Here is a 144179-nt window from a genome sequence, read left to right on the forward strand (position 1 = left end):
AATCCAGGGCACCATACTGCATTTAGTTATCATATCTCCACAGCCTACTGGTGTGACAGTTTCTCAGTCTTTCCTTGTTTCTCATCACCTTGGCAGAGATCTCAGCTATATTGAAATTACTTTCATTTGATGGATTGTGTTTGTCTGTGACATTTCTAGGAAAAGGAACTACAGGAACCTGAGCTTTATAAGGGTTGCAACACTTATCCCATTTGATAATTAGTTTTATATTTACTTATGCAATTGTTTAGTTGTCTGCATTCCCCACTAGCCTGCAAAATTCATGAAAGCAGGGCCTGTTTGCTTTGCACGTACTAGTCACTCCATAATACATGTTGATTGAATATGTTCATTCATACATGTAGGCACACATACATAGTTAATGATCCGTAAGTATTTTTAATGAGTGAATGAGTCTCAGTATTCCTCAGAGGACTTAGAATTGTGCTTTCATTATAGTAAGTCCTTAACAAATAATAACTGTTTGCCACACACACTGTGAAATGCTTTCCCTACCCTAGCTGAATAAATGAATATACAATTAAGTTACATAAAATGAGAACCGCAGAATTCCAAGAGACAATGCTCTGCCTTCTTGAGACGGGGAACTCTTATTTAGTGCTTAGGAATTATTCCTTTGAGTCAAGCCTAATGTGGTTGCCAGAATGTTCCCAGTGGCTGCTCTCCTAGAAATAGCACAGCGAGTAATTACAGTGTGTCTGGGTGCCAAGGAGAGGAAGGAGAATTAAGTCCAGTCCTCAGGAACAGTGTATGCAGAGACAAGCATCATAAATTAACAACGCGAGGGAATAAAATACAAATTCACAGGACCCACCTCTGCCTCTTTGAAACCAAAAGCCTAAGTTTAGAAAACTAGTCTAATGAAATTATTCTAATCAAATACAATTTATTTGAATGCAAAATTTTCATCCATCTCTTAGCATTTGAATTTTAAAATTTCATTCTTTAATTATTCATGTTACTATTGGCATTTTAGTTAAAATGCAACATGCAAATCATTTGTTGGACTTTTTTTATGGTGGAGAGAGGTGGAGGGTTGATGGCACCGTCTGGGAAGTTCCATCTTTTTTTTGTTTGTTTGTTTTTGTTTTTAAATGTCTTTTGTCTCTTTAGGGCCGAACCTGTGGCATATGGAGGTTCCCAGGTTAGGGGTTGATTTGGAGCTGTAGCTGCCGGCCTGCACCACAGTTACAGCAACATGGGATCCGAGCCACATCTGCCAACTACACCACAGCTCCTGACAATGCCGGATCCTTAACCTACTGAGCGAGGCCAGGAATCGAATCCTTATCCTCATGGATACTAGTTGGGTTCCTTAGCCACTGAGCCATGATGGGAACTCCTGGGAAGTTCCATCTTAATGGAGTTTGGGAAATGAGAAAAATCTGCGGTGGTGGTATCTATGGCTGAAAACAATAATGCATTCCAGTGGCAGCTCAACTGACATTATTAAAGGCTTTATGTGGTACTTTATATATAATTTAGAAATAATAATAAATTGGAGTTGAACTTTTGGCTTCTCTCCCAGATGAAATCTCTTGACTGTTTGTCTTTTAGAAGAATTCTATTCTAGACCTGTATATTTATGTAAATGCAATGAGTGACCATTTTTTGGTGGTTGGTTTTTTTTGTTTTGTATAGGGAAAAAAATAAAAATGTGCTTGGAGCAAAATAAAGAAAAAGTCATTAAAGTAAAAATTGAGGATTGAGACGGTAATATATTTTGCTAGTGGCAGCATAGTCCAATAAATCAGGTCTATTTGTTTATTTTCATTGTAATTGATTTTCCGTATTTTTCAGCAAGCCATAGAGAATTCAGCTTTAAATATGTCTCTTTTTATCTATGACCTTCTATGGGAAGAAATTACTTTTGTTCATATTTTAAATTATTTGCCCTCATGAAATTTTCATGGCCTTACCTCCAGATTGCTCTTCCATAAAAGGGCTCATTCGTTTATTCATCCATTGTTTGTAAACCCCTTGCATTGGATTCCCAACGATTAGCTCAGTGTCTGACATATGGTGGTAATTTATACATTTTTTTTGGATGAAAAAAATGTCGGCATGCACAAAACATCCTTTTGAATCTGTTTCCCAAGACATGGTCACTTCAGTGCTCCTTTGCTTTCCCTGCATGAGCTCCCTTTCTTTGATAGGAAAAGAACTTTTAACTTGGTTTTGCCTTTAGAAGGGAGGGATTTTTCTTCTCCTTGCCACATTTCCCCCTTCCTGCTGGTTGGAATGTAGACAAGGTATAGAGTCATTGTAGATAAATAAAGGCAAGACTCCAAGGATGGCAGAGTCTTAGATGGCAGGTGGCTGGATCCCTGCCTAACATAGTGGAGCAGAGCTGCCCTCCAGCTCCATGCTCTGCACCTGAACCGTTATGTGAGAGAGAAACAAACTCCCCTTTGTTTAAGCCATTGTTATTTGGAGATGTCACACAGCAGCCTGATCTGTCTTTTAGCAGTACAGTTCTCAAGGAACTTACCCCTGGAAGGGGTGAAAGTTCTATAATAACCGTAATGTAATTCAGGATGTGAGAAATTCCATGAAAGTGTTCAATAACTGCTCCGAGGGTTTGGAGGAGGAAGAGTTCACACCCTTTTGGAAAGCAAATTAGATACTAGGATGTCTGAATTTTCAGAGCAGCATTACTCCTGAGTCTAATGGGCATGGATGTGCTTATTCTTGGTACTCTGTCTCGCTTACCTTGTCTGTTTGGCACAGAGTTGCCACCTTCAGACTTGGGAATAAACAGATATTCCAGGGGGCCTGGGGGAGGGGTCACTGTGCGCTCAGCCTGCACCAGACCAAAGAGGCTGATTGAACTTCCTCTAAGTAAATAAGTTGTGGCCCCTGCAAATTATCAAGGCGGTCAAGAGGTTTGGGGTCAGATAGATGTGGGGTTCGGATTCTACCACTTCCCAGCTGTGAGCAAAAGATTGCAGTACTGAGATCTGGCTCTCTGGGTTCAAATCTCTCTTCCGCCACTTCGGACCTAAGTGACCAAGGCAGTTTGTTTAGCCTCTCTTTGACCTGACTTCCTGTGGGATAAAAGTACCTACCTCTTGGGAGGGGTTGAGGAGTATTGGGGAGATTGAGTGAAAACTCCAATTAAGTCTTTAACACATATTTAATGCTTACTCTGTGCTAGGCATGCAATATATTTATACATCTATTTAATGTGTATAAAAATAAGTGTGTGGTATATAGTAAAATAATAGATATTACTACTGGTTGTTTTTAATGGCATAACTTTTTGTGACTTAACGGCCTCAATTTATTCATGGGTAAATGCCCTTATTTACAAAATGAAGATCCTTTAGGGTCATAAGATTATGTCTATAGGAGTTCCTATTTTGGCTCAGCAGTAACAAACCTGACTAGTATCCATGAGGATTCGGGTTCGATCCTTGGCCTCTCTCAGTGGCCTCTCTAAGGATCTAGTGTTGCCATGAGCTATGGCTATCTGGTGTGGCTGTGGCTGTCTGTGGCCGGCAGCTATAGCTCTGATTTGATCCCTAGCCTCGGAACTTCCATATGACAGAGTTGTGGCCCTAAAAAGAAAAAGAAAAGGATTATGTCTACAAAGCACTTGCAAAATGCCTGGTAAATTGTAGGGTCAATACATTATTAGCCATCTTTTGAAGTAAGTCCCTAAAAAATTTCCCCATACATTTCCTATGTACTTCTAAGGCAAATAAATAATTACGTGCAGTTTTGCTAAATGCAGACTTGAGGAGGGAGGAATCCATGGGTATAAGTGGATGAGTAAGTGTTTGGTTAAACACTATGCTGCTTTAGTGACCTTTGTGGCTCAGCAGGTTAAGAACCTGACCAGTATCCATGAGGATGTGGGTTTGATCCCTGGCCTCACTCAGTGGGTTAAGGATCTGGCATTGCTGTGGCGGTGCTGCAGGCTGGCAGCTACAGTTCCAGTTTGACTCCTACCCTGGGAACTTCTGTATGCCACAGGTGCAGCCCCAAAAAAGAAAGTGAGGTTCAGAGAAGGTAACTTACTTGTCCATGTTCACCCAGCTAGCCTGGAACTTACTGTACACAGCCTGTGGGAATGCTATTCTGGTCGAAGTGCCACTGGCAAAGCTGAGGAGCCATGCAGGAATGGTGGACAGTGAACTTGGCTCACCTGGAGGCCCCTGGTCATCTGTGTATGTCAGCAGGCCTCCTGCCCCTCTGACAGCCTCCAACTGTCCCAGAAGGTGCCCAAGCAAAATTACCCCAGACCTTGTGGTGGCCCCTTGGGGGCTCTTCCCTGGGACCTTCTAGAGCTTGGTCATTTCCTACTCATTTAGGGACAAACACCCCCTTCCCCTCCTCAGCTAGAGAGGGAGAACTCTTTCTTACTTTGGGGTCTCCCAGCGTGGGGAGTCTCTTGGTGTCATGGGAAGCACTGAATCCTAGCGAAGACGGTTCTGAGTTGACCACTAATTTCAAGAGCTCTTTGAAAGCCTGGTTCTCTTTCTCTTACCTTTCTGGATCGTTGGGAAGGTTGGGACCCACTGTGAGGACCCTCTCAGTTCCTAACCATTCTTGCTGCCCTCCCTGTGATGTTGGTATTCTCTGGCCTTTGTGGCACAGGGACAAGGTAGAAGGCACCCAGAGTTCCAGGTGGGACAGGTGAGGCTCAGTCCTCTCCATTCTGGATTTCTCATCCATCTGGGTCTCGGCTGACAGGTTTCAACACCTTCTCTTCTGGGGGCGGAGCCCAAAGGCAGACTATTTCAGATCCTGCCTTCCTCTCAGCTCTCTGCTGCCTTCCTTTTCTAGCTCCAGGTGAGAGAATGAGTGAGGGGTGGGGACGGAATGGGATAGGGAACCACTTCTGCCCAATGGCACCGCTTTTCAATTTTTTTCTTCTTTTTTTGGTCTGTGCCTTTCGCACTTAGAAGTAAATAATTTGTGGTCTCCATTTTTTGAACTTGACCTGGTCACCGCCCCTAGGATCTGAAAATGGCCCACTTTTCATGATCCAAAGAATTGTGGGTTAAGGGAACATAGGGGCTGAAGGACATAGTTCCTAACCCACAAGGTCACCCTGCTTCATTTCTTTGCTTGGAACCTGTGTGTGTGTGTGCTTCCATCCTCCCTCTGTCTCACGTACCCTTAATGTGATGAAACAAATTGCACCAAGTTGCACAGCTTTGTATAGAAACTATTATGACTACATGTTTCTGTTACTTGGTAACCATTAGGATTTAGCACAATGTGAATCTTTCTCTGTGAAGGAGTTTTGGAGGAATTTTCCCAAGAACCCACAGGCCATCTTTCATACCAAGAATATGCATTAGAGGTTTGTAGGATTTAGGAAAAGCCCCGGCAACAGGTTTCATGAGTGAGGGCAGTGCGTTATTACCCATAAGATATTAATAATGATATTGAGAAGAGCCATATCATCTAATGCGGGCTTGTCATGCACTCTTTGCCCAGACTCTACTCTGGATAAAGCCATTTGAGGCTCCAACAGCTCCTGGTGCGGAGGCGGAGGGGGGGAGATCACACAGTAGGACTTCTTTGGGGGGATTTACTCTTCACTTGATGATCTCTAGTCATCTTCAGGAGGACATATGCTTTGAGTTGCAGGTCTGAATGCAGTAGGTGTGGATATTTGGGACAAGAAACGCAGCCCAATGGGCATTACATTCAGGAGCCAGCTGCCTCTAAATGTTTACTTCTGAGCCAGTCTTTTAAAAATATTTTAAATTTTTTGGTCTTTTTGTTTTTTTAGGGCTGCACCCGTGGCATATGGATGTTCTCAGGCTAAGAGTTGAATTGGAGCTATAGCTGCTGGTCTACACCACGGCCACAGCAACGAGGGATCCGAGCTGCACCTGCACCTGTGACCTACATTACAGCTCACGGCAACGCCGGATCCTTAACCCACTGAGCGAGGCCAGGGATTGGACCTGCATCCTCATGGATACTAGTCAGATTTGTTTCCACTGAGCCACGATGGGAACTCCCTACTTCGGAGCCAGTCTTTTTTTTTTTTATTTTTTTATTTTTTTTATTTTCCCACTGTACAGCAAGGGGGTCAGGTTACATGTATACATTACAATTACAGTTTTTCCCCCAGCCTTTCTTCTGTTGCAACATGAGTATCTAGACATTGTTCTCAATGCTATTCAGCAGGATCTCCTTGTAAATCTATTCTAAATTGTGTCTGATAAGCCCAAGCTCCTGATCCCTCCCACTCCCTCCCCCTCCCATCAGGCAACCACAAGTCTCTTTTCTAAGTCCATGATTTTCTTTTCTGAGGAGATGTTCATTTGTGCTGGATATTAGATTCCAGTTATAAGTGATATCATATGGTATTTGTCTTTGTCTTTCTGGCTCATTTCACTCAGGATGAGATTCTCTAGTTCCATCCATGTTGCTGCAAATGGCATGATGTCATCCTTTTTTATGGCTGAGTAGTATTCCATTGTGTATATATACCACTTCTTCCGAATCCAATCCTCTGTCGATGGACATTTGGGTTGTTTCCATATCCTGGCTATTGTGAATAGTGCTGCAATGAACATGCAAGTGCATGTGTCTCTTTTAAGTAGAGTTTTGTCCGGATAGATGCCCAAGAGTAGGATTGCGGGGTTATATGGAAGTTCTATGTATAGATTTCTAAGGTATCTCCAAACTGTTCTCCATAGTGGCTGTACCAGTTTACATTCCCACCAGCAGTGCAGGAGGGTTCCCTTTTCTCCACAGCCCCTCCAGCACTTGCCATTTGTGGACTTATTAATGATGGCCATTCTGACTGGTGTGAGGTGGTATCTCATGGTAGTTTTGATTTGCATTTCTCTTATAATCAGCGATGTTGAGCATTTTTTCATGTGTTTGTTGGCCATCTGTATATCTTCTTTGGAGAAATGTCTATTCAGGTCTTTTGCCCATTTTTCCATTGATTGATTGTTTTTTTTGCTGTTGAGTTGTATAAGTTGCTTATATATTCTAGAGATTAAGCCCTTGTCAGTTGCATCATTTGAAACTGTTTTCTCCCATTCTGAAAGTTGTCTTTTTGTTTTCTTTTTGGTTTCCTTTGCTGTGCAAAAGCTTTTCAGTTTGATGAGGTCCCATGGGTTTATTTTTGCTCTAGTTTCTATTGCTTTGGGAGACTGCCCTGAGAAAATATTCATGATGTTGATGTCAGAGAGTGTTTTGCCTATGTTTTCTTCTAGGAGTTTGATGGTGTCCTGTCGTATATTTAAGTCTTTCAGCCATTTGGAGTTTATTTTTGTGCCTGGTGTGAGGGTGTGTTCTAGTTTCATTGCTTTGCATGCAGCTGTCCAGGTTTCCCAGCAATGCTTGCTGAATAGACTTTCCTTTTCCCATTTTATGTTCTTGCCTCCCTTGTCAAAGATTAATTGACCATAGGTGTCAGGGTTTATTTCCGGATTCTCTATTCTGTTCCATTGGTCTGTCTGTCTGTTTTGATACCAGTACCACACTGTTTTGATGACTGTGGCTTTGTAGTATTTCTTGAAGTCTGGGAGAGTTATGCCTCCTGCTTGGTTTTTGTTTCTCAGGATTGCTTTGGCGATTCTGGGTCTTTTGTGGTTCCATATAAATGTTTGGATTGTTTGTTCTAGTTCTGTGAAAAATGTCATGGGTAATTTGATAGGGATTGCATTGAATCTGTAGATTGCTTTGGGTAGTATGGCCATTTTTACAATATTGATTTTCCCAATCCAGGAACATGGAATATCTTTCCATTTCTTTACATCTTCTTTGATTTCTTTGATTAAAGTTTTATAGTTCTCGGCATATAGGTCCTTTACCTCCTTGGTCAGGTGTGAGCCAGTCTTAATGCTGAGATTCTGTTTGAAAGTTGTCACTTACTGGCCATACCAACAGCTGTTGTCATGCGATGGGTAGCTGTAAATGAAGAAATATTGTAGGGGACCCAGATTGGAAAATTAGTGGGGTGGGGCAAGAGGAGGCAAATAGGTACTTTCTGTTTCAATGAAAATTTTTAGGGGTGAGAGACTGAGGCTGAGAGATGATTTAAGATACAAAACCTATCTTAAATTTATTGTTAATGTTTATTATTTTTCCCAGATGATGAAAGTAGAAAACTTGGAGAATACAATTATAAAGAAGACAACAATTACCCATCATTCCACCAGCCGGAGACATAGGAATAGACCTATGCATCTATTCCTACCTATGGTACATATTATATAAGACTCTCTTGGAGTTCCCATCATGGCTCAGCAGTAACAAACCCTACTAGTAACCATGAGGACGTGGGTTTGATCCCTGGCCTTGCTCAGTGGGTTAAGGATCTGGCATTGCCATGAGCTGTGGTGTAGGTTGTAGACATGGCTTGGATCCCATGTGGCTGTGGCTGTGGTGTAGGTCAGCAGCTACAGCTCAGATTTAACCCCTAGCCTAGGAACTTCCATGTGCTACAGGTGCGGCCCTAAAAGTGCAAAAAAAAAAAAAAAAGTATCTTATACTTATTATTTCATAAATATTTCATTTAGAATTTTTTTAGACAAGAAATAAATTTATTAAGATAGGACACTTGTGAAAGATGCAAGCAGGAAGGTAAGGAGGCTCTCAGAAATTTTTTATAATTATGAAAGCAATGCATGCTTGCTGTAGAAAACTCAAACAGAGCAGGCCGCGTAAGCTAACAGCCTCCCCCACCTCCTCCTGGCGAGTCAGTGTCGATACTTAGTGTGTATCCTTCCAGATGTTTTCTTCCATGCACACTCTCTGCAAGTTACTTTATTCACTTGTCTGTTCTTTCTCACGACCACTTGGCCATAGATTTCCAATGTCTTCTCCCAGTTCCCTGTGCTGGTGCCTGATTGACTCAATTAATGAGCTCACCAAGCTGAACAGACCAAGGCCACTGGCTCAATACCCAGCTAGAGCCCTCTAGTGTCATAGTCCATGAGGCTACACCCACTGGTCTGGCCCCTGAACATGGGTGGGATGGCTCCCGGGGCCCCAGAGGAGAGCGAGAGTCCACTTTCTGGGAGAAAGAACCTCTCACGGTGGTGTGTGTAGAGGGCCCTGGAAGTGAGGTTGGCTGCCCCACCTGCATCCTCCCTGTGTACCACCATCATGAGCCAGAAGTCCCACCCCGTTGCAGTGATGCTCTGTGGGCTGCCCATGGTTTGCTTAGCAGAGGCTACCTGCATTTAAGTTGGTTTAAAGACATGAAACGTATGTTAAAGTCTCAACATTTGTAGCTGCACATTTGTTTGTATGTATTCCAAACTTGAACTGCCTCTCGGAAACCCTGGGAAGATAGCTTCTGAGCTGGCTTCTAACTTGTCTGCGAAGTTATGGTGGTGTCTGGAAGCATGGCAGAGTGGGACAGTCTGATCTCTCCTCCAACATATTGTGTACAAATATTACCCACCTCCTAAGAAGGATGGTGGCAACTACTGACACTGGCTCAGCCCCTGACAGAAGAAGGGTGACTTCCTGGTGGTCACCAGCCGGACGTGGCCTCTTTCTCTCTTTTACCATCTGTCCCCACCTCCCTTTCTTCCTCCCTCTGATATGCTGGAGGCTAAGCTCCATGTTGCCAGATATGTGTTTGTTTTTTAATTTTAATTAATGCATTATTTTTTTTAGGGCCGCACCCACGGCATATGGAGGTTTTCAGGCTGGGGGGTGGGGGGCAGGGATCAGAGCTGCAGCTGCCAGCTTATGCCACAGCCACAGCAACGCCAGATCTGAGCTGCGCCTGTGACCTACACCACAGGTCACAGCAATCCCAGATCCCCAACCCACGGATCGAGGCCAGGGATCAAACCAGTGTTCTCATGGATACTATTTGGATTTGTTACTGCTGACTCGCAACCGGAACTCCTGTTTTTTTATTTTTTATTTTTTTGGCCATGGCATGCAGTGTCTTGATGTGGAATCTCAGTTCCCAACCAGAGATTGAACCCCAACCACATCAATGAAAGTGCCGAGTCCTAACCACTAAACCACCAGGGAACTCCCCAGAAATGCGTTTTTAAGCTGTAGTTGGAAATCCACATTTTTTTGTGTGCCTTCCCAATTTTGTGATTAAAAAAAAGTTATTAGGAGTTCCCATTGTGGCGCAGTGGTTAACGAATCCAACTAGGAACCATGAGGTTGCAGGTTCGGTCCCTGGCCTTGCTCAGTGGGTTAACGATCCGGCGTTGCCGTGAGCTGTGGTGTAGGTTGCAGACGCAGCTTGGATCCCACCCACGTTGCTGTGGCTCTGGCGTAGGCTGGCGGCTACAGCTCCGATTAGACCCCTAGTCTGGGAACCTCCATGTGCCGTGGGAGCGGCCCAAGAAATACCAAAAAGACAACAACAACAAAAAAAGTTATTAAAGTATAGTTGATTTATGGTGTTGTGTTAGTTTCTGTATAGCAACACACACATATATATTCTTTGTCATTATGGTTTATTACAAGGTATTGAATATAGTTCCCTGTGCTATATACAGTGGGACCTTGTTGTTTATACTTTTTTTTTTTTTTTATTTTTACTTTATTGAAGTATTTACAATGTGTTAATTTCTGCTGTACAGCAAAGTGATTCAGTAATACACATACACACGTATATATAGTCTTATATATAATATATGTAATATATATAAAAATAAAAAATATAAGAATATATATATTCTTTTCCATTATGTGCCCTCTTGATTTTTAGATGCGGGACACATCTGTGGGCTACTTTTGGTAGCCATGGCACTGTAGGGCTAAAGTCCAACTACCTAGCCAGTTACACTGTCTTTTCATAACTTCAAAACATCTATCTCCGAAATCTCAAAGGCCTTACCTTGCCAGCTCATGTGACTTACAGGCCAGTCAGCTGAGTAGTTATATCAAACACCCTCTAGCTTACTCTCTGATAGGACTAATGAGCCGACTTTAAAACACTTAAAACACAAGGTGACTGTTTTGGATATACTTTTAGCTTATACTAATGGGATTTCTGTTTAAGGAACAAATTCTGTGGTTTTGTAAAGAGAGGCTAAATGGAAATGAACTTAGTATGGAAGTATTGGTGGTCATCTTTACCTTCCTGTCATACGTTGATTTAAGAGTGTTGGAGTTCCCGTCGTGGCTCAGTGGTTAGCGAATCTGACTAGGAGCCATGAGGTTGTGGGTTCGATCCCTGGCCTTGCTCAGTGGGTTAGGGATCCGGCGTTGCGTGAGCAGTGGTGTAGGTTGTAGACACGGCTCGGATCCTGCGTTGCTGTGGCTCTGGCGTAGGCCAGTGGCTACAGCTCCGATTGGACCCCTAGCTTGGGAACCTCCATATGCTGCGGGAGCGGCCTAAGAAATGGCAAAAAAAAAAAAAAAGAAAAAAGACCAAAAGAGTGTTAATGATGCCATTTTATTCTCTCTGACCAGAGTAAAATGGTAATGTAGATATCGCAAAATTAAGAGGTTGTGCAGTTCCTTTTTACATTATTAGAGTCTAAATCTCCTTCTTTTTCCATGTGAAATGAAGATGACAATTATAGAGAAAAATATCAGCTGCCTTGCCGATCACCCACTGCCCCCTCCTACCCCGAAATATTGCTCTCCTGCATCCTTGGTACATTCTATACTTGCCTGCAAGGTCCACAGGGAATGTATGGTGGCCTCACAGCTGTCAGCACTAAGTACTGATTCATCTAGTTTCTGGCTCATCACCTTTTTCTTCTGAGGGATTAATCAGCCCTCAGGACTCTAAGAAGTAAGAATAGTCTGCTTCTGTAAGGATGATAAGAAAAATGAGTGAATGGAATTTGGCCAAAGTCGCTGCCTTCTCTCCTTTTGTCACAGGAGTGACATGCTATGATAAAATCCACTTCTTTGATGGGAATTTCTTTTTACATGAGTCTGGAGGCTCCACACGTCAGTAACTTAGTTCCCAGATCAGTGGAGACCTTGAAACGCTATTGAACAGTGGGAAGTTTGCCTTCCAAAGTCAACGCAAATATCTGATGATTAAAACAAATTCCTAATATGGGGGAAATAGAACTTAATAAGATTGAATTCCTAATGACATGCAGCATTACATTTGATATAAGGACAAACAGTGCATTAAAGGGTCACAAAAACTATTTCTTCACAGTTCTGCATGATGATTGATGGATCTTAAAAGTCACAGATGGTTGGGCTGAACTTGTGCTTGCATTTGACGCTGTAAAGACATTCTCTAAATACCAAGTTCTTCTCAGCATGCCTTCGGTAAAGACTTTATTGTTGCTGTCTTTTAATTCTATCATAATTCTAGAAGGCACAGGTTTTCTTTTCTGTTTTTTTGACCATGCTCATGGGATATGGAAGTTCTTGGGCCAGGGATCGAACCCATGCCACAGCAGTGGCCTGAGCCAATGCAGTGACAACGCTGGATTCTTAACCCACTGTGCCACGTTGAAGTCCAGAAGCCACAGGTTTTCCATTGAAGTGTGTTCTTACTGTGTTATATATTGCCACTAATATAACAAGAAATGATCTTGGGAAATATATGTTTTTGTTATGGCCATACCTGCGACATATGGAAGGTCCAGGGCGAGGGGTTGAATCAGAGCTGCAACCAACGGCCTATGCCATAGCCACAGCAACACTGGATCCAAGCCACGTCTGCAACCTATGCTGCAGCTTGCAGCAATGTCAGATCCTTATCCCACTGAACAAGGCCAGGGATTGAACCTGCATCCTTATGGATAGTAGTCAGCTTCTTAACCCACTGGTCCACAAGGGGAACTCCCTGAATGGTTTTTTAAATTTATTTTATTTTTTATTTTTTTTGCTTTTTAGGCCTGCACCTGTAAAATATGGAGGATCCCAGGCTAGGGGTTAAATCGGAGCTGTAGCCACCTGCCTACACCAGAGCCATAGCAATGCAGGATCCGTGCCATGTCTGTGACCTACACCACCGCGACACCGGATCCCCAACCCACCAAGCAAGGCCAGGGATCAACCTGCAATCTCATGGTTACTAGTCAGATTCGTTTCCACTGTGCCACAAGAACTCTGGTTTTTTAAATTTAAGCGGCTATTTATTTTAAAGTAATTGGAAAAAAAATACAAGTACACCAAAACAGTGAATTCAGGTATCATATAATCCTTTTGAAATAAAGCAGATGATTTAATTAAAAATCTTTTTTGTTTTATTTTGTTTTTTAGGGCTGCACCTTCGGCATATGGAAGTTCCCAGGCTAGGGGTCAAATCGGAGCTACAGCTGCTGGCCTACACCACAGCCACAGCAACGCGAGATCCAAGCCGTGTCTGCAACCTACACCGAAGCTCAGGGCAATGCTGGATCCCTGACCCACTGCGCCAGGCCAGGGATCAAACCCTCACCCTCATGGATACTAGTTGGATTTGTTCCCACTGTGCCACAGCAGGAACTCCCTAAATGAAAACCTTAAGTAAATGATAGTTTGGGGGATGTATGAAGATGGCAAAAGTCGTACAGATGCAGAAATGAGTGAAATATGAGAAGCCGAATGAAAGGCATCTCACTGGCCCTGTCAGGGTAATACCATCTTTTAACTTTAAATTTCAATCAGATTACGATTACATGGACCTAAAAGGTGAACACAGATAATCCCAAGGGTTTAACATCCGGAGGAACCTAAAGAGAATGTTAAAAGGCTTGTTGACCTTAGCCTCCTCTGTGACCGTTTGCTGTGTCTTAGATTCCGTCGTGGCTGGTACCTTGTTTAGTGTGATAGTCTAGGCTCTGGACTCCTAATTCTACCACTTTGATTTGGTGTGAACTCAAATTTATCCAACCACTCTGAACCTATTTTTCTCACCTGTAAAATGGGGAAAAAAAGAGTACCTCGCTTGGGAGGGTCTTCTTAAGATTAATACACCAAAACACACCAAGGCTTTAGGCTGTCAACTCAGGAGGTGCTGAATGAATACTGGCTATTATTATTTTACATTTCTGAAAAGTTGTGTAAAGATAATAGTTTATATCTAAGCTTTCATTCATCGTGTCACAAAAGAGCTCCTTTAAAAGAAATGCTTGGTGAGTCGCATTGGGAAGCAAATCATTACTGTGAAAAGCAGTGCTTTTTAAGATATCTATTTTTGGATAGAATGGGTTGAAGGTGAGGCTGTCCTTAGAAACATCTAAGTCCTATAAGGTTTGAAAGGCATTTTTTTCCACTGGTTCTCACCACGACTTGGCACAAAGAAAGTTACTTCAAAAGTAATAGACGGTGGAGTGTCCATTGTGGCTCAGCAGGTTAAGAACCCAACTAGTATCCATGAGGATGCGGGTTCCATCCCTGGCCTTGCTCAGTGAACTTCCAAACGCTGTGGGTTCAGCCCTAAAAAGAAAAAGAAAAAAAAAAAAGGAAAGGACAGTTTTCAGGAAAAGCCAGCTGTCTGAGAGAGGTACCGATCCACCCACCGTGGAGTCTGGGGTAGACCTGTGAGCAGCCCCACGTGTACAGATTCAGGGGATTTATTCAGTTGGGATGGCGGGGACCAGATCCAGTGGATTTATTCAGTTGTGATGAACTGTGAAGACCTGCAGAGAGCTGGGGTGCGTGCCCTCCGGGAGGAGGAGGAGGGGCTCGATTGGCCGGGGGAGGGCTGTGGGGGTCCCTGGCAGAGGTGTTCAGGAATTCCACGTCCCCATCACGTCTGTGCACGTCACATTTGCTGATGAAACTTAATACAGCAGCCTGAGGTGACTGGACCTATGTTTGAGAGCTGCTTGGGGCGAATGTCACAAAGCTGTTTGATGCTCTTGGGGCCCAGGGCATGCCGCCTCCAAATGTGCCTCCATGGCGTATTGCTGGTTTTGAATTAAAATGACTTAAGAAAGAGAGGATGCAAGCAAGACACCCTGGCTCTCCTCCCTGTCTCCCTGAAAGCAGGGCATAAATCTCTCTGAAAGGCGTCTGGAGGCGGAAGGACACCCTTATCGCGGGAGATAAGAGATCCAAGCTGAGAAGCCTGTATAAACACTGTTACTCCTTTAATTTACCACGCCCAGTCCAAACTCCATGTAGATTCTTCACTAATGAAGCATCCAAAGCCTAAAGTTCTTTGATCTGTCCATTCCTTACAAATTTGTTTCTTTGTCTAAAAAGAATAAAACTGCCTGCTGTGGCCACTTCTTAGGTCCCCTTCCTTTCTTTCTTTTCTTTCGTTCTTTCTTTCTCTCTCTTTGTCTCTTCCCTTCCTCCCTTCCTTCCTTCCAGGGCTGCACCTGCAGCATCTGGAGGTTCCCAGGCCAGGGGTCCAACCAGAGCTGTAGCTGCCGGCTTATGCTACAACCACAGCAACACAGGATTCAATCTGCACCTGCGACCTACCCCGTAGGCTGTGAGAACGCTGGATCCTTAACCCACTGAGTGAGGCCAGGGATTGAACCTGCATGCACATAGATGCTAGTCAGGTTTATAACCCACTGAGCCACAATGGGAACTCCCTTACGGACTTCCTTAGGTCCCTTTTGTATGAGGACTCCTTGTGCATGAATTAAAATTAATTTCTTTTTTTCCTGTTTATTTGTTTATTTATATGCCAATTTTTTTTTTCCGTCTTTTTGCCTTTTCTAGGGCTGCTCCTGCAGCATATGGAGGTTCCCAGGCTAGGGGTCTAATCGGAGCTGTAGCCCCGGCCTATGCCAGAGCCGCAGCAACGCGGATCCGAGCCGCGTCTGCAACCCCCCTCCCCCCCAGCTCAGGGCAATGCCAGGTCCCCAACCCACTGAGCAAGGGCAGGGATGGAACCCACAACCTCATGGTTCCTAGTCGGATTCGTTTCCGCTGCGCCAGGACGGGAACTCCATATCCTGGTACTTATTTTCATGAAGAAACAGAAAGGTTCTAGCATACTAAAAAACAAACCCCAACCTATGAAGGCGTTGAATTCTACTTTGCTCTTGTAAAGAAGAAAATGAAAATATCCATTTTCATTAAATCTCTGTGCTCTTACCCATTTCTCCTTTCATCTGTGCCTACAGGTTTATGGTCCCAGCAGCCTTGATTAGTTTATAATGCTCAATGTATTTGTTTATTTATGTTGAGATCCACTCTGCACCACTCTGGGCCCAACTTGTTTGATGTGTTATAAATATTAATGAGCTAATTTGCCTACCGACAACAATAAAAAGGAGGAAGTATTTGGGTCTTGTCTCTGTCCCTAAGAATTTCCCCAAATGAGTCTCAATTCACCAAATTGAGGCTGGATTAAAACAAGCCATCCTTGAGACACTTGTGAAAGGGGAAGTATCATACTCTCACTGACTGGTGTGAAATACTCAGATTGTTCTTCCAGCACCAAGTGAAAGCAATGTTTAGGAGGAGATTTACGTGTTTGTGAGGTGGAGAAGAAAGTCGAGGAAAGAGGCATTGTGGCTCTTAGGGGAGCTTTTGACAACTCAATGTGTGAGGGAATGGCTGGGGATGCTGAGATGCTGGCTCTGGGAGGGGGCCATTTTATGGACATTGTCAGACATTATAATTTCTGCTCCTTTGTATTTATTAGAGCCCATGTATAATAATCCCATGTATTTATTAGAAAATCACCCTGAAATAGCCGGTGGGACTTTTGTCCTTTCATCTAGAGAGCTATCTGGTGGGAGAAAAATGATGCACAGCAAACAAGTTTTGCACGGGAAGCTTTCGCTTGGACCAGCTGTGCAGTTAACCTTTCACCTGGTGGCTAATTGCCTGTGGATCTCAGAAGCTGAAGTTAATTAGAAATCACGAAACTAGAAATCTCAGTAAATGGAATGCTCTGAAGGTCTTTAGGAAACTTTTGTTTCCACCCCAAAGCAGATTGTGCTTACATGCATCTTTTGCTGTTACGAAAGTATGATCTAAATGTCTAACATGAGTAGGTCTTGAAGATATAATAAAAGAACAAAATATCAGGACTACGCCTCGAGTATGACACACACACGCACACACACACACACACTGCTATAAATCCTGTATGTAAATATATGAATATGTGTATGTAAAGTAGTTGCCTCATGAGTTTATTAGGAGGATTAAAAAAAGTTGATATGAGAGTTCTCGCTGTGGTACAACATGATTAGTGGTGTCTCTGCAGAGCCAGAATGCAGGCTTGATTCCAAGCTCTGCACAGTGGGTTAGAGGATCCAGCATTGACACAGCTATAGCATAGGGTGCAACTGTGGCTCCGATCTGATCCTTCAGGGCAGCCAAAAAAAAAAAAAAAAAAAGATGGGTATAAAATGTGTAGAACAATGTCCAGCACAGTGTAAATATGTCACAAATGTTAGCTATTACTATGATGTAATGCATTTAGAATGACTTATACTGAACTTGTAGCCAAACTTGGAACAGTGGGATGGGGTGGGTGGAGGAATTGGATTGTAGCCTGATCTTTAATGTTGACAGACTTTTGAAGTGAAGAAATATGTTCACAAATTATTTGTAGAATTAAAAATGAATTTGGAGTTCTCTGGTGACCTAGCTGTTAAGGATCTGCGTCATCACCTCTGTGGCACAGGTTCAGTCCCTGGCCTGGGTACTTCCACATGCCCTGGGCCCAGCCAGAAAAAGAATTTAATAGATCTTAAAATAAAAGAAGATCTATTCAGACTAAACATTTAAGAGGGATATTATAAGCAGGGCTGTCCTTGGACCTGGGCAGAGGGGATCCTGTCCTGAGACCCGTGGTTTAGAGAGTCCTGCCTGTCGAAGAACAAATGGGCGTCTCTGTCACTTAGGAAGCAGGACTCAACATGCACATGCTACGATTTAATACTAATTAAAAACCTAAACAACTGCTCTTGTGACTAGCTCCGGTCAGGCCCCCAGGAAATGCACCTCCTTGACTCTTGCCTTTGAGCAAAGGCAACTGCCCCCCAAAGCCAGGAATGATGTGCTGCTGCCTGTGTTGGAGCTGCTTTGCTGCATAAGGATGATTTGAGCAGCAGAGCACTGAGGTAAAGAAAAGACAATTTAATCATTTATCTTAATTAACTTACTGTAGATGCTTGCATAAGGAGTTATTGTTTCCCAGTAGAGCCAGCGTTCATTCTCTTGCTTCTCTTTGTGTTCCAATTCTTGGTTCCAGAGGTACTCAGAGACTAGCCCAATATTTGCAGCAGTTATATGGCAGCTGAGGAATATTTTGCAATATTAAAACTGCATATTACTCTTTTAAAAATATTTAAATTCTATTTTTAATTTAAAAAATATTTATTTATTTATTTTTGGTGTTTTTAGGGCCTCACCTGCAGGATATGGAAGTTCCCAGGCTAGGGGTTGAATCAGACCTATAGCTGTGAACCTACGCCACTGCCACGGTGTCACTAGATCTGTGTCATAGCAACACCAGATCTGAGCATCTGCGACCTACACCACAGCTCACGGCAAATGAGTGAGGCCAAGGATCGAACCCCGTCCTCATGGATATTAGTCGGGTTCATTACCACTGAGCCATGACAGGAACTCCCAATGCATGTTATTTTTAAAGGTGTATACGTAGATGTAAATAAAACATGCGTGGAGTGTGATGTCTTTTCTTTACATGGGCAACTGGATGGAAGTTGAGTGCTGGAATTATGAATAGTTTTATTTATTTTTATTTAATTTAATGTAATTTAAATTAAATTAAATTTAATTTAATGTGCTTTAATTTTATGGCTGCAGTGGTGGCATATGGAAGTTCCCCATCCAGGGATTGAATCTGAGTCACAGGCCTGCCCTGCGCTGCAACTGCGGCAACGCTGGATCCTTTAACCCACTGCTGGCAGGAATCCAACCTGTGCCTCTGCTGTAACCTGAGATGCTGAAGTTGGATTCTTAACCCACTGTGCCACATCGGGAACTCCTAATTTTACTTTTATAAAATGTATTTAATATGCTTTGATTACATTTTCAAAAACTTAAACTTGTTTTAAGTACTTTTGATTTGAAAATTTTCACTAAACTTTATTTTGCCTGCACATACCCTAAACCCCTTCACACACTCTCTCTAGAATATTTTAAAGGAAAAAACTATTTGAAAGCATAAAAATAATTTTAATTTTCAAATTTTAATGTTTTCTTGTCATCTGTTTCTCTCTATATATACACATATAGAGATATTATATATTTTTTTGTCTGCGCCTGTGGCATTTGGAAATTCCTGGGCCAGGGATTGAACTTGTGCCATAGCAGTGACCGCTGCACTGACAACTGCTGCAGTGTCAATGCCGGATCCTTAACCTGCTGCACCACAAGAGAACTCCATTTTAACTTTTTAATAAAAAGTTATTCCAATTCTGTACATTAGAATATTATTACATTACATTTTGATTATTTAATCATCTAGGTCATTGTTATCAATACCACGCAAATTGTGTGAAAATCTTGATTGTAAAAATGGGAATTCCCATTGTGGCTCAGAGGAAATGAATCTGACTAGTATCCATGAGAATGCAGGTTCGATTCCTGGCCTTGCTCAGTAGGTTAAGGATCTGTGTTGCCATGAGCTGTGGTGTAGGTTGCAGACTCAGCTTGGGGCTGCGGCTGGGGCTGTGGCTGTGGTATAGACTGGCAGCTGCAGCTCTGATTTGACCCTTAGCCTGGGAACTTCATATGCCGTGGAGTGGCCCTAAAAAGACAAACAACAACAACAACAACATCAAAAAAAACGAATGAAAGAATGACCAGTGGCCGGGGTGTATTGTGGGGTATCCCAAATTATACTGATGATTCTATTTGCAGTGAAGAGAATTTCTAGTCTGGGACTAAACCTCCAGTTAGGCCTTTCTCTAAGGGTGCTCTGTGACATCCAGGCTCAGGGGTACCTCTGTATTTAGAGGCACCTAAAATAAATCAAACCTTAGACACTTAGACTGAACTTGGAGATTTGAAATGGCAGGAAGTTAGTGCTTGCTGCCCATCGGAGAGGGCACATTAGAGGTTAAACTGCAATCTCTCTGCAGGACTAGTTCTTATCGAGAAAGCTCAGGTACTCTTCTTGTAGATATGAAACGTAAAAATACTTATTGCTCTGTTTACCAGGTGTCTAGGATCCAATTCGGCTGTCTTTGATTGACAGGGTGGCCCTCACCTGTGATGCGGCCCGGTTTCAGTGGAAAGGACAAGGTCATTGCGCATTTATTTGCCACCTGCCTGCCTTAGAAGCAGGTTGAACTTGGGAGCGGAGAGCAAAGCAAAGCGGAGGCGGGTCAGAAGGGCATCCGTGTTCACGGAATCTATTCCCCAGAGCAGGTGGTCTATGGCAAGAGACAAAGACGTGATTAACCAAGCTGGCCCCCTGTTCCTTTAGAAAACACAGAGCAAGAGGGTCGTGGCAGGGCCCACAGGGAGGGTGAATGTCACATGATATCCTCTTTGGCAAGTCATCTAAGTCTCAGTGGTCCCCTTCCCCAGTGTCAACAATGGAATGTGGGGCGTTCACAAACATTTGATTCCACTTACTGAAGCTGAGTTGCTTACACTTCTGTCACATTTCCTGAGCCCCTGCATCTCCCTTTGGCCTACAGGCTAATCGATTTTTTGTTGACTTGAATTACCCTGCACAGCATCCTTCCCCAGTCACCCTATTACACAAATTCTACCCTCGTAGAATGTAGCACAGTTAACAGGGGACTTGTTCCCTGGAGCTGACAGCTCCTGTTGTTACTTCTCTTCTGTCCTAGCTTATCTAGCCTTCCCAAGGCCGTGTCTGGGAGATAAGGACTGCTGTTCATGAAACCTATCTCCTGACTGTCATCAATCAGTTTATTCCGAAGGCATTTTTCCCCTGCCTTGTGGAATTGATTGAGACTGGCTAAGTAACATTAGGAAACATTAAAGCTCTGAAAGAATCATGGTGAAAAAAGAGATGCCCAAATACTAAATTTGTCTTAGAGTCTATTTCCAATGAATTCAGCTCTCAGATGAAAAATGATGCCTAGCCTGTAACCCTAAGTAAGAAAACTGTATAGATGTGTATGGGGGCGTGTAGGTATCGGGTGTGTTTTTAGGGGAAGGGATGTCAGGGGCTCTCCCCAACACTGATGTTAACTCAAGAATATTAGGCTGCTTGTTAGCACTGAACTTGACCTTGAAGTTCACCTAACTTCAAACCTGTAATTTTACAGGTAAAGAAACTGGGCCCAGCGTGATGAGGTGACTCTCCTAAGGTCCCACAGCCTCTACGTGGCCATGGCCAGACGAGCTTGGGTTCTATGGGTTTAGTCTTTTGAGGGGTTGCCTTACCTTGTGTAAGATGTGCATGGCATAGGCTTTGTTTTAAATTGTGACTTTTGGAGTTCCTGTCGTGGCTCAGTGGTAACGAACCTGACTAGGACCTACCTATGAGGATGTAGGTTCGATCCCTTGCCTCGCTCAGTGGTTAAAGATCTGGCTTTGCCGTGAGCTGTGATGTAGGTTGAAGTCGAGGCTCAGATCCTGCATGACTGTAGCATAGGGCCAACAGCTCTGATTCGACCCCTAGCCTGGGAACTTCCATATGCTGTGAGTGTGGCCTTAAAAAACAACAACAAAAGAGTAAACCGTGTCTTTTCAAAAAGCTGTCTTTTTCCTATTAGAATTTGACTTCCCATCCTGATTTGCCCAGGATCTCTGGGACTCGGGACTTTATGCTAAAACCAAGGGAGTCCAGAGGAACCAGGATGAGTTGGTGACCCGAGTTGGGTTTGTAGCTTTTCACCTGAAGGTTTTGTCATATGTTTCCTGGTGACCTGTGGCTTCTGGCCCAAGCAAAGGAAACAGATGACCCTGTTCTATGGCAAAGAGGAGACACACCATGACCCTCCCTGGGCTGTGGCATCCCAGTCCTGCTCCCCTAAGCCCAGTTCTGTCCGTCCTTCCAGCCACCTCCTTTCCCACCCTCCTGACCACTATGGTGATTGTCAGACACCCCGCTGATCAGCAGCACTGACGCTGGTGAGAATTACTTCACCCTGTGCCATCAAGCACTGCTGTCTATGATTTCCTGTGAACCTAAGATCTTGTAAGACCCTCGGAGGCAGGTGGGGGGTCAGGAACTCTAGAGTCGCTTTGTTAGCGAGCTGATCTGAGCAAGTCGCTGAATCTCTCTGTTTCTCAGTTTACTTTTGTAAAATGGGGAGCAATGGTACCCACCCCCGGGGGTGTCATGAGAAGTCACTGATCCCCACAGATCACATACAGGGGTACCGACACACGGCACCTTAGCTGTTAGGAGTGAGGTCTCAGTAGATTCTGCACTTGTTGGCTGATTTGGATGCATAGTCACATTCTCTTCCCTTTTACATTTGCTTCCAAGCTCTTGCGCTTGCAAAGTGAAGATGGCTGTGGAGAACATTCCTGGCTACCCAGGCTCTTAAAGGATTCTGTCTGTGTGGTTCATTAGAATTCTACCTGCAATGGGGCTTGCCTTGAAATAGAATCTTTAAGAGCAAGGCTAACGGATTGTCTGCTGGAAGATTACTCTTTGTAAGTAATGCTTTTCCATCTTTGAACTGACCATTCAATAGAAGCATGTTATCAATTAAGAATAGTTTAAAAGCATGTTAAAATGATGGCTAATTTCAATTCATTGGAATGGATCTTTATTTTCTTTGATACATAATTTGAATTTTATGGAATCCGATAGGCAACCAAAATAGCATATGTACTTCAAGGAACATAACTTTTAAATTTTTATATACCTTGGTGTAATTAATAAAACATTTCTTACAGCAGAGTTGCACGACTGCATGAATCTATGAGCTCCCTGGGTGTCAAAACAACTCAAACTACTTCAGTCCTTATCTAAAGAATAAAACTCTTCAAATTTCAGTGGCTTGTAAATCCCTGACTTTGGATGAAGGAATCTGTACTGTCTTTGGAAGAGGGAATATGCATTTTCTGTAGTGCAAAACTGTATTCCATCCTCTTCATTTTTTTTCCTTTTCCTTTTCGGGCCACACCTGTGGCATATGGCTGTTCCAGGCTAGGGGTTGAATCAGAGCTGCAGCTGCTGGCCTGCACCACAGCTCACAGCAATGCCGGATCCAAGCTGCATCTGTGACTTATGCCGCAGCTTGCAGCAACACTGGACCCTTAACCCACTGAGCGAGGCCAGGGATTGAACCCGCATCCTCATGAATACTAGCCAAGTTCTCAACCCTCTGAACCACAGTGGGAACTCTTCCATCCTCGTCCTTTACGAGAAATCCAGCCAAAGATGATGACAGAGTGTGCTAATGAAGTGGCCGCCGCGCTTGCCTGCCCAGCCCCCTTTACGCTCTTCCGGGTACTGGAGCCCCCCTTCTTTGGGGGTACAGCCCTTTCCACCCCTCCAACCATATACTGGGGGCTGCCCTTCTTAGGACCCCGCCTTCTTGACTACTGCAGTGGCTATCTGATCAACTGGGGGTCCTACATCTCTGTTTGAGTTTCCCAGAGCTGCTGTGCTAAAATATCACAAACCAGGCGGCTTGCCGTAGCAGACACTCTCCCACTGTTAGAAGTCCAGAATCAAGATGTTGGCAGGGTTGGCTCCTTCTGGAGGCCTTGGGAGAAAATCTGCTCCACGCCCCTCACCCAGCTGCTGGTAGTTGCTGGCGATCCTCGGCCTTTGCAGATGCAGCCCTCTCTCCAATCTGCCATCACACGGTCTTCTCCCTGTGTGTGTACATCTGTGTCCATGTTTTTCTAGTCGTTGGATGAGGGCCCACCCTGACCCAGGAGGACCTCATCTTAACCTGATTACATCAGCAAAGACCTTGTTTCCAAAGTCACGTTCACATGATTCCAGGAATTAGGACCCGAGCGTGTCTTCTGGGGGACACAATTGAACCCATCACACCTCCTTTCTGTAGTGACTGGTCCAGTGATAATCAGGTTACCCCAACTGGGCCACTTGGGGTCCCCCCCTTGAAGTTTCTAGTTAGAGCCTTAGGGAGACCTTCTCGCTGTTTGAATCCTCACGGGGCTGCTGGCCATCCTGACCCCAGCCTTGTGGACGAGCTTGTCTGAGAGGATGGTGCCCATTGGCAGAGAAAAGCAGAGCGAGGGGGGGACAGTCCTGGCCCCTACAGATCTTACCTCCGGGCTCCCCTTTGCTTGGTTTGCTCGCACACGCCATTCAACAGGTGCTCCCCATTTTCCTTTCTTAAACGAGTTTGGGATAATTTTTCAGTCATTCACAACCAAAGGACCCTAAATGATACCATTTAAAGATGTTCTAAGACTTGGTAAGAAAGGGGGCTCACACATGGAAGCACTGTCTCCCAGGAGAGCGAGGGCTTAGCCAAGGTCATGCCACATGCCTGCGTTTACCTGGCAGGTCGTGACGTGTGTGTGCAGGGGCAGCGCTGGCCTTCCAGCCCACGTGGAAATGCCCGGCTTGCTCTGGGTGGCCTCGGTGGCAGGCACAAGCTCCGTCCGACCTCCACTTATTTTTCTTTTCCTCTCACAGGCTTATTCCGACCCTCGATCATTTTAATAGGAATTTACCAAAGACACCTTTTCTTGAGTTCCTAAGAACACAGAAACAACGCACAATATGTCCTGTTCTTAGGATGACACAAAGAGTGCTGTAGTAACACGTGACTATCTTGTCCAGTTGCCTCCCTGCCCCGGAAGGGTGGATTTAAGAACATAGCAAACATCTTGCCATTTGGGGGCTGTGTTATTCCAGGGAATGGTTTTCACAGGGAGTCAGACAATGTTCTTCCTTGTGCACAGGCCTTGCAATCAGAGCGATGGGAAGAAAAGTACCATAAAATAACTTCTGGGCTGCAGTTCCCACTGTGGCGGTGCAGTGGGATCAGTGGTGTCTCTGGAGCCCTGGGATGTGAGTTTGAGTCCTGGCCTGATACAGTGCGTTGGGGATCTGGCGTTGCTGCAGCTGCGGCATAGGTCACAGCTGCGGCTTGGGTCTGATCCCTGGCCCAGGAACTCCATGTATGGCAGGATGGCAAAAAAAGAAAAAGAAAAAAAAGAAAGAAAAATCTGGACAAATCCAGCTGTTGGTTCATTTTTTCCTTTTCGCTGGGTTGCCTCCTTTAAGGTCCTTCAAAGCCCCAAGGAGCAGTAGCGGGGGGGGGGGTCACTGGAGAACGCCCAGGGGAGACTGATAGAGGACTCCCTCACCTATAAACAACTTAAAAATCCTAATTAGACATTTCTATCCTGTCCCCAACGTTTTCTCTCTCCTCCCGACCACTAGGGGTCGCGCATCCCCGTGCAGAGCTCAGCCTAATGGGCTCAACCAGGTGAAAAACTGTGGTTAATAGACCCTGCCCTCACCTGAAATCAGTGTAGTGACCTTATCATTTGACTGGAAGATAAACTTTAGGGCTTCGTCATAGTTGCCCACGGCAAATTCTAAGCAAAATACCTTTTCAGCCATAGAAGATGTCATGCCATTTGCTCCAAGATACAGTTTCTCCTCCCCATTTTTGCATCAGCAACATTGTCGTGGGCGTGTGAAGCTGACAGGAGCCTCTCCGTCACTGCCAGACTCCTGAGGCTGCTGCATCTGTCACCTTGGCCCCTTCTGGCTCTCCTCAGTTGTGTGCAGCTGCTACTGGTTACATCAGGTCCCTCAGGGGCCATGTCCAAGCTCTTGGCAGCTTCCCCAACCTTTCCAAGCCGTCACATGGGCCACAGGGAGTTCAGTGCTGAGGCTTGCGTGTCTGTGTGGTGGGACCATTGTAGCCCCAGGACCCAGCACGGCACCCCTCCAGGGCAGCTACCCCCAAACCTTTGTGGAACAAACATATTCTGTGGACCACTGAGTGACCTTCATATAACCTTCTACACTTTCTGGCTATGGAGGTGTGTACTAGTTTTTGAGGATAGCTATAACAAAGTAGTACAATCTGGGTGACTGAAACAACAGAAATTGACTCACAGTCCTGGAGAACATGAAACTGAGCAGGACCCTGCGGGGGTTTTCTGGGTACAAAAGTCCCTCTGTGTTCCCTGTTTCTTGTTTGTAAAGAACACTTTGGTCTCGGGAGTTCCCGCTGTGGCTCAGTGGTAACAAACCCAAGCGGTATCCATGAAAATGCAAGTTTGATTCCTGGCTTCTCTCAGAGGATTAAGGATCCGGCGCCATTGTGAGCTGTGGTGTAGGTTGCAGACATGGCTGGGATCCTGCCTTGCTATGGCTGTGGTGTAGGCCAGCAGATGCAGCTCTGATTTGACCCCCAGCCTGGGAACTTTCTATGCCATGGGTGCAGTCCTAAAAAAGCCACAAAACAAAACAAAAAAGCACTTTTGTCTCCTAGGCCTTCCCTGAGTTCCAAAGAGTAGACTCAAACAGCTAACTAATTAAGGAACTGAGGGAATGCAGAAACAAGGGAAAAGCACTCGAGTAATAAAAGTAATGATAGCTTAAATAGGTGGTGGGAATGTAAGCTAGTACAACCACTATGGAGCACAGTACGGAGGTACCTTAGAAAACTATACATAGAACTACCATATGACCCAGCAATCCCATTCTTGGGCATATATTTGGACAAAACTTTCCTTGAAAAAGACACATGCATCTGCATGTTCATTGCAGCACTATTCACAATAGCCAGGACATGGAAACAACCCAAATGTCCATCAACAGATGATTGGATTAGGAAGATGTGGGATATATACACAATGGAATACTACTGAGCCATAAAAAAGAACAAAATAATGCCATTTGCAGCAGCATGGATGGAACTTGAGACTCTCATACTGAGTGGAGTCAGAAAGAGGAAGACAGATACCATATGATATCACTTATATCCAGAATCTGATATACTACACAAATGAACCTTGCCACAGAAAAGAAAATCATGGACTTGGAGGACGGACTTGTGGTTGCCAGGGTGATCGTGGAGGGGAGAGGGAGTGGGATGGACTGGGAATCTGGGGTTAATAGATGCAGACTCTTGCCTTGGGAATGGATGTGCCGTAAGATCCTGCTGTATAGCACTGGGAACTATGTCTAATCACTTCTGATGGATCTATACATGTATGTGTAATTGGGTCAACATGCTATACAGTAGAAAATTGACAGAACACTGTAAACCAGCTATAATAAAAAAAGTAATGATAGCTTAAATAACAGTTCAGATAAATAAACGATAAAATAAAAAAATTTTTAAATGTAAAAAATAGCTCAGATAATAAAATGAAGTCCTAGCCCTGCCCCCCAAGGGTACATGACAATCTGATGAATATCTTTGACTTGTTCTGTAGAAACTAGGACCCCCACTCAGATGGAGGGTGGTGACTACCTGCTGATCATAACACATTGATCCCAGACTGACTGGAGCCAGAAGGTTGATGATTAAGTTTTCTGAAACACCACCCTGTCCTCACCACCAACCAGTCAGAAGAAAACCATGCACCCTGCAGCCCTCACCCCAAATGTTGCCTTAAAAATCCTTCCCTGACGGAGTTCCCATTGTGGCTAAGTGGTTAGCGAACCCGAATAGCATCCATGAAGACCTGGGTTTGATCCCTGCCCTTGCTCAATGGGTTAAGGATCTGGTGTTGCTGTGAGCTGTGCGGTAGGTTGCAGACGCGGCTTGGATCCCACATTGCTGTGGCTGTGGCATAGGCCGGCGGCTTCAGCTCCGATTGGACCCCTAGCCTGGGAACCTCCATATGCCTCAGGTGTGGCCCTAAAAAGACAAAAACACCGAAAAAATCCTTCCCTGAAAGCCATCAGAGTTCTGGTCTTTTGAGCATGAGCTGCCCATTGGCCTTGCTTTGTGCCTGACTTCATCTTAACTAATTACACCTGCAATGACCCTTCCTAAGTAAGGTCACATTCTGAAGTACGGGGGGTTAGGACCTGAAGATATGAATTTGGGGGTGGGGCGTAATTAACCATAACAAGGGGTTTCCAAGCAGTATAGTTACTTTCCCTTGTTCTCAGTTCTGTTGTCCTTTCTCCATTTATGTTAGAAAAGGTTGAAACACTGATTTCTTTAAAATATGGGCCCAGCTTTCCTGGAGGAGGACCAAGGAAATACTCCTCATGTTAACAGAGTTTATAGTATTTTGGATTTTGTCTGAAAAAGACAACTAGGCTAAGAATCTTAGTGATCCGATATATAGTGCTGTTCTTTCCTGACCTTGTGTATCTGTGAATAAACCATATTTTCTCTATGGAATCAGTGAATTGTTTGCATGGGAATACTTTGTTTTTAGCTGTGTGCCTTTAAGCAAAAGTGATACATGTGACTAGACATTTAGTGATGTCCTGTGATTAGAGGGACACGGCCGACCCAAGGTTTGTTAGAGGAAACTGGAAACCATGGAAGTAGCAAACCTTTTCTCTAGTGCTTGCTCCACAGGCCCTGCGCTAAGCACTGGACTCATCTACCCCATCCAAGAGGCGGCGGTTAGCATTGTCCCATTGACAGAGACGATATGCAGAGTGGCCAGCAGATGGCGCCAGAGCGGGATTGGAAACCAGGTGGCCTCATTCGGAGCTGGAAGGGGTTCTGTGACCTCGACCTTGGAAGGCAGGGGTGATTCTCGCACTGTAACCAAGCAAGGACTTGTGTGCCTGTAGTGCAGAAAGCCAAACTCTGACAGCGGCAAAGTAAGGGTTTATTGCAGGGCGCCAAGCAAAGGGGTGGGAGACAAGCCTCAGAGCTGTTCCAATTAGGGGTTTTTTAAAACGAAAATAACAAAGAGGCTGGGACTAATCAAGTCTTGAGACATTCCTTAATTGAAGTTTTGGACCAGCGTGATCTATAATTTATGATTCTCTGGCCTGGTGGTCCACGGCTCGGGGTGGGGGGGTCTGTTAGTTCATCTTGACCTGGAAAAACAGCTCAAGTTTGTAGTTAATGATAATATCTACAACAGCAATTTCAGCACATTAGCCAGGCTATTGACAAGGGCAATTTTATTACATTAGTGTCGATGTTATTGACAACAGCCGTTCTAGTCATTTGGCTGGTGGATTAGTGTTCAGTTAGCACAGGTTTGAGGTCAGAGGGATAAAAGAAGGAATAGAGAAGGTAATTACACACTCAGTTTTAGGGGGGACTTGGTTTCAACCCCTTGCTCTAAATTGTGGCCATTGCCCCCAGCCTCTGGGGTGTACACAGCCCTGGAGGGAGCACAGCCACCTCTGAAGGGGGACCTTTGAAAGGCGTGGAGCTGGAGGTGGCAACTCTTACATGGGTTGTAATGCACTTTTGCCACCTGCATTTCTGGCCAAGAAGCTGTCCTGATAAGATGCCAAATTCTGTCCTGGGCCTGCCAGCGGTGCTGAGCTGCCGTTCACCAGGCAGCTGAGGCATTGGCCCTGCCTCACGCTGTCCAGGGAACTGTTACCTCTCCAGGTACTGGGTGGAGCCTGTCCCCTGAAGTCTCCCAGCATCTCGTCTCCCCTGGCCTGTAGCTGCTGCTTCCTGGGCAGGTCTCCATTTATTAATAACAGTTCCCTCAGGGTTCGAGGCAGAAAAAAGAAAAGGGGCTAATGCCTAGTGTTGAATTTGGCAGAGGAGAGGCTGGCAGGAGCGAGATTGGAACCAGTGTCTTAGAGGCACCGAGAGGATTCGCCACCCAGCTCTGCTGGGGTCAGCGCCCTGGCGCCCCGCCTGGCAACACCAGTGATGGCACGAGGAGCGGTAAGGACAGACAGACACTTCTTTCCATCAGGAAAGGTACATGAAGGCTTGGCCTCCAGGTCAGGAGGAGAGGCACACATTTTGCTCGGGGAGGGAGAGGGAAAGGGCTGGTTGTGGAGGACATCTCCGCTCCCCCTGAAGTGACAGGGGACACGCCCCAAGGAGCCCTTGTCAGGACACACCAGGGGCTGGGCCAGTTTTCTGCTTGGAGAACGGGGCCCTGGTGAATGGTTCACAGTGCGGGGCCGGGTTGGGAGGGAGAAGAAGCAGGGGCACGGGGTGCAGGGAAGAGAAGCCAGAAACTTTTAAGTTAATTAAGTCCCATTTGTTTATGTTTGCTTTTATTGTCATTGCTCTAAGAGGTGGATCCGAGATGTTACTGTCGTTTATGTTGGAGAGTGTTTGGCCTATGTTTTCCTCTAAGAGTTTTATAGTATCTGGTCTTATATCTAGGTCTTTAATCCATGCTGAGTGTATTTTTGTGTGTGGTGTTAGGAAGTGTTCTAATTTCATTCTTTTCCATGTGGCTGTCCAGTTTTCCCAGCACCGCTTATGGAAGGGGCTGTCTTTTCTCCATTGTATATTCTTGCCTCCTTTGTCATAGATGAGTTGACTGCGGGTGTGTGTATGTGGAATCTGCAAAAAGGACACAATGAACTTCTTTGCAGAACAGATACCGACTCACAAACTGAAAAGCTTACGGTTTCCAAAGGGGATAGGTTGCGGGGTGGGAGAATGCACTGAGGGTTTGGGATGGACATGCTGTAAAATTTGGTTGTGATGATTGTTGTACACTTATAAATGTAATAAGATTTTAAGTATTAAAAAAAAAAAAAAAGCCAAAGACGGCCAGGTCACCGTCTTGCCTGAGGCTGATTGGAAGTTCTGCCTTGAAGTTGACACATTGTTACAGTTAATGGTTAGGGAGGAACCGGCCAGGGTCGCATTGGCCTGTGAGTGACTAAGCCATTTTATGGACAGATATGCACCTCTGTTTCCTTAACTGTAAAATGGGACGACACCTTCCCAGGATGGCATGGGAGCTAGGAGTGTGGGTTTTGCAGTTGCAGCGTCCCTGGGGTTCTGGTCCAGCCCTGATGCTTTCTGTGTGAACTTGAGTCTCTCGAAGTTCAGATGGTCTCTCAGCAGCGAATGAGAGAAGTGCACTGGGGTAGGGGGTTGGAGATCCCTGTGAGGCTGACATGCCGAGGCCTGGGACCTGAGTTCTCCATGCTGGAACAAGATTTTATAAACTAGGCCAGAGTGGATCTGACTCATGCTTTATGGGTTTGTGTGGATGAAACAGAAATTAGCCAGAGCAGATTCTAGAGAACAGAACTGGCTCTGCTTGGACTCATGTGAGACAAGTCAGCAGGGGCTTGTCAAAAACTGTGTCTGTAGGACTGAAGTCTGGGGGAAACCCACCGTTTGTTAACAACTGAATTTAATTTTGTGTGTACCTGCAGACAGGTGATGTGAATTTAAATTCTAACCTCTCACAAGGCTCTGTCTACCTGTGAAGTGTTAAAAAACAATTCAAATGAGTGACTTTGAAGATCTAATTGGCTCTCTTACGTGAGGAATCAGGCAGTCATCCCACCCAGGCCGGAAAGAGTTGTACAAAATGGACCCTTTTCATAGGGAGAAGGGTGGCATGAGGGTGCTATTAGCAAAAGAAGAGGAAGAGGAGTTCCCATTGTGGCTCAGCGGGTTAAGAACCCAGCATTGTTTCTGTGAGCATCTGGGTTTGATCCCTGGCCTTGCGCAGTGGGTTAAGGATCTGGTGTTGCCTCAAGCTATGGTGTAGGTTGCAGATGTAGCTTAGATCGAGCGTTGCTGTGGTTGTGGTGTAGGCCGGCAGCTGCAGCTCTGATTCAACCCCTAGCCTGGGAACTTCCATACGCTGCAGGGGTGGCCCTAAAAATTTTTTTAATAAATAAAATTAAAGTCTAGAGCTTTTTGGATCAGGGATCTCTCTAAGAGCTTTTTTTTTTTTTTCTAAGAGCTTGATGAAACTTCTGACCCTCTCTTTAGATGCTGAAGTTAAACAATACATTTTGTAAAAATCTCAGATTGTATATAAACTCAGGTGGCCCACATTCGTTTAAGAATCTAAATGCAAACCTCTCTCTTTCTCTTGTTCCTTGTTATGAATGGAGATACTTAAAGAGATGGATGCTGTGTTCATGGCTGCGGGCAGGTAGAGATGGATGGTCAATGTCTTATTATTTTGATGGATTCCTTACCCCTTCTCCCCATAAAAGTGTGCAGAAAATTCTAGAGTGAGGAGAGGAAGACAAATAGTGTGATAGCCAATCTTATAGGACTTGTTTTAGTTACTGCCTTTCTAGTTATCAGTTTGCTGTACAAATGTTTATTTTCTTGGTTTATTTCCTTCCTGCTTCTCAAAGAAGATAAGAGGAAGAGTTTGGTCAGAAAATCCAAACAGCTCTGAGCACGCGTGTTGTAGTGCAGTCTGTGGCTGCGTCTGTGGAAAACAGGCCCCAAGGTAACGGAGTTTGGCGACTCATCACGCCTTCCTGTCAAAGCTGATAAATTGGATGTATTCCCCCCTGTGATATCTAGGAATTTCTAAGTGATGCTGCAGCACAAATGTGGCTTCCAGGTTTGCATTCAGCTCCTCTCCCAGCCTTGCCTCCTTGCTTATGGGTTACTTTGTATGTGCACTCAGTAGGTCTCTTTTGCAGCCACCGTCCCGTGCACAAACTCAACCAGAAAAGAGTGCGTGTATAAGAAATGGCCGTGTGTCTGGATACTGATCCCAGATCATTCCACGTGGGAAGGATTCCACTGGAAAATATGCCCGCTGTTGCGTTCACTGACTTAGCTTTGATTCTGCTCAAGCCACTTTCATCAAGATCATTCTGGTCACGGTCAGCAGTTATTAAAGTCCTGATGGGAGCTCCTGTTGTGGCTCAGAGGGTTAAGGACCTGATATAGTGTCTGTGAGGATGCAGATTTGATTCTAGGCTGGCCTGGATCCAGCCTTGCGGCAAGCTGCAGCGTAGGTCGATCCAGTGTTGCTGTGATGTGGTGTAAGCGGCAGTTGCAGCTCTGATTTGACCCCTAACCTGGAACTTCCATATGCTGTGGGGGCTGCCCTAAAAAGACAAAAAAAAAAAAAAAAAAAAAAAGCCTGATAAATCATTTTACAAGTAAAGCAAAGGTGTTACTTTCTGGGGAGGAAAGAGATGGAAGCAGAGATTCATAACGGATGCACCTTTCTTATGTGGAACCTCTTCTTAGAGCAGGGTTTTGTGCAGATATGTGATAAGGCAAATCTTAGGAAGCCTGGAGCAGCACAAAGTGAACTTTCCAGAATTCTCAGACTCCCTGATTTGGTTAAAGCTCGGGTTTCTTTCCGTGGGGAGGTTGGGCCCTGAGTGTAGAGGCAGATTTATGCCTTCAGACGAGCTTGTGGGCCCAGTGCTCCCATGAAACTGAGGAGCCATTGGGGGACAGGTTTATCTCCCACCCCCCACTGGCTCAGCAAGAGATGGATGTAACAGAAGAAAAAAGCTTCTCAGGGGTGTTGCCATTTGCAGCCTTTTTTTTTTTTTTCTGCCTAGAGGGGGTGATGGCTAGAATTTTGTGGCTGGGAATCTTCCTGCTCAACTAAGCCCATAGTTTTTGATTAAATCCATTTCTCCTCAGAAGGTTATGACCCATCCAAAAGATTTTATGCTTCACTTTTGAGTGCTGTGGAGGACAGGAGGCCTGCTTTCATAATTTTGTTTTTATTAGAAGCATTTATCACACCATCCTCTTACTTTTGTATTAAAATTTCCATGTGGCATTTTTTTAAAGACAGAAAGTAGAAGTTTTATCTTATTGCAAAATTTCTTATTGAAGTGAAATTCACAGGACATAAAATTAACCATTTTTAAGGGAAAAATTCAGGGGCATTTGGTACAGTCACGGTGCTGTGCAGTCGCCACTTCTATCTACTTCCAAACATTTTCATCACTGCACAAGAAAACACTGCACCCATTAAGCAGTTGTTTTTCTGTTTCCGCCCATCCCTAGATCCCTGCCATCAGCGATCTGCATTCTGAATCTCTGGGTTTATCTCTTCTGCTATTTCATATGAGTGAAATCAGGTAATATGTGGCCTTTTATGTGGCTTCTTTCACTTCGAGTGTTTTCAAGGTTCATCCACATTGTGGCATGTATTAGAACTCCATTCCTTTTTCATGGCTGAGTGATATTCCACTTATGGATCTGCTACATCCGGTTTATCCATTCATCTCTTGATGACCTTTGGGCTGTTTCCACCTTTGGCTGAATGCTTTGTTTTGGCATTAGACACAAGAGCATAGGACACTAATGCGGCGACTCATATGATGTCGGGATTCTTTGATGGGGGAGTCACTCTCTGGTACATATAGCAGGGGAGTAATGATAATTCTATAGGAGACTGAAAGGGATAAATGTCCTTGGTGACTGGCTAGGCCATGCTGAAGCCTAGGATGGCCCTCCTTTATCACCCCTTGACTCACCTTGGTTCCCAAGATTAATTAGACAAGGTATAATATTCACTAATTAGCAATATTTCCAACCCTATTTTGCTTCATAGTTACCATTAAAAAAATCATCTCTAGTTCAGTAGAACATAAACATTTCTTTGCATTTGTGTCCTTGCCTGCCACAAAACATTTGCCTTTATTTCAATAGATTTTTTTTTTTCAAGTCAACATTCTTTGAGCAATTCGTGGTGAAATTCTACAAATAGGCCACATTTTCTGTGACTTATGGAGACAGAAAATCAAAGAGAGAGGAACCCTTAGGCCTCAATTTTAATTCCTCTAATGGCAGTATTTTTCAGTGTGTGGCATATTTCAAGGCCTTACCGTAGAAACCTTTTTCTTTAAAAAAAAAAAAAAAGTGTATGTATATATAGGAGCTGACCTATTTTCCACCATCAAATTTTGATATGTTCTCTTGATTCATTTAAAATACCTGGTCTCAGCACTTTTGGAACTTTTCCTTTTCCGACCCAAAGGAGACATCCACCTCGAAAAGAACCAGTCAAGCACATTGCAGGCTCAGCCCCAGACGTAGGTTTCGTTTTGTTTAACCAATCTATATCAGATAATCCTAAGGAAATCTTCTCTTTACTGGACACTTTGTTAGAGCATCGAGGTAAGTTTTAGGGATGTGTCCTTAGGAAGCCCAGATGGGGTTGCACAGAATAGCATCTCTGTCTACACCTCCAAGGAGTCTTCATCTTCCTACGTCTTGGTGATTTATAGTTTGAATTCTCATCTCAGCGAATGCAGACCTCATGAACCCCAAGGTGGTTTGCTTTGCTGCTGGTAATCTCGTTTGCAAAGTTATTGCTTTCAAGAGATTCCTAATGTGGGCTTAGATACATGGTCTTATGTCAAATTGCAGTGGAGAAGTGAGGAATAATGCTCTTCCAATCACTTCTTGCCTCAGGTTCCCGTTTCCAGTTGTATGACAGGTAACAAGAGAATAATGAAAGAAGCAAATATTCTTAGAGCAATGAAAAAGGTGTATGGGAACATAATGAAATGTAGTCACTTGTTTTCAGTCAATTTTCTCACCACCCTTTGGTGTCCTCATCACACCCATTCTCAGTCCATCTTTTTCTTAGATGCCCATTGATAGGGAACGTGGGTCATTTTGAATCTAATGTCTTTGGTTCTGGGCTCTGCCACTTACCATCTGTGTCATATTGAGCAAGTTACTTAACGTCTATAAATATCCATCTCCTCATCTATAAAGTGGCAATAACTTCTTTTAAAAAATTTGTTTTTTATTAGAGTATGGTTGATTTACAATGTTGTGCCAATTTCTGCTATACAGTATAGTGACCCAGTCATATATATACATTCTTTTTCTCATATTATCTTCTGTCATTGTCTATCCCAAGAGACTGGATTTTATAGTTCCCTGGGCTATACAGCAGGGAACTATAAAATGGACAAACTCATTACATTTAGAATGTTTGTCCATTCTAAATGTAATAGTTTGCATCTATCAACCCCAAACTCCTGGTCCATCCCACTTCCTCCCACCTCCCGCTTGGCAACCGCAAGTCTGTTCTCTGTGTCCATGAGTCTGCTCTGTAGATAGGTTCATTTGTGCCATATTTTAGATCCCGCATATAAGTGATATCACATGGTATTTATTTGTCTTTCTCTTTCTGACTTACTTAGCATGAGAATCTCTAGTTGCATCCATGTTGCAGCAAATGGCATTATTTTGTTCTTTTTTTATGGCTGAGTAGTATTCCATCATGTATATGTACCACATCTTCTTAATCCAGTCATCTGTCGATGGACATTTAGGGTGTTTCCATGTCTTGGCTATTGTGAGTAGTGCTGCTACAAACATAAGGGTGCATGTATCTTCTTGAATGAAAATTTTGTCCAGATATATGCCCTGGAGTGGGATTGCTAGATCATATGATAGCTCTATGTTTAGTTTTGTGAGGAACCTCCCTATTGTTTCTGTAGTGGTTGTATCAATTTACTCTCCCACCAACAATGAAGGAGAGTTCCCTTTTCTCCCCACCCAGCATTTGTTGTTTTGTAGACTTGTTAATGACGGCTGTTCTGACTTTGACTTATGTGAGGTGGTGTCTCATTGTAGTTTAGATTCGTATTTCTCAAATAATTAGTGATGCTGAGCGTTTTTTTCATATGCCTACTGGCCACCCGTATGTCTATAAAGTGGCAATAACTTCTAGGTGTTATGGTGAGGAATGAGTGAGCTCATACATGTAAAATGCTTAGCCCAGTCCCGGCTACTTAAGAAAGGGTGCAGTAAAAGGTACTTGTTATTGTTATTTAAATAGATGCCAAGCATATCACTCAACTTCAGTCCTTTGAGAAAAATATCCACCTAAAACATATGAGAGGTTTATAATTTAGTGTTCCTGTCGCCAGATAACACCAAGACCACAATAACGAGTGTAACCTTATATTCCTGAGCAACGTAACATTGATAAATGGAGTCATCCCAAGTTTCAGTGGAAAATCTACTTCCCTGGAGGAGAGGGTGCCAGAGACTCTAAGCAGGATGAATGTGTATGAAATTGACTGAATTGACTGCTGAGAAATAGGATTCCACGAGCAAGAACCACTGCTCAGGAATTAAAAAAAAAACATGGTTGACAATAATTAGTATCTGTTACAGGTTACCAGTAAGGACTTACCTTTTTGACAATTCATGTATGTGTCCAACAGACATTTGTTGAATTTCCAAGACCAGCCATGCAAAGGACCGATGCTAGGGAGCTGCGTCCTTGTCCTCAAGGGGCTCATCGTCTGACTTTGTGGGAACGTTTTGGGAGCAGAGAGGTGTGGCACCTGACCCCTGAAGCCTGCCCAGGGCAAGTACTGTCAGGAAAGGGGAAATTTCCCCTCTACCCTTCTTGAGTTCTTGTGGCTGGACTAATGATACATTTGACACAAGATAGTTTGACAAGAGAAAAAGAAACTCATTTTAATTCTTGCACATGGAGGTCTTCTAGAAAGAGGACCTAAGAAGGGGCCAAAACAGGCAGCAGCTTTTAGAAACACTAAGTTTATGAGGAATTGACAGGACAAAGAAACCTAGGCCTTGGGTCCTCCGTGAAGAATTTAAACAGAATTGGGGCTTGAGGGAGTAAATGAAAAGAATAAATGGAGCAAGGTTTGTTTGCACAGGCTTCTCGGCCCGAATTCCCTATCTCTGCTGCTAAGTCCTTCCACCTCCAGATGCAAGGAGACATGTATTTCCTGTCTTCAGGGAGACAGAAAGGAGGGTCAGAGTGTCTCTCTTGCTTTGGTTATTTCTTAAGTCACTTTATTATCTATCATTTATTTATTTAGGATCCTTGGCTCTTGTTCTTTCTCAGTCCTCTAACAGTCATCTTTGGCTCAGTAGATGTCTTATAACTAATACTCTTTGGCTGCCGGTAACGAAAATCATTTGAGGAGTTCCCATCGTGGCTCAGCAGTTAACGAATCTGACTAGCATCCATAAGGACACAGGTTTGATCCCTGGCCTCGCTCAGTGGGTTTAGGATCCGGTGTTGCCATGAGCTGTAGTGTAGGTCGCAGATGTGACTCGGATCCTGTGTTGCTGTGGCTGTGGTGTAGACTGGCAGCTGTAGCTCCCATTTGACCTCTATCCTAGGAACCTCCATAAGAGGTAGGTGTGGCCATGAAAAGTAAAAAAAAAAAAAAAAATCATTTGACCTAGTTTTAGCAGACAGGATTCTTTGAAAGGGCATTGGGGGCTATGGCCGAACCCAAGAGCAGACACCTTGATTGGATCTCAGCAGAGACGAGAACCAAGAACTGAGTATCTAGAAAGTTACTGTCAACAGCCCCTGACACCCACACCCACCCTAGGAAGGCTGAGTGGCCTCTGTTGGTCTTCCTCCCAAGTTCCTGGGGGAGAGGCTTTTGATCTGTGGTCATTCTGTACAAACATGACTGTTCCCACTGCACAGCTATGGATAGAGAGGAGGAGGCAACCCTTCAAAAATGGTACTAGGCAGAAACCAATTAGACAGTGAATTCAACCATATGAAATTACATTTGGCTATATTTTTAAATAGAGGCTGGATTTTTTTTTTTTTTTTTTTGCTGACATTTGAGGAGAAGAACTTATTGTCCTTTCTGGGTCTTGTAAAAGTCATTCAAGTTGTTATATTCATTCTCTTTACTTTCTTTGCATGGATCTCCTTCCTCTTGACCCTTCCAATCAAAGCAGTCTACAAACCTTTCCCTTGGTTCTTTCTCATTACTTTAAATTTAGAAGTACGTGCATGTGTATGCGTGCACACGCGCGCGTGTGTGTGTGTGTTTGCAGACTGAGCTGAACCTGGTGTTCAGACATGTCTGAGCATGTGTGATAACAGGTGGGCAGAGGGCTCTGGAAGGGGAGGAAGGAGAGATTTTTGTGTGTGTTGCAGCTGAGGGAGAGCCTGGATTGAGGAGGACAGCAGGGCTCACGCCTTGCAGATTTGCCTCCAGTTCAGATTCAAGAACTCAGTCCCGGCCCGTGGAGAGTGTGGCTGCAGGCAGAAGCTGTAGGAACTGGTGAAGTCCTGAGATGCGAGTTGCACTTCAGCATATGATGCACTTCCCCCTCTTGCGTGGAACAGTGTGGCTTAGGTGTGGTGCAGACTCAAAGGCCTTCAAGAAGGGTTGGCTTCCCAGGAGACACAAGGCTGAGAGCACCAGGTAATGGCAGTCTTGGCATCGACAACTAACTCTATTAGTTGGATTTGGCTACAAATGGAAGAGACCCACATCAAGCTGGCTCCAGCACCAAGGGGGACTTACTGGTGCCTGTACCTGTCCAGTCTAGGACAGATCTTCAGGTATGAATGGACGAAAGGTTCAAATGAGGGCACTTGGGCTCTCCGTCTCTCTGAGGATTGGCCTCCTGAAGAAAGGTCTTAGCCACTTTTAAGTAAACACGCTGCCAGTGCACCCAGTTAACCTCCTTCTAGGGTAGCAAATGCAGTAGCAAGATACCTTTTCTGTTATTTGTACAAAAGAACTCCGAGTGGCCAGCTTGGGGCAGTGCTTGCTTTTGGACCCATCATGGGATCTGCGGTTGGCTGAGTCCAGGGCAAGTGCCCAGTCTTGTGGCTGTGGGTGCTGTGATTGAAGTCCTACCAGCACCTCAGGGACCAGGGGAGGGGCCCTGAGCCAACAGGACACACATTGCCACTACTGCGTTGTCCTGACGGGCATCCTGTCAATGGCCAGCCCTAGGGAGGTGCCACCAGAAGGGGCTATTGGGAAGCAGATGTCAATGAGAGGATGAAGAAGATGATGTTGCAATGACCATACAAGAGGACATGCGCGATGCCCCCAGGGAGCCCCCCAAATGCAGAAGGGTCTGAGGTCTCACACTAGCCTATGAAATCTGAGTGATTACTGTAACTGGACCCTGTTGGCGGCTAGCCCCAGCCTGGGGAGTCTTAGTTATAGCCCGGGTTGTCTCCATTTATGTAATCCTGGTGGGTGGGCAAGCACATTTACTTGGGAGTGTAGATGAGTGTGCCCTTCAGTGTTGAGTGCACATCTGATGTGTGTGGTCATAAAAACTTGGAGTGAGTCTGGTCATCCCCGCCACGTGAGTCTCTCCAGAAACATCTCATAACATGCTTGGGTTTCACAGGGTTGGGGCTTTGTTAAGTGAGCACCCTGGAAGGAGACAGCGACCCTGGAGCTAAGGGTATTTGCAGGAAAGGGTTTCTTCTGTTGGACTGTGGACTTCAGAGCAGGCAAGGAAGTGAGGTGAGGATGAGGGTTCTGGATGGTGAAAAAACAGCTCGATGGATTGCTCGAGGTCTTTGCTAGAGAGTGAGCACTAGAGGAGGTGAGGGGGAGGACATGGGGGGGCGATCAAAGAGTTGGATGTTTGACATTGAGATTTTGGCGGGGGCACCCTTATTAGCCATGATTCCAGGTGTGGGGCTGCTGTCCAGTCGAGGAAAGGATGATTGAAACTAAGATTTAAAGCAAGAAACTGGATGGGCCGATTGTGGGCTGGCTCATCCCAGTGGACGCTGAACTCAGTGGAGAATCATTGTAACAGTAGAGGGAGAAGAAGGGGAGGGAGCCAAATGCCCAAGACATCAGTGGATGCGGAGGCTGGCAGGTGGAAACTCCAAGAGAGGGTAGAGTCTGATCACGGACGCTCTCTTCCCAAGAGCTTCAGCACCACAGGCTCCGTGGGAGGTGAAGGGCAGAGGAAAAGGGGCCTCCACGTGAGAGGGTGGAGGCCAGGGCTGCCTCCTTCTGTTGATGTAGAACCGATATGGTACAGCATCGTCATCTCTATGAATGGCGCCCTCTGAACGCTCTCCAACGGTGTTCTTGGCTCCGGGGAAGAGGTTTGATTCCTAGAGGAACAAGAAAGACATGTCCTGAGGAGAGGCGAAGGATTTGGGGATGTGCTGATAACGGATGGGAGCAGAAGCGTTCCGGAAGCCATTGAGGTGAGGGATGGGGGGTCAGTAGGAGGCATGGAGCCGAAGGTGCAAACTCACCTGGCACATGCCAAGAACAGAGCTGCCGGTGGAAGAAGCGGCCCTTTAACAAATCGACAGTGGCAACGTAGAGCATCCAACCCAAAGAGTTTGACGTGGTCCTCATGTTGGAAGTGCAGTGTGTTTTCTGTGTTCCCGGCATCCCGGAGTAACTTTTCCGACAGATCATCCCACGGTCATCTCGCTGGGGGTTGGGTCTCAGTAGTCCTGGGGTGACCCGAGGAGCCTCATGACCAAAGCCTGGGCGTGCTATGAGGTATAGTTTAAAGTCAGGCTACCTGAATGCACCCCCGTATCACTGATTTTGTATAACATGATAGCAAACTGCCCACATCTTCACTTTTTTTTTTTAAATTTAGGTAGACTCCCTGCTTTATTCTAGAAAAGATATTAGAACCTCTATAATGCTATATTTAGTTTAATAAGGTTAAAAAAAATGAGGAAAGAAATTGAGGTCAAAGGAAAATTAGGGTATGAAAGATCTGATGAAGCCTCAGGTGAGGTGAGTACATAAAGTACCCTTGGTGTGAGATCCCAAGTGTGTGGCTGAGCTTTTTAGGCTCCAAAGCTCAGGAATGAACTAGATTCATGGCGTGTGAAAGATCAAAAACCAGCCAGTGGCTCAGAGACGTGCCGCTATTTTTGTTTCCAAGAGCTGAGAAATTTCTCCTGTGGGTCTCTGCTAGGAGGCCCAGTGTGATGTAGCGAATAAAATCCTCACAAACATTCGCATAGAATGTATAATCATGTGTAATAATGAGCTTCCCAGGGTTGTTTCTCATAGTGTCTTACAATGTAGGTCAACAGTATAGTGAAAAATCGTAATTTAGTAAAAACTTGTATTGGGAAGTGAACACGGTTCAGTTATTCTTTCTAAGGGTCTGGTTGACTCAAAAGGTTGCATTTAAAATTAAAGGAAAGAATAGGTGGTGTGATTTGCAGGCTGCGCTCGGTTAACGGTTTCTTGCAATTAAGGTGGCGTTGCTACGTGCAGGCTAGGAGTGTGTTTGACCCTCCGTCCTCTGACAAATAGTGACTTAGCATCGACTAAGTCATCCTTCAAGGGCAGATGCCTTGGGGTGGAGATGGGGTGGGCAACCTCCTAGGAACACAGGGCCTCTGGCCAAGGCACCGGCCTCCGCAGAGGGCTGGTCCACCTGCCCAGGGAGGTGGGTCACAGAAGTACCTGTCAGCAGGGCCAGACTTTTTCTTAGAAAGCAAAATTCAGGACCTGTTCTAACACATGGATACTGGAGGATTAAAGCCCCAAAGTTTTATGGCAGTCTCAACTAGGAGAACCTTCAGATTCATTCCTTGTGTTAAGTGTGAATGATAGAGACAAACGCCTTGCCTTCATGGAGCTTGCTTTCCTGTGGACGGAAGATGGGGAGCATAGATGGGAATGAATGATTAAATAAAAAGATAATTACAAGTGGTGTTAAGGGCTTGCATGGGAGGAGATAAGATGATGCGAGAGGGGAGATCACTCCGCTAAGTGAGGTGAGAAGGCGCTTCTGAGAAGGGGACTCCAGGCTGTGATCTGAACAGGACCCTGGCCTTGCAAAGGTCCAGGAGACGATCCTTCCGAAGAAGCAAAGGCAAGAGCACAGACTGAGGCAGGAAAGGCTTGGGGGTGAAGGTACTGAGGGTAGATCTGTGAGCTCGGGAGCTGTGCGAGAAGGCGTGAGATAAGGCTGAGAGGCAGCAGGGGCCTGGCAGAGGGGACCTTGGCAGGCCACAGGACAGTCTGGATTGTCTCTGACTTTAAGCATCATTGTATCTTATCTATATCTTTAAAATGATTTGGCTGCAAAGTATGCTCTTAAGGAGCTCAATGAATAAATTCACTGTCTAAGTTGGGTAGTGTAACTGTTATAGTTAAAAGCGGGAGGCAGCATAGTGAATTTGATGCTCTGTGAATTATACCTCAGTTAAAAGAAACCGCAAGGGTTAGAGTCATATCTTAGTGACCAATGTAGCATATATCTAGTTGGTGCTCAATAAACTATTATTGCTGTTATTAAGTTTTTGGTCTGTTTTTTTAGGGCTACACCTGCGGCATATGGAGATTCCCAGGCTAGGGGTCAAATTGGAGCTGCATCTGCCGGCCTCCGCCACAGTCACAGCAACGCCAGATCCGAGCTGGGCCTGCGACCTACACTGCTGGGTCCTTAACCCTCTGAGCCACAATGGGTACTCCTCAATAATTTATTTTGATGAATCGCAAAAAAAGGTGGAGGGAGTTCCTGTTGTGGGGCAGCAGAAACGAATCCAACTAGGAACCATGAGGTTTCAGGTTCCATCCCTGACCTTGCTCAGTGGGTTAAGGATCCAGTGTTGCTGTGGCTGTGGTGTAGGCCGGCAGCAACAGCCCCGATTAGACCCCTAGCCTGGGAACCTCCATATGCCACGGGCGCGGCCCTCAAAAGACAAAAAGATGAAAAGACGAAAAAAACAAAACAAAACAAAACAAAAAACCCCAAATAAAATAAAAACAAAAAACAAAGAACAATTGTTGAGGTCCTGATAAGCTATATATAAATTATCTAGCATTGTATTATAACAACCCAAAGCTGGCACTATAGACTATCTCACAAAGGGACTCCCCACTCTTCTTTGTATACAGTTGGTTTCAGGAGTCTCTACAAACAGTTTCTCCAAAGTAGATTTTAAAAAGTTCTCTGGGGGAGTTCCCGTCGTGGCTCAGTGGTTAATGAACCCTGACTAGCATCCATGAGGACACAGGTTTGATCCCTGGCCTCACCCAGTGGGTCAGGGATCTGGCGTTGCCATGAGCTGTAGTGTAGTTTGCAGACGCGGCTCAGATCTGGGGTTGCTGTGGCTCTGGCGTAGGCTGGCAGCCACAACTCTGACTGGACCCCTAGCCTGGAAACCTCCATATGCCATAGGTGCAGCCCTGAAAAAGACAAAAAGACCAAAAAAAAAAAAAAGTTCTCTGGGAGTTCCCACTGTGGCTCAGTGGTAACAAACCCAGCTAGGATCCATGAGGACACGGGTTCGATCCCTGACCTCCCTCAGTGGGTTAAGGATCTGGCTTTGCTGCAAGGTGCTGTGTGGGTCACTGCTGTGGCTCATATCCAGTGTTGCCATGGTGGCTGTGGTATAGACTGTAGTTGCAGCTGATTTGACCCCTAGCCTGGGAACTTCCATATGCTACAGGTGCAGCCATAAGACAAAAAAAAAAAAAAAAAAAAAAAAAAAAAAAAAAAAAAAGATGCAGAACTGCTCCATCACCACAAAGATGTCTCTTGCCTGCATCTTTATAGTCACACCTCTGCCTTTCTCTTCCCCCAGTCTTTAAACCCTTGCTACCGCTAAAAAAAAAAAAAAAAAAAAAAGACGTTGCATACTATTCATTGATTTACAATTTTCTTTTTTTTTTTTTTTCCATCTTAACAATTAGGCCTGGAGAGTTTTCCATATTAGCATAGAGATTGTTCTGGGAATCCCTATCCAATGCATATTTTTCTGTATGAATGAGTCCTAACTATTAAAGGACCTGAAGGTGGTTTTTTTTTTTTCCTCCCTGTGTTCTGGCTATGATCAACAAATGTTTCCTTGAATATCTTTTTGCAATCAATGCAAGTATGTGTATAGGGTCAAGTCCTACGAATGACATTTCTGTGTCAAAGGGATGTGTATTTTATTGATGGACGCTGTCAAGCTGCCCTCCAAGAAGGCCATATCAGGTCACAACAGTTTGTAAGAGTGGGAAGTCCTGCTTTATGGAGTGGTTGTTAAATGCTGGTGGCAAGTTTTATTTCATATTTTTATTAATGCTCTCCATTTGAGTGGAACAGGGTTTCAGCACATTATTACGCTGTGGGCAGATACTTTCTGCAGTAACCTAACTTTTCTGCAAATATATTTGTTTCCTAGGGCTGTCATAACAAAGCACTGCAAACTTTGGTTCAGAACAACAGGAATTTATTGTCTTACAGATCGGGAGACCAAAAGTCTGAAATTAAAATGATGGCAGGTGCATGCTGAGACAGGCTGGGATCAGGGACCTGGGGCCATTTTCTATCATGCTTGCACCTGAACAAACATCTCCAACAACAAAACACAAGGAAACTGTAAGGGACTGAAAAATAGCTGTGTGCTCCCAGTTGGGTCCACTTATGGCCAACAAGATACACCAAGAGCAAAATCCCAACTGCCATTTGTGAGGAGCTGGGAGCAAAAGCCAGTACCAGGCGTGTCCCATGCCTACTGCACCACAAAGTGGGTGGGCACACCACCTAAGCCACCCCTCTGGCCCTTTTCCTGGACCTGTCCCTACCCTCAGCCCAGATCAGCAACCAGCTCACCCCCTCTCAGGGAGTAAGCAAAGGAACCTGTTACTTATTTTTGTTCCCTTCTGCTGGAACAGGAGCCCCAGTAAAACCTTCCCTGAATTTCTTGTTTGGCTTCTTATGAATTTCTATTGATTCAGGAAGCCAAGAACCCCAGGTGGTAACAAAGCCATCTCTGCAGGTTTGGGGGAAGAATCTGTTCCTGGCCTCTCTCCTTGGCTTGTGGCAGCATAATTCCAGTCTTCACAGGATGTTCCCCCCGTGTGCATACTTATGTCCAAATTTCCCCTTTTTATTTTTATTTACTTATTTGGCCATGCCTGCGGCATGCGGAAATTCCTGGGCCAGGGACTGAACCTGCACCATAGCAGAGACAATGCGGGATCCCTAACTGACAGGCCACCGGGGAACTCCTAAATGTCCCCTTTTTATAAGGGCTCCAGTCATATAGGATTAGGGGCTCCCCTACTCCAGCATGACCTCGTCTTAATGAGGGGCATCTTCAATGCCCTTTTTAGGAATAGATCACAATAAAATCTACTTCTTAGACGATCGCATTCTGAGGGCCTGGGGTTAGGACTTCACCATATGAATATTTGGAGTGAGGACACAATTCGACCCATAACAACGTGTGACAAATAAGAACAGGCCACCCTGAAACACACCATAGAGTACCCTCTTTCTCACTCTGCACTGACTGCTTTTTTCCTACCCCTCTGTCTGGGCGGTCCCACTTCTGGCTCAGCCACCGAAAGACAGACCATTTGGGAGTGCTGTTGCTTTCCAGTGGCTGTTGTGACATGGAGCCCATTGAGAAGGAATTCAGTCAAATTGAGATGCGTTCAAGAGACCTGTGTTCATCCTGGGCAAAACCAGATGAGGATTCCCCTACCTTCTTCTTGTGCAGTAGGGCCCATCTAGTCCAGTGTGCAAATATGCAGAACTCAGAGGAGTGCTCTAGCTGTCGTCTTGATGACAATGGCTGAAGTACAAGACTAACAAGCTCATGCTCTAGAGCGGTGATCTTAACAGAGAGCTGGTATGTGCTAGGCGTGTATAAACATGTACAAACCCCTTCAGTTCTCACGGTGATCCTACAAAATAGGTTCCACTAATGATTCAAAGAGAGAAACACATTGGGGCACGTCTGTCTGTCTGTCTGTCTGTCTGTCCATCCTTCCTTCCTTCCTTCCTTCCTTCCTTCCTTCTTTTCTTTCCTTCCTTCCTCCCTCCCTCCTTCCCTCCCTCTCTCTCTCTTTCTTTCTTTCCTCTTTTTTTTCTTTTTCTCTTTTTAGGGCCGTTCCCGCGGCATATGGAGGTTCCCAGGCTAGGGGTCGAATCGGAGCTACAGCTGCCGGCCTACACCACAGACAGAGCAGTGCTGGATCCGAGCCACATCTGCGACCCACACCACAGCTCACAGCAACACCAGATCCTTAACCCACTGAGCGAGACCAGGGATCAAACCTGCAACCTCATGGTTCCTAGTCAGATTCGTTTCCGCTGCAGGGAGCATGCCTTTGAGTCCTGTTCAGTTCCTGGCCCTTAATTTGTGAGCAAGCCCAGTTCTGCTTCACCCTCTTGACTCATTTTAACTTAACGTGAAGCAATAAAAACTTAATTCACATTCAGCTGCTAGTGCTGGTGTGAAAGTGACTCAAGAAAACATGGGCTTGGCACAGCTCCATATTTGTACAAGGCTCACGGGAGCCATGTCTCTTGGCCATATCTAAGTTCTACTTTAGAACTTCCCACCACGGTGCAGTGGGTTAAGAATCTGATTGCAATGCTCGGGTCACTGTGGAGGCACAGGTTTGATCCCTGGCCTGGTGCAGTGGGTTAAAGCATGTGGCATTACTGCAGCTGTGGCCATAGGTCACAGTGCAGCCTGGATTCAATCCCTGGCCTGGGAATTTCTATGTGCTCTGGGTATGGCCATAAAAAAAAAAGTTCTATTTTATAATGAACTCTAAAATGTGGAAACAAATGAAGAAGACCACCCAAATGAGAACAAGCAAACGCTGCCACTCCTTCAAAACTTGCTGCAAGCAGAAAATCAGCCTCCATCACTTGTGTCTGCCTGAGATGCCAAGGCAGGCAGGAGAAGGGGAATGTTTTATAGTGAAAAGAAGGGGAAAGCTTTAGGTATGCTCCGATTGGAAGCTGTTGGCCTGGGGAAGCTGGAGGCAGATGCAATACAAGTATACGTCTTAAGTAATTGGTTTGAGAAGCAGCATATTTGGCTTTGTAGGGGAGGGGAAAAATATTTTTCCTCTGACTCAACTTGTGTTCTTTGACTGGGGTCCTGTACACTAGACCAACAAAAGATAGATTAACAAGAGAACAAGAATTTATCAGGGCATGCCTCAAGCCTCGGGTGGGAGAAGCTTCAGTGACGAGTGCTACAGAGTCAACTTGGGCTCATGTATCATCCTTGGTTGGAACCTTGGGCTTATGTAGCATCCTTGCAAAGGAAGCATAAATCTGTAGACCAGGAACAACACAAAGGAGGAGGGTTTTCGGCTTCTAAGGGCATCAGACCGAGGGAAGGCTCGCGGGAGCCGTGTCTCTTAGCCGTATCTAAGTTCTATTTTAGAAGTTCCCACCATGGTGCAGTGGATTAAGAATCTGACTGCAATGCTCGGGTCACTGTGGAGGCATATGGGGACCAATGGAAGACAAAGGGGGATATGTGTAGACAAATCTTGGAGCCAACTTTCTGTCTTCCTTGTGGCCATAAAAACTTCCTTGGCAGAGGGGGTTTATGGCAGTCTTCAATTTCTCAAAAGTTTCTGTTTTTTTTGTCAGGTAAGAGAAGCTCTGGGAAGGCTTCTTTCTGAATCTGTTCATTTTCATTGCCTCCAACTCAAAATAATCATTACGGCAAAGTGGCAGAGTTTAGGCTGGCCTTTTTTTTTGGTACCCAAGGCATGTGGACATTCCCAGGCTAGGGATTGAACCTATGCCACAGCAGTGATCACACTGAACCCTTAGCCACTAGGCCACCAGGGAACTCCATAGGCTGGCTTATTCTGATTGGTCTTGACTTGGAAGCTGGTGGTCATTGACCAAGTCCTGACCCATCTGGGAATGTTACTGAGGCTGTGAGTCAGAGTTTTAGTATCAGTACGGTCTGGCCCTCATCTGTTTGTGTATTCTGTCTCTCAAATATGATGCCGTGGGATCTGATGGGATATTAGGAGTTCTCCTTACTCAGGAGTTAAGACATAATCCTTACAGCCTGTGTGGTTAAACAAATAATTTGGGTCTAATTCAGAGTCTTCTTGTCCCACAGGGTTCTAGCCTCTGGCATTTGCCTTGCTTGTCTCTGGGCCCCGGTTGCTGTGTGGTGGCTTGAAGGGCTGTGCTTGTGTTACGTGCTCTCTGTGGCAGGTGTGGCTTCCTGCCCGTCTCCTCTGTGAGGGAATCTTCTCCGTGACCGGGGCTGCTGCTGCTCTCGGCCTCTCCCCTCCAAGCTCACCGTGGCCACTGGTGGCCCCTTTCTTTCCACGTGGGCAACAGCCTCCTGGACGTGGTGCTTGGGGGACAATGTCGGACCCCTTGGGAGGTGCTCGTTCGGTCTCAGGGAAACACAGGTACCGACACTTTTACCTGCGTGGCTTTGATCCATCACACTGCGCTGAGTGTTGTAGGGCCTCTTCTTGCACTTTTTTTTTTCTTTTCTTTTTTCTCTTTAGGGCCACACCTGCTCTAGCACATGGAAGTTCCCAGGCTAGGAGTTGAATCAGAGGTACAGCTGCTGGCCTACTCCCCGGCCACAGCAACATGGGCTCCGAGCCACATCTGTGACCTACATCACAGCTCATGGCAGGGCCCGAGCTGCATCTGTGACCTATATCACAGCTCATGGCAATGTCGGGTCCTTCACCACTGAACAAGGCCAGGGATCGAACCTGCATCCTCATGGAAACTAGTTGGGTTCGTTACCACTGAGTCACCATGGAACTTTTCTTCATGCACTTTAGCTGTGGGTTTTTGTTTTTACTGCTGCACCTGAGGCCTGTGGAAGTTCCCAGGCTGTGGGTCGAATTGGAGCTACAGCTGCCGCTCTAGGCCAGAGCCACAGCAACACTAGATCTGAGCTGCATCTGCAACCTATGCTGCAGCTTGCAGCAATGCTGGATGCTTAACCCCACTGAGTGAGGCCAGGGATCGAACCTGTGTCCTCATGGATACCATGTTGGGTTCCTAACTCTGCTGAGCCACAACAGGAACTCCAATTTTCATTTTTCTTCTACTTTCTGCTCTTGCTGTGATATCAGTGAGTCTCCCCAGCATTGCTCTGACATCTAGGGTGTTGGTCCGGCCTAGGACCAGGTGTGGGAAGCCAGCGAAACCTGGGAGCATCAATAGCCCTCTGGATGTTGTCTCCTCCCATAATGTAAGGTTTGAATACACTGCTGGATTTGAGATGTTCAGAGTTGGAAACTATAATGACTCTACCTGATGAATAAATGGTAGATTTACATCAAAGAATGCTTTAACTCAGCTGGCATTTATTGAGGCTCCTCGGCTCTGGGGTAAAAGTGGGGGGTTTGGGGCTGACAAAGGCAGGAAAGGACCCACAGAAATGTCAACATTTGCTTCAGAAGAGAGACAAAAACATCGGTGTCTCTGTATGGGACGTCAAGGCTTCTCCAAGGAGATACAACTCGGAAAGCCTCTGGCAGAAATAAGAATTGCCAGACCCTTCTCATCCCACCTGTCTCACTGTAATTGTTACAACGTTCCTAAGGACCTCCCCACCCCAGCAACTTGGCCTACTCCTTCCTTCCCCCCTACTAGGAAAGGTATGTGGCCCACTCCTTACCCTGCCCCATAGGAGCAACATACACCCCCATCCAACCAGCAAGTCTATCCAAAGACCCCATCCTTTCCCAGCCAACCAGCAAGTGAATCAGAAGCCCCCATTCTTTCCCAACCAATCAGCAGGTCAACAGGTATATGGCAGGACCACTCCTCACACTCCTTTGTCTCTGGGCTATAAAAGCAGACCCGACCATGCACCCAGAGTCAGCTCTCCCTGATGATCAGGAAGTTGGCCCACTGTGTTAGCAATGTCTCTTGCCTCAATAAACTTGCCTTTTCTACACCTTGGTTTAAATCCGGAAAATTCTTTCTCCACCCACGTGCAGAGACCACAACACTAGGGATCTTTGTATGGAAGGTGCCTAACTTTCTGAAAGCCGGTTTGCTGGAAAACCATTCGCAGGGTGGCCACTTAGCCAAAGGCCATTGGCCCCCAAGAAAATGTAACTGCAGATCCAGCCCAAACTGGCTCTATCCTACTTGCAACAAGGTACACAGTTGTTTTGCAGAGGCAACAGAATAAAACCGCAAAAGTCATGCAGCCAAAGCAGGCACAGAGGAGAAAATTTTGACCTCAGTTCTCAGAGTGAAGTTGCTCCCCTGCAGCGGAACCAAAGGACAGGGACTTGACTGGCACCTGCTGAAGGATCCCTTTCAGCAGCAAAGAATTCGTTGCCCAGGAAGATCTGGCGCTGAAGTCCCCTCCCGGTCCCCACCCAACCATAGATAGCTGCCCGCCAAAGCCCTCCCCGTGGAACCTGGCAGCCAGCGCCTGCGCAGACCTGCCCTCCTCCCTGACTCAGGACGTCTGACCGAACCCCCCAGATTGGGAGACTGAGTTGAGCCGAGCCTCCTATCTCCTGCCTGGTCCACTTCACAAGAAAGCCTTTTCGTTTCTCAAAAGCCACAGCCACCGTATTGGCTTCTATGAGCCCTTGGCTGGTAACAAAAACAAAGCATTGCTGTCTGGAGGTTGGCAGTTTTTTAAATAATTGTTTTTGCTCTGGCATATGGCAGCCTGCAAGGGGCTTGACAGAGGTGGGATTTAGATTTTGGTGACATGATGAAGACTCAGACAGTAGTGACGACGGTGAATTTCTTCTGGGCCCTGAGCTTCCGAAAAGCTGCGCTAGTGCAGAAATCTCCCAGCCTTTTGTGTTCTGAGAAAGGAGTCAGTGTAAATGGCCCTCTGCTCCTGCAAATTCCAGCAGATTCCAAGGTAATCCACCCTTCCTCATGACCCCCCCGGAGAATGGGGATGCTTCCCTCCCCTGCTTGTCCCTGGGTACCCCCAGTCCTCCTTCCTCACCGTCGTGATGTTCCCCAGTAGTGGGCATCTTCCTATAACAACAGTTTGAATAGAATCATCGCCTTAATTGTTTGGGGAATTCTGTCTTTCACACTAAACAGGCATCAGCAGGGCCTGGCAGCGGGGAGGCCAGATGGTCACAAGGTCCCCAGGGACCTTCAGCCTCACATCGTTTGGAGCACACCTGAACAGGTGTGATTTGCCTTGAGGAGGTCGGCCAGGAGGTGGCAGGCATCCAGACCAGAGATGGGCATTACCTGGAAGGACTTTTGTCTTGGGTTAGTCTAACAAGACCGGATATCACTCTCCGCTTAGAGAAACCAAGAGCTGAGCTTTCTAGTGGGCAGTACCAATCCCTGGAATGCGATTGCAAGTAGGTTGGTTCAGAGTTAGGTATGGATGCACTATTGAGATGACTCATTGGACATAACGTCCAGCTTTGTACCTGGTGTCTGGCAAATACAGACTTAACTTACTAAGTGATTTTTCAATTGGGAGAAAACATGGGATTCCTCTTCTCTCAAGGACAAAGTTCCTGGACACTTAAGGCGGTTTCATTCAGGGTATTGCAATAGGGAGAATATTCCTTAATGAGGGAGCATCTCTAAGGAGAGGAAAACTCAGGTTTTATAAAAGAAGGGAGTCATTGAAGAAGGATGGAGATAGGTGGTATCTTGGAATATGCTGGAAGGGCAGTTCTTTGTAGTTAGCCCTTTCCTAGAACACAGGGGAGGGGGTGGGGGGTGGGGGTATTTCTCAACCATCACTACTTTCTGGGAATACAGGGCTTTCAAAAGATGGTCACTTCTGGAGTTCCCGTCGTGGCGCAGTGGTTAACGAATCCGACTAGGAACCATGAGGTTGCAGGTTCAATCCCTGGCCCTGCTCAGTGGGTTAAGGATCCAGCGTTGCTGTGAGCTGTGGTGTAGGTTGCAGACGTGGCTCGGATCCCGTGTTGCTGTGGCTGTGGTGTAGGCTGTAGCTCAGTGGCTGTAGCTCTGATTCGACCCCTAGCCTGGGAACCTTCATATGCCGCGGGAGCAGCCCAAGAAATAGCAAAAAGACAAAAAAAAAAAAAAAAAAAAAGACGGTCACTTCTAACCTGTATCCTCTGAAATGAAAAGCCAATACCATCTCCTTTTCTGGTACTTTTAATTTCAAGTTTCTGGATATTCTTCAGAAAGGTGTAAATATTTCTATAGAATGCTATGATGTATATATATTTATTATCTATTATATATATATAATAGATATAGTATATAATGATATATATGCTATAGAACTGCCATGATATATCTATCATATATATGATATAATATATAATGTGTGTATTATATATATATTTAAATTTTATTGGAGTATAGTTCACTTGCAACCCATGATATATACCTATATATATATATTTGTCTTTTAGGCCCGCATCCATGGTGTATGGACCAGGCTAGGGGTTAAATTGGAGCTGCAGCTGCTGGCCTACGCCACAGTCACAGCAACGCAGGACCCGAGCCACATCTGCTACCTATACCACAGCTCATGGCAATCTGGATCCTTAACCCACTGAGCGAGGCCAGGGATCAAACCTGAGTCCCCATGGCTACTAATTGGGTTTGTTACTGCTGAGCCACAGCAGGAACTCCCCCAGGATATTAAAAAAAAAAAAAAAAAAAAAAAAAAAAAGAAAGAATTATATTGCTCCCTAGAAACTCAGTTCTGGCACTGTATTATTTGTCAGCAAATGAATCCTTTGTCTCCAAATGCATAGTGAATAAACCTTTATCCCCCCACGTATAATGATTTCTTTACAAAAGCTACCTTCATAATTAGCACTTCTTTAGAATGGAATAAAAGTAATTATGGTTAAATTCACGAATCTTATCTCTGTAATGGTTTTAACCAGAATTTAGTCTCTAAATTCCTAGGTACGGCAAATTCAAATTCCTTCGTAATTAGGGGCATTTTAATTCTCCTGTCTCTTTAGCTGAGTCACCGTCTATTCAACTTGAGCCTCTGCCGCATTCATAAAGAAGCCGAATGAGCCAGCGGTTCAGGATGACAATAGCTAACAACATCAGTGGCCTGGGAGTCAGCTCAGAAAGCTCTGGACCCGTATCTTTCTTTGACGGGGTTTATTTTACCTGGAATAATTTAAGGTTCAGTTTGTGTCCATGTTGGGAGTCACCGTGTCCTCCTAGGGCACTGATATGGCAGCTGCACGTCCGGAGCTCCATCTTTCTTAAATTGAGGACTGGGCTCACTGCCTCTTGGGAACCCAGATGAAAGGAAGTACAAGGCCAGGAGGCAGCATCCAGGAAGAGATGTGGATCTTATAAACATCTCTGCTTCCTATTGCTCCGACAGGCACCCTGGGATATGTGAGAGCTCGCTGGCCATCACGACCTGAGGCCTCAGCTCTTCTTCAGAACTCCACTCTTGTGACCAGATAAGGTAGGATGACTCGTGCATGGCGCATGAAAACCGAACTCCTCGGGAGAAAGAGAGAACGTCTGGAGAATGAAATCTTGTTTGTCGTTAAAGCAGAGCGAATGCTTAACAAGTGATTAAGTGTATCAGCTGCACTGGGTCGGGTGCTGTAAAGATGAAGAAGCCCAAGGACTGGCCCCTGTGCTCCTGACACCGTGGGCCCGGCACTGTGTCCAGCACTTCACATTTAGCAGCTTATTTCCATTTCCACCCCGCAGTGGGTCGTGTTGCTGGAACTTGGCCTCTGGTGACTGGTGGAGAATAGAAACCCAGAGACAGGAGTTTCCGTCGTGGCACAGTGGAAATGAATCTGACTAGGAACCATGAGATGGAGGGTTCGATCCCTGGCTTTGCTCAGTGGGTTAAGGATCTGGCGTTACCGTGAGTTGTGGTCTAGGTCTCAGACATGGCTCAGATCTGATGCTGCTGTGGCTGTGGTGTAGGCGGGCAGCTGTAGCTCTGATTAGTCCCCTTGCCTGGGAACCTCCATATGCCGTGGGTGTGGCCCTAAAAAGTAAAAAAAGAAAAAGAAAAAAAAAGAAAAAAAAAACTCAGATCGAGTTTTGGGTGAAGGAGTAAAAATAGCTTTGCCGGGCAAAGGAGGGTCACAGCAGGTGAATGCCTCAAAGACTGTGCCCCCCTTGGGAGAGATTGGGAGGTGGTTTTATAGTTTAGGGTGTGGAAAACAGGGCCAAAGAGAAGGGTCAGGATAAAGGCAAGTTTGCATTGTTTTCAAATCTGGTGTTCAGTGGTCTGGCGGTGGAAGAAAGAAGGCTTCATTAATGTCTTCCATTTGTTGGGGGTTTAGTTTTGCAGAAGAACTCAAAGACGTTGTTATGTGTATCCCTCGAGGGGGAACCAGAACCTCCCCAAGGCTGCACTATTATCTCTTGAGGGCTCCTCCCTGGTCTCTGCATCCCCTCCGTTCCCTAATGAGCAACTGCTTGAACCTGCCCTTTGGAACTCGGGGAAGGTCGTGGAGCCTGAAGTTTATTCCCTACAAATAGGAAATGGGGGACACAGAAAGGCTTGTGGGCCCAGAGGCCCACAGGGCCCTGCTTGGTTTCAGTAGGCGTTATCAATTCCATATTTATATGAGGAAACTGAGGTTTGTCGAGGTTAAGTCCCCTGTCCCAGGCCATGAACTTAGTAAGGGGCATCGCTGGAGTGGGAACCTAGGTCCCTCTGACTCTAATTTCCATGGTCAATGGCCTGCTTGCCAGCATCTACAGCTACAAATGGTTAAGATACAGATACCTACAGTGTCTACAGTTAAGATACTTTCAGATGAAAAAGTAATAATCCACAGAATGTGTGGTAAATGCTGGGAGAGGTCGGAAGTGGAGAGACAGTCTTGGCAGGAGGATGTGGTGGCCTGAGAACATTCTACAGAGGCTTCATAATAGGAGAGTCAAGGGACCTCCTCAAGGGCAGGAAGTGGGGGTGGATACTCTAAGCCAGTGCTTTTCATATTTAAACATGAATCAGAATCACCCAGAGGGCTCACAAAAGTACAGATTTCTGGGCCCCAAACGCTAGAGATTCTGATCTAATATTGTCACCCCTACCCACCCCTAAGAACTGGGTCCTTGTCTTGATTTATCTCCGTGTTCATTTCAAAAGCACCTGGTGTTTAACAGATGTTTTGCAGCTGTGCTTTGAGAGCTATGCAGTGATCAACTACCCCAAAGAAGCTTCGACTTGACCACAGGAACTCACCTATACAGATGAGGCCTGGAGGTGTCAGCAAGTTATCTTTGCCTCATTATCTGCTAAGATCTCTGCCCAAGGGGGCAGAATTTGTACTCTGCCAGGCACAATTCACGTGTGCAAAGAATTACAGGTGCAAAGAACTGTAGAAGACGGGGCCTGCTCTAGCTGCCAGAAGTCCCCATCCCTTTCCCAGAGTCCTGATGACATGTCTGCCTCCTCCTTAAAATTCCCATTACTCCCCTCCCTTCAGAGAGAAGGTGTTTTTAGAAGAAGCCCTTCCTTCTCCATTCCTTGATCAATGAATCAAATGTCTACTTGATATATCAGCCTGGTTTTGTTTGATTGGCATTTGCAACTCCTGGCAAATGAGCCATGGAGGGGTCACTGGCCCACAGGGGGTTGGTAACAATAAGTCCTGGATAAAAAATTAGAATTTGCATTTCTAACCAACTTCCAGGTAATGCTGATGCTGCTGGTCCAGGGACCACACGTTGAGAACCATGATTCTAAGTAAGGACAACAAAGGGTAGAATTCTAGGGTATATCTGGAAACCAGTAATTTGGCCACTTGGGTTCCCGTGGATGATTTGTGTGCAAGCCAAAGGATTCATGGAGATGGGACTGAAAAGGTAGTTTAGAGCTATATGCATTCCTGTTACCTTTAAATTAATAGTTTCATAATTAAAAAAAATCAGTGTACCATGTGCAATCTTAGAGAATAATTTCAGTTAGAATGCATGATAGGGAAAATGCATTCTTCCCTAGGGTAGATTGCATCATTGACCCCAACTCTTGCCCTGACTATATCCACGTCCTCTGCCATGTGACCTTGGATTTCTTCCATAAAGGTAGAACATATTTCCCTGCCCTCCTGTTTTGGATTTAGCCACATGCTTTGCTTTGGCCAAGAGAATAGGGCAGAAGTAATAGTGCCCGGTCTGAGCCTAGACCGAATGATCTTGCTGGTTTCCACTTGACCTCTTTGCCTTCGCCAAGGAGAAGTTTCTCCCTGGGCTGCCCGACTGGTCCAAGGAGCATGAGAAACACACGGAACAGAGCCATCCCAGCTGAGTGCAGACCAGAATGGTCATCCCCTACCCCCAGATGCGTAAGCAAACAATAGCTGATTGTTTTTTAAGCCACTGAGTTTTGCGGCGGTTTGTTTCACTCAGCAGTCATTTACTGATACTTCCCCTTTAAAACATGTTTATGATTTGCATTTTTTTTTTTTAGGCTACCTAATCCAAACGCCAAATTCATTATTTATTTTTCTTTGTATAAAAGAATTCAAAATTGGAGTTCCCACTGTGGCACAGCAAGTTAAGGATCCACCTTTGTCTCTGAGGCAACAAGGGTTCTATCCCTGGCCTGGGAACTTCCCTATCTCAAGGTGCAGCCAGAAAAGAAAGGACAAAAAAAGAATCCTAAAGGACACTTGTTATGCTTGCGTAGTTGGTGATAATATTCTGCAAAACGCCAAGTACATCCCCCAGACCGTTCCCTTATAAGAGGATCTGCTTCAGCCTCTGGGCTTTTTTCACATCTTCCTCTGTGGTTTCCTTGATTTCAGGCTCAGGAAGAGCCCCCTCCTTTGGCCAGAGCTTATTCTTGAAGGGTCTAATGAGCAGTCCATTATGTTGTCAGCTCAGTGATTACGAGCTCAGTGTGAGAGAAAAGTCATTGTTATGGAAATTCTCCTGATCCTATCTATGGCTCCTGTCTGTGCACTAATAAACTGAGTGCAAATGAGAACCTGAACTTGAGAGAGAAAAGAGAGCTGTTAAATTAAATACCGGTTCAGGCCAAAGAGTCATTTAACATTTATAAAACACTGTACCTTAATTTTTCATCAGTACCGTTCAGTTGATTTATCAGTGAGATCCTTGATTTGTATCCCGTGGCTGGTTTCAGAGATCAGAATATTATATCAGGTAGGAGCCTGATTTGTTGCCTCTTAGAGAGAGCAGAGGGCTCCTTAGGGCTACTGGGCAATATGGTTCATTCTGAAGCTAAAAGACCTTGATACAGTCTCTGTTCTCTACAACCTGATCTTTCCCAAGAGTGGTTACCATCTTGGCAAACTCTACGGGCTCCAGTCATCTCAGTGAAGCTGAGCCTTTGGAGCTGTGATCCTCATGGACTTCTCTTTGCCCCAGTGACTGCTGGGGCCAGGTGTCCAACCTTCAATCACCTCCTTAGTGGGTTCCTCTTGGGTCTTCCTCAATTCTGTTTCATAAGAGTGTCCTTCTGCTCCCTCCTGAGAAGAATGTGGAAACATGACTATTCTCAGTGTCGGTACTTCTCAAGTTTCTTTTTTTCTTGTCTTTTTGTCTTCTGAGGGCCGCTCCTGCGGCATATGGAGGTTCCCAGACTAGGGGTCTAATCAGAGCTTTAGCCGCGGACCTACGCCAGGGCCCTAGCAATGCAGGATCCAAGCCTTGTGTGCAACCTACACCACAGCTCACGCCCACGCCGGATCCTTAACCCACTGAGGAAGGCCAGGGACCGAACCCGCAACCTCATGGTTGGATTTGTTAACCACTGAGTCACGACAGAAACTCCACTTCTCAAATTTCAATGGAGAGCTTGTGAAATCACAACTTCCTGGCCTTACAGCACAGATTCTGATTCAGTTGGTCTGGTGTGGAGCCTGAGAATTTGTATTTCTCATGAGCTCCCAGGTGATGCTCATGCTGATGGTCTGCTGACCCCATTCTATCTGCCCTCTGAATTCTTATCCCAGATTTCTTCTCCCTCGGTTCTCTGGGCTGTTTCCTTCCTAGTCTCACAGGTTTTGCCATCACCAAGCCCATTTCTGTTGGAGGAAGCTCTAACTCTCTTGGCTCTTTAACTTCGAATAGACTTTAAATTAGTCCTTTCTTAGCAAGCATCAGTGGGGTAACAGCTTCAATAGTAAGCAGTTTTCTTTGTGCAAAACTCATGCCAGACAATAGGAATATTGGAAAGTGTACTGTATTTCTGCTCACAAGGGCTTGGAATTCTAAATGAGAAGGCAGTTGTTCAGTAAAGGATTAACCTTGACCAAAGAAAGGTTTGGCCCTTGACTGGTACCTGGGAGGTAACCTCTAAGCCCTGAGAATATCTTGCCTGCCAAGAGAATCTTTGTTTACTTGGGAATCTTGGGCCATACCAGATAGTTGAAGCTAACAGTGTAGTTCATGGGGCTAACAATACAATTTACAGTGGGGGCTTTGGGCCACAAGGTATCAGCTTGACATTTGGAGGGGCTGGAGATGAAGATCAGCCACACAGGTGGTCAGCCATGCCTGCACAACCAAGCTCCAATAAAAACCCTGGACACCAAGGTTAGGGTGAGCTCCCCAGTTGCCAAGACTCTGTGTGTGTTGGCATACATCGTTGCTAGGACAAATAAGTGTTGTCCATCTGATTCCTGGGAGAGGACAACTGGAAACTCATGCCTGGCATCTCCAGGCCTCTCTCCAGTGAGCCTTTTTTATTGGGTGATTTTAATCTGAATCCTTTCTTTTTTGTCTTTTAGGGCCACACCCGAGGCATATGGAGGTTCCCAGGTTAGGGGTCTAATCAGCTGTAGCCACCAGCCTACGCCAGAGCCACAGCAATGCAGGATCTGAGCTGTGTCTGTGACCTACACCACGGCTTACGGCAACACCAGATCCTTAACCCACTGAAGCGAGGCCAGGGATTGAACCCGCGTCCTCATGAATGCTGGTTGGATTTGTTAGCCACTGAGCCACGACGGAAACTCCTTAATCTGAATCCTTTCACTGTAATAAACTGTAACTGTGGGTATAATTATCTGAGTTCTGTGAGTCCTGATAATGAAAAATTAAATGCAAGGATGGCTTTGGGGCCCTCTCAAACAGCAATAATAAATATATGTAAATTAAGTAATCAATAACATGTGCCTGTTGCTAATGGGAAGAGGAAGTGCTAAGTTTCACAAGTGCTCAGTGGAGGAAACCAAACTTTGGTGGAAAAGGTCAGGGACGGTTCCTGGAGGAGAGAGGACTGGAGTCCTTCACCTTGAAGGGCGGGTGAAATTAAACAATAAAAATCCCTAAAGCATTCCCTTCCTATAAACATGTTTTGGTATGGAGGTCCCATCATTGCCCAGTGGTTAACGAATCCGACTAGGAACCATGAGGTTGCGGGTTCGGTCCCTGCCCTTGCTCAGTGGGTTAACGATCTGGCGTTGCCGTGAGCTGTGGTGTAGGTTGCAGACGCGGCTTGGATCTGGCGTTGCTGTGGCTCTGGTGTAGGCCAGTGGCTACAGGTCCGATTCGACCCCTAGCCTGGGAACCTCCATATGCTGTGGAAAGTGGCCCTAGAAAAGGCAAAAAGACAAAAAAAAAAAAAAGTTTTGGTAATATAAAAAAGCATGGAGGAAAAAAAATGGAAATGACCAATAATCAGTATGTCATTGAATTTTCTTTTAGTCTTCTTTCTATGTATATACTTGTTTGAAAGTTTTTAATATGAAAAACCTCTAACATCCGAAAAGCAAAGGGAAGTGTAAAATGAACCCCTTAGATCCATCACCCAATTATTGTGGTCAATCTCATCTCCTTTATATTCCCTTTCATTATGCCTCTACTCTGAATGATTTTGAAATAAGTCCTAGACATTATATAATTTCATTTGTAAGTTTTAGTATGAATTTCTAAGAGAAAAGGACCCATCCTTTTAAATGTCATGATGCCATTAACAACCACACCCCAAATCCGCATTAGTGTCTTAACATCATAAAATACTCAGATAACATTCATGTTATTCAACTTGTCTTATAAATTATTTCTTTTTCCTAAACTGTTTGAATCAGGACTCAAAGAAGATCTATACTTTTCAAGTGGTTGCTGTATTTCTTGAATCACTCTCTCTCTCTCTTTTTAAAACAACTTTACTAAGTGAGAAACAGATATACCTATAGGCAATAGCCAGATCATATACTTAAAAAGAGAAATTTAACCCACAACCTGCATCAACCTTCCCAGGAAACCACCATTTATTTACAATAAGCAACCCAGGAAGCCAGCCTGCTGTAAGTCAGACTGGCAAGAAGCCAGATTGCTACCTCTTGTGACAATCCAAGAGGCTAAACAATAACAGTAATGACTGGCCAGGACTTGACCAATAACTGACACCTTTTCCAATTTTTGTCCCTGCTTCCAACTGAGGACCAATCAGAAAAAGCCAAATATTCACTCATAGGCAACCACATAGGATGTTCTGTTTCTGGTGAGTCCACTTCCAGCTTCCCGGGGCCAGCAGCCTCCAACCAGGGAGCACCTCCTTTTTCCACCTTAAAGCCTTCCCACGCATTGGCCTGCCTTTGAGTCTCTGCCAAAAGCCAAGGATGGCGGCTGCCTCCCTTGTTCTAGCAAGCTCTCAACAGTCTTTGCGTTTCTCATTTGGTTGGGCTTCATTTATTTATGCCTAAATTACAGTTTCCATCGACTAAAAAGCACACATTTGAAGTGTACATTCTGTGTAGCCACACAACCACCATCTCAATCAAGATAGAGAACATTTTCATCCATCCCCGAAAGTTCCCTTGTGCCTCTTTGAAATCAATCCCCACCCTCGCTGAACAGCTCCAGGCCAGCAGTGATTAACTTTCTGTCACAGTGAGGCTGACTGCAGTTTTAAAATAAATCTGCCTCATCAGCCCCCCCCCCCCCCCCCCCCGCCAACTCCTGTGCTTGGTTTTTTCTCTTCTTTCCTTTGGAATTCTCTAAGGCTCTCAAGATGAGCCTCACTTGTCTCACTTGTCTCTGGGTGTGGATGCTCTCAGTTCTGATTTTTACTGCTCTGACTCCATCTGCTGTCTTCCTGGGATTTAAAAAAAAAATTGATAGCCTTTTACTAGCCTGTCTTGTTTTCCGGTGCTATCATGGTTTTATCATTAAGATGAAAAAATCTGTGATCTGTCAAAATCAGCAGGGATATAAACTATAATTGTTTTCTTTCAGTCACTGCCTCTAGCCATACCTCATCAGTTTCTTCTTTCCTGCCCTTTAATAAATTCTTGGGCAAATGCCTTGACTTTGCTTACTTTCAATTTGTCTAGTTCTGATTAGAACTTTTTTTTTTAGGGCCACACCTGTGGCACATGGACATTCCCAGGCTAGGGGTCAAATCAGAGCTATAGAATCCAGCCCACACCACAGCCACAACAACGCAGGATCTGAGCTGCGTCTGTGACCGACACCACAGCTCACGGCAATGCCGGATCCTTAACCCACTGAGCGAGGCCAGGGATTAAAACACATTATAATTTCAATACTGTGCACTGAGAGTCCTCATGGATGCTAGTTGGGCTTGTTACCACTGAGCTGCAATAAGAACTCCCTGATTAGAACTTTAATCTATAGTTGATTTAAGCTCTTCCTTCTCCTTCATCCTGTGGCTGCAGGGACCTGTAGTATGGTGGCTCTGGGAACTTAATCTGCTCATGAAGTATAATCTTCTCCACATCTGGTTCCTCCTGAATTGGGAGCAGGTGGTAAAACTGAGTCCCTCTAAAACCACATTTTTGATTAACCGATCTATCCCAAATATTATTCCCTTTCTTGTCCAACACCTGTTCCCATCGAGACTGAGGAGTATCAGGAGTTCCTGCTGTGGTGCAACGGGATTGGCCACATCTCTGTAACACCAGGACACAGGTTCCATCCTCGGCCTGGCACAGGGTGTTTAAGGATCTGGCATTGCTGCAGCTGCGGAGTAGGTCACCACTGCAGCTTGGATCTGATCCCTGGCCGGAGAACTCCATATGCCATGGGGTGGCTGAAAGGAAAAAAGAAGATTGAGGAATATCAAAGAAGAGGGGGGGACTGAAAGTGAGCAGGACACCTTGGGGCACTCTTGGGCACAAAAGCCTTTCTGTGTCCTCCATTTCTTGGTTTCAGGAAAAAGGTTTCAGCCTCTTAAACCTTCCTTGAGTTTCAAAGGGCAGATTTGAACAGTTACTAATTGGAGGAGTGAGGGAATGCAGCAACAAAGGAAAGGCATTCCAGAAGCAGTAGGGCAGCAGTGGGGCAGGATCCTGATTCCTCCTCAAGAGATGTACAGAATAATCCGATACACATCTCTGAGTTCTTCTACAGAAACTCAGGCCCCCACCCGGGTGGAGGATGGTAACTTCAGCTGAGCACAAGCCTTGTACCCCAGACTGCTTGGAACCAGAAGCCTGATGATGGAGATTCCTGGACCACCTCCCCACCATCCAATCAGGGTCACACACCCTGCAGGCCACCCCCCCCTTAAATTTTGCCTATAAAAACTGTTGTCTCAAAACCATCAGGGAGTTTACGTCTTTTGAGCCTAAGCTACCCATTCTCCTTGCTCGGCCCTGCAATAAATGTTTCTCTGCTCCAAACTCCAAAGGTTTGGTGTGTTTGGCCTCACTGTGCATCAGGCACATGGAGTTGGGTTTGCCAACAGTAGGAGGGATGGTGGGAACAGACCTAATGAGGTTGATTACCGTGAGTGGGGGAAGACATTGTGACTTTGCTCTGGCTTGAAAAGCTTCTGTCTGGAGAGGGTGGTCTCCTCCAACATAGCAGATCTCCCTGTAGGAAGGCTGTGGTTTTCTCAAGGAGCAGAATGAGGAGATTGGCGCCTAGGTATCCCTTCAGCGCCTCCTGATGGTCCAGCTGGTTGCTAAAGGGGTGGTGGTGGGGGTGGTGGTGAGGTGTAGGTGTCAGTTTCACCTGGATCACATAGCTCAGAATTGGAGAGGTGCAGTTCCTCATGGGAAAATGGGTATTCTTAACATAAACGCAAGGCAAAAGAGGCTAAATCAACAGATGTCCAATATACATGTTTAAAGATCTTACCCTTTGAGCAATTGCCTATAGAAAAAGAGAAGCCATTTCCTCCTAAGAGAATGGTATGATCTCTATTAAAGTCCTGATTTTTAATCTGCCCCTGATGTGTGTTTTACTTTTCTGGAGAGAGAGAGTTAGCAAAATGCTGGGATTTAAGCTTTCAGAATCTGTAGTATTTTTTAAACTATCAACATTCCTTCTTTCATAAAGGTAAAGGTGAGAAAATGTTTGGGTTTTGTTATTACGACTTGAGAATTATCTCATGTTTGTATTACAGCTGATCTCTTCCTGGATGTGTTGTTCTTTCTAGAGTTGACTTGTAAATTGCCTTTGCCTGTTTACCACATCTGAGACCCCTGAGCGATCTTCATTCTCCTGGTCCCTGTCTTAGAGCAGCCTCCGTAGAGACCTAGCAGCTTTCATTCTCTGTTTCTCAGGCTGTCATTACATGCAAGGCTGAAAGGCTGCCTGATCGGTCTTATGAACCAGGGACAAATTTCTTTTCTCTCGAAAACGAATTATCACAATAAGACCTTACCGACACTAGGAACAAATTTAATAAAGGAGCTTCTCCAGATGGTTGAAGGTAGATAGTTTTAAATTTAGAACATTTTTCATTATAATTTCAATACTGTGCACAGATTTAAACTGATGTGTTTGGGTAGTTTATGGATGAGATGTACTGCAGTCTGCTCCCAGGCAACATGGTCACTGGGTTTTATTGTTTCAGAAATGGTATCATGACTATTGAAAAGCACTAATTGCATACAATTTAGTGTGACAGAGGAACATACTACTTTTGTTCTGCCCTGTGGACCCTGTTTCACGAAGACAATTTAAGGTCTTTGAGACCATAAGAAAACAATCACATATTATTCTAATCTCCATAGCATTTGCAAATTATTTTTCTTCAATCAAAGGGCATTTTGAATAATTCTGTTGGCATTTCAAGTCTTTTAGTGAAAGTAACAAAATATAGTGGGAAGAACAATGGACTGAATTTGCATTGTAGTTTTTATCCAGCTTCTTATTGGCTTTATGAACATAGATTATTCAAACTCTCTGTGTAACAGTTTCATTTTCAGCAAGTCAGGAAGTTGGACTAGATAATTTCTAAGATCTCTTGTAGCCATAAAATCCAATGATTCTATGTGATATTAAAAAAAAATGAACATTAGGTAAATTATTTGCATTATCCTGTTGGTTAAATAACAAGCCTCTGTTTTATTAATCTTATTCTTTAGCATTTTATGTGTTTTTAATATTTTGAGAGTGATCTACTATCCCATTATGTTTTCTAACTAATTATTGCTTTGGAAAGGGAAAGCTTTGATCTTTGTGTATACTTAACTTATATCTAGTTGTATTACTGAATGCTTTTTGTATTAATACGTTTTTAGTTGAGGTGTTTGGATTTGTGGGAATAAAATCTAAAAATAATAATTTTAGGTCCTCAAAAGCAATGTTGAAGGCATCCTTTCTTGTTTTTCACTTGAATATTATGTCCTTTTTTTTTTTTTTTGTCTTTTTGCCTTTTCTAGGGCTGCTTCCCACGGCATATGGAAGTTCCCAGGCTAGGAGTCTAATCGGAGCTGTAGCCACCAGCCTAAGGCCAGAGACACAGCACTGCAGGATCCGAGCCGCGTCTTTGACCTATACCACAGCTCACAGCAACACCGGATCGTTAACCCACTGAGCAAGGCCAGGGATCAAACCCACAACCTCATGGTTCCTAGTCGGATTCGTTAACCACTGAGCCATGACGGGAACCCCTATCCTTGTTTAATATGATGTTTACTATTGGTATATGTATACTCTATAGGATTTGTTCTCTTTCAATTTTACTTACAGTTTTTATATAATGTTTTTCTAGCGTCTATTAAAATAGACCTGTAGATTTTTTCTTCTTTAATCTACTGTTATAATGAATTACATTAATAGCTTTCCAATGTTAAAGCAACCTATAATTATAAATGACCGTAAAATTCCTGTAATAAACCCAAATTGGTCACTGTGCTTCAAAATATGTATTTTATTTTATTTTTTATTTATTTTTTTGTCTTTTTGCTATTTCTTGGGCTGCTTCCCATGGCATATGGAGGTTCCCAGGCTAGGGGTCAAATCGGAGCTGTAGCCACTGGCCTACGCCAGAGCCACAGCAATGCAGGATCCGAGCTGCGTGTGCAACCCACACCACAGCTCACGGCAACTCATCATCAACCCACTGAGCAAGGGCAGGGACCGAACCCACAACCTCATGGTTCCTAGTTGGATTCGTTAACGACTGCACCATGACGGGAACTCCCAAAATATGTATTTTAAAATTCAATTTGTTAATATATTATGTAAGATTGTGCCACTTATGTTGTTAGTAACATAGGTCTACAATTTCTTTGTCTATAATTTCTTTCTTTCTTTTTTTTTTTTTTTGTCTTTTTTTTTTGCTATTTCTTGGGCCGCTCCCGCGGCATATGGAGGTTCCCAGGCTAGGGGTCCAATCGGAGCTGTAGTCTCCGGCCTACGCCAGAGCCACAGCAACGCGGGATCCGAGCTGCGTCTGCAACCTACACCACAGCTCACGGCAACGCGGGATCGTTAACCCACTGAGCAAGGGCAGGGACCGAACCCGCAACCTCATGGTTCCTAGTCGGATTCGTTAACCACTGCGCCACGACGGGAACTCCATTTTTTTTTTTTTTTGTATAATTTCCTTGTGGATTAAATTTTGAATCAGAATTATGTTTACTTCCCAAATTATTTGCAAAGGTTTTTCATCTTCTTTCGTGCTCTGCCAAAATTTGAACATCATAGAAATTAGTTATTCTTTGAAGGACAGATAAACTTTATAGGGAAAATTATCTGGGCCTGGTTTCTACCGCAGTGTAGATGTTTGACAGTTCCCCTCTCCCCCAGTGTTCTATGGTTATTGTTCAATTCTTCCACTTTTTCTTGAGTCTGTTTTGGTAATTTATATCTTCCTAACAGCCACTAATTTCATCTTGATATTCAAATTTGTTGGCATATGCAGTTATTTTCACTGATTATTTTAATTGCCCTTTATTCTCATATACTGTTGGTGGGACTATGAATTGCTACATCCACTATGGAAAACAGTATGGAGGTACTTCAGAAAATTAAATGTAAAGCTACCATATGACCTAGAAATCCCACTCTTGGGCATATATCCAGACAAAACTTTCCTTGAAAAAGATACATACACTCATATGTTCATTGCAGCACTATTCACAGCCAAGACCTGGAAACAACCTAAATATCCATTGATAGACGAATGGATTAAGAAGATGTGGTATATACACACAATGGAATACTACTCAGCCATAAAAAAGAACAAAATAATGCCATTTGCAGCAACATGGGTGGAACTAGAGAGTGTCATATTAAGTGAAGTAAGTCAGGAAGAGGAAGACAGATACCATTTGATATAACATATCTGGAATCTAATACATGGCACAAATGAACCTTTCCACGGAAAAGAAACTCATGGACCTGTAGAACAGACTTGTGGTTGCCAAAGGGAAGGGGGAGGGAGTGGGATGGACTGGGAGGTTGGGATTAATAGATGCAAACTATTGCATTTGGAGTGGATAAGCAATGAGATCCTGTTGTATATCTAGTCACTTATGATGGAGCATGATGGAGGATAATGTGAGAAAAAGAATGCATATATATGTGTGACTGGGTCACTTTGCTGTACAGTTGAAATTGACAGAGGACTGTAAACCAACTATAATGGAAAAAATAAAAATCATTAAAAAAATTAATTGCCCCGTATTTGTACCCTCATTTCTGGCACTTACGACTTTCCTACTTTCTTTTTTGTCCCTGTTTCTTTTTTTTTAAGTGAATTAATTTTAAAATTGAGGTATAATTGACATAGAAGATTGTGTTAGTTTCACATGTACAACGTAATGATTTGATATTTGTTTGTATTGTGAAATGATCATCACAGTACGTCTAGTTAGCATCCATCACCACACGTTTCCCCTGTTTCTTGAATTGTTTTCTAGGGGGTTGTCTTTTTTCAACCAGGATTTCAAAGAATCTATTCTTGATTTTCCTTAGAACATGCTTAGATTTCTAAGCAGGAAATAAATTTAATTTGGGGTTCATTTGAGCCACCAAATGGAGAATATTTCAGAAAGGTCATTTGTTACCTTATCTAGCGCCCCCCCCTTGACCCTCCTAAGTAGAATTTAGAAGAGTCAAGATGGGGGATTCAGGGCAGAGAAATCAACCCTATCTGGACCGTGAGCCACTTTGGTGGTAGACTGTGTGACTTTATTGTCATATAACATTGTCGTATGATCTACAGCTGATTGTGGGGACAGCGCTTGGCAGCTCGAAGGCAGTGTGTGTTGTGATTAGGGCGAAAGCTCTGGACAGGCTTGTGTTTGCATCCAGGCTCTGGCACTTACAGATGGTGTTGCCTTGACCTAGTCCCTTGGCTCCTGTGTCCTCATCTGCTTGTTTATTGCGGGAGGACTAGATGGAATGTGGTCTGCAAATTTTTAGTTCAGTGTCTGGCATGTAGGTAACCTCAGTGGATGGAAATAGGAATGGGAGTTCTTAGGAATCTTGTATCTGCTCAAATCACAGAGTCCATTTCTTATTCCCAAAAGGTGAGGTTCTATCCTTTGGAATCTTCCCAGCAGGCAGATCTAGAAACATGTTCCTTCTTAGCAGCATGAGCTATTTCCCCATGCTCTGTCAGAGTAGGGCAGAGTAGACCAGGTATGGGAATGCCAGCCTTTCTTTGCACCTTCCCAACTAGCCCATCATATTGGGCTACTTTTGTTGGATCACCTTGCTTCCACACCATAAATGCAATAATAATAATAATAATAATAATAATAATAATAATACCTGGATAGCAAGTCTGTACAGGAGGAAAAGGTGGTATATATATCACTGATACATGCTTCTCCCACCTGAGTTATAAATTTAGGTTTTTTAGGTTTGACATGGTAGTTTCAGGATTCTGTTATAGACAAAGGGGGACACAATATCGCTGAGCCCCTTAAGACAGAAGGATGATGCAGCAGCAGGTTTTGTCCCTTGAAAGGTTTCCCACCCTCCTTTTCCTTCCCCTTCTGACATGAATGCTTACTGAGCTCTGTCTGGAGGGAGACCAGCTGGGAGAGGTCTTGGAAATATGCCCTCCTGTTGGAGCTTGTACACCTTTGTGAAATCCTAGCTCCTATTGCATGGGACGTGCTACCTGGCCAACCAAGTCTCTTGATATTTCTTGTGTTGTTTTTATTTCCATTCCTTGGGGATTGTTAGGCCCATGGTTATTGGAGGGGTGAGTCCTAGGGCCAGGACAGCTTGCATCATTTCCTGCAATGTCTGATGCCCAACAGAAGCATTGTCTCAGTGCTTCTTAGAATAACTCTATGATGTCCATAGAGCAGGTAGAATTATTATCTCCATTTCATAAGTGACGAACCTGAGACCAAGAGAAGCTAAGAACCCTGCCCAAGGTTCCACTCAGAAGACCTGAAGACTTAGGAGAGTTTTGAGTAGGGCCACCCTGGTTAGCATGGTATTTGGGGGTCAATTTTTTTTTTTTTGGCCATGCTGGTAGCATGTATAAGTTCTGGGGCCAGAGACTGAATCTGTGTCACAGCAGTGACCCAAGCCACACAAGTGACAATTATGGATCCTTGACCCATTGAGCCACCAGGGAACTCACTCCTGTGAGTTAATTTTGGTAATTTTTTTGGTCTTACTGTTTTTAAAAAATTTATTTCTTTTTTTGTTAAAGTATAGTTGATTTACAATATTGTGCCAATTTTTGCTGTACAGCAAAGTGACCCAGATACACACACACACACACACACACACACATATACCTTTTCTTATGTGATCTTCCATCATGGTCTATCCCAAGAGACTGGTTATAGATCCCTGTGCTGTGGAGTAGGACCTCATTGCTTATCCATTCTAAATGTAATAGTTTGCATCTATTAACATCAACCTCCCAGTCTGTCCCACTCCCTTTCCCCTCCCCCTTGGCAATCATGAGTCTGTTCTCTCTCTGTGACTCTGTTTCTGTTTTGTAGAAAGATTCATTTGTGCCGTATTTTAGATTCTGCATGTAAGTGATATCATATGGTATTTGTCTTTCTCCTTCTGACTTATTTCACATAGTACGAGAATCTCTAGTTGTATCCATGTTGCTGCAAATGGCATGATTTTGTTCTTTTTTATGGCTGAGTAGTATTCCATTGTATATATGTACCACATCTTTATTCCAGTCTTCTGTTGATGAACATTTAGGTTGCTTCCATAGCTTGGCTATTTTTTTTTTTTTTTTGGTCTTTTTGCTATTTCTTGGGCCGCTCCTGCAGCATATGGAGGTTCCCAGGCTAGGGGTCTAATCGGAGCTGTAGCCGCCAGCCTACACCAGAGCCACAGCAACGCAGGATCCGAGCTGTGCCTGCAACCTACACCACAGCTCATGGCAACGCCGGATCGTCAACCCTCTGAGCAAGGGCAGGGATCGAACCCGCAACCTCATGGTTCCTAGTCGGATTCGTTAACCACTGTGCCACGACAGGAACTCCCCATAGCTTGGCTATTTTTGATCCTTAACCCACTGAGTCAGCAGGGAACTCCTGGGGTCAATTTTGGTGATTTTTTGGGTCATACTGTTTTTGAAAAAAATCTGCAAATGAGACATGTTTATATTCTTACTGCCAAAGATTCAAACAGTACAGGAATGAAGAGAGCAAAACAGTTACTCTTCTGCTTAGTTTTCTAAGTCTAGCGCTGCTTCCCCCTACAAGTCAGTTTCTCCTCTGCAGGGACCAAATCTCAGGTCAGAGGTCCTGCTTCTGAAAGTTTACTGCTCCCTGCTGGGAGTCCTCAGCTTGGCTCAGTCTCCCTTGGTGAGGGAGCGGGAGAAAGAGGAGAAGAAAGGAGAGAATGCATACTTTAACTTCTCAAATGAGAGGAACTTTTGTTGTCAGTTTAGCCTTTTTAGCTATACAGACCTCTTCCAGAGATGTGATCTTTCGGCACTCCTGATTTCTGATGGTTTCTCAGAAGTTCCCCTTGTGGTTTCATTCTTCATGTCCTCTCCTGGCAGAACAGATGATTTAATGTAAACTGCCCTTATCAGTGCATTGGACCCAAGGGAAAGAGATGACATTTTCTTGTGCTACTGAAGGGGAGCAGAAGCAGATGCAGGGAAGGGTTGTTTTGCAAACCCAGTGTAGTGGATTGTTTTTTCCAGTCTTAGGAGAGACTAAATGTTTACCAGGAGGGAGTGCATAAAGTTCCTCAGATTGTTTTCTCTTTACTAGATACACACACACACACACACACACACACACACACACACACACACACACAGAGTCCAGCTTCATGCTCTCAGTGCCTTTCTCCTGGCCCCAGGTTGATGCTGGCTTTGCCTTATAGCATGACTCATAAAGTTTAGAGTCCTTTGAAAAACAAGTGGCAACCATTGGCTCATTTTCATAAGGTGGGCAAATATTAGTTCTCGACCAGGGTGATTTTTTTCCCCCTAGGGGACACTTGGCAATATCTTGGAATATTTTTGGTTGTCAAAAGTGGGGAGGTACTACTGGCATCTAAAGGATAGAGGTCAGAACTTTTGCATGCTGGACATGGCCAAAAAACCCTGCAAAAACTCCCCAAACAAAAAACCCCCACAAAAAACAAACCTGACAAGTTAAAGGGTAGAGGCCAGGATGCATCTAGTTATCCTGCAGTGCATAGTACAGTCCCCACAACAAAGTATTGTCTGGCCCCAAATGCCAATAGAACTGAGAGTGAGAATCTCTGGGCAAGAGTGAGACCCAGCATGTAGCAGTCCCATTGGAACTTTTGGTCCAATGGTTGGGTGCTGAGTTTTGTGTAGGGCAAGCAACTCTAGCTAACATGATATTTTGGGATCCATTTAATTTTTTGCCTTATTATTATTTTTAAAGCTATGCATGAGACATGATTATATTCCTTCTGTAAATGATCCAAACAATACAGGAGTGAAGTGAGCAAAACAGTGACTGTTCTCCTTAATTTCCTCTCTCACGTTTGCCCTTCCCCTCCCATTCTCTCTCTCCTGTCCTTTCTGGAAACCATGGTCTAGATGCCTTCCGTGTACAACACATTTTTTTCTTATATGAATGGGATCACTCCATTACTCTTCTGTAATTTACTTTTTTCCACTTAATGTTTTGTTAAATAAACTAAGAGCAGTTCAGAGTTTCACAGTGAAATGACAGTCTCACACTGTCCAAATCATAGAAGAAACACTTTATGGCACCCACTCTATGCCAGGCAGGATTCCAAAGGCTTTGCACATAACCCATTTCATCCTCAGAAACACTGTGAGTTAGGTGCCATTTTATTTCCATTTTCTGGATCAGGAAACTAGGCACTCAGAGGCAGTCTGGCTACACTCTTGCTTTTTACTCCTGGGCCATCCTGTCTGTCCAGAAAATGATTATCTGGGCGTTGGGGAAAATTTGGTGACACCCAGGGTGTAATATTGTAATATAGTAAGAAATAAAGATTTGATCTTTGAGAGTTCCCATCATGGCTCGGTGGGTTAAGAACCTGACATAGTGTTTGTGAGGATGTGGGTTCAATCCCTGGCCTCACTCAGTGGGTTAAGGATCCGGCATTGCTGTGAGCTGAGGCATAGGTTGCAGATGCAGCTCAGATCTGACATTGCTGTGGCTGTGGTGTGGGTTGGCAGCTGCAACTCCAATTCTACCCCTAGCCTGAGAACTTCCATATACCACAGATGTGGCCATAAAAAGAAAAAAAAATTTAGTCCGTGTCTGGTTCCTAGCAAATAGCTCTTAAAACCTTTATTATTTCCTGAACAATATGGGTGATAGGAACATCTTTTGTTATAATATTTGGTCTTATACTACAGATCTGGAGTCTTGTTGACACAAGAGCTTCTGAAACCTTGCCATCTCCATCTTCCCATCTTCTGTGTGCTAATGGGAAGACTGGTGGTGGGGGCCCTTCAGTAGCTTTAGGATGGGGGCTGGTCTCCAGAAAGACCAGGACATGATGAGAAGTATGGAACTTTCATCTGCACTCCCGACCTCCTGGGAAGGAGCTGGAGATTGGGTCAATCTCCAATGGTGCATGATTTAATCAGTTATGTCCAAGAAATTGTGTCTCCTTAAAACCTCCAACAGCTGGATTTGGGGGGGCTCTCCAGTGGATGGGTGAACACATCAAGGTGCTGGAAGGGTGGTACCCCTAGAGAAGGCATGGAAGCACCTCCCCCCAAAATCTTGTCCTGTGCATCTCTTCTCTTTGGCTGTTTCTGAGTTGTAACCTTTATAATAAACCAGTAATAGTAAGCAAAGAGATTTGATGAGTTTTGTGAGCCATTCTAGCAAATTATTGAACCTGAGGAGGGAGTTGAAGGAACCCTTTGACTTCACAGCTGGTCAATCAGATGGACAGGGACCCTGGACTTGTGACTGACATCTAAGTGGGGGCAGTCTTGTGGGACTGAGCCCTTGACACAGGAGGAGGGGGGCATCTGTGCTTTCTGTCGGAATTGAACTGAGCTGTAGAAAATCCAGTTGGTGTCCAGACAGTAGGATGAGTTTGTATGAGGGAAAACCCCACATATTTGGTGTCAGAAGTGTGATGAGCAAAGAACAGCTTGGAACGGATGTTCACTGAACACCAGCCACTTGCTCAGCCCAGTGCTAGGTGTCCCCACCCTCTAGGAACTCCTGGGCTCAAAACAATAACAGACAGGTAGACAGACAACAGCAGGTCACTGCAGTTAAGCATACTGAGTGCAGCAACTTCGGGAGATAATTGTCCCTACTTGATTTATGCACCAGCTCCAGGAGGGCAGTCCACAACCAGCCTTAATTAAAAATGATCTGTCCTTATTAGTCAGCTTTTGTGTCTCAAACTTTTGAAGCATGCCTAATAATAATTTGCTTTACAGCCTTGCTCCTCAGTTTGATAGCAGGAGATGCCAGTAATCAAAATAACTCTTCAGGCTTTGTAAGATGGTAGGGTTTGAAACGCCACTGCCTCAACTTTTCATGTCCAGAGCAGCACTTTAAAAATACCTCTCCTATGTCCCAATTTCAAATGTGTTTTGCTAAATAAGTCACTCCTTTTCCTCGATGCACTACTATGTCATTTTTCTCTTTAACCAATAATGACTTTTCAATAGTGCGAGGGTGCAAAACACAGGGCATCCACTAGACTATCATCATAATTCTCAGAGCCACAGGTTTTCTTTCTTTCTTTTTGGCTGTGCCCATGGCATAAGGAAGTTCCTGGGCCAGGGATCAAACCTGTGCCACAGCAGTGACCCGAGCCACTGCAGTGACAATGCTAGATCCTTAACCTACAAGGGAAATCCTCTTCTCTCTCTCTCCTTTTTTTTTTTTTTTTTTTGCAATGAGAACATTTACAGTCTACCCTTTTAGCAAATTTCAAGTATACAGTACAGTACTGTTAGAGTTCCCATCGTGGCTCAGTGGTAACAAACCCAACTACTATCCATGAGGATGCAAGTTTGATCCGTGGTCTTGCTCAGAGGGTTAAGGATCCAGTGTTGCCATGAGCTGTGGGGTAGGTCACTGATGTGGCTCCAATCCTGCATTACTGTGGCTGTGGCGTAGGCCTGCAGCTGCAGCTCTGATTCAGCCCCTAGCCTGGGAACTTCCACACGCCTTGGGTGCAGCCCTAAAAAGACAAACCCAAACCAAAAAAACACACCCCCAAGCCCCCACCAAAAAACCACCCGAACAATACAATATTGTTAGCCATGTCACATTGCTGTACATTAGATCATCAGAACTCACGCAGCTTGTGTAACTGCAGCTGTGCACCCCTTGACCGATGTCTTCCATGTTCTGCACTGCCCACTCCCTGACAACCACTCTGCTCTCCATTTCTATGAGCTTGATTGTTTTAGGTTCCACATGTAAGCACGATCATGCCGTATTTGTCCTGTTTATTTCACCAGGCTCATCAATGGAAGGATTTCCCTTATTAAGGCTGAGTAATATTTCATGTATTATGTAATATATAGATATTAATATGTGATATATATTATGTATATATTAATATATACATATTATAGTATGTATATTATTAACGCTATCTATCTATAAACACACACACACACACACACACACTGTAAGCAAATGACCTTTCATCTTCTGATCTCTTTCTCTTCAGGAGTGGCAAGTCCATTCATTCTACAGCAGATGTTTTTCTAATAAACTCAGACTTCATTTGATCTCCTTCCTCCTGGGCCTGGAAGATCATCTCTCTCTAAGGCAACTTTCAGGTATCTCCGTTCAGATGCCACAGTTCACCTCGGAATGTTTGGGGAGCCTTGACATTCCCTTTCCTTATTTACTGCTCCTGAAATAATTTGATGCACCATTTGCTGCTGAGCTTAACCTCTTTTAATCGGCTGTTGATTCCCTATGTATCAGAAAGTAAAGCTTTGCTATTTAAGAAGCCAGATTGAACAACAGAATGCCCCTGAGTTTTTGATGTTTCAGACTTTCATTGAGGTGGCTGAATTGTCTGACAGCAGCCATAGATCTTCAGGTTTGGGGAATGCGAGCTTTTGCTCATATTTTTTGGTAAGTGTAAACTGAAATGGATTTTCTTTCTTAAAGGCATGTTTGGAGAGGATGCTTTCCTTGGTAGGAGAGCAACTTTGAAAAATTATTGGGTCAGCCTAGAGCTTGTTTGAAATGAAATCTTTATGAGATTATCAGGAAAAGACTGTGGATCTGAGCTTGTAGGAACAATGGCTGATGTGAGACCTCCAGGCCCCATTCTGATGTGGCAGAGGCTAAAAATAATTACCAAAAATATACATACTCCTAGCGTGCTCCGATATAGAGGAAACTCGCATATGGTATTTCTTCTAGATTATTCTTTGTTAAAAAGTAATTCTCTGTTTCCTACCATGGGGAGCTCTCAGGGGAGATGGAAACTGCCCATGGGGAGGGGAGGAGACAGGGAGAAGTGAATAGGAGAGGAAGGGGCTGTTCAACCGAAGCTCTGAGAAATCTCTACCTGATGGCTCTGGGACAAGAGCTTGGAGAACTCAGCTTTATTTTTATTTTTATTTTTTTTGTCTTTTTGCTATTTTTGGGGGCCACTCCTGTGGCATATGGAGGTTCCCAGGCTAGGGGTCCAATCGGAGCTGTAGCCACTGGCCTACGCCAGAGCCACAGCAACACGGGATCCGAGCCGCATCTGCAACCTACACCACAGCTCACGGCAACGCCGGATCGTTAACCCACTGAGCAGGGGCAGGGATCGAACCCGCAACCTCATGGTTCCTAGTCGGATTCGTTAACCGCTGCGCCACGATGGGAACTCCGGAGAACTCAGCTTTAATGAATAAGAATGAGGATTGGGTTTCCCTGGTACCTAGGTGACTGGAGACATAATTTTTTCATATCTGCTCTTAATCACTGAGTGCTTATTGTGTGCAAGGTGCTAATTAAATTTTGATTAAAAAGTTGTGAGTCTCTAATTTCCAGGAGTTTACAAGATAATTAGGGAGAATGCAAATAACAGACCCAGAAGACTCATTTTCTAAGAGCTCGTTGAATTGGCTCTGTTTTCCCTTAGACTTCCATTCTCTTGCTTCAGATCATGGTTATTTTTTGTTCAGAGGTTTGTCTGAAGGCAGACAATCAGGGAGGGGCAAAGTCTGTTAAGTCATTTATTCTAAATTTAAGATGGAAGTGGACTATTCCAGGGAAACCTGGATTTTATCTCCTGTGAGCCAGTGGACAGTCTTCAAAAGCCCTTGAACCCATAATGATGGTAGCATTCAAGAAGCTCTTATGTGCTAGGCACTGTGCTCAGTCCTTAATGGAACTTACATCATTTCATCCCATAACAGCGTTTGGTGGGAAGTACAAGTTTTAGACACATTTTATAGATTGGGAAACTGAGGGTCAGAGCAGTTGAGCAAAGTTACATGGCTAGGAAGTAACTGGGTCAGACTTTTAGCTTAGGAAGTCTGCTCGAATGCTCTGCTGGACTGCTGTTCAGGCAAATAAGTGGATCTTATTCATGATCTTATTATTGATTGAATTATATGAATTTTCTTATTGTACAAGCTTGTGAGTGAACAACAGCATTTTTTTCCCCCTGGAAATTAGAAGCTTTGGCTATAAAAAGGGAGCTAGCTCTTATTTAAGGGAATTATACTTGTTAAGAGTGAAGCTGGGGCTAGTGTAAATGAAATATAACCCTTCTCAGAAATCTGCAGGACGAGGGGAGAAAGCCATATGAGACCCTGCAAGTGGGGATAAAATTGAGTCAAAGTGTTTTCAGGCAAGGATTCTGCATGGCCAGATGGAACAATGGATGCAAATTCTCCAGATGGTCCACAGATACACTGGTCATGATTTCAGGGCTTAACCATCTAGCTTAACCACCTGCTGGGAGGCTCAGCTGGAAGCAGAATATCTAACAAGTCCTTCAGTTTTCCAACTGGAGGTCACCCTCCCGCAAACTAGAAAGGGTACTAGGGTACATCCTAGTGCTGAGGACAGATTTCATGATGAAGTTACAGGGAGCGACCTGGAGAAAAATATGTGAGTCTTTGGTGCCTTCGAGTATGGCTTTTTTTGTGGGAATATAGTTGACTTATAATGTTGTGTTAGTTTCAGGTGTAGAGCAAAGTGTGTCAGTTATATGGACATATGGATATGCATGGATATATTTATTTATTTATTCATTCTTTTTCAGATTCTTTCCCCATAAGTATTGAATAGATTTCCTCATCAATTTTATATATAGTATTGTGTGTCCCAATTTACCCCTCCTTCCAATATTTCCCCTTTGATAACTTTGATAAGTTTGATTTAGAAATCTTTGAGTCTATTTCTATTTTGTGAATAAGTTCTTTTGTATACCTTTTTATTAGATTCCACACATTAATGATCTCATATGATATTTGTCTTTGTCTGACTTATTTCACTTAGTATGATAATTTCTAGGTCCATCCACGTTGCCGCGGATGGCATTCTTTCATTCTTTGTTATGGCTGAGTAATATTCCATTGTATGTATGTACCACAAGTTCTTTATCCAGTCCTCTGTTGATGGGCATTTAGGTTGCTTCCATGTCTTGGCTATTGTAAATAGTGCTGCAGTGAACATTGGGGTTCATATATCTTTTTGAATTTTGTATGGTTTTCTCTGGGTATATGTCCAGGAGTAGGATTGCTGGATCATATGGTAGTTCCATATTTAGTTTTTTAAGGAACCTCCATGCTATTCTCTATAGTGGTTATACCAACTTATATTCCCACCAACAGCATAGGAGTGTGCCCTTTTCTCTACAGACCGTGGCTTCTGAGTTCAGAAAAATAAGTGGCTCTTCCTCAAACTTGTCAGTCCAATCCACACATCTTACTAATTTAAGTCTAGAACATTTGTTTATAATTGTATTCTTAATTCCAACCATTCCTGAAATTGAAAGGTACCTAACCACTAAGAAAACGGGTATATCATTCTGACCTTGGAGAGACAGCAGTGAGTAATGGCCTGAAGCAATGTCATAATTCACTGCTCAGGAGTTGAACCTGAGCAGCCTGGATGAAAACCGGGAATCCCAGCCACTAGACTAGCTAGAGCTAAGAGCAGAGTTGCCTTGATTCTTGCTGCCTGTTCAAAGCAAGAATGTTTCAAGGAGGCAAAGACTGTGAAAACAGGTATAATGTTTATTGTTAGAGTCACAGTACAACATGTGGGAGAGTACACAGAGAAGTCAGAAGCAAAGAAGCCATACACACCCTAAAGAGGAGTGTGGGTGCAAGCGCCCCCTGAGGGAGGAGCAGACCAGAGAGGTGATTTAATCACATATAGGACCATTCTTCTGGGTCTTTGTTTACCTTTGGCCATTATCTTGTTTTATTTTTTATTTCTCACACCTGACTGGACACAGGACCCTCCCCGATATGCATGTGCATTTTTTGGCAAACATGGATTCCAGAACAAAGGATGCTGGAATGGTATCAGGACTAATTACGGTCTGGCGCCCTCACCCTTTCTGACCCAGAGGGGTCTTACTGTACATATGTAATTGCGGAGGTCTCCTTGACCCCAGGAGTCGTCAAAGTGGTCCTCTTATCTTTCTACTCCAGCAGAGCTCAGATCCTGCCATTAACTTTCTCCTTGACGTGTCAAAGAGAAGCAGCGCCCGATTTACTCAGCCTGACGAGTCTCAGCTGTTCTCAGCCCAGGGGCCCATCTACCACCTACCTCAATCCCACACAATTTTAGAGAGCTGCCTTCTCAACTTGTTTGAGCTGGCACCATGACCAGACCTGGATCTAGGCTCTGCTGGCCACTTATCAGGGCTTACTAAACATTGTGTGTATTGAGATGCACTGTCAAAAACCGTACAGCTTCAAGAGGGATGTGGTCACTTAAGCCCTTGTCCCTGAATTCAGGTTGTGTGTTGTAGATTTTTTCATTCTTCTGTCTGTATACATTCCCACCCAATTTGATAACCTGATTAGGTTTTGCATTTCATTAGCTATGATATAAATGTCTTTCCCATCTAACTCAAAAGACCTTTGACTTTGATGGAACAGTGTATTTTATTTTATTTATTTTTATTTTTTCCCACTGTACAGCAAGGGGATCAAGTTATCTTTACATGTATACATTTTTTCCCCCACTCTTTGTTCTGTCACAATACGAGTATCTAGACATAGTTCTCAATGCTACTCAGCAGGATCTCCTTGTAAATCTATTCTAAGTTGTGTCTGATAAGCCCAAGCTCCCGATCCCTCCCACTCCCTCCCCCTCCCATCAGGCAGCCACAAGTCTCTTCTCCAAGTCCATGATTTTCTTTTCTGTGGAGATGTTCATTTGTGCTGGATATTAGATTCCAGTTATAAGTGATATCATATGGTATTTGTCTTTGTCTTTCTGACTCACTTCACTCAGTATGAGATTCTCTAGTTCCATCCATGCTGCTGCAAATGGCATTGTCATTCTTTTTTATGGCTGAGTAGTATTCCATTGTGTATATATACCACATCTTCCGAATCCAATCATCTGTCGATGGATATTTGGGTTGTTTCCATGTCCTGGATATTGTGAACAGTGGGAACAGTGTATTTTAAAATATAATTCCTAAAATCCAGCTCTTGTGGATTTTAAAATGATCTCCAACTGTCTTCGTCTACTTGATCACCACTGCCATCCTACTGATGAAAGAAAGGCAGGGTATAAGTTGGAACTCACTGTAGACTTGAAGGAAGTGATTTCACAAATTTTAGATAAAGAATAGGCACAATTTCATGGTCACTGGAAAAAGGAGGCTCCTAGGCAATGTAGGGAGAAGGGAAACGGAAGCATCTGAGGCATCCTGGAGAGGGTTGTTTTTTGCTGACAGCACATTGGAATGAATGGCCATCCATAAAAGGGGAAAGGAAAAGCACACACTTGAGTAAGACGCTATAGAGATAGTGCCAGGAAGGTCAAAGTTGAGAGCGATTTGAGATTTGAAACAGAAATGCCAAGGACAAAAAGACGTTTTTGTTTTGTTTTGAAACAAAAATGCCAAGGGCTGTCATCCTGATATGCAGAGCAAGAATGACAAAGACGGCTTGGGTTCAAGGCTAGTGTTAGTCATACATTATGCCCTAGGGGGCACTCAAGGATCATCTCTGCTCCAGGTACAGCTTTTTGGCTTGAGCCTGAGCTGAAAGGGAACCCTCAGGAGTGCCCAACAGCCCCATCATTCTAGGAAGAAGAGATTTAAGGGGGAGGAATAAGAGAATTTCAAGTAAAAGGAATTCTGACAGCTCACTTCTCTCTTCTGTGAGTCATTCTCCTCGTCCATTCTTCCTTTACTCTCTTTGACCTAATGCTGGGTTGATAGAGCCTGAGGAGTTGTCAGAAAAGCATAGCAAGTCCATGCTCTCTGCTTGGCCTTGGCCTGATGTTGAAGGCATTGCTCTGAAGCTGGTGCATTGCTCATCCAGGACCTGGAGAAGGAAGTCAGGTATGAATGTGTTGCTAAAGCCCTAGTCAGTGATAAAGTGTGTGAAATTGTCTCTTGTGCACATTCCTGGAGAAACTAAGGGTGAGCTGGGACACTCAGAAGGGAGTTGGAAGGAATCAAGGCCTCAGGGACCTGCTGTTTCTTTCTTTCTTTTTTTTTTTAATTTTTTTTTTGTCTTTTTTTTGCTATTTCTTGGGCCGCTCCCGCGGCATATGGAGGTTCCCAGGCTAGGGGTCGAATCGGAGCTGTAGCCACCGGCCTACGCCAGAGACACAGCAACGCAGGATCCAAGCCGCGTCTGCAACCTACACCACAGCTCACGGCAACGCCATCGTTAACCCACTGAGCAAGGGCAGGGACCGAACCCGCAACCTCATGGTTCCTAGTCGGATTCGTTACTCCCGACCTGCTGTTTCTTTACAAAAGAAACAACTAACTGCTCTGAGAGATGCATATTGTGGATGTAATTGACACAGAGAAAGTAGAATGGCTCTATTCTTACTGCATCTCTTCTCTCAAAACAGTGGTAGAAGCATACTGATAAAAAGGGGATCAAAGCTAAGAGCCAGAGTTTCTCTAATGATTTCAGATATTTTGAGGCAAAGAAACGATTTCTCAGGGCCTCTCCAAGTGGGGTCACCCAACCACTGGGAGTGGATTTGAGGCGTTAAACAATGTTGGAAGTTGGAGACCTACAAAAATAAGTTTGATTTTAAAAAAGGGAAAGATGGCTTTTCTCTCCACAATTTATAGAAGAACGAGCTTGACAGTCAACACCAGCTAAGATTCTAGAATAAATTGTTAAGGGAATTACTTGTGACCACTTAGAACCGAAAATGATCAATGGAGGTTGTGTGGATTTACTAAGAAGAAATCAAATCTGATTTTCTTTCCTTTTTTTCTAACAGTTAGTAGACCCAACTGTCAATTACCTAGTTAGAGTTTAACAAGGCATCTGACAGGGACACAATAATCTCTAGACAAAACAGAATATTGTGTCAGGGGTGAGTATAATTAGGTGGATTCATAACAGAATCACTACTCAAAGGATATTGATTAATCGACTTGGTCTCCCTGTAGGAAGTTTCTAACGGCAACTACAGGCCATTGTCTAACATTTAGAAATGCTCTACTTGGTATTTTCATTTTCAAAGCCCAAATGCTAGAATGCACAGGGAGCAGAAGGAGGGAGTATAATTTGGATAAAATAATTATTTTGGAACGATCCCAAGATCAAGCTATGAACCAAGACCAACGTGTTTATTGCTGTATTTTATTTTTACCTCGAAAAAAAACCACTGTGTACTACATTTACTTGAATGCAATCATTCCTGCATGTTAGAGTTTCACTATTAAGAGGATTTGAACACTTAATTACATCAGATTTCTATTGTTATTCAAGCCAGAGAATTTTGGAGCTAAAATATCAAATAATAATAGTGTACCTGTGTGTAGTCTCCAAAATATGCTAATAAAATATTACCTCAGAGAAATCTCAAAATTACACAGGAAAATCACAGGAAAAATTATTGAAATTTACACAGTAAAGATGATAATTTTAAAGCTCTTTCCAGAGTTCCCATTATAGCTCAGTGGAAATGAATCTGATTAATATCCATAACCATGCAGGTTCGATCCCTGGCCTGTGGTGTAGGTCACAGACATGGCTTGGATCTTGTGTTGCTGTGGTGTAGGCTGGCAGCTGTAGCTCTGTTCAACCCCTAGCCTGGGAACTTCCATGTGCCCTGGATGTGGCCCTAAAAAGACAAAAGAAAAGCTCTTTCTGTTGCTGTATTTTATGTATAGAGTAGGCTCTGGACACAAATAAGCCTAGAATGTTGTAATGGCTCATACACAATAGAAATTTATTTCTTGTTCACACAAGTCTGAGGCGATGTCCCTGGCTGGCTGATGACTTTCCATGAGGCTCCTTTCATCTTGTGGCTCCTTCTCTCCCCAAGGACTTCATTAACATCTTCCTCTAGAATTGAATCCAGAAGGAAAAGAACATGCTTAAAAATTTTTTTTGTTTGTTTTTTTTTAGGGCCACACCCACGGCATATGGAGGTTCCCAGGCTGGGGGTTGAATTGTAGCTGCAGCCGCCAGCCTACGCCACAGCCACAGCAACTCGGGATCCAAGCCGCGCCTGTGACCTACACCATAGCTCACAGCAATGCCGGATCCTTAACCCACAGATTGAGGCCAGGAATCAAACCCGTGTCCACATGGATTTTAGTCAGATTTGTTTCTGCTGAGCCATGATGGGAACTCCTAAAATTTTTTTTAAAATAAGAAATATTTCAATCAAGTTACCATTGAGATTTTTCACAGAACTAGAACAAACAATCCAAAAATTTATATGGAACAACAGAAGACCCAGGATTGCCATAGCAATCCTGAGGAACAAAAACCAAGCAGGAGGCATCACTCTCCCAGACTTCAGGCAATATTACAAAGCCACAGTCATCAAGACAGTGTGGTACTGGTACCAAAACAGACACATGGACCAATGGAACAGAATAGAGAACCCAGAAATAAACCCAGACACCTGTGGTCAATTAATCTTTGACAAAGGAGGCAAGAATATAAAATGGGAAAAGACAGTCTTTTCAGCAAGCGGTGCTGGGAAACCTGGACAGCTGCATGTGAATCAATGAAACTGGAACACACCCTCACACCATAAACTCACATTGGCTTAAATGCTTGAACATAAGACAAGACACCATCAAACTCCTAGAAGAGAACATGGGCAAAACATTCTCTGACATCAACCTTACAGATGTTTTCTCAGGTCAGTCTCCCAAAGCAACAGAAATTAGAGCAAAAATAAACCAATGTGACCTAATCAAACTGACAAGCTTTTGCATAGCAAAGAAAACCATAAAAAACCCCAAAAAGACAACTTACAGAATGGGAGAAAATAGTTTCAAATGATGCAACTGACAAGGGCGTAATCTCTAAAATATACCAACAACTTATACAACTCAACAGCAAAAAACCCAACAACCCAGTGGAAAAATGGGCAAAAGACCTGAATAGACATTTCTCCAAAGAAGATATACAGATGGCCAACAAGCACATGAAAAAATGCTCAACATCACTGACTATTAGAGACATACAAGTCAAAACTATTACGAGGTACCACCTCACACCAGTCAGAATGGCCATCATTAATAAGTCCACAAATAACAAATCCTGGAGAGGGTGTGGAGAAAAGGAAACCCTCCTGCACTGTTGGTGGGAATGTAAATTGGTACAACCACTGTGGAAAAGTGTATGGAGGTACCTCAGAAAACTAAATATAGAACTACCATATGACACAGAAATCCCACTCTTGGGCATTTACCTGGATAAATCTTTCCTTGAAAAAAACACATGAACCCGTATGTTCATTGCAGCACTATTCACAATAGCCAAGACATGGAAACAACCTAAATGTCCATCTACAGATGAATGGATTAAGAAGATGATATATATATATATATATATATATATATATATATATATATGCAATGGAATACTACTCAGCCATAAAAAAGGACAAAATAGTGCCATTTGCAGCAACATGGATGAAACTAGAGACTCTCATCCTGAGTGAAGTAAGTCAGAAAGAGAAAGACAAATACCATATGATATCGCTTATATCTGGAATCTAATATCCAGCACAAATGAACCTTTCCACAGAAAAGAAAATTATGGACATGGAGAACAGACTTGTGGATGCCAAGAGGGAGGGGGAGAGAGTGGGAGTGACTGGGAGTTTGAGGTTAATAGATGCAACTATTGCCTTTGGAATGAATAAGCAATGAGATCCTGCTGTTTAGCACTGGGAACTATATCTAGTCACTTATGATGGAGCATGATAATGTGAGAAAAAAGAATGTATGCATCTATGTGTGACTAGGTCACCTTGCTGTACAGTAGAAAATTGACAGAACACTGTAAACCAGCTATAGTGCAAAAAATAAAAATCATTAAGAAAAAAAATGGCAAAAATGACTATTTTGAAGATATAAACATTGGTTCTGCTGTTTGAAATAAAATTCCCAGAGACTATAGAACCATATATTCAAAAAATTCTTAGATTGTAATGAAGTTGATGTATCCTGAAAAATAAGAATGATGACTATAAAGGTAAAACCGAAGATCTCCAATGATGAAGTTTCAAGACTTTGAATGAATCTTTTCATGTAATGTAAGAGAAAAGAAAAAAAGCAGTTAAGAGTGCAAGTAGTTCACATTTACAAACGCTAAATTATTTAAACATAAGGAGAATAGCTTATGAAAAGTTTTTATTGGTAGGATGGATGTGAGAACAGCTTTCTTTTGATTTTGACTAGTCATTTCTCCGTGGGCTAAAACAAATGAAATGTATTTTTTCCTGTTTATATGTATATTTATTTGATTTCTTTTTAAAAATTGCTTAATGAATTTTATTCCATTTATATATGTACAGCAATCATCACAACCAAATTTTATAGCATTTCCATCCCAAACCCTCAGTGCTTCCCCCCAACCCCCAACCTGTCTCCTTTGGAAACTGTAAGTTTTTCAAAGCCTGTGAGTCAGTATCTGTTCTGCAAGGAAGTTCATTGTGTCCTTTTTTTTAGATTCCACATGTAAGTGATAGCATATGATGTTGGTGTCTCACCATCTGACTGACTTCACATAGCATGATAATTTCTTTTTATTTATTTATTTTTTTTTAATTTTCCCACTGTACAGCAAGGGGGTCAGGTTATCCTTAGATGTATACATTGCAATTACAGTTTTTTTCCCCCACCCTTTCTTCTGTTGTGACATGAGTATCTACACATAGTTCTCAATGCTATTCAGCAGGATCTCCTTGTAAATCTATTCTAGGTTGTGTCTGATAAGCCCAAGCTCCCGATCCCTCCCACTCCCTCCCCCTCCCATCAGGCAACCACAAGTCTCATCTCCAAGTCCATGATTTTCTTTTCTGAGGAGATGTTCATTTGTGCTGGATATTAGATTCCAGTTATAAGTGATATCAGATGGTATTTGTCTTTGTCTTTCTGGCTCATTTCACTCAGTATGAGATTCTCTAGTTCCATCCATGTTGCTGCAAATGGCATTATGTCATCCTTTTTTATGGCTGAGTAGTATTCCATTGTGTATATATACCACATCTTCCGAATCCAGTCATCTGTCGATGGACATTTGGGTTGTTTCCATGTCCTGGCTATTGTGAATAGTGCTGCAATGAACATGCGGGTGCATGTGTCTCTTTTAAGTAGAGCTTTGTCCGGATAGATGCCCAAGAGTGGGATTGCAGGGTCATATGGAAGTTCTATGTATAGATTTCTAAGGTATCTCCAAACTGTTCTCCATAGTGGTTGTACCAGTTTACATTCCCACCAGCAGTGCAGGAGGGTTCCCTTTTCTCCACAGCCCCTCTAGCACTTGCCATTTGTGGATTTATTAATGATGGCCATTCTGACTGGTGTGAGGTGGTATCTCATGGTAGTTTTGATTTGCATTTCTCTTATAATCAGCGATGTTGAGCATTTTTTTCATGTGTTTGTTGGCCATCTGTATATCTTCTTTGGAGAAATGTCTATTCAGGTCTTTTGCCCATTTTTCCATTGGGTGATTGGCTTTCTTGCTGTTGAGTTGTATAAGTTGCTTATATATTCTAGAGATTAAGCCCTTGTCAGTTGCATCATTTGAAACTATTTTCTCCCATTCTGTAAGTTGTCTTTTTGTTTTCTTTTTGGTTTCCTTTGCTGTGCAAAAGCTTTTCAGTTTGATGAGGTCCCATGGGTTTATTTTTGCTCTAGTTTCTATTGCTTTGGGAGACTGACCTGAGAAAATATTCATGATGTTGATGTCAGAGAGTGTTTTGCCTATGTTTTCTTCTAGGAGTTTGATGGTGTCCTGTCGTATATTTAAGTCTTTCAGCCATTTTGAGTTTATTTTTGTGCATGGTGTGAGGGTGTGTTCTAGTTTCATTGCTTTGCATGCAGCTGTCCAGGTTTCCCAGCAATGCTTGCTGAATAGACTTTCCTTTTCCCATTTTATGTTCTTGCCTCCCTTGTCAAAGATCAATTGACCATAGGTGTCAGGGTTTACTTCCGGATTCTCTATTCTGTTCCATTGGTCTGTCTGTCTGTTTTGATACCAGTACCACACTGTTTTGATGACTGTGGCTTTGTAGTATTTCTTGAAGTCTGGGAGAGTTATGCCTCCTGCTTGGTTTTTGTTTCTCAGGATTGCTTTGGCGATTCTGGGTCTTTTGTGGTTCTATATAAATGTTTGGATTGTTTGTTCTAGTTCTGTGAAAAATGTCATGGGTAATTTGATAGGGATTGCATTGAATCTGTAGATTGCTTTGGGTAGTATGGCCATTTTCACAATATTGATTTTCCCAATCCAGGAACATGGAATATCTTTCCATTTCTTTACATCTTCTTTGATTTCTTTGATTAAAATTTTATAGTTCTCGGCATATAGGTCCTTTACCTCTTTGGTAAGGTGTATTCCGAGGTACTTGATTTTGTGAGGTACAATTTTAAAAGGTATAGCATGATAATTTCTAGGTCCATCCATGTTGCTGCAAATGACGTTATTTCTTTCCTTTTAATGGCTGAGTAATATTCTGATGTGTATAGGTACCACATCTTCTTTATCCACTCCTCTGTCAATGGATATTTAGGTTGTTTCCATGTCTTGGCTATTGTAAATAGTGCTGCAATGAACATTGGAGTACATGTGTCTTTTCGAGTCATGGTTTTCTCTGGATAGATGCCCAGGAGTGGGATTTCTGGGTCAAATGGTAGTTCTATTTTTAGTTTTCTGAGGAATCTCCATACTGTTTTCCACAGTGGTTGCACCAATTTACATTATACTTGAAATGTACTTTTTAATTGAAGTGATAAAAGTATATATGATCACTTAAAAATACTTCAAAGATATATAAAAGGAGGGAGATACTAAATTTTATCTCCCCTACTCATCATTCAGATTCAACAATGACTGATTTAGGGTCATTCTTGTTTCATCTATACCCTCCACCCCACTTCCTCCTTCCCCTCCACAGTGAGATTCTTTTGAAGCCAAACCCTTCCGCAATATCACTTTACATGTAAGTATAAAAAAGAACTCTATTGTTATTTTCATTTTTAATTTTTTGGATGTTCCCACAGCATGCAAAAGTTTAGGGCCAGAGTTTAAGCCTGCACCACAGCGGTGACAAACCTGGATCCTTAACCTGCTGAGCCATGAAGGAACTCCAAGAACTCTATTTTTAAAAAGCCTAAGAACAACGTCATTATTACTCCTAAAACACTGGATTTCCTTAATATCATCAAATATTTACTCAGTAATAAATATGAGTAAATTAGGGAGTAATTCATATTATCAATTAGGGAGTAATTCATATGAGTAATTCATATTCTCAACCTTTCTACAGCTTGTGTGAGTCAGGAGGTACACAGAGAAGTTGTTGATATGTTTTTCTCTTTCTCTCTTTTTTTTTTTTCTTCTGCTTTTTAGGGCCACACCCGTGGCATATGGAGGTTCCTAGGATAGAGGTCAAATTGGAGCTGCAGCTTCCACTTATACCACAGCCACAGCAATGCAGGATTTGAGGCCAGGGCTCGAACCTGTATCCTCAGGATCCTAGCTGGGTTCGTTAACCACTGAGCCACGAAGGGACCTCCGGATATGTCTCTTAATTGACAGGTCCTCTGCCCCCACTTTTGCCCTTTGTAATTTATTTGTTATTAGGTCATTTGTCCTCTAGAATTTCCCAGAGTCTGGATTTTGCTGAGTGTATCTCCACTGTGTAGCTTAGCACATTCTTCTACATTTCCTTTAAACTGATAATTATATCTAGAGTCTTGTCCAGATACAGGTTGATGTGGGGGCAAGTTTACTGTGTAGATGGTGGCATGTGTTATGACCATTGATGATCACTGTGTAAATTCATTATTTCATTAAATGCTTGTGCATGGTGATTTTCTACTTCCATTGTTTATTCCTCATTGTCAGCCAGAGTTCCTCTATGAAAAGAAACATTTCTCATTATCTTTTTGATTATTCTGATGTCATACTTGTTTCTTAAATACCTTGAATTGTGTTCACAATATGTTGGCTGAGACTAAGTCACGTGGCCACGATAGCTGCAAGGGAGTCTGGGAAGTATAACGTAGCTGTGAGCCTTGGAAGAAGAGGAAATGGGAGGGCTCACTGTGGCTCGGCTGGTTGACCCGACATAGTCTCCAAGAAGATGCAGGTTGATCTCTGGGCTTGCTCAGTGGGTTAAGGATCTGGTGTTGCTATGGCTCTGGTGTAGGCTGGCAGCTGCAGCTCCAATTAGACCCCAGGCCCAGGAACTTCCAGAGGCTGCAGGTGTGGCCATAAAAAAGAAAAGAAAGAAAAAAAAAAAAAAGAGGAAATGGATTTTGACCAACAGCTAGCAGTCTTTGCCGCAATTATAAAAACAAAGTGAAATTTGTCAGTGATGTGTTTAAGGTCCATAAATCCAGCCGTCCTATTAGAATGGGTGGGTGGGGTGGGGCTTAGCTTAGCAGCCACAAGAATGGAAAAGACTCAGAGGTGGTGGTTGACCATGAGCTCTGTGGGGGAATGCTGGGCTTAGCTGCTAAAATGGCAAATAAAATCCTGCATGCACCCCCCGCAGCAGTCTGTGACACCGGGGAGTTGTTGACAAACCACGCAGTTACTAAGAAGGTTGGCAGAGCTGAGGATATTTGGTCCAAAGACTCAGATGGGACTTGAGAGGATTCTGAAGGGCTCTTTTCTGGAAAAGGGATTAAACTGGATCTGAGTGGACCTAGGGGTGAACCAGAAGCATTGGAGTAGAATCACATGGAAGCAGATTATGGTCGAATATAGGATCCTTTTCTGTTTGCTCTGATTTATTTCAGTAGCTGTAATTATATTCTTGCAGGATGAGCTGCCTTGGAGAGACTGTAGCTTCTTGGTCCCAAGTGGGTTTGAGGAGACGTTTGGGTACCACTTGACAGAGGTGGGCATGGGGAGCTCAGCAGTGGATGTGTGGCTGTGCTCGTCCCCAGAGAAGCTGAGGATCAGCTGAGCTATGGGAAGTCTAGTATGTATTAACTGAGTGGAATTGCAGTCTGTGGGCAAAAGTATATATTTAATCATTTCGTTTTAGGCGATTTTTTTTTTCTTATAGAATATAATTGCTGTTTAACTTTCTTTTTTTTTTTTTAAATGGCCACAGCCAAGGCATATGGAAGTTACCAGGCCAGGGGTCCAATTGGAGCTATAGCTGTGGGCCTACACCACAGCCACAGCCTCGCCAGATGTAAGCCACATCTGTAACCTACGCAGCAGCTTGTGGCAACGCCAGATCCCTAACCCACTCAGCCGCAATGAAAACTCTGTTGTTTAACTTTTGAGTGAACTTTTTACTTAAGGAAGAAAAAATTGAGGGGGTGGGAGTTCAAAAGGTACTTGATTGTCAGTTATTTCTGAGTGTGATCGTAACGGCCATTTGCTTATTCCTTCCTTCTCTCTGGAGAGCATCAGGCGCCAGCTCTGCTCTAGGTTCAGGGAACGAAGGTGGGTAACAGGTGGGACTTGCTCTTGAAGTTTTTGGTTGGAGGTAGAGGCAGATGCACACAGGAATGAAGATGCTTCCACGTGGAGGGGAGTGAGCAGGAAGGATGAACCAGGTGGGCTGGGATGCCTGTGGGGGTCCAGGGGGAGCAGAGTAGGTGTGGAATCATGCAGGGAGACCCCTAACAAAACCGTGAAGGCTCGGTCGGAGTTAATCAGGCAGGGGAAGGGCATTCCCAGGGGGGTGGGTCCCTTCTCTGGGGACAACGTGAAGAAGGGGAGTGAAGCTGTAAGTGGGACGTTTTTAGAACACAGAGATCCTGGAGCATGACTGGGACACACACTGGTGAGACCAAACGTTGGGCTGGGGGGCTGGCAGGGGTCTGGACTTGAAGAGTTGGGGGAACAGGCTAAAGACTGGGGCTTCCTCGAAGGCCTCTTACTCGATCCCTTAGATGAAGGAACCCTGTGGGAGGACCCTGTGCTGGGAAGTGGCACCCCAATCCTGGGACCTGTTCTGCTGTCACCAACCTTCTGACCACACACAACCCACGTTCCAGTGCGCAGCCTTGGTTTCTGCAGCTCCAGGACCGGGAGGATGAATTAGGAGAAATACGATGGCTGGTTTGGAGTCAGATAGCCCTGGTTTGAATCCTGCCTCTGACTCCTAATAGCTGTATTTCAATCCATGTGCCACTTAATTGGTAATATGGGAATAAGAAGGGTACCAACCCCAGAGGGAGTTATTATGAGGATTAAATGAGAAAAGTGTAAAGCGGTTACTTTTTATGGTGCCGGGACTTCATTGACTATTAATTGCTCAACACCTGGTAGCTATTACTTATACTAAGTAATTAATGTTAATAGGTACCATTTCCGACCACACAACAGCGTGGGGCAGCAGGTTCTAGTTTGTGTGGAGGAGTCTCGGATTCTTGACTCGTGAAGGGGCTTCTGGGCGGGGAGCAGGTGGGCAGAGCGTTGAACCTCCCTCTGCAGTTATTAACTCCCGTTCACCTGTTTTAAATATTAGGTTCATGTAATATTTACTTGAAAAATAAATTGCCAACATAGCTTAGAAAGCCACTGTGCTAGATGAAATCTAGGTTTCTTGCTGGCTTTAAAATTCTGTGTCTCTACAATTTAAAATGAAAAGAGGATAAGGCACCTTTGGCTCCTCAGCTCCTGTTGATAATTTTTTTTCTGTCTGCTTCTGTCTATTCCCTTCCCCACTACAGTTCACTCTTCTGGCTCTCACTGCCCCCTTCCCCAGAATATCTTCCTTTAAAAATACGTCTTCACCTTATAGTTACAATTACCGTGAGGACCTTTATGTCAGCCTCCTGATAAAAAATCCACTCCCATGAAGATGTTAATATCCGATAGCTGCTAGGCGTTTGTTTTTAACTCTTAAAAGAGGAGATCTGGAAAGGCAATGCCTTGTACCCAAAGGAATGACTCTCTAATGGGGGATTTTCAGACTCAGATTTGGGTGGGGGTTGTTTGGGGGACAGGATAGCCTTTCAAATTTCAGCCTATCAGCAGCTGCTGTCTCTGCTGGGATTTATCCTTTTTTTCCACCAAGGTTCCCACGTGTACAGAGGTGAGGAGGGAATGTGTGATACAGTGTCAGTGTTTACGGTTGGGAGATGCTCTGAATCTCATTTCATTAAGTGTCTGATTGTGTTTCCCAGATTCTTCCTGCAGAAGAAAATGCCAACTAATAGAACACCCAGGAGAGCGCAACACTTCTTGGTAGACTCCAGCTTCCAGCTCCATGATAATTCTGGTTATACCTGTGGGCGTGCCCTTCTTTCAGAAATAAATCCTGGGCCAAGGATTCAGGCACAGTTGATTCTTGAAGATGAGCTCCTGGGAGCAAGGGCTTTGCTGGGAATGGACTGGTTAATCCACATTCCTCAGGTAAGAACCATCAGTCTTCTAGGCCTTAGTTGGCCCATCTATAAAGCGGAATGCTGGGGAGTTCCTGTGGTGGCGCGGCAGAAACAAATCCAACTAGTATTCGTGAAGATGTGGGTTCGATCCCTGGCCTCACTCAGTGGGTCGGAGATCCAGCATTGCCCTGAGCTGTGGTGTTGGTCGCAGACCCGGCTCGGATCCTGCATTGCTGTGGCTGTGGTGGAGGCCGGAAGCTGTAGCTCCGATTTGACCCCTAGACTGGGAACTTTCATATGCTGTGAGTGTAGCCCCAAAAAGCAAAAAATAAAATAAAATGGGAATGATGAGCTGCAAAATCGCTTCAAGGTTTGCAGTTCTGCTTCTAATATTACCTGCTGAGCAGGAAACACACTGTCCTAAGGAAATCTTGTTGTCCATTTGCTAGAAAGAGAAGCCAGGTAAATTATAGATCAAATAATAATCATGACCTATTGATTACCTGGAACCATGCTAAGCATTTTATATGTATCATTTCATTTTTTAAATAACAGCTTTCTTGAGGTATAATTTACATACCATGCAATTCATCCATCTAGAGTGTAGGATTCCGTGGTTTTTAGTGGATTCACAGATATGTGCAAGCATCACATGCTAGCTATCCGTTTTAGTCCATTTTAGCTCTCATCCTTCCAGCCGTCTTCTTCCCCAGTCCTAAGCAACAAATCTGTGTCTCCATAGAATTGCCTATTCTGAACAGTTCACATAAATGGAATCATAAAACATGTGGCCTTTTGGATCTGACTTCTGTCACCTAGCATAAGGTTTTAAGGTTCATCCATGTTGCAGCAATAATCAGTACTTCATTGCTTTTAATTGCTGAGTAATAGCCCAGGGTTTGTACACACCATACTTTGTTTATCCATTTGTCAGTTGATGGACATTTGGGTGGTTTCTCCTCTTTTGGCTATTTTGAATAATGTTGCTATAAACATTTATTATTATTATTGTTGTTGTTGCTCGCATCATATGGAGCAACAGGCTGGGGTTGAATTGGAGCTACAGCTGCTGGCCTACACCACAGCTGCAGCAACTCGGGATCCAAGCCACATCTGTGACCTACACCGAAGCTCATGGCAACGCTGGATCTTTATCCCACTGAGTGAGGCCAGGGATCCAAGCCGAGTCTTCATGGATACTAATTGGGTTCCTTTCCTCTTCGCCACAATGGGAACTCCCTATAAACATTTATAAGTAAGTCTTCGTGTGGGTAGATACTAGGAGTAGAATTGCTGGGTCATATGGTAGCTTTATGTTTACAAACATCGTTTCTTTTTTAAATTGAAGTATAGTTGGTTAACAACGTATTAATTTCTGTTTTACAGCAAAGTGATTCAGTATATATATATTTTAAGAAGAATACACACACAGACACACACACACACACACACACACATATATACACATACATACATAAACTCTTTTAAAATATTCTTTCCCATTATGGTTTATCACAGGATATTGATTTTAGGTCTCTGTGCTGTACAGTTGGACCTCATTGTTTATCCATTCTATATGTAATAGCTTATATCTGTTAACCTCAACCTCCCTCTCCATCCCCCTCCCAACCCCCTCCCCCTCAGCAATCACAAGTCAGTTCTCCATGTCCATGAATCTGTTTCTGTTTCCTAGACAGGTTCACTTGTGTCATATTTTAGATTTCACATGTACGTGATATCATGGTATTTGTCTTTCTCTTTCTGACTTACTTCATTCAGTATGATAATCTCTAGTTGCATCTATGATGCTGCAGATGGCATTATTTCATTCTTTTTTATAGCTGAGTTGTATTCCATTGCATGTACGTACCACATCTTCTTTATCCATTCATCTGTCAATGGACATTTAGGTTGTATCCATGTCTTGGCCATTGTGAATATGTTGCTATGAACATAGGGGTGCCTGTATCTTTTTGAATTATAGTTTTGTCTAGATATATGCCCATGAGTGGGACTGCTGGATAGTAATTCTACTTTTTTTTTTTTTTTTTTTTTTTAGTTTTCTGAGGAACCTCCATATCATTTTCCATAGTGGCTGCACCAATTCAAATTCCTACCAATAGTGTAGGAGGGTTCATTTTTCTCTACACCCTCTCCAGCCTACAAATATCATTTCTGATTCTCCTAAGAATTCTGATGCTAAAATTGAGGCTGAGGGAGGCGAAACATCTTGTCAATGAAACACAACTAAAAATGGCTGAGCCTGGATTAGAACCCAAGTCTTTCCAATTCCAAAGCACAGGGTTCTTTCTACTCTGCTCGGTAGCCAAAGTTTAACTCTGTTTCTGGTTTGCATGTGTTGAGGCAGGAAGGCTACCATGAGCTTGTGGAATCAGTTTCCTGTACATGGCTCTCACCTTCACATCACACAGCTGTTCTGCTAGGAAACCTACGGTGTTACGTCCAACATGCACTGCACTTACATGGAATTCTCTCTCAACTGTGACATTTAGGTGTATGAAACATGCCTGGACCACTGCCTATGATGTAAATGCTTTCCTTAGGAACACCCAGTTTGCAAGATGCCCATCTCCAACTGCTGAGTGCGTTTTCATCCTCTCCTTGCTTCCTTCCCCCATCAGTTCTGGTCCAGCACCTCTTCTACCCCGACTATAGGAACAAACTCTTGTTTCCTCTGCTTCACTGTTGCCCCCAGATTATTATTACAATAAGGCGCACCTCTGACAATTCTTGGCAGCTCTGTGCACTTTTTGTAGAGTCATCCTAAGCCTGGAGAGCACGCAGCAGATGGCATGGAGAGGCTGACTCTGTGATGGTGTATTCAGGAGTCAGTGAATGGAGGTTCCAGTCCTGGGAGCGAAGTCAGATAGAATGTGCGGGGCAATTTCAGAAGCGAAAATATTTAACCGCATGGATATTTCCCCCCAGAATATTGCTCTGTGTAAACAAGTGATTTTGCTGAAAGAGCTTCAAAAAGAAACTCAAAATGGTACTTTACATTTATTTATAATAGTGCCCCTCTCTAAGGAGCCAGCTGCTTTGCTAATATTTGGGACCATTAATCCTATGGGGTGATGCAGGAGTAGACAGGGTTATTAGGCAACCTTATTTTCACTATGAAATTTATACGAGATGAGGAAAATTTACATAAGCCTCTCCCAATACAATCATTTTAGCGTTTTGATGCATTTCCTTCCAATCATTTTTTCTTTAGGCATGGGATTAACCCTAAATCTCATTCTAAGCAAACCGTGCACACAATTTTATATCACCCCATGGCTTATTAGAATTACATAATATTACATGTATTATAATTTCCCCATGATGTTACATTGTTGTAAAAGGTGCCAACACTAGATCAGATATAATAATTTCTTTTATTATTTGCCTATATCAGACATTTAGATTGTTTTTGCAGATTCAAGTTATTCCTTAGAGGAGAAATTCCCAGAGGTGGAATTTAGAAGGATCTCTACTATCTGTTGCCAAGTTGTTTTCCAAGGACAGGTGGGTTTGTTTACACTTCTCTGGGCAGGATGAGAGGGCTGGTTTCACCATGTCTTCACCAGCCTAGCCTGGCTGGTGTTGGAAAGTTCAAGGGCAGGGGGGCGACGTGGTCAAGCTCAAAGAGAAGACGAAGATTGTCCTCCGTCTCTGGGGAGGAGGTCCTGAGAAGGCAGGAATCTAGTCTTGAGGAGGGGGAAATTGGGACAGGGTTATAATAAAAGACAATGCGTATCAGTTATGCTAGAGGAAAGAGTAACTCCCCCCCTTTTATTTTTTTTTTACATTTTCTCTTTTTCTGATTTTCTTTTTTCTTTGATGATTTTTATTTTTTCCATTATAGTTGGTGGGTGAACCCTTTCTGTAGCTGTGGCTACAGCTCCGATGTGACCCCTAGCCTGGGAACCTCCATATTACAGTTTAAAACATCCAGACAATATGCAGACTCTTCTTTATATTTCAGTAAAGGACAGTCTTTTTGAGCAGAGACTATTCCATCCACCCCCACCCAAATGTCTAGCCCAGGACATCTTCTTTTCATTAGTACCAATTTCATAGGAGTGTTTTAAGGATTAAATGAGATTATGTACAGCAAATGCATAACATACTAAGTCTTCGACAAATATTAGTTTTTTTTTAAAAAAAACAGATTGGATGTGCTGTTGTGGGGAGAGTGGCCTCATTTCAGGTCAGTTCCTCATCTTTTGTCCCCAGATTACATCAACTACATTGAAATAGGAAGTATTTCTGTAGACTCCCTTCCATGGCTGGTTTGTTTCATTGGTTGGGGTCTAAACATCGTCTGGGTGGTTTGAGTCCTTAATTTCTCTGATTAACTAAATCCCTAGAGCTGGAAAACTGCAGCTATAAAACCTTCACTTTTTCCTGGGGTCCTAGTCACCCTCTAAAAATTTCTTGAGCTGGAAGAATTCTTTGGCTGATTGTGAGTATTTTTTGCAGCCTGTGTGGGAACACTGCCTCTGTCTTCTGAGTCCTATGCTTCCTGAAGACAAACTGCCAGCTGCCTTTGCTCAATAAAATGAACCTTCTAGCCAAACTTTTCTGCAAAGACTCTTAGCCAAACATCACCTTTAATGGTCCTCAAACCATAAAAATCCAACAATACCCATGTTGAAACTTGTTACAGTGAAGACAAACAAAAAACTTGGTTGGCATTCTTTTAAAAGAGCAGGCACATACTCCTATTTAAAAGAAATCCTGGAGTTCCCATCGTGGCTCGGTGGTTAACAAATCTGACTAAGAACCATGAGGTTGTGGGTTTGATCCCTGGCCTTGCTCAGTGGGTCAAGGATTCGGTGTTGCCATGAGCTGTGGTATGGGTCGCAGACGCGGCTCGGATCCTGCGTTGCTGTGGCTCTGGCGTAGGCTGGCTGCTACAGCTCCAATTAGACCCCTAGCCTGGGAACCTCCATATGCCAAAGGAGTGGCCCTAGAAAAGGCAAAAAGACAAAAAATAAATTAATTAATTAAAAAAAATAAAAGAAATCCTCGTTGTAGCGTTCAAATTACCATCTTCAAATTAAACTTGTAAATGCTTTTGAGCTGATGATTATTTGTTGATTACATTCTGTGGGCAGAGCCCTGTGCTGGCTTTACTAAGAGAACTAAGAGAGATGCAGGTTGTATCAAAACCTTATGATCTTGGCCTGGAGGAAATCATGCGTGAAAAATAACAGCCAGGCAGGAAAACATAAATGAACGGAATTCAAATCTTAACCCAGTCTCTGGAGAAGTGCTGAAGGGCAAAGAGCCGTCTTGATGAGTAGTGAAAATTTCTTAAAAATCCTTTTCGGACATCTCTTTCACTCACCATTTTTCTCTTGTACTAGAAGGTGGTTCCTGAAAACCCTGTCCTTCCTCCTTCCAAGCCTGCAAACTTTTCCTGCCAATCAAGTGCATGCATTTTGCTTCCCCTGCCCCAATGTTTCCCACCCGGCAGTGCCAAGAAGCTCCCTCTCCCCTCAGGGTTCTATCCCTCCTGTTCACTGCCTCTTTTACTTGGTCCTTCATCGGGATGCTGGTTTCCAGCTATGGTCCCAAGGGACCATGCTTCTGGTGTTCATGTCCTTCTTCTTGAATACAAGATCACTCTCTTTCTTTTCTTTTCTTTTTCTTTTTTCTTGTTGCCTTTTCTAGGGCCACTCCTGCAGCATATGGAAGTTCCCAGGCTAGGGGTCTCATCGGAGCTGTAGCCACCGGCCTACGCCAGAGCCACAGCAATGTGGGATCTGAGCCGCGTCTGCAATCTACACCACAGCTCACAGCAACGCTGGATCCTTGACCCACTGAGCAAGGCCAGGGATTGAACTCGCAACCTCATGGTTCCTAGTCAGATTTGTTAACCACTGCGCCACGACGGGAACTCCAAGCTCATTCTCTTTCACTTATAGTCCATAGACATGTTGCTGATTGCTTTTGAGGCTGAGTCAAAGGCTTGTAGCTTCTGCCATGGTTTCTTGAAAAATCTTATTCTGAGGGAACCCATGAGAGGGTTAAACTGTGTCCCTTGAAAATTCATGTCCACCTAGAAATTACTTGGAAGAGTCTTGCAGATGTAATTGGTTAAGGACATCTCGATGACATCATCCTGGATTTAGTTAGAATTGGTACTAAGTCCACTGGTTTCCCCAGAAGAGGAGAAGACAAAGAAGGAGACACAGGGAGAAGAAAGCCACGTGAAGGTGGAGGCAGAGATTGAAATGATGCAGCCGCATGCCAAGGACTGCTGAGGGCTGCTGGCAGCTGTCACCCATAGCAACCCCTGAGAGCTGGAGGATCCTTGCCTCGATTTAGCACTGGGTTTCAAAATACCCAGTGTTTGACAGATGTTTTTCAGCTGTCCTTTGAAAGCCATGTGGTGGTCAACGATTCCAAAGCGGCTCTGACTTGACCACAGGAATTCACCTGCACGGTTGAGGCCTGGAGGTGTACAGAAGTTACCTTTGCTTCATTATTATGCTAAGATCTCTGCCCAAGGGGGCAGAATTTGTACTCTGCTAGGCACGTTTCGTGCCTTGTGCAAAGAAGTGGGAAGACTGGGTGTGTTCCAGCTGCCCCCGAAAATCCCTGCCACTGTCAAGTCTGATGACAAGTCTGCCTCCTACTCCTTAAAATTCCCCTTACTCTCCTCCCTTAGCAGAGAGGGCGTTTTTAGAGCAGGAGCCCTTCCTTCTCCATCCCTTGATCATGACCACCTTTCTGCTCCGCTATACCAAACCTGGTTTTGTTTGATTGGCACTTATGGTTCTTGGCAAAGGATCCACTGAAGGGTCATTGACCTCTTGGGGATTGGTAACAGAGCCACCAAATGCTATGAGGAGGCCAGGAAGTCTTCTCTCTCAGAGCCTCCAGCAGGAACCCTGATCACACCTTTATTTTGGACTTCTGGCCTCCTTAGCTGTAAGAGAATGAAATTCTGCTGTTTTAAGCCACCCTATTGGAGGCAATTTGTTTCAGCAGCCTTGGGAAAGAAAGATGTTACTGAACAAAGCTTGCTGCCCGACTCTGGCATCGACTTTTGAGACACAAAAAAGCTTCACAGCAAGGTCGACAGGCAGGGAGACGGCAGGCACAGCTCAAACCTGTGTCCCCAGTAGCAAGAGGATGTGGCTATTTAAGGGTTAGGGTTTGGGGCGTGAATTAAGGGAAAAAGCGGTCGATTACAGTGTTTATGGAAGTGATGGGTTCTTAGGCGCAGGCGCAAGCAGGCAGCGTGTTCCTTCCTGAGTTATCAGTGCACCTTCAAGGGGAGCTGGTATGAACCATGTGGTGGAAATTGGGGCTGTGGAGTCAAAGGCCGCCCTTCCCACAGTCAAGGTGTTCTGCGCAGCCTCAGATCAGCCATATTGGCTTCAACCACTGTGGCCAATTTGCATGTGTTACAAGCGGCGGAGATTTGAGAAGCTGCTTCCTTTATCTCCCCTCCTGGCAGACAAGCCCAACAATTTCTTAGTCACGGGTGGGGTGGGGTACGGTTTTAAAGACATCTGCTGTCATGTAGGTGGTCACACTACCTCGAGACCACGGTGTTCTGAAGAGGCCCACATGGCTGATGCCTGAGAGGTGCCCACTGGGCAGCCACCAGCTATGGGTATGAGAAGCTCATCAGAACATCTGACCTGGGGGAGCCTTCAGCTGACCCCAGCTAATACCTGATGGCAGATGTGTAAGAGCAACTAAGAGCAGCTGGGTGGAGTCTGGTAAATGCACAGAACTGGGAGAGGCAATACCAAAAAACTGGTTTTAAGCCGTTCAATTCGGTGGTGGTTTGGTATGCAGCCAAGGTCTTAACCTTCCCACTGACCGCTGCCTCCTGGAAATGGGGTCATCTCTCCTCATCTTTCTCTTGAGAATCAGCTTCCCCGCCCCACAGAATAGACTGGCTCCTCTCTTTAGCAGATTTACAGCCTGAGTGTGGGGCAGATGTAGCTTAAGAATTATTTATAATTCTTTTTAAGCATCATGATAGCAAATTCAAAATTATGTGCAAGACAAATATGGAGAAGACACCTGGTAAAGGTGAGGAAAATGCCCCTCTGGGAGGACTCTGGAGTTTTGAAGGAGGAACTGGGTATGAATAGAAGGAGCTGGGAGGGCGTTGCAAGATGGGAACAGGTGTGGGTTTCTCTTATGTGCTGCATCCCTTCATTGAAGGACAGATTGAAGGGTGTCCGTTGAACTGAGAGTGGCTGCCATGGCTATACCTTCTTGGAGAAGATGGGCCACAGGAAGTTCTCAGTATGTAGACACCTGCTTTGTGCCTTGTGACCCTGTCTGACTACTTATTTACTATTGCTTAGGCAAAGGCCAGTATCCCTGATGAGTGTCCAGCCTCGCCTCTGACCCTCAGGGGTCCACAGATGGCTTTTATCATGTGTTGTGTACAAAATTTCGTATTTCCCTTCATGCATTTTTCTATACTTTTTTTTTTTTTGAGTGACTGCGCCCGAAATGTATAGGAGTTTCTGGGTCAGGGATTGAATCTGAGCCACAGGTGCGGCAATGCCAGATCCTTTAACCTTCTGTGCCAGGTGGGGAATCTATCCTGTGGCTCTGCAGCGACCCAAGCTGCAGCAATCAGATTATTGTTATTTTTTTTTTGCTCTTTAGGGCCGTACCTGTGGCATATGGAAGTTCCCAGGCTAGGGAGTGAATTGGAGCTGCAGCTGCTGACGTACACCACAGCTCACAGCAATGCTGGATCCTTAACCCACTGAGTGAGGCCAGGGCTCGAACCTGCATCCTCATGGTTACTAGTCAGGTTCATAACCAACTGAGCCACAGCGGGAACTCCTGCAGTCGGATTCTTTACCCATTACATCACAGCGGGAGATCCAGAGTATCTGTACTTTCATTACATTCATAAAGGAGGTGAGGCTTGACTCTGAAAGATAATAACCAGGACTTAAGGAGACAACAATAGAGATACAGCATTCACATAAAGTTCTTTTTTTTTTTGTTGTTGTTGTTGTTGTTATTGTTGCTATTTCTTGGGCCGCTCCCGCAGCATATGGAGGTTCCCAGGCTAGGGGTTGAATCGGAGCTGTAGCCACCGGCCTACGCCAGAGCCACAGCAATGCGGGATCCGAGCCGCGTCTGCAACCTACACCACAGCTCACGGCAACGCCGGATCGTTAACCCACTGAGCAAGGGCAGGGATCGAACCCGCAACCTCATGGTTCCTAGTCGGATTCGTTAACCACTGCGCCACGACGGGAACTCCCACATAAAGTTCTTTTATGAACATGCACATATTATCAGGGTGCTCTTTTTGTGAGCACCCACCAAAGAGGTGCACGTTAAGCACTTTAGAGTGGCTGCCTCTGGTGGTGGCAGGGAGTGGGGAAATGGGCCTGAAGTCTGGAGATAAAAGAGGAAGAAAACCAGTGTATAGGCCAGTGGTGGCCTTTCAAGGGACCTGGCTCTTGAACTTTGGCCAGTAGAGCCCTCTGTGTTGGAAGATGACAAGTTGACAAGTCAAATCCTTTCTCCAGAGAAGTTTTTGTTTTTTTAAATTTTATTGGAGAATAGTTGACTTTCAATGTTGTGTACGTGTCAGGTGTACAGCAAAGTGGATCAGTTATGTATACACACACACACACACACATATATATCCATTCCTTTTCAGATTATTTTCCTGTATAGGTCACTACAGGGTATTGAGTAGATTTCCCTGTGCTGTATAGTAGGTCCTTGCTACTCATCCGTTTCATATACAGCAGTGTGTATATGTCAGTCCCAACCTCCCATTTTGTGCCCCCCCCCATTTCCCCTTTGGTAATCATAAGTTTGGTTTTGAAATTTTTGAGTCTGTTTCTATTTTGTGAATAAGTTCTTTTTTAAATTAGATTTTACGTATTAGTGATCTCATGATATTTGTCTGACTTACTTCACTTAGTACGGTAGTTTCTAGGTCCATCCATGTTACTGCAAATGGCATGATTTCATTCTTTTTTTTTTTTTTTTTTTTTGTCTTTTTGCCATTTCTTGGGCTGCTCCCACGGCATATGGAGGTTCCCAGGCTAGGGGTCTAATCGGAGCCGTAGCCGCCAACCTATGCCAGAGCCACAGCAATGCCGGATCCTTAACCCACTGAGCAAGGCCAGGGATCGAACCCGCAACCTTATGGTTCCTAGTTGGATTCGTTAACCACTGCGCCACACGGGAACTCCTGATTTCATTCTTTTTAATGGCTGAGTAATAGTCCATTGTATGCGTGTACCATATGTTCTGTATCCAGTCCTCTGTGGATGACCATTTAGGTTGCTTCCATGTCTTGGCTATTGTAAACAGCACTGCAGTGAACATCGGGGTGCCTGTGTCTTTGTGAATTTTGCTTTTCAGGGCTCCTCCACACCCAGCTCTCCTCTCACAATTGGCTCCGTTTATGCTCCTCTCCATGTCTTGTGTTAAAAACTCCCCTGGAGATGTCATTAGTGGGGAAATTTTAATGTGAGACCTGGAGACGAGCATAAATGGAGGCCATGGTGGGATGAGAGCTGGGCGTGGAGGGGCCCTGAGGAGGGAGAGGAGGCTTCTGCTTCTGCAGACGGAACAAGAGGGAGGGGCTGCCACAGCAGCAACTTGAGCTGATGCAGAGGAGAAGCTGCCTCATTATGCCTTCTTCAAAATAGTCTTGCTGCAGACCTGGGAATGTCAGGGAGGCTCGGCAGACTTCCATTCCAGACACCAGCAGCACAGGTGACGCTCAGGTGGTGAAAACTGTGAGCCAGTGAGGGGAGGAAGAGTCCTGGGGCCTCGGGAAGCCCACCGCCCTGTGGTATAGACTTGGCCTGTTTCTGTGTCCCTGAGCCTTGGCCAACTGTAGGGCACAGTGCCTCGCGCGTGCCCCCTGGGCTAATGTGGCTGGTTAAAATGCAGGGGCTGAAGGATTGCAGAAATAAGAGCTCTTCGCTCAGGCTCCCCCAAGCAGCACATCAGCTCGCCGTGGGCAGGAGGTCTGGAGCCCTCCTCCCCCCTAGAGGCGATGTTGCTGACTGTGCTCCAGGTCCTAACAAATGCTGGCCCACGACAGGACTAGTCTTTCTCTGCGGAGGGGCTGGGGTGCACAGCTGGGGCTCTGTGCTGGCACTTGTCTGTTTTGGAAGGAGGGGAGACACATTGTTGCCCACATAAATTATGCATCAGGTTAATGACAAAGTAGTTGTTTCCAGGCTTGATGGTTCTTGCCCGCAGGGGCCCCCCGAGATACCGGCTGCCATTTAAGCATTTGTAATGAGTGGCGTGCGGCTGTGCAGTTTGTCACCAGCTAGTCCCAGTTCCCAGGGGAGAGTTCATGTTCCATAACATTCGAGATTCTCTGCAGTTTTTTTTTTTTTTTAAAGTTGAGGAGCAGTTTGATCCTCTGATATGTTTTTTTCTCAAGAGCAGAAACATCGTAATGGACTTTAATTGAGTCAAGAAAGGATAGGGTCATTAAATGTCGCTTTTTAAGTGGTCAGACAGCATGGTCCCATCAAGACATGATGGGACTTCATGGTGTGACTCACCGCCCCCTTGACGGGAGATATTAAGCAGGATGCTTCATGGCCTTTGGCTTAGACGTACTGGGATTCAGTCCTTGTGTTGTTTTCTAGTCGTGGGGTTCTTGGATTAGGATGGGAAAGCACACTGCCCAGTACTTGGGACGCATTGTAAGTTCAGTTCAGTTGTCATTAGTCCTGTTACTTTGCAAAGCACCTGGTAAAATGGCTAGTCCATGGTGGGCATCCCACCAGTGTTTCTTTCTCTTGCATCTTGGACAGCTGGCTCTCCTTGGTTACCTTGGGGAATTGCGGGCTCTAGGTGCTGGAATGAAGTCCAGCCTTCCATCTGAAGTATAAGTTCTTGAATCCTTAGCATCCTTGCCAGGTGGTCTTATAGACTCTTCTTGATTACTTAACATGATGAGGAACTCACTTCTCCTGAAGGCCACCCACTCCCTCCCTAGGTAACTCTGATAAATCCAGCCCCATCCTGAAATCTGTCTTCTTGCTCCTACTCTGATAAAGAATCAATACATGTTGAGTGATATCCATTTAGCAGTAAGTGTCTTTTGTGTAGGAGGTAGCAGCAGAGGATACAAAAGTTTAACCGATGTTCCTTGACCTTAAAGGGGAGTAAAGAATTCCACTCTGGGGAAGAAAAATGGAATGGAAGGTGGTGTTTGACACAGAAGAAGCCCTGAGACCCCTCTCCTACATCCCTGAGCTTCAGTGATTAGGACCACTGGGCAGGAGGCAGGAAATTTATCTTTCTTGATGATTCTGCATGTCTAGTGGTTCAGGCTCCTGGGTCAGTGCAGAGCATTCTCAAGACAGAGAATTTATTTATTTATTATTATTTAAAAAATTTACCTAAGGATTATGACTGTGGTGTGTCTTAGCCTCAGCTCTCTAGAAAAGAGGCCTGAAGCAAAGCTTGCCGGCTAAAGTGGTGGCCAGCAAACTTTGGCCTGTGTCACCTGGCTTCGTATAGTCTGTGGGCTAAGGACAATATTCCGTTGTCTGAATGTACCCCAGGGAATCTGTTCATCCATTTACCTACTGAAGGACATCTTGCTTGCTTTCAAGTTTAGGTCCCTTTTTTTTTTCTTCTTTTTAGAGCCCCACCCACGGCGTATGGAAGTTCCCAGGCTAGGGGTTAAATCGGAGCTGTAGTTGCCGGCCCACATCATAGCCACAGCGACACTGGATCTGAGCCACATCTGTGACCTATGCCAGAGCTCCTGCCAGCGCTGCATCTTCAACCCACTGAGCAAGGCCAAGATGGAACTCGCATCCTCATGGACGCTATTTCGGGTTCTTAACCCACTGCGCCCCAGTGGGAACTCTCAGGTCACTTCTTCACAGCCTCAGTTTCCTCTTTGTTAAATGTGGGTTTGCACAGGTCATCTTTATGTTTATCCCCAGTGCTAATGCATTTCTTCCAGAATGCCCAGACCGAACAGGGGACCCAGGCCAACCTAGGGTCCTTGGCAGTGGGCGTTGTTGCATATGGGCAAATAACTGTGGAAGCCTTTTCAGTGCAACTCGAATCATGTGGATGATTGTTGTTCTTTTTTGAGTTTAAATGATTGTTGCTCTTGTCTGAGTTTAATAAGGGAGCCCTCATACCTGGGGAACTCCGTGCTGGCAGCTTCATTTCTTTAAGGTGTTAAGGTTTTTGTTTAAAAAACCAAAGCACACAAGAAACAAATAAGGTTTAAATAAAAGGATAAAACACCACAAAGCCAATGTATTTTGCTAGATGGGGCCTAATCCTGAAACCGTCTGAGGGATTTCAAGACTTCATGGAGATGGTTTATGGCATTTGTGAACACTCGCACCAGCACTTGTAAAAATAGGAAATTGAGCAAGGAAAAAAATAGGTTTGCCTTTTTAGCAAATAATAAATCACAGAACTCCCACACGGAGCCAAAAGCCAAGGAAGAGAGAGAGAGCAAACCACACGGAGAAGAAGGCAAGGGATAATGCAAAAGGCCCGGGGCAAGCACGCAGCAGAGAAGGGAGTCTCCTGCGGGGCCCCTGCCCTTCAGTAAGACGTGGGAGCCGGGGACCAGGGGGCGGCGCTGTTAATCCCAGTGATGGAGAGGCATGTGTCCCTCTGCCCTCTGCGGTGATGACAGCGATAATAGTACTGGCCAGCGTTCCTTGTCGAAACCAGGCACTGGGCTGAGAGCTTCCAGTCTGTTAACTTTCCGGAAATTTCCAGCTGATACTCTTGGTCTCTGGTCTCCAGCGTCTGTGCTCTGGGACCTCTGCCTGTCCTCCTGCTGTTTCACCTGTGCCTGTGTGTTTCCCTGGCAACACTGTGAACCATCTCAGGGGAGAATGTGTCTCCCTCATGTGTACTGTCCTTGGCACTGAGCAGAGGGTCAGGCCCAAAATGCAGGCTCAAAATGGATCTGATGGAGAGCCTGCAGACTCTGTGGATCTAGTAGTGACACCTGCCACTTAAGAAGGGCCGAGTGCTGGACCCTGTGCTTGGTACTTTAAAAGCAAGACCTCATCTCATCCTCACAACAATCCCAGGAGGATTGTTTTGTCTTTACTTTTCATGTGGGGGCTGAGAATCAAGGAGGTGATGCCACCTGCCAAGGTCACAGCCAGAAAATGGTCCAGGTGGGCTTCGGACAGGGGTTCACCTGATGCCCCAGCTCTGCTTTTCACCCCTTGGGCACATGCTTTTGCTTGGCGAGGCCCCTGAAGAGAGAGGCAGAGAGCTCTTTTGCAGTTGATGAAGGGCTAGGGTGTATTTCCAGGAACTTTTTATCAGGCCCTGGAACATAATCCTCAAAAGTCTCCTCTGCTTTTGCTGAAAACCTATTACTTCAGGTCGTTTAGGAATGAATTGAAGTGGAAATGACACCAGTGGCTGGCAAGAGGAAGGACAGTGCAATGGAGAAAGAGAACTAAAGCTGCAGAAGCAATTCTGTGCTCCCTTCACTTAAAAGGAAACACCCAACTTGTGCAAAGTGTTCTGAAGGATTCAGGTGAAGCATGTGCACGTGTGCAAATGCACACATATTTCTGTGCAATGCATAGGAAACCAGTGGGTTCTAGAAATAATCCAAATGATAAATGGTCTCTGTCGACATATATTGTAAGCAATGATGCCAAATTATTTGGACAAGTTTGCTAACAGATGTGATGTGTTTAAACAGATATTAATTTTCCAGCTCCTTGACCCGCTGATAAATTATATCCTGTTGGAGATACACTGCAGGTTACATTAAAAGCTGCTGTTGCATGTGATTGTCAAGTCATAATTCAAATGAGATGAAGATACTGCTGCTGCATACAATATTCTCTGGTTAGAAAATATCCACAATGCTTTTGATATTGTAGAGGTTTTTTTTTTTTTTTTTTTTTTTTCCTTTTTGGTCTTTTCTTGGGCCGCTCCCGTGGCATATGGAGGTTCCCAGGCTAAGGGTGGAATCGGAGCTGTAGCTGCCAGCCTACACCAGAGCTTCATCAACGCAGGATCCAAGCCTCATCTGCGACCCACACCACAGCTCATGGCAACACCAGATCCTTAACCCACTGAGTGAGGCCATTGTTTGAACCTGCATCCTCGTGGATGCCAGTCAGATTCGTTTCCACGGAGCCACAACAGGAACTCCGATATTGTAGGTTTTTAAAAGACTATTTTATTTAATGCAGTAGTGAGGACATTTATTATACTTAAAAAATGATGTATTAATTCCAGTGGGTTTTTTTTTTTCAGAATTTTGAGCCATTTATCATTTCTGAGACAGATTTTGGAATTTGTGACTGCCTTTCGGAAAGGTGTGGTTCTCCAGCATTTCTGCAGAATCTTTGACACCACATACCTGGTCTGAAATGTTGCTAGGCTACAAAATCAAGTCACTGGGGGTGGTCTAAAATGCGAGGTGCTTTTGTGGGATGAATGACCATGACTTGAAGTTCCCAGTGATTTGAAAAGTTGCTGTCAATGTCAGTTGATGCTTTTTCATCTATGAAAAGCAGATTTCCCAACCTTGACTGGGGTGACACATTGGACCAGATTTTTTTTTTTCTTTTTCTGTGTGTCACCTGTCCTGTGTATTGTATTCAGGGTATTCGGGACCATCCCTGGCCTTTGCCAGCTAGATGCCAGTAGCACGTCCCCAATGGGGACAATTAAAATATCTCCAAAGGTCACCAGCATTGCTGCCCCCCTTCCCCTGCCCAGTTGGGAACCACCAATGTGAAGCTTCAGGACGCCAGCTGTCTGCAAAGCGCTGTATGTTGCCTGATTTTATGGCTTATTACAGAGTATTTCACATGCGTTTTCTTTTCACAGCTGCTATGAACATAAATTTATGTTATGCTATTAACATAAATATTTCACAGCTGCTATTAACATAAATATTCTTATGTTAAATACCAAGGGCACCCCCCCCAACATATTCTGTTAATAGGCTGAGAATAATCTCTTCAGCTAGACTCCAAAACATAGCTTCGGGTTTATGTGATAATATAATTTGAACTGTGAATATAAGAATGTCACAGTTCTAAAGAGCTACTCCAACGCCTTTACTTTGTTTTTCATTTGTTTTTCTTTTTAGGGCCTCACCTGCTGCATATGGAAGTTCCCAGACTAGGGGTCGAATTGGAGCTGCAGCTGCCAGCCTCCACCTTAGCCGCAGCCACACCAGATCTGAGCTACCTCTGCAGCTCATGCTGCAGCTTGTAGCAACGCTGGATCCTTAACCCACTGAGCAAGAGCAGGGATCGAACCCACATCCTCATGGATACTAGTCGGGTTCATATCCCCCTGAGCCACAACTCCCAGCCCTTTTACTTTGTAAATGGAAAAGTTAAGGTAGGGTGAGGAAAAAATGTGATGCTGTCAAGACCATACAACCAGATAATCCCAGAACTAGGACTAGAAGCCTCTGTGGAAGATTGCAGTGAAGGCTCTCATTCAGGGGTTAGCAACCTCCTGCCCTCAGGGCAAATCTGGCCTGCTGCCTGTTTTTCTAAATACGGTTTTGTTGAAACACAGTCATACCCATCAGTTTACATTACGGATGGCTGCTTTCAGTCTTCAGTCACGGAGTTGAGTAGTGGTGGCAGAAGCAGTATGGCCCCAAGAAACTGAAAATAGCTTACAGAACGAGCTTGCATATTCTTCATTCCCTTTGCTGTCTGCTATTACAGTGCCTTCCCTCCCCACTTCTTCACTTCCTGACTCTGGACTCAGCCATCAGCTTACTTTGAGGATGCTTGCTCTTGTGCCTCTGCTGTCGCAATGAAAAACGCCCAGGCTGGCCTGCTGGACAATGACAGGTATGTGGAGCAGTATCGAGCCATCCAGGTCCTCCCAGCCAGGGCTGGCCTCCATCCACTGTCAAGGGCAAACTCCAGACAAGTGAGTGGGCTCAGCCAACAAGCAGTAAGTACTTGTTCATGCAAAATAATTATGGCATATAGAATAGATACACCTCTTAGGAAAATTTTGTTTGTTGAGGACCCAGGTATCAGACATAGATAAATCTGGGCTTGGGTCCTGACTCTGCTATGTTTTAGCAGCATGACTTTGTCGCTTCTTAAATCATGTTGCCTGTCAAGTCTTTCTTCACCGTTTGCAGTAGATACTACTGCTTTCTTGACATCTGGTTTTCCTGCCTTCTGTACAAACAGGAAGATTGTATTTCTTTGCCTTCCTGAAGATGGGCCTGGCTCTGTGACATGCTGTGACCAACAGACTGGGTGAAAGTAAATCTGTCACTTGTGGGTGGAAGCATTGATTGCTGATGCTTGCTCTCTGCTAATTCTTCCCCACACATAGCACCTGTGGAAGAATGGGTCGATGGAGGTCAGTGCGGAGCCACCATGTGGTGGACAGTTTCCTTGAGCAGTCATCTGGACCCACAGTGGACTTGACATATGAGTGAGAACTTAACTTTTGTTGGGTTAAAGCCACTGGAATTTGGGGGCCACTTGTTATCATAGCTGAGCAAGTAATTTTTTTTTTTGAGAATCAAAAATTTTTTTCCGAAGTGAAAATTACAACAAAGGGAAAAAGTTGTGGTGGAGAGAATGAGGTCTCTGTGCGTCAATCACCAATCATTCATCAGAGATCTACTGTGTGTCAAGGAGTAAGAGAGAACACAGGGCAACTCCAGTGGTCAAATCGAGGAGTTGCCCCTAAATAAGCTGCATGACCTGTGGTGGAATTGACTTCATCCCTTCAAGTTTCAGTTTCTAGCAAGATTGGGATAAACCTGTATGTCCTTTTCAGGATATTGTGAAGGATTCATCAAGGTCAAGGTAATGTAATGATGACGTTTCTAGAGTTTTGGATGAACTGTGGGGGCTGTTATATGCAAGGTAGACAGGATGGAATGTTCTGGGGCCAGGGCCAGGGCCAGGCTGGGACATCCAGAGGAGCCCAGGGAGCCATGGACTTTGGATTGTAGTTGGGGACAAGCCAGGTTACGCCCAGGAAAGTCTAAGAAGGTGTGCAAGAACTCTGAAGGTCCTGAGGCCACTGCTCCGGGGCAAGGACTGTTGTGGGACACTTATTTCATCTCTCTGGGCCTCATCTGTGAAATAGGGATAACAAAAGTGTTAACCCTTGTAGGGTTGCTGTGAAAAGAAAATGAGAGAACAACTGTAAAACACGCATGGCAAGTACTTGTTGGATGCCATTCTTCCCTTTGAATTGATGCTAATCTACAAATTTGGGGTCTGTGCAGGCCTGCCCAATTTGAGTGTTATCCACCCAGTCACACAGCTAGAGTTTCTTAAAAGGAACATACTGGGGGAGAGAGGTGGGGTGGGCAACCAGCCTTTTATTTGGCTAATGTGGTGGCCAGTATTTAGACCTCAGGGGAATAATATTTTGGAAATTGACTGAACTTGCTGAGTTATAATAAGTTCCTTGCCTGAAGATGCTAACCAGAACTAAGCCCTATGGGGGCCATGGAAACCCAACAACCTAATTTTCTCCCGCCTGACTCTCTGTAAAGGATATATGATTGCCTACTCATGACCTCCTGCATCTCTTAGCCCAGAGGAGTTCAAAGTGAACTTGAAATCTCTTAGCGGCTCTAAAGTTTTAACTTCTTTTAGAGGAGGAAAAAAAGGAATAAAAATGCCTGAATTTATTCTCTTCTAGTTGCATAAAGGTAAGACTCTTGCACAGATTAAATTATGTGGCAGTTTCCATTTCTAGTTGGGCGATGTTAGCGAGATGGAGACCATGAAAAGGAACAATTAGATTTTATACACAATGTACATGTTCCAAACGAATGCCTCCCGTCTCTTAATTCTTAAGTGCCTCTGGGGTTTTAACTTGTTGGAAGGATCAGGAAGCAATATTCTAAGCAGGCCAAGTTCCAGAAAGGGAGGATGGGAGCAAGAAAGTGTTTTTCCCTTGCATTTCCCTGGCAAGTACCATGTGAGATGCACGTAGATAAAATGACCAGCTTAGATGCAGGCAAGGACGAGCCAACGAACTGATGGGAGCCTGCTGGGAAGGCAGGAGAGAGACCCCTGTGAAGGCTCTGAAATGGTTCTCAACTCAATTGCTACCCTTGGGCATTTGTTGGGGGGGCTTTGAAGTTTCTAATTATATTCAGGGCAGCAAAGTTATACACTACCTGATTAAAGATGTTGCAGTTAAATTTGTTCAACATGAAGTGTTACTGTGTCACGTCTTTAGGAGAAGAAAAACCTTCTCATCACAAGAGAAAGATACCTTGTGAATTAATTTTCTCATTCATTCTTGATGGATATCATCCATGTCTGAGAGCCAAGGCATATAACTCAAAGGATTAAAATAGTGAAACAAAAACTCTTTGCAAATTTTAAGCTCATCTGATGGGATTGTATTCACTCTGAAAGTCTTTGGGTCTAGGAGTATTCCTATCCTTTGCTAAGTTGATAAGGCATTCAGAGTAGATATGAAAATACTTTCAGGCTTAAAACATGAAAGCAGATGTAGCTCTGGTTGTGTATTGGATTCACAAGCCAAACTCCTGCTGTCAGCCTCAAAAGAACCTGCTATCATCTAGGAATAGGTAACTATTTTGAAGAATATTCCAAAAAATAAGCAATATTATCAAGCAGAAATGCCCCATATTTGGAGATAAGACTTCTAGGGACAGATTTTACTTTTGCCCCTTTGCTTTCCTTCTCTTCTCCTTTTTATGTCTTTTCAGTTATTTTGGGGTTTGTAATCTTTCTGAAATATTTTTCTAACTTAGTTTAAATTTTAGATGAAATCATTTTTGTTCCGGGGGGATCAAGAATGGTCTCAGGGAACAGCTTTATTTTGTTCCAGCTTCAGAAAAATTCAGAAAGTATTTCAGTACAGCTTTGAAGTCTAATTAATGTGATTAAATTATTTTAAAATTCCAATCCAAAAGCGTCTAGGTGAATATGAACTAGTGAGCCAAGCTCTTGTCCCTTGTAACTCAGTGGAAGTGCGTGTACACATTGTCACTGGAAATGAAAACTGGTCAACAGCAGTTGACTGTCAGGTTTCTAGTCTGTCTGTAGCCAAGACATTGAAGTTGTGTGTGTGTGTGTGTGTGTGTGTGTGTGTGTGTGTGTGTGTGAAAGAGTGAGAGAGAGTGAAAGAGAGAGTGCCTACTTGCATCTGCATGTGTATTTGTACACTTTCAAGCAAAGGATTGTTATATTAAGACAAATTCCTCGAATGGCTTTAACTGGCCCCAAGTCATGCCCTGATGACTGTTAACAGGCATTATCTTTGGTTTCCACATTCTGTACAGAAGATCACAGAAAATGAATTCAAAGTAGAAAAAGCCAAAGCAATTTGCAATTCTGGGCTTGATCGATGGCTTTTGGAATCAGAGCTGAGGGGAAGGGAAGTGGGGTTTCTATTTTGAGTAGCTTTGAGACCCAAACTGAGCCTGTGAGAGGGAAGGCATTGAGGCAAAGGCCTGGGGACACCTCCATTCTTATCATTGCTGCTCAGGATGGCTTCACAGGGGTTTCCTGGACCTCTGGGACAGAGGCAACGCAGCTCTTGGAGGAAAGCCAGTGCACAGGTTGCATACATATGAATATTAAAATCTGTGATGAATACTGTAATTGAGAGGCTCTTGGGTGTAAAACTGTAAACCTTAAAAAGTGAATGGGCCAGAGATATTTGGACTTCTGAATATACGCAAATATAAGAAGTGGCATATTCTGAATGACTTCTTTCCCTAACTCAATGAATGCTTTAATCTCAATATATGTAACTGGTGCACAGGTCTTCCTTTGTAACCCATATGAAGCTCCTTTCATGATCATAAGCCAACCATTGGTGAAGGTTTTCCTTTTCAAGCGCTAGGCTTTTTGGTGGCCTTTGGAAAGCTGCCCACCAGTTCAGGTCTCATTGCCGAAGAGGCCATTTATCACCAAAGGAAAGCAAGTTTCCAGTATTGTTGAGCTGACATCACTGTGGTTGGTGTGCCTTTGTGCCTATGCCTTGCTCTGCCATCTTCTGAGCCTTCTTAAAAAAGTGCCTTATGTGACTGACTCCTTTTAAACCATCAAATTAATTGAAATTACGTTGGATTGCTAGTATGACTCCCTTTTGTGTGATTTTAAGCACTCTAGAGTATCATAAACCTAAGAGTAGCCTCACTGAATTATAGAGGAGAATTTTATTTATTTGTCCTTGTGATAATTTTTTTCCCCCAAAATGGTAGTTTTTCTTTTTTAAGAATTTCGCCTTTGAGACTCCTTAATTTGCACAGTATTCACAGTATTCCAAATTAGCCTTTAACCTTGAGGGCAGAGACAGTGTCTTTAATTTTTTCCGTGGGTGAGGTTACATGCATCCTTTGGTGGGGATTTTTTTTTGGGGGGGAAGGGGGCAGCAGCAGTTATTTCATCTTCTGACACTGTAGGGGGTCAGCCCTGTCCTAGCTGTTCTGTACCCTGGGGCTCTCCTTCTGACATGGGGAAACTGAGGCTCCTGATGGCCACTGAGGCCGAAAGCAGTCACCTGGGCCCTCCCTGCACCAGTGGCAGGCCAGGGTACCACAGAGCGGGAGACCAGGCCCCAGGAAGGGCAGGTGACGTGTGCCTCCGGTCCTAGTGTCCCATCCTCTATTCTAGATGCACCCTCCTCCGCCATCATGGCCCCAGGCTCTTGCAAGGGGCACATCCCCCGAGGAGCTCTGGGGTGGGACAGGCTGGGGTCCAAGCAGCTCCACTGTGGACTGGCTGGTCACCCGAGCACATCGCCGTCTTCCTCAAGCCCCTCTCTAGGTGACACTGTGTGTTCTCGCTTATCCGCACGCCAGGGGCCCTGGCTGGACCAGGACCACAGAAGGTGCTTCCCAGGGGTAGGATAGGTGAGCCTGGTGGGTGGGATCATGAGCTGTGAATGTCCAGTGGGGGAGGGGTAAGCCTGGAGGCCACACAACAGGGTCACCTCTTTGTTGCTGGGCTGGCCTGGCCACAGAGCTCGTGGGGATTCAAGGGTCAGATGCAGCACTGTGGCCCTGGCCCTCCTCCTCTGAGTCTTTGGTCCCCCACTTCCCTCCTTGTTTGGGGTCACCCGGGAAGGGGTGAGATGCTGGCCCCACCGTCTCTTCCCCTTGGTCTCAGCATCCATCACACTTGATACAGTTCTGTGCTCATGACAGATATTCAGGAAATAATTTTTAACACTGTACATACATGATGATATGTGTTACTTGTTTAGTTTGCTTTAGGGTTGAATTTGCACCAGGCCAAGTACCTCAGGGCCGTGGGGGGTCAGTGTCTCAGGGAAGAGAAGCAGGTGTAGAGTCCACATTGGCCACCTGGCCGATCCCTCCCACCTTCTCGGCTTGTCAACGCAGCTTCTCCCATCAGCTGACTCCTGCTTGCTATTTTATGGGTTCGCATCTGGGAAGTTCACTGTTGTCCAGGGTGGGTTTGACTCTGAAAAAACTGGCCTATTTTCTTTATACCCATACCCAACGTGAGCTCTTAGGAAAGCCGGTATCATCAGGTGGGGTGTAGTGATGTGACATGTATTGGGCTAGGAGTTAGGAGACTCAGCTGTGTGACCCTGGGCTAATTCCTTAACCCCTCTGAGCCTCACTTTCTTCATCTATAAAGTGGCGCTGTCACTTGCCCTCCCAGGGTTGTGGGGCTCCCAGGAGGATCATAGGAAATAATATGTGAGTATTAATAAATGGAAGAGCAGCCTGCAATTCTTGTCTGCTTTTACCGGAGAGGATATACACACACAGGTTCCCATCTCAGAGAATGCTGGCAAAATACACCCTTCCCTGCCACCCACAGAATTGATTCATAAAGTCTAAGGCTGTTTGCAGAAAATCAATTGAGTCTCCATGGAGACAGAAAAATAATCATGCTCTTTGCCGACCAGGTGTTAACATCCTCCGATCTGGGGGCCTGAGTGCTTGGGGACTCAGCCAGGGGAACCACCAAAGTCACTGAAAGAGGTGGCCCCATCAGAGGTGGCACGTGGATGACTGTGAGAGGAGGCTGGTTGGTGGGTGGACAGAGACATGGCGACGGTGAAGATGGGCCTGGGCTGGATTTCCACCATGCCCCCCATCCCCCACTGCCTCTGCCTGCTGCTCTGTCTGGTGGCATCTCAGCAGAAAACAAAACACAAGTTCTGCCCCTTGGCTGATCGCCCTCGCCACGTGTCAGCACCGTTTTCTCTAGATTGGCCTCAGCTGGATTGAGACTCTGCCCAAACCTGGCTCCTTCCTCCACCTCATTGCCCCGTGATGCCTCCAGAGAGGTGGAGGGCCCTTCAGAAGCTAAGCTTGCCCGGGGGTCCAGGCCTCCCACCTTCTTTGGGATCTCAGAGGATAATTGCACCTTCAGGGCTAGGGACATCCTGAGGGGGTGTGAGTGTTTACAGCCTTGGCTCACGAGATCTGGAAGCCTCTGTGGTTCATGCACTCACAGGATTTGACAGGTGGGAACTACTCTAGGGGTTTCCTAGTCAGTCCTCTGACGTTTAGCCCAGAGACCTAGACTGAGAATGGGGCACGCCAGAACAGAGAAGCCTGTGGCCCCACAGCAGCGCCCAGCTGAAGTCGGGCAGGCATCAGAGAAAGTCATGTTTGACCTGAGTCCTGACGGCTGAGGAGGAAGGAATTTGTTCCAAATGAGAGAGAGAGTCGGACCTTCCAGGTGGACACAGGGAACAGTTAGGCTCCGTGAAGTTCCTGTTCCCCTCTCTCCCTCCCGTCTTGTTTTCCTGCCTTTCTTTGTTTAGGAAGAGCCTTGGCCACCCTGGGGCAGCCGGAATCTGAGTGACCTTTAAGTAGCTTTGGCTTTGGGGCATGGCCAGGGGTCATGACTGGGCTAACCATTCTCCTAAAGCTTGGATGATGCCTGAGGCAGCCTTGCTGGGGATGCAGCCATCTGGCCAGAGGGTAGGGGGCCCAAGGAGGTGAAGATGGGGAGCCTGGGTTTCGAGAGCGAAGACTCGCGGTTATTTTTTCCAACTTCATTGAGGTATGATTGACAAGTGAAAACTACATGTAGTTAAGATGTGCAAGGTGGTTTCGAGAGATGTGTAACTGTGAAATGATGATATATATATATACATTTTTTTTTTTTTTTGCTTTTTAGGGCTGCACCCCTGGCATATGGAGGTTCCCAGACTAGGGGTCTAATCCGAGCTACAGCTGCCGGCCTACGTCACAGCCACAGCAATGCAGCATCTGAGCCGTGTCTTCGACCTGCACCACAGTTCAAGGCAACGCTAGATCTTTAACCCACTAAGCGAGGCCAGGGATTGAACCCGCAACCTCGTGGTTCCTAGTTGGATCTGTTTCCGCTGCACCATGATGGGAACTCCTGGAGGCTACATTATCATTAACTGTAGTCACCGTGCTGTACCTTAGGTCTCCAGCACTTACAGTGACCTCATTTTGAAAGGAGGTAATTCCCCTGTGCCCACAGAATGCTTTAGAATCTGTTCCAGTGTGCGTGGTTCAGGAAGCTGATAACCCTGCTGTGATCAGAAAATGGGGAGTTTAGCAGCAAGTGCTACAGATGTGTCTCACTCTTTGACTTTTAGGATTCTGGGCACTTGGACAGCGGAGTCTCAGCAAAGCTGGGGGATTGTATGTGTACATACCGCACTGGCAGGAACGGCCAGGAGGAGGCTGGTGTCTGCCCAAGCCCTGCAGGTGCCGCTTCACCCTGGGGATGCGCCTTTCCCTTATGATGCTCTCGGCTGGTGTTTCCAGAGTTTGTCACCTAGAGGCTCGCATGAATGGAACACAGCCACCCTGGGCTGCGGGAACAGATGATCACTGAAGGTTTGGGGTGGTGGGGAGATGAGAGCAAAAAACAGAGTAAGAAATAACTATGAAGAAAACAGTGAGCATCCTTGTCCTGAGCCCGCCAACCCCATATTTCTCCCTGGCACCTTTTCATACTTTCCAAGCTCTGCTAATGTCTTCCTGATTATTCTTTAGAACCTCTTCCCCTTTCTACCCCTAGACTCCCTGCCCCTTTGAGAAAGCTGAGTTGGTTCTTCCTTGGGGTCCCATCTCCCCGTGTGTAATAGAGCACCGGCCCCTCTGATGCGCTTGGAGAGGAAGGTGATGCATTTGAGAAAATGCTGCACAGGCTGTCCACCTCCTGGTAATTCACGATGCGCATTAGTGTTTTAATGGCTCTGAGAAAAGTAGCTCCCTTGCTTGGTAGGGCCTGTCAACCTGGGCCTTAACAGATGAAAAGCCAAGGTCTTTTAGGGGCTCAGAATACATTGAACTATTCCCTGCAATGTAACCTTTTCTTTTTTGGTCTGCGTCCACAACATGTGGACATTTCAAGGGCTGGGGATTGAATCTGTGCCACAGCAACAACTTGAGCCACAGCGGTGACCACCCTGGATCCTTAACCCGCTGAGCTAGCAGGGAACTCCTGTAACCCTTCTTTTGAGCATATGCATATGAGTAGGAGATGTGGACGAGGAGTTGAAACCATGTCTGAAATTGACTCAAATCCAGATGAAATCTTGTCCTTCTTTCTCACTGTCATCCTAAACCTCTTATCAAGGTTTTCTTTTCTCCTTTATCTATAAAACTCAGTGTTTTTTACTGCAAAGGAAACTTATATCACAATTTCTAAAAGTCCATAACTTCTGAAAGAGTTCCTATGTTTTGTTCTCTTTCAGATTCTTCTTTCTTAACTCTCTTTTGCCTACACATGCTCTGAATTCATAAACTACTAAAGAGTATCGTAAAAGTGGGGAAAGGGATAAATGATAAATTCTTCAAAACAGAAGAAAATAAATGCTTGACTAATGTGGTCTCAGGTAAAACAGGCTTTAAAAAAAAACTGTTAAGAAGAGAGTCTACTCTCAGAATTAAGAGGTAGAGATACCACTCTCTATGTTGACAAAGAAGACAGCGTTATCAGGAGTCTTTATGGGGACAGGTGAAACAAGGGTATGAGGTAAATGTCACGTCCACTCCACGCTGGGCCGTGGCGTGCGTGGCCCTCGACAGGCTCATCTGCATGTTAGATACTTTCCCAGGAACTTTTGGTCCAGGAACGGACATAGTAGGAATGACTCCAGAGAACGCCTCCGAATGAACCCTGTCTCCATGCATCAATGCTCATCCAACACTCAACCTGAGGAGAACACAGGAGACGGGGAGGACCAAGACATCCCTCTCCTCAAGGAGGTTATCGTCTGGGAGGGACTGAAAGATGAGGAAACAGAGCCTGTAGTCCAAAGAAAACGATGGCATATGAGGTTCAAGGTTGTGCTGGAGGATCAGAGATGGCCTCATGGATGAGAACACTTGGACTTGAGCCTTGCAGGGTGTTTGGGCTTTCAAGAGACTGGGGTGATGGTGGTGGTGGTACCAGCCCAGATGCAAAGGGAAGCCCAGGCAGGCATATTAAGGGAAAAGCAGAGACTGAACGTTGCATTTTATAGTATATTCTAGAACAGATTTTAAAGTAGAGAAATAACGTGAGGTAAAACTGGGAAGGTAGATTGTGTCTTTATTTTGGAGGTTCTGGAATCCTGGGGAAGTGGGGGATTTTTCATTTGGCAGTGGACACTCGTGGAGGGCACTGAGGGAGTATTTGCAGCCCTGAGTAACCTCATGCAACCCTGGCAGCCATCCTGGCTTACCCTGTACGTTGGTCTTCTAACTTTACGTGCAGCCACTCAGGGATGGCTTGGAGAGAGTGATGAGAAGACCAGTTAAGAAAAATAGAGTAAGCTGGGGATCACAGTGTCCTAGGGCAGCCAGGGCAAGGGTGGTGGGAATAGAAACGGGGGTCTGTTGTGAAAGATGCTCCAGAAAAAGGATCTCAAAGCGAAGCCAAGCGCATGTGGCCCCTTGGGTTTCGTGTCTGGGGGATGCTGAGGCAGACTTCAGGATGCCTGGAGGGAAGGCAGTGAGCTGGGTTTGCACGGATCAAGTTTAAAGGCTGGAGAAGAGCTGTCAGGTTGTCTAGGGAAGAGGTGAGGCTGTGTGAGAGAGAAGGGAGTGAACAGAGAGAGAGCCCAGAGAGAGAACGGTAGAGGTCATGGTCAGAGCCGCTGTGGGACTGTCTTCCTGGAGAAAGCAGGCAGGGAAATGAATTAATGATAGGGAGGATGAAAGGAGTGCAAAGAGGCGGAAAGCCAGCAGCAGGAAACAAGATTTTGAAAGCTAGGGGAGGAGAAAATTTCCGTGTGTGTGTGTGTGTGTGTGTGTGTGTGTGTGTGTGTGTGTGTGAATTCTCCAAATGCTAATGAAAGACTCAGGAGGATGAGTTTCAGAGGGTGGTGGAGGGAGAAGCCAGATTGAAAGTGATGAGAATTCTAAGTGCCCTTTGGAGAGGTTTTTTTTTTTTTTTTTTTTTGGTCTTTTGTCTTTTTAGGGCCCCACCCACTGCATATGGAGGTTCCCAGGCTAGGGGTCAAGTTGGAGCTGTAGCTGCCGGCCTGAGCCACGGCCACAGTAACACAGGACACGCGCCATATCTGTGACATACACCACAGCTCATGGCAATGCTGAATCCTTAACACATTGAGTGAGGCCAGGGATCGAACCTGCATCCGCATGGATACTAGTTGGGTTCGTTAACCACTGAGCCATGATAGGAATTCCTGGAGAGTTGTTTTTGATCTTTCCCCTTAAAAATGCCTTCCATTTCACACTGTCTTTAAAAAAACCTGGCTGGCATATTGTAATGACAAAAAATGGGCAATATAATATCATAAATGTGAGTATGTACACTTTAGTAGAGCCAGAGACTGTTTAATGTACTGGAGAATTGTTTTTCAGGCATTTCATGGTGTCCAAATTGGGTTAATGTACCCCTGCAAAGGGAGTCAATTACTCCGTATTGACTAGTAAGGTTAGATCAACTGTTCCTGAAACCTAGGCCACATTAGCCGACTGTATTCTCTTGTTCATAATATCTGTTTCCTGGATCAGCCTGCTTTAAATCCTGAATTTTCATGTTAAATAGCTCTTCTCAGGTGCAAAACTGTGCTAGAAATTATAAGTGATCATTGGTTTGATAAAAGATCTTGAGTGCCTTATCTTGCGAAAGTGATCTTTAATGTAAGAGTAGCATCCACGGGCAGACCCAAATGCTTGGAGACTCACACACCAGAAGACATTGTGTCCTGTAATTGTCGGGCTGGCAATCAGCAGCAATGACTTTTTCAGAGAGGCATGTTTTGTGGTTAATTGAGTGAACCTTTCTTTCCAGGCCATGGAATAATCTAATTATGTCATTCTGGAGCTTCTGGTCCAGAAAAAAAAAAAGATACTTATTTTTTTCTTCTTCTTCTGATTTTGTCCTGATTGTCACATAAGTTAGAGCTTTGAGGTTTCAGGTTTCAGAAACATGTGCTGTATAGTAATAATATTAAAACTCTGATTTATAGGGAGTTCCCATCATGGCTCAGTGGTAATGAACCCTACTAGTATCCATGAGAACATGGGTTTGATCCCTGGTCTTGCTCAGTGGGTTAAGAATCCCAAGGTGCCGTGAGCTGTGGTGTAGGTCACAGATGAGGCTCAGATCCCGTGTTGCTGTGGCTGTGGCGTAGGCCTGCAGGTGCAGCTCTGATTCAACCCCTAGGCCTGGGAACTTCCATATGCTGCACATGTGGCCCTAAAAAGATAAAACAGAACCAAACCATGATTTATAAAAGTGATGTTCATTCCTGAGCCTTCTCTCCTCCTTACCAATCCTCAATTTTATTTTACTTTTATTTTTTGTTTTTTGTTTTTGTTTTTTTTAGGGCCACACCCAGGCATATGGAGGTTCCCAGGTTAGGGGTCGAATCAGAGTTGTAGCTGCTGGTCTACGTCACAGCCATGGCAATGAGGGATAGTAGCCATATCTGTGATCTATACTACAGCTCACAGCAATGCTGATCCTTAACCCACTGAGCAAGGCCAGGGATCAAACCTGCATCCTCATGGATGCTAGTCAGATTCGTTTCTGCAGCGCCACTGTGAGAACTCCCACTCCTCAATTTTTTAATTTTTAAAAAAGTTTTTTAATTTTAATTGAAATTTTTTTTTTTTTTTTTTTTTTTGCTTTTTAGGGCTGCACCTGTGGCATATGGAGGGTCCCAGGCTAGGGGTCCAGTTGGAGCTACAGCTGCCTGCCTACACCACAGCCACCTACAGCACAGCTCACAGCAACGCCAAATCCTCAACCCAGTGAGTGAGTCCAGGGATCGAACCCGAGTCCTCATGGATGCTAGTTGGATTCGTTTCTGCTGCGCCGTGATGGGAACTCTGCCCTCCTCAATTTTAAAGCAGTTATAATATTAACTCAGAAAATACAAAGTGTCAGTGAGAAGATGTGAAGAAATAGGACTGAAATGGTCTCTATATCCCACCTATTGGATGTGGTGGGACTGGCAGCAGAGGGTGAAGGGTGGAGATTTAGTCCATAGTTCTTCATACCCTTTTGGAGCAAATTTTCTCACTCCCAAGAACTCAGGGTTCCAGACTGCTTTATCCCTGGAGTGGATTATCTAGAATGCACTATTGAGCCCCTTCTGAGCAGAGGTCTAACTGATGAAAATGCAGCCCTGTGCTTGTATTTTAAAAGAAAAGAATGTTATCCTCCAAAGACTGAATTCAAGTCAAAGGATTTCAGGCTACAGAGAAACTCTGTTTTGGGGCGACAGGTTAGAAGGCTTTTCTCTAATGAGAATATGCTGATTCCATCCATGAATATGATTCCAATATTATTCCCCAGCACTTTCTCACATTGGATTTTGGAGGGAGTGAAGAAGGTTGTGTATTTCAGAAAGAAGTCTACATTATTACATGGAATAGAGTAGAACAAAAGCCATAAAAAGGGACATAATTTGCTTTCTTCATCCTGACTTCAGCTTCAGGGACATCATACATGTTTGATGTGAATCTCCCTTGAGTTCTCATTTAGTTCTCAAGAGAAAACACATCTTTGTGAGCTGTGTCCAGTGGTTTGCTAGTAATGTTCAACAGCAGGCTCTCTCAAGAAAGTGCTTCTGCCAATTTCCATTGTGTAAATACTCCGCCTAAGGCTGATTTCCACCTGTCGATGAGATGTCACCGAATGCAGAGCTGGGGAGAGTGCACATTCAGCTCCTCAGAGCCAGTACATACAGGTTCTAGTCTAGCACTGACTATGTCTCTTCCACTGCCAGTCACAAGGATGGAACAGATGTTTGTGAATAGCCTAGGAGAGAGTCTCATATTCTTGAAAGTGAGAAATATAGCATTTCTTGAGAAACATGATCTAAATTGCTGAGGGATGTTGGAAGTAAAGCACAACACACAGGGCTATCAGCATAACTCAGATGTTTTCAGTTTTATAGTGACCATAAAATACAAAAATGAGGCCTAATTCCTTTTCACACGATTTTGCCATCTGCTCCCTGTTCATACCTCACTGTTGTCATGGCCCAAGCTTGTCTTCATCTGTCTACATGCCTTTGTACACAGGTTCCCTCTCGCTTAGACCGCCCTTCCCTTCCCTCTTTCCCAGTCACCTAGAAATACATCCTTCAAGACTCAGCTCTGGTGTTACCTGCTCTCATTATTCTAATCCCAGCAGGCCAACTTCTCCTTACTTCCTAGTTATTGCCTTTATACCTGCATCTTACTGCATCAAAGTATTTAGTCTTATTGTCTTTCCCAGTGGTTTGTGAACTTCTTGAGGCCAGAGATTGTGCCCTCAATGGCCTCATGCTCATTAAGGCCCAGCGTGGTCTGGGCTTTGTCTACTTCTCTGGCCTCATCTCCCACCCTGCTCTTCCACACTCATCACTTTGGCCATTCTGGACTTTTCTCATCTCCTGCTCCATGACTTGCTCTCTTCTTCAGCACCTTGGGCCATAATGCTACTTCCACCTAGATCCGCTCCCTCCCTGCCTTTGCTCAGCTGACACGTGCTTATGCTCACCTTTTAGGGAGGGCTTCCTCCTTCCCAGACTAAATGAAGTCTCCTTGATGGATGACACCATACCAGTCTGTTCTTTTCATCACTGCACATTGGTGATTATTCACCATCAGTCTTTCCTGCTGGACTGTCAGCTGCTTGAGGACAAGGACCTGGGTCTCTTTCATCATTTTTTTTCAAGCTTACCACATGTTAGGAGCTCTGATATTTGCTGAATGATTGTTTGCTGGAGAAATATTCACTTTGGTGACCTGAGAATAAGAAGTTGAGAAGTAATTTCAACATCCAAACAAGATCCAAGAGTAAAGTCAAATCTAGGAAAGCACCTCTCTCAGTGGAGCGTTGGTGAGTCATGTCTATGAGACAAATTAATTTAATTACCTGGTGCAGCTGATTCATTTGCAATGATTATTCATTCACTGAGCTGGCTAAATTAGCCTCTTATCATTCACCTCCTCATTTTACCACCCTGGAGATCAGAGATGTGGATCTCTTGTGTGTTCATAAGAATCAATTAAACCGCCCCTCTAATGCAGTGCAAGCCTTTGTGCCTGGATGGTTTGTTCAGCCACTTTCCTTGGCCCTGGGAGGCTGTGCTGGGAAAAGGAGAGCGGGCACCTACCTCGCTGCTTATGTATTTCCTTTGTGAAGTGAATATTAATGCATGGACTGCCCCCCCCACCTTTGGTTCATTTCATTTAAGTTGATAAGACTTAAGACACTGAATGTAAAATCGAACATATCATTTTGATGTTTCCTCCTCTGAGAGCTGGGTGCTCTGGGATGCTGTGAGGCCCCGGGCACTGCACACAGGGGAGTGGGGTTCTGCCTGAAGGTTAGGGTCTTGTCTCGTTGCAGAAAGAATTCAGAAATGAGAAGGAAAATTGAGAAAAGTGAGGATTTATTGAAGCGAGAAATACACCTCTTAAAGAGGTGGGCAGAGAGGCGAGCAGCTGCCCTGCAGTTTTTTGGCGCACCCGTTATATGGGGCATCCCATAGTATGGGCAGGGTAGTCACTGGGAAGGTGGGGTTTGGGGTCATAGTCCTTAATTTTCATCACAGCTCCACCTTCCCGAAAGAAGGAGGGATTTTTGTCCCTATTTGGTTTTATCGAAGTGTCACGGGGTCGGTGTATGGTAGGTACTTCTTATCTGCAGAGCTAATTTTATTATAATTTTTTTTATAATGAGGGCATAATGAGCAACTGGATACATCAGACCTTGGAGATTCACGCCCTTTTCCACCTTTCTTTATCTGCCTCCAGGGCACTTATCACCCTAAAAGCTGTGGTTTCCTATCAGTCTGGAGGTTCTGGCTTTTCTTTGTCCGCCCATGGACCCTGCTGTTTTCCTGATGTGTGGTTTCCTGCCATCTGGCCCCACACCCCCATGTATGCTCATGCCTAACTGCCTGCCTGCTGTAACAGGGTGGCATGCTTTGAAGGACTCCACTCCTTTTGTAGCCACCTCTGAAAGCGCTTCTGATTCCACCCAGCAGAGATGGTTGTGCATCCTGAGCCCGGCTCTCCCCAACCTGCAGAAGTATGACCACTTGGTTTGGGTGGGGCAGAAAGGATCATAGTGTACAAACTAGGAATCAGAGGAAAGCTTAGCAGTTTCTGAGCCCCAGCTCCCACCCACAGGAGGAGTCCCTGCATTCCTGGCTCCTGACTCGCACACAGTGGAAGCTGGCCAAACCAGTCAACAGATTTTGCACCACTTATTTTTTTTATTTCTTTATATGTATATTTTTTCTACTGTATAGCTTGGTGACCCAGTTACACATACATGTATACATTCTTTTTTCTCACATTATCATGCTCCATCATAAGTGACTAGATGGAGTTCCCAGTGCTACACAGCCGGATCCCATTGCTAATCCATCCTTAAGGCAACATTCTGCATCTATTTACCCCGAGCTCCCAGTCCCTCCCAGTTCCTCCCCTTCCCCCTTGGCAACCACAAGTCTATTCTCCAAGTCCACGAGTTTCTTTTCTGCAGAAAAGTTCATTTGCGCCTTGTATTAGATTCCAGATATAAGTGATATCATATGGTATTTGTCTTTCTCTTTCTGACTTAACTTCACTCAGGATGAGAGTCTCTAGTTCCATCCATGTTGCTGCAAATGGCATGACTTTTTTCTTTTTTTATGGCCGAGTAGTATTCCATTGTGTATATATACCACATCTTCCTGATCCAGTCATCTATCAGTGGACATTTGGGTGGATTCCACTTAGATGCACTTAACAGTAAAGCTTTCCTGCCCCAGCCTCCCTCAGCAGCTTAGTAAAATGTCCTTGCCCTGGCTCTTCAGAATAATATACTTTTCTCTGCTGTTTCCTCTCCTTTTGTTTTTAATTTTAATTTTTTTTTTGGTCTTTTAGGGCTGCATCTGTGGCATATGGAGGTCACCAGATTAGGGGTTAAATTGAGCTGCAACTGCCAGCCCACACCACAGATACAGCAACTTGGAATCCGAGATGCATCTGTGACGTATACCACAGCTCATGGCAATGCTTGACCCTTAACCCCTTGAGGGAGGCCAGGGATCGAACTTGCAGCCTCATGAATACTAGTCAGATTCATTTCCGCTGAGCCATGACGGGAACTCTTAAAATTTTTTTTATTATAGTCGATTTACAATGTCCTGTCAATTTCTGCTCTAGAGCAAAGTGATCCAGTTATACATTCATATACATTCTTTTTTTCATATTATCCTCCATCATGTTCCATCACAAGTGATGAGATACAGTTCCCTGTGCTATAGAGCAGGCTGTCCTCTTTTCAGATCAGCCAGATGCAATCTTTGTGGAGCCCTATTTGTCCTCTGGAAGGTGCTGCTGGCACCTGGTGGGCGGAGGCCAGGGATGCTGCTAAAACATCCTCTGATGCAGGGACAGGCCCTCATGTCAAAGAATGTTCCGGCCCAAAGTGTTGGTAGTGCTGAGGCTGAGAAACCCTGCTTTCATGCGTCATAGATACATCATAAACCACAGTTTAGCATTTGCATGGACGTGAATGGAACAGGACAGAGTTCTCGGCGTGCACAGGGTCTCCAGCGCCAGCACAGCACAGTGGGCCCTTGGGACGCTCAGCTAAGACACAGTCGCCGCTGTCTGGAGCCTCACAGACCCGGTTGCCCTGATCTCTTTTTTCTATCCCACCACGGCACAGTAGGGATCTTTTTGAGCTGATGTTTTCCCCATGCTTTCATCATCAATCACCTTTGGAAAAAAAGAAATGCTATCTTTTGCCTTCAAAAATAGGGGAAAATAAAATAGTTTTTTTTTTTTCTTTTGGCACAGAAGACAGTGATTTTCTGCAAGTCAATAAAGCTGAATAATCTTGTTATAAAATCTGTTTCCATTGCGTAACTCTTTCTTTGCAAGCCCAGGAGACTCCCAGAGCTGTTGTTTAATGGGTTGTAAACATGCGGCTTTTTGCGTTTTGACCAAAAGATCCTCTCTGAGAGTCCTTAGCACTTGGGGTCTCTAATGGGACCTTGTCCTGTCCCCTCAGGGAGAGGCAAGGGCAGCTTGAGAGTCTGTGGATGGTGCTTGAGAATAAGGAAAAGGGGAGATAGAAAGTTGTTATTCTAGATCGTGTAGGACCTGGGTAGATATTTGAAACTGTGATGGAGAGATTGAAGAGGTCAGAGGATAGGAAAGTCTAGCAGGGGATTAAGTTTAAGAATCACTCTGCATTTGAAAAAATTATAGATGTGGTGGTTTTATTTTACTGCTTTTGAAAACTTAGCTGGCCCTGTGACTGTTGACATTTCATCACTTCATCTCCAAGTGGGTTAACAATCAGATTTTTGGCTTGCTAAAATTATGTCTTCCCTGGCAAGGAAATTCTAGATTTCCAAGAGTACTCAATCTTAGTTCTGCATTTCCTTCTGGACAGTCAGGTGCGAATGCTCTGTCCTTCCATTGGAGGGGTTAGTCCAGCTCCACGCTGCAGGTGAGGAGAGCAGGCGCACCTGCGGCAGTGAGCCTGTATGGGGCCGACTCCTGCTTTATGAGGAATGACTTAGAAAAACAGGATCGAACAATCTGTTGTCACTGCTATTTCCATTAGTGTGTTTTTCCTAGAAAATGCCATTTAATGGGAGGTGAGGTACAGAAAGGCGGGAGTGTGGGTTTTAGTGTGATGATGAGGTCAGATTTAGTATTATTTTTACAACAGCTTTATGGATATGTAATTCACATATGATACAGTTCATCCATTTAAAATGTAAATTCAGGAGTTTTTTGGCTGTTCACAGAGGTATGCAGTCATCATCATAACTGATTTTAGAACATTTTCATCAGCCTGAAAAGAAGCCTTGTATCAGAGTTCTTGCTGTGGGGCAGTGGCTTAAGGATCTGACCTTGTCACTGCAGTGGCTCGGGTTGCTGCTGTGGTTCAGGTTCTGTCCCTGGCCTGGGACCTTCCACATGCTATGGATGTGGCCAATCCCCACCCCCACCCCAATCCTTGTGTCTTTCAGCTGTCACCTCCCATCCTCCCAACCCTCCTAACCAACTGCCCAGCCCCTGGCAACCACTAATCTACTCTACTTTTTGTCTTTATGAATTTGCTGGAGAGTTTATTCAGATGGAATCATATAGTATGTAGCCTTTTGTGTCTGGCTTCTTTCACTTTGCATAATGTTCTCAAGGTTCATCCCTGTTGCAGCATCGATCAGCACGTCATGCCTTTTTATGGCCGGAAAATATTCTGTTGAATGGATATAACACATTGTGTGTATCCATCATCAGTGGTATGCATTCAGCAAGATCCCCAGGTGTTTGATGCGCCCATTCATTCAACATGTATTTATGGAAGACCTACTGGGTGCTAGCTAGCGGTTGGTGATTCTGAATCCAACAAAATGAAACTTTTATTCTCTGGGGGCTTCCCAGTGCACCAGGAGAGACAGAAGGTGAAAAGTGACAGGTGTATGTGTAATTTGATTTGGCTGATGGTAAGTGCTATGAAAACCATAAAACAGGGTGAGGGGGACTGAACTTGGAGGGGGAGGGTGTCATGATTTTACATAGAAACACACACATTCCTTTCTTCTACTTGGTCCCGGTAATTCTTAGGAACGGGGTCGCAGAGCTGGGACAAATGTCTCCTATTACTCAAATCGTACCTCTGACATCAGGAGATTGGCCTGGATACTCGTGGAGAGTAACCTGGTCCACATTTCTCTGCTTTTCACATGATTTCTCTTGTCCCTGGAGAAGGCATTAAGTTTCTCTCTTTTTCTTCCCTGCACACTTTATATTCTAAAATCTAATTTACATGCAAAGCTCACTGTCATTTTGTTCTTTGGTGCTTTTGTGGCCATTGAATATTCCCTTTTTTATTAATGGGATTTAATTTTTATCCATTAACCCTGGAGGAAGCTTGCTTGCGGTGCCTCCTCTGAGGCTGGCATTTGCAAGCGCCTCGGGCACTACCTGGTGCTGGGAGAGCCTGCCTCCCGCCTGTGCGGGCAGGAGCAGAGGCTGCTGATGTGTGCTGTCCATGCAAGCTCCTCACAGACTGTGCTCCAAGGAACACCTGCCCAGAGACCTTAAAGCCCCTTCTTCTTATCTACCACCCCTCACAATACTGTCAAAATGGGTTTTAAGAAGCGAGGTGGGGCTTCACAAAAATTACGAGGTAAACGTTACAAGCAGCTGATTTTCAAAAAAGTGATTATTTCTTCTCTGACCATAGGAATGTGTGTCTGCAATAACTAGCAATGAGGGGTTCAAGTCCACTTAGGAGAAAATTTGTCACCATGATGTCCCTTTTTCATGGAAATATCTTTTCCTCAAAAATATAGAGCTGAATCCATTGAGTCTTAGGCTTGTACCATGGCCATTAGGGCTGTGTGTGTGTGTGTGTGTGTGTGTGTGTGTGTGTGTGTGTGTGTATGGGACATTTGACATTTGGAACCACTAATAAGACCCCCTTGAGTGCGTGGAGTCAGATCAAAGGCTCTGCGCAGTGGGTCTGGGATGCAGTGGAGAGGCTCCTTGCCTTTGCCTGGAGCACTCCCTGGGGGATGTTATTCTCCAGGTAAGATCTGCTTACTGCCTCAGGGAGGCACACAGGCAGTGGAGCTCATGGAAAACTCTGCATCTCGGGCTCCATGGGCATTTTCCCCTTATTTAACCGGCAAGGGTCCTTGAATGCGAAAGTCTGGCTGTGTTTATTAACGGTCTATGAGTAACTGAGAACTGTGCTCTGAAAGGGAATCAACCTCCGAAAAAAAGAAACAAAATCAAGGTATTTATAAGTATTGCCACTATTTTTGATAAAGCACTAACATTGACAAAAATCTGTTAACTGAAATTGTATATTGCAACCATCTTTATTTGGGGCTTAATTTTATTTGAATGAAAATAATCATATATATTGTTTAAAATAACATCCAAAGAGTACAGATGAAAGCAATGAAAAGTAATTCTTTCTCTTACCTCAGAGTCCCAATTGTCCTCCTCAAAGATAAACAGAGTTCTGTGCATATTGTTCAAAAGGTATTCGGTGCATTTTCAATATTACAGTAATTTCCAAGTGATAGCCTATAACAGCGTGTAGTCAGCCAAGCCGGGACTTCTAGCATCACTGTTCTCCAGCCCAACACCTCACCTCTGGAAGCTTCTGTCTTCACCTCCCTCATAAGGTTGTTAGCATCAAATAAGAGAATTCTTATATCTCTGAGGTCCTAGTCGTAGTCAGTGCTCAGTAAATGGTGGCCTATATTAATTATTATTTATGATTTATCTGCTAAGTTGTGGTTGCCAGCTAAAATACAGGACTCCCAGTTAAATTTTCAGATAAACAATAAATACTTTTTAAAAAAAATATAAGTATATCCCAAGTATTATCATTCAATACTTGGGACAGGTATTAAAAATACTTGTCATTTTTTTTTTTTCTGCTAGTCTCATTTAACTGGGTATTGTATCTTTTATTTGGTAATCTGGCAACCTTAGACTAAACACCAAGTTCTGAACTGTAGGGTATGGAGGGAACAGTGTTCTAGAATGTTGAAGTGTTAGAGCTGGAGAGGGACTCTGGTCTAATGGCCTCATTTGATAAGGTTCATCCTCAGCCCTGAGTTTCAGCCAAACCTAGCCAGGTGCTTAGCGGAAGAAGCAAACAGGTGCAAGCAGGAGTTCTGTACCTGGCTCCACCCTCAGGACCAGTCTATTGCCAGCTACACGCATTCATTCTCTCCTTTTCTCTGTTCCTCCCTGCAGCACAACCTTCCTTTGAAAGTCTGGAACTGAGAAAGAATCTTCCTTCAATCATGACTGTGTGATCACTACAGTGAGGGGAGGGCAAGGTGGGAAAGACTATTGAGCAAAAGCTCTGGGCCAAGCTGATGGATCTCGAGATGGATGGGGCGGAGACAGTGGGGCGATAGGAGGCAGGACACTTCACCAATGACACATGTCTGGACACAAAGGGAAGTTTTTGGTTGGTCTCAGGGTTTGTGGAACTCAGGACAGTCTGAGACCGTTACTCTGTGGACCCTCCTGGGTGATATCCTTCCCTGCTCTTTCTTGGGTAGAATCGCACATGAAAAGTTGGTGCCTGTCCGACGTAGAAAGGAGCAGCAGGAAGTCTTTGACGTTTGGCAGCTGCCAGTTCAGCTAAGCCCTCTTGTATGATTATTGTCTTTATGAGTAATGTGGACACGAGGTAAACATCTTGAAATGGAGCAAAATTATGAGTAAATCTCTCTTTTCCTAGGACGTCTATCCTGTAATTTGGATGTCTAGGGCCTGATGTTCAGGAGAAGACCCTTCTCCCTCCTGTGCTGTCTGGTCCCCTCTATCTCAGTGTCTGTCTCCTGTCTCTCCTCAAGCCCCTCCTTCCTTCTCCCACTCCACCCCAGGTCGTTTCGCAGCCCCTCCGGGATTTCCATAAGCTGCAGTTTTCATAGAGCCCAAGAAATATTTACGTCCCTGTGTTCAATGTATGATATTTGTACCAAGTGACAGCCCAGGGAGGCAGAAGTAGGAAGGAGGCAGAAGTAGGAAGTAGGCAGCGTTGCTTTCCAGGTTCTCCCAGAGAGAGGATGCTGATGGTCACACAGTGGAAGCCTTTAGAACAGGGAGTATGGCCAGAGCGGAGGTGTTTGCTAAGCAAGTGGCTGCTGCAGTTTGCTGGGGCATTGGGGGCAGGTGCATTGGTGAAAGGGAATGAGAGGAGAGGTCTGATTTAGAGCATGAAACAACAAGGAACAATAAAAGACATTTCATGACACTAAGATGTCTGGGAATGGTTGGCAAAATGATTTTGATTTTGTAAACTGTTGTAAGAATTTACTTGTATTTTGAGATATTTAAAGTTTTTCTTCCTACTTCCTTCCAATTATAATCATCAAATTGTTGGGGAAATTGTTTCTATACAGGAGAACATGGTTAGTTTAGTCTCTTAGAGGGGTTTTGAAGTTTTTGATGTGTTTATTTCATGCTTTCCACCAGACTTTTTTTAGGATGAATAAAAAGAATTCCTTTTAGAAATGGTAGCTGCAAAACAAAAAAACAATAGAAATGGTAGCTGCAAAGAAATGATGTGCAAAGTGAAATGTAACCAATCGTTGTGGATTCTGAAAGAAAAAACTGACTAATCAGCATGGGGTTGATTAATAAAACTTCCCAAGGCCTTTTGGCAAGGAAGACATAAGGATCAGAGGCCCGGGATATTACCGTCAGTGAGTTTGGAGTTTAATGAAGTAAAACATGATCTTCACTTAATGGTGCCAGTTAATTAGTCTTCGGCACACCCAGTGAATTTAACTATCGCGAGTCATGATTTTCTTCTCTAAAGACCAAGACAAAGGTTGACACATCTTGCTCCCTAATTTATTCTTGATTAAAAAGTCAAGTCAAGTGGAAAACATTTTTTTTTTTTCATTTTAGTCATTCATGAAGTAGAGGAAGCATTTGCTTTTAATACGCTCATCTGCTTAAGAGTTGGTTTGAAGAGTTCCCATCGTGGCTCAGCAGAAACAAATCTGACTAGCATCCACGGGACGGAGGTTTGATCCCTGGCCTTGCTCAGTGGGTTAAGGATCTGGTGTTGCCATGAGTTGTGGTGTAGGCTGGAGGCTACTGCACTGATTTGACCCCTAGCTTGGGAACCTCCATGTGCCTCGGGTATAGCCCTAAAAAGACCAAAAAAACACAAAAAACAAAAACCAAAAAAAAGCACCCCCCAAAACCCTTCCAATATACAGAATGAGGAAGCGGACCCAAGTCAAAGAGAAGAAAAACAATTAGCTAAAGATAAAGAAAAGCTTAAGAATGTGTGTGGTCTATCTGGATCCTTTGGACTCATAGTTTTTTTAAAGTTCATGCCTGACAGTTTTAACTACTGGCCTGTCTGTCTGCATCCGTTGACTATGTTTTGATGTAGTTGTGTGTATTGTAATTTTTTGATGTATGCTAGATATTTTGTATAAAAGAACTGCAGAGACTGAGGCAAACAACATTTACCTCCAGAGAAGGACATGTGCTTTCTTGTTGAGGCTGCTAGAGTGGGATGATGGGGTTCAGGTCTTGAGCCAGGTTGGGGCTTTTTTGCAGCTTGGAGTCAGTTCACTTCTTGCTTCAAATATTTTGAGAGGAGAACTAGGGCATTCTCCCCTGTGGGGCTTGGGATCTGACTGCCAAGACCCAGAGGTCTCCTTATTTATCATAACTGGGCCGATGACTTTCCTAGTGATAGGCACACTCTCTCTGTTTTACATTCCACTCCTAGCTTTTGGGATTTCTAGATAGTTCACTTTGTTCTTCAATCCTCCCCTACCTGTTTTGGGCCTAGGATGATTGCGCTCTGCTTTCCAGAATGCTCTAGGGAGGTTTCTCTCAGCTCTTCTTTCCTGTTCTGGCTTTTCCCAGCTGAGAACTCTTCATGTCTTGCATTGCCTTCTCTGTCTTCTTCCCACCTTTCAGGGGTTGGCTCTCTGGCAAGAGGAGGCTCTGTGTGCCCTGGGGGATACAGCTCTCAGTTCTGCTCTGCCCCAGCTTTTAGTACCCTGCCCTGAGCACTCAGTGGGGATCTATGGAAAACAACAGGCAGGGGATGTAGACCTGTTCTGGGGCTAGGACTCCTGGAATCTGTCGTTCCAGTTCACAGGTGCCAAGGAAGTTGTAAATGAATTGGAAATTGGAAATTCATTCAAGGTTTGGCTGGTGCCTCTTTACTCCCATTCTTGGAGGCTTCATTCTCCTTTTGTTGCTCAGCCAGGGATTTCTTTTCTCCTCTGAGTGGCTGGTCATTAACTGGAATTAAAGTTTAACAGTATGCATTTATAAGCTTAACCCTCTCGTTTGGTTGTTGGACAAAGGGTATGGTCTTTTACAACTTGCTACATAATACCTAGAAATTAACCCCTCCACATTGTCTTAAATATCTCAGAGCAATTTCTATCTTGACTTCTCAGAGTGCTCCATGTTTAACGCTTCCTCCTCTCTGCCTGTTAAAATATTAATGGATTTTTTTCCCCTCACACCTGTGCAATATGGAAGTTCCCCGGCCAGAGATTGAGAGCTACATGGCAGCTGTGACCACACTGGATCCTTTAACCCGCTGCGCCAGGGTGGGGATCAAACCTGTACTTCCACAGCAACCTGAGCTGCTCTAGTCTGATTCTCAACCCACTGCACCGCAGCAGGAACTCCAAAATATTAATGGAAAAATGGTTCAAAGCACAGGTTGGGGAAGACAAATAGAGTGTTTAAGTAGCCCAGTGGTCCATAATTTACTAATTGTCTTGAGCGGGCAAGAAAAACAGCTACTGTATTCCATTCAGCTCTTTCAAAAGTCTTTCCCAAAGAGAAGACTGGACAAAGATTCAAGTCCATCTCCTCTGTGAAGACTTCCCTAATTTTTTTTTTTTTTTTTTTGCCTTTTCTTGAGCAGCTCCCGAGGCATATGGAGGTTCCCAGGCTAGGGGTCTAATCGGAGCTGTAGCCACCGGCCTACACCACAGCCACAGCAACGCAGGATCCGAGCCATGTCTGCGACCCACGCCACAGCTCACAGCAATGCTGAATCCTTAACCCACTGAGCAAGGGCAGGGATCAAACCCGTGTCCTCATGGTTCCTAGTCGGATTCGTTAACCACTGCGCCACGAAAGGAACTCCTGAACTCTTTTAGTACTTATGTCTTTACAACTTCCTTGGCATTAGAAACATGGGGCTGTGCATTTTTAGGTATTTTGCCTTGAAAATGTCTCATCCAGCAAGTCCCGATTTTGAAAAGTTGGGCATATTCACTTTAGCAGAAGTCATTGACTTGTATATTCAATTGACTTGGCTCCCAAATGCAGAGGCACTAACAACTACTTAGAAGAAGCCAAGAAGAGCAGTGGGAGTCCAGGAGGCCTAAAAAAGTTATAAAGTTTCCTTTGATGAAGGAAAATAAAAGGTTGAATCTGGAAAACTGGAACCCACTTATTTAATTATCAGTTGTGCATGGGACCATGGTGAACAGCAGAAAAAAGTCGTTAATCAATCTGAAATCATCTGGAGGTCTGAAGCAATAAAGCAAGGAACACAGTTCTACGGAAAACAAGCCTGGCCAAGTCCATTTGATTTCTTTTGGACATGGTGGACTGTCACAGAGATAAGGAGAGGAGATGGTATAATCTCTTTGGAGTTAATCATATTATTTCCCTTTAATTCTTTGTGAATCCAATCAAGTGGTTGTGGCAGAGGTTGAGAATGAGAAGTCCTCACACTTGCAAGAAAAGATGGAGGTTTCATAGCCATGGTGACCAGTAAACACCAGAACTGGCTTGTGATCGATCGATCAATGACAGCCTGCTACAGTGCGCATATCCCTGAAAGCCAGCCAATCAGGGGCAGTGTTAGGCAATGTAAGTCAGGCAGTGACAGTGGATTCACTCCAGTGAGCACATTTCTTAGACTGGTGTCTGTCCGCTTCAGTCTCTGCAAGCAGCACAAAAAAGCATTTTTAAGGCTGACTTCTTCCCACTCCTGCCTCTTCCCCCAAAACCCTTCACTTAGCTTTTGCTCAGTGAAGTCTCAGGTGACACCCTGTACCTTACTTAAGTAGGTAATAAAATTCAGCTTTTTAGATGCAGATTTTAAATGGTGTGTTTCATCCTTTCATATCCTTTGACAGGTTCTCCAAAATAATTTTGAGGGCCTTCAGTTGGCAGCATTTCATGGTTCCTTGGGCCTATGACATGTGTAATTGGGCTACTTGTGTACAAATTTTATTTGCTTTTTGCACTTGCTACCAGATAAGGCTGTCTTTGCAATGATTTGGGCTCAAACACATTTCAGTGTTCTTGTTGTTAAATTTATTTTCTTACCCCAGGATTCGTGCCCAATCAGTCTGACTTTTTCCAGTGATTTTGGCTCCTTCGTATTCTATGATTTGCATCTTAGGATTTATTTAAGAAAATTATTTTGAGAAAATTAGACCTTTTGCTTTATACGCATGTAATTTGTTTGAAAACATCCGATGTAAGTATATGAATACAATCATTAGAGGTTTTGATTTGTAGTTGCACTATTTGGTAAATATTTTTTGCCATTAACATGCTTATTCTTCCACAGATTGCTTTGCTTTTGTAGCTGTTTGAGTATCTGTACAGTGATGTCTGATTTGTTTTTGTTACTTCCTGGATTGTCCTGTGCCTGTTGAATACACGAAGAAGTGCTGCACGGAGAATGGGTATGGGTGCAGGCTCAGTAACTTTTCCCTCCAATCCACACCCATCTTGAAGACAAGTGGTTGAAGATCTATTTGATTGGTGGCCAGTTTGTGCAATGGTGATTGGTTAAACTTTGCCTTATGTCCAAATCTTTATGGATTTATGTCTATGAAGATTTGGACATATAAATCTTTATGAAGATTCGGTTTTATGTCCAAATCTTCATAAAGACATGGTCAAGTCAACTGGATATTGTTTGGTTTTATTCATGTTTTGGAATCAATAATTTTCTGGTATTCTACTGCGTGATCTCTACTGAAGACTCTTTCATGTTAGTCTATGCTGTCATTTCACTCTCCTCAAGAACGTTTCCTGGAGTTCCCATCGTGGTGCAGAGGTTAACGAATCCGACTAGGAACCATGAGGTTGCGGGTTCGATCCCTGCCCTTGCTCAGTGGGTTAACGATCCGGCGTTGCCCTGAGCTGTGGTGTAGGTTGCAGACGCGGCTCGGATCCCGCGTTGCTGTGGCTCTGGCGTAGGCGGGTGGCTACAGCTCCGATTCAATCCCTAGCCTGGGAACCTCCATATGCCGCGGGAGCAGCCCAAGAAATAGCAACAACAACAAAAAAAGACAAAAGACAAAAAAAAAAAAAAAAAAAAAAAAGAATGTTTCCTACGTGAATTTGCCCTGTAGTCTTAACTTTTGCACTAGTCTTGGTAAATAGCAAACATATTTTGATTTAGAAAAAGAGTGAACATTTGGGGAAAGTTTTAATTAGTTAATTAAAAGTCAAAATTAATACATTCAAGGACTCTAGAAAATTTAGGAAATTAATACATTTAAGGACTCTAGAAAAATTAGGAAATAATAACACTCAAAGGTTCATTGTCGGCTTCTTTAAAATTGATAAGCCAAGGAGCCCACAGAACAAAATGGTGACTCCCCCTCCAAAAAACCCCTAAAGAAAAAAAAAAACCCTCAAGTTCACTATTGTTGAAAGCATGTGGGACCTCCCCTCCTTGCACCCCCTGTCTTTGTGTTGTATTGGCTTCCTCATCCACTTTGCAGTTCTTCTCATCCTTCTGTTCTTCCTCTGACTTCCTGAATGAGTTATCCCCTCTTCAGGGTTTTTCCAAGAAAAGAACATGCACATTTTGTCACATTATAAAATGGCTAGAGCAAAATACTGAACATAAGCTGAATTTAAACCATGGTCTGGAGTTGAATTAAGAACAAGAATTTTAAAAATTTTATTTATATATGTTTTTTCTTTTTATAAATATTTTATTTTACGATAACTCTAAACCACTTAAAATGAAAGGGTTTCTTCTAAGGTAAATGATCTCGCTATTTGTTTATTATTTTATTTTTTAAATGATTGTAAACAATTGTAAATCTCAATGAGAGAAACAGAAATTTACTACAGAATTTGAGATCTTACTAGATCTTTATTGTTCTGAACCGTCCAATCTGTACCAGCTAGTTCATGTGATTATCAACCCCCCCCCAGATGGGGAAAAATGGTTCAAAGTACAGGATGGGGAAGACAAAGAGCATTTAAGTCGCCCAGTGGTCCATAATTTAATAATCACCTTGAGAGGACAAGAAAAATAGATACTGTATTCCATTCGGCTCTTTCAAAAAGTCCTTCCCAAAAAGAAGATTGGACAAAGATTCAAAACTGCAAACAAAATGAAGATGAATCAATAGGAGACTTAGAAAATAGACCCTAGGAAACTTTTAAGCAGTTTTCTGCCTAGACCTAGCAGCTCAAGTAAAGGGAGCCCTGTCCTTTCTTTTTGTAAGTGGGTTGAGACATGAAATAGAGGATTTAGTTGTAAAAAATAAATTGGAATGGAAAATTGCCAATTTAAAAGATAGAGAGAGTAAATAAGCTAGAAATGAAAACAAATTTCTGGATCTCCAGGTAAAACAATTGACCTTTGAAATAAGGACCAAACAGGGCTGAAAGTCTATGAATAAAGATATCTGTAGATATTTGCAAGCAGAAGCAGATATTGGCTATGAGAAAAACCAGTGTTCCATATTAGCAAAGAAAAGCTCAAACATGTTGTCATACAAAGGAAACATGAGTACCCCCAAATTTCATCTTCTCCCTCTAAACTTCCAGGGCAAATTTGTCTAAAGACATAAAGGAAAAAATCAGTTTTCCTGTTAATATTGTTACCACTAACTATATCTTTTCTTGATCCCGCTGCCTTAAGAAAATTCACTGCCTTAGAAGGGTTACTGTTGCCTGAAAAGTAAAAGGATATGCAGATTGACTGGCACTTAGTACAAAAGAAGGCATATAGTTTTTTTTAAAAAGTGCAGTAACGCTGGTTTATGACATTATGCAAATTTCATGTGTGCAACATTATATTTTGACTTCTGTATATAGTACAGGGTGCTCACCACCAAAAGTTGAGTTTCCATCTGCCACCATAAAGGTGACCCCCTTTACCCATTTCACCCTCCCCAAAGACCTTTCCCCTCTGGTAAACACTACTCTGTTTTCTGTACCTACAGTTTCTTTGTTTGGTTTGGTTATTTATTTACGTTACACGTATGAGTGAAGTCATGCTGTATTAATCCTTCTCTGTCTGACTTATTTCACTTAGCATAATACCCTCAAGGTCCATCTGTGTTGTTGCAGATGACAAGATTTCATCATTTTTTAAGCCAAGTAGTATTCCATTGTGTATATATATATCACATCTTTATCCATTTGGCCAGTGGCTCCTTTGGTTGTTTCTGTATCTTGGCTGTTATAAATAATGATGTCATGAACATAGGGGTGCATATATCTTTTTGAATTAGTATGTTCATATTCTTCAGATAAATACCCAGCAGTGGAGTAGCTGGATCGTATAGTAGTTGTATTCTTAATTTTTGGAGTAATCTCCATACTGTTTTCCATAGTGGTTGCGCTAATTTACATTCACACCAACAGTGTATAAGGGTTCCCTTTTCTCTACATCCTTTCCAACACTTGATATTTCTTGCTTTTTCAATAATAGCCATTTTAATGGGCATAGATGATATATATCTTCTATGGAAAAAGGTCTATTCAGATCTCCTGCCCATTTTAAAATATGTTTTTTTTTGTCACTGAGTTTTATGAGTTCTTTATATAGTTCAGATATTAGCTGAGTAGCTTTATATTTAAGTAAAATACCTTGTTGTATTAGAATACAAACTAAATTATAAAAGGCAGACTTGAGGTTATGCAGTATATTGTAGGAGGCTAGAAAGGGCTTGAACTTTCTTTGCCTTGGTTTACCAAAGCCGTTTAAGTAGCAGGAGTTTCTGATAAGCCTGATTTCTATCCCATGTCCTGACAGTAATTTTGGGGTCATACTCAAAAGGATATGCGTTTTTCCTTGGTGATGTAACAACTACAAATTTAATAAAAGATCTACTTTGTATATAAAAATGACTGATACAACATACTGAGAGAGCTCATTTTTGAGAAGTTCCTTAAAATTTTCCTACTTGCGATTGCTATAGGTGATTTAGACAATACAATGCACACATTCTTAGTTGAGAAATAACTGAAGAATTTACTATGGCCTCAAAATTCCTATGGGCAAAAGACTCCACAACATAGGCAGAAAACTGAACAATGTCCAGAGTCCAGATTGATTTTTCTCATATTATTTTAAATCTTTTTTTTTTTTTGGTATGTAAGTGAAATGTTAAGCTATACTCTAGAGGTAAAAGCTCAACATGCAGAAAACCCTTGTTTGCCATTATGGTCTGTTCCTTGATTTATTAGCCAAGGCTTATCTTTCTTGCTTCAGAACACTAGCAACTTTGGATAAATTAATTAAACCATCTTCAGATTTGGACTGAGATCACCTTCAAATCAGATGGTACAATCCCTATCACTAATTGAAAATATTAATTTTCTGCCAGGCAACTATTTATAAAATATTGCTACTTCTTCCTTTTCCTTTGCCACACAGAAACTCACTTAACCTTAACCAATGCAAGAAGATTACATGTTTATGTTTCTGTAGTTTGAGAAATGCCTGTACCCAAAATCGATCTTTTGGACACTCCAGTGACAAACATGACCTAATATTATTTATGAAGGGAGTTCCCTTCATGGATCAGTGGTTAACAAACCTGACTACAGTCCATGAGGATGTGGGTTCAATCCCTGGCCTCGCTCGGTGGGTTAAGAATCTGGCATTTCCTTGAACTGTGGTGTAGGTCGCAGACGAGGCTTGGATCCTGAGTTGCTGTGGCTGTGTTGTAGGCCAGCAGCTGTAGCTCTGATTTGACACCTAGCGTGGGAACTTCCATATGCTTCGGGTGCAGCCATAAAAGGCAAAAAAAAAAAAAGATAATATTATTTATGAATGAATCTTATCTTAAAATGAAAAGGGGGATAATACAAGACTGGATATGCACTAACTCTTCCAAACTCTTGTAAAATTCAGTCCCAGAAGCTAAATTGGTTCAAAGGGCTGAAGTTGTGGTCCTCTCTAGAGCATGTTAAATGACTAAAAATTAAAGTAAAACTGTTTACCAGTGAGCTGGTGTGCTGTTGGAGTAGTTAATGTTTTTTCAATGCTATTGAACAAAAAAAGTCTTCTCTCCAAAGAACTTGCCGTCAGAAAGGCAGAAGTCCTTGTATATAAGAGCTAGAGGAAATGCATTAGCAGATAATCCTGACAAATAGGCAAATAATGTAATTTATAAAGAATTCTTGTAGAACAGGAAGATAATCATGGAGAAATTAAAGATTCCATCAAAAAAGTACAAAAGTTGCCTTCAATTCTGGGAAGAAGCAATGGGAGCAATTAGGTTGTCAGATTAATGAGGATATGGTATCTAGTAAAGCCACAGTGGCTTCCAGTAGCACCAGATAACCAAAAGGCCATGTGCCAGAAGCCTCTATGAAACAACAAATCATAATAGAGACCAGCTGGCTACATCATTATACAGACACAGATGGGGAAATTTTTCTGCAGTAGCAGATGATGTGGTCAGTTGATGCTTTATCTGTTCCTAACTTAGTTCTAGAGTTGCAAAAGTGAGACATGGACTGAAACCATGCCTAGAGATTTTGTGTGTGTGTGAATCCCATTTTTATTTATTTATTTTTCTTTTTTATTACTCAATGAATTTTATTACATTTACAGTTGTGCAACAATCATCACAAACCAATTTTATAGCATTTATATTCCAAACCCCCAGTGCATTCCCCCACCCCCCAACTTGTCTCCTTTGGAAACCGTAAGTTTTTCAGAGTCTATGAGTCAGTATCTGTTCTGCAAAGAAGTTCATTGTGTCCTTTTTTTTAGATTCCACATGTAAGTGATAGCATATGATGTTGGTATCTCATTGTCTGACTGACTTCACTTAGCAAGATAATTTCTGGGTCCATCCATGTTGCTGCAAATGCCATTATTTCTTTCCTTTTAATGGCTGAGTAATATTCCATTGTGTATATGTACCCCATCTTTTTTTTTAGTATCCATTTTGATTTATTTTTTGCCATAAGGGCCATCACTTTTTTGTTTGTTTATTACTCAATGAATTTATTACATTTGTAGTTGTACAATGATCATCACAATCCAATTTTATAGGATTTCCATCCCACAACCCCAGCACATCCCCCCACCCCCCAAAACTGTCTCCTCCAGAGACCATAAGTTTTCAATGTCTGTGAGTCAGTATCTGTTCTGCAGAGAAGTTCAGTCTGTCCTTTTTTCAGATTCCACATGTCAGTGAAAGCATTTGATGTTGGTGTCTCATTGTGTGGCTGACTTCACTTAGCATGATAATTTCTAGGTCTATCCATGTTGCTAAAAATGCCGGTATTTCGTTCCTTTTCATGGCTAACTAATATTCCATTGTGTATATGTACCACATCTTCTGTTGATGGACATTTAGGTTGTTTCCATGTCTTGGCTATTGCAAATAGTGCTGCAATGAACACTGGAGTACATGTGTCTTTTTGAGTCATGGTTTTCTCTGAATAGATGCCTAGGAGTGGGATTGCTGGATCAAATGGTAGCTCTATTTTGAGTTTTCTGAGGAATCTCCATACTGTTTTCCACAGTGGTTGCATCAATTTACATTCCCACCAACAGTGTAATAGGGTTCCCCTTTCTCCACACCCTCTCTAGCACTTATTGTTTGTAGATTTTTGATGATGGCCATTCTGGCTGGTATAAGGTGGTACCTCAGAGTGGTTTTGATTTGCATTTCTCTAATAATGAGTGATGTTGAACATCTTTTCATGTGTTTTTTTGGCCATCTGTATGTCTTCTTTGGAGAATTGTCTGTTTAGATCTTCTGCCCATTTTTGGATGGGGTTGTTTGTTTTTATGGTATTGAGCTGTAGGAGGTGTTTATAAATTTTGGAGATTAATCCCTTGTCAGTTGCTTCATTTGCAAATGTTTTCTCTCATTCTGTGGGTTGTCTTTTTGTGTTGTTTAGGGTTTCCTTTGCTGTGCAGAAACTTTTAAGTTTAATTAGGTCCCATTTGTTTATTTTTGTTTTTACTGTCATTACTCTAAGAGGTGGATCCGAGAAGATGGTGCTGTGGTTTGTGTTGGAGAGTGTTTGGAGTGTGTTTTCCTCTAAGGGTTTTATAGTATCTGGTCTTATATTTAGATCTTAATCCATTTTGAGTTTCTTTTGGTGTATGATGTTAGGAGCTGTTCTAATTTCATTCTTTTTTTTCTTTTTTTTTTTTTTTATGGCCACAGTGTGGCACATGGAGGTTCTTAGGCTAGGCATCCAATCGGAGCTACAACTGCTGGCCTATGCCACAGCCACAGCAACACAGGATCCAAGCTGTATCTGCGACCTACACTATGCTCAAGGCAATGCCAGATCCTTAACCCACTGAGTGAGGCCAGGGATCAAACCCACAACCTCATGGTTCCTAGTCAGATTCATTTCTGCTGCACCATGAAGGGAACTCCTAATTTCATTCTTTTACATGTGGCTGTCCAGTTTCCCCAGCACCACTTATTGAAGGGGCTGTCTTTTCTCCATTGTATATTCTTGCCTCCTTTGTCATAGATTAGTTGACTGTAGGTGTGTGGGTTTTATTCTGCACTTTCTGTCCTGTTCCACTGATCTATATTTCTGTCTTTGTGCAGACCATATGGTTTTGAAGACTGTAGCTTTGTAGTATAGTCTGAAGTCAGGGAGCCTGATTCCTCCAGGTGCACGCCCTAGAGACTTTTTGATCATCTTCAAACTGATCTTATGTCATTTTCTACTTTTGTGGTTTATAAATAGGTACTGGTAAGAGCATATTTATTTGAAGCATTCTAATTTATCTATCCAGAAATAGAAGGTCATATTTTACCAGAAATTTGTGTGTGTGTATGTGAATTATACAAGGCTTTGCCCTTGATTCAAACCTTCACTGTCTTCATCATCCTCAACCCTCTAAAATATAAAAATAACAAATGGAATATTAAGAGTTTAACTTAGCTAAATTACCAGGCATGTGTGAGTTGTCTTGAGCTAAATTTATGCCATGTATTCTTCCCTCTCAGGCATGGACATAACTTATATATCTAGGAATATCCATGGTTGATTCCAGGGTAATCAAGCAAAATATTGTAAAGGATCGACCCAGTATTCTCAGTCCTATTTTTAACAGCTGGAAGCTGACTCTTCATACCAGTCACTTCAACAGCCCCTGCATGACCTAATAACTGGATAGTATGGTATCCTAGGAAATACATCAGGAAAAGACTGCCCTCAACTCTTATCAGAAGGGACCTTATCAGATTGAGAAGTTGCGACCATTAGGGACCCTAATCTGAGGAACTCCAGAGAACATTTAAAAGCAAATGATAAAAGTTCTCGTTGTGGTGCTACAGAGACGAATTGGACTCCTATCCATGAAGATGCAAGTTTGATCCCTGGCCTCGCTCAGTGGGTCAAAGATTTGGCATTGCCATAAGCTTTGGTGTAGGTCACAGACGTGGCTTGGATCTGGCAGATGATGTGGCTGTAGTGTAGACTGGCAGCTGTAGCTCTTATTTGACCCCTAGCCTGGGAACTTCCATATGCTGCACTTGTGACCCTAAAAAGGGGGGGGGGAAGCAAATGATCATAGAAGTCATCTGATTACCTAAGAGAACAACCAGATGACATCATAAAGTAGACAGCTTCCACCCAAGACTATCAGAATAAGATTCTTCTAGCTATCTGATTACTACTCTCTCCTTGAATAATTGTGTTCTTTATCCTTTGGTTGTATTTTTATTCTTTGGTTAAGACCATGTGCTTCTCTCTTATCCTGTAAAGTTTCCCTTCCTGTTAGAATGGCTTGCCTAACAATGTTATGATCAAGACAGTTATTACCCTAATTCTGTAATTCAGCGCTTCCACCTTACTCTTAGTTCATGTAGCCGATTTAAAGGGTAGTAGAAAGTGGTGGTCCTCAAAGTGTGGTCTTTAGGCCACTGGAGTCCTGCAATCCTTTCAGAGGATTGAGGTCAATACTGTTTACATAGTAATGCTAAAACATTATTTGCCATTTAAGTTTTGTTGACACTTGCACTGATGTGCAAAGGCAATGGTGGCTAAAACTGCCGGTGTCTTAGCTGGAACCAAGGCAATGGCGCCAAACTGAAGTAGTGGTTGTACTTTTATTGTCATGCATGCACAATTCTTTAAAAAAATGCCACTTCCCTTGAGAATTTCCTTAAACTGAAATAAGAAGTACACATTTGATCAGATCTAGGCCCTGAGAACACATCTTTTGGATATTCAGTGTGAGGAAATGGAAGGAACATACTTCAGCTGTCATGCCAAAGTGGGATGGTTGTCCCACGGAAAAACCGTGTGCATGAGTGCCAGTGTTGTGAGCTGACCTAGCTGCTTCTTTTCAGGGGCAGCATTCTTAATTGAAAGAAATAATCAACAGGAAAATCAGTTATTTAGACTCTGGCTTTTAGCAC

The 144179-nt window shown here is 44.0% G+C and overlaps 1 long non-coding RNA gene across 2 annotated transcripts; it reads left to right on the top strand.

Moving 5' to 3' along the window:
- Positions 28427 to 108442, top strand: LOC110256804. Of its 2 annotated transcripts, none has more exons than XR_002338820.1 (5): positions 28427 to 28519; positions 29431 to 29558; positions 53419 to 53505; positions 91407 to 91635; positions 108320 to 108442. It is a non-coding gene; the product is annotated as an uncharacterized LOC110256804 (long non-coding RNA). The 2 variants fall into 2 exon arrangements; XR_002338819.1 differs by lacking the exon at positions 28427 to 28519 and adding an exon at positions 28709 to 28943.

The sequence above is a fragment of the Sus scrofa genome, chromosome 14 (assembly GCF_000003025.6).
Source record: "Sus scrofa isolate TJ Tabasco breed Duroc chromosome 14, Sscrofa11.1, whole genome shotgun sequence".
NCBI classification, from domain to species: Eukaryota; Metazoa; Chordata; class Mammalia; order Artiodactyla; family Suidae; genus Sus; species Sus scrofa.